General features: G+C 33.0%; 2 protein-coding genes across 6 annotated transcripts in view; one reads left to right on the top strand and one right to left on the bottom strand.

Moving 5' to 3' along the window:
• The first annotated feature begins 531 nt into the window (after nt 1-531).
• Nucleotides 532-100137, top strand: LOC145254352 (phosphoribosylformylglycinamidine synthase-like). Of its 2 annotated transcripts, none has more exons than XM_080113017.1 (25): nt 532-753; nt 12285-12441; nt 14480-14609; nt 19627-19925; nt 30452-30560; nt 33901-34041; nt 40554-40681; nt 44795-44923; nt 46254-46517; nt 48591-48821; nt 54363-54586; nt 55510-55632; nt 63109-63240; nt 65749-65853; nt 69212-69337; nt 76120-76300; nt 78743-78826; nt 81128-81283; nt 83231-83347; nt 85316-85467; nt 88254-88461; nt 91322-91534; nt 92637-92783; nt 97299-97463; nt 99701-100137. In XM_080113017.1, the coding sequence occupies exons 2-25, from the start codon at nt 12294-12296 to the stop codon at nt 100009-100011; spliced, it is 4023 nt and encodes a 1340-aa protein (XP_079969143.1). In that variant the 5' UTR covers nt 532-753; nt 12285-12293; the 3' UTR covers nt 100012-100137. The 2 variants fall into 2 exon arrangements, with proteins under 2 accessions (XP_079969143.1, XP_079969144.1); XM_080113018.1 differs by lacking the exon at nt 532-753 and adding an exon at nt 1097-1226.
• Nucleotides 100138-109660: 9523 nt separating this feature from the next.
• Nucleotides 109661-121896, bottom strand: part of LOC145254378 (D-aspartate oxidase-like) — a 117757-nt gene continuing 105521 nt past the window's right edge. For all 4 annotated transcript variants that reach the window (XM_080113020.1, XM_080113021.1, XM_080113022.1 and 1 more), the window contains 3 exons: nt 120257-120374; nt 118045-118143; nt 109661-110090 (listed from right to left, as the gene is read on the bottom strand). In XM_080113020.1, the coding sequence (XP_079969146.1) occupies nt 109974-110090; nt 118045-118143; nt 120257-120374 (334 nt within the window). In that variant the 3' untranslated portion in view covers nt 109661-109973. The remainder of the gene's footprint in view (nt 110091-118044; nt 118144-120256; nt 120375-121896) is intronic.

Genomic DNA, 121896 nt, shown 5'->3' with positions numbered 1-121896 from the left:
CCGCAGACTTTCTCACTTTGTAAAATGGTTAGTTTATTGTCAACCACCCAAGACGCACCTACCAGGAAATGTTGATGGTGTTGCCCAGGCTCCTTCTCTTTTCGCCACTAGTGTCAATATTCATTTATGAAAAAATAAATTTGACATAAAGTGTGGCACGAGGCCGAAAAAGGGGGGAGGCTTGGGTTAATATGGACCTAACTAACATATTATTAACTTAACTAGACTCTTTCGCCATAATACCAGATTCACTCCATGAAAATCCTAACTAATACCCGAAATGATAATATATATACAGGATGTGGGGAGTTGGGGATAAAAATTCTATATATCAAATAAAATATTTACAATGAAAAATTAGTTGTTAGTAAAAGAACCCCCCAATAATAATTGTGACAGATAAGTAGTTTTGTCAGTCGAAAAAGATGTAGGTCCTGACGAAAACTAATTTTATTAAAACACCACGAAAGTGGGGCTACATCACTGACAAAACAGTCGATCCGTCACCCGAATGGAGTCAGAGGTCAGAGAGCTCCTCCCCTTTTCGCCCCTAGTGTCACAACTTCTCACCGTGAGAGAGAAATAAATACCCAACAATTTTCAATCTAATTACGTCATGGAAATGCTCGATTTTGTGCAAGGGAAATAACTCTGCTTCGCCCAGCGTTTAAATTCGTGTTGTTTTTATTTTTTAGCGACGAACATCCATCTATCCATCCTCGTATACCTGTAATAACTAAAGTGTTGGAAAAGGTACGAATTTTTATAAGCAATTTTTAGAATTAGTTTTTTAATTACAAAATGATGGACTATAAGAGTCTTATCTTCACTAACAATTAGTGAAGCTGTGTTATTTTTACGAAATTTTAAATTAAAATCAAATCTAGCGCCGAAATTAATACGTGCGCGAAACCACGTGGGTTCGTGATTTGGCCGGTATATTATTCGGAAATAACTTAGTTTTCAATTTATTTGCATGAATTGTTTATTTTTTTAATAATTCATGATGTAACTTTAAAGCTATTTAAATTGTAGTCAAGTTTTAATATTAAAAAAAAACAAAAAAACTTTCAAAACTTATATATTTTTTTTTATACAAAAAGTTGATTATACGTCATTACATAATATAATATACTACTACTAAATTAATTTACCAATAAAGAACTTTAATAACTTTTTGCAAATCATATCAGTTTTCAACTTGTCGACAGAAACGGCGAAAAACGGTAAACATCAAATGACTTTTTACTTTCAGTTTTCGTGCAACAGTTTTTGATCTTGACTAAATATTGATTTTTATCTCATTTTGGTCGTTGGAGTAAAAATGAACCCTTTAAATTATATATATATATATATATATATATATATATATATATATATATATATATATATATATTTCTGTTGGTTCAGTAGTTTGGTACTTCTATAGAATTTGAAAAATATTATTAAACATTAGTTTAGTTTTAGGTTTAGTCGGTTTTATTTCATTCAAATTATGGCAACGCAACGGTCGCAACGCACCAATAATTGATGCAACATTTACATTGTAAATATGTGTAGTTAGCCTGCATTATTAAAAAAATATTTGAATTTAACTATTTCTCTCGTCACAAATAATGTTTTTCATATTTGAATTAATTCAATTATTTGTACTTCTGCAGAAGAGGCTGCGTTATCGTCGACATATTCCGGGTAGGTTAGTAAACCGCCGGAAGGTGCCGAATAAAAACTTCGTCTTTCTTTCTTTTTTTTTTTTTTTTTTTTAACCTAAAACGATGGCCACTTCAACGCTACTCAAACAATTAAAATTAGGGATAAAAACATATTTATAGCCGAAAACAGTCATGATATAGTAATTTCGGTAAAACTATACAAACACCGTGACAGCGAATTAACCCTAACCCTAAACCTAACCCTAACCCTAATCCTAACCCTAACCCTAACGCTGTCACGGTGTTTGTATAATAATACCGTAATTTCAATGCAATTTTACGGACCGTGCTGAAATAATAACGTCATTATTTTAAAAGCCATTCTTAACATGGGAAGTTTTTAAAAAAATATTTCTGTACTTTCACTTTCACACTAATTATCAACGGCAAAATTTTACTTTAAGGCCCGTCTCACGTTCGTATAGAAAAAAAACCCATTTTTTTTTTTTCGGTGTGCTAAAAACGAATCTGTTAACCGTTTCCGCTGCACTCTGCAGAGAAAGAGTTTTCATGATATGAAAGACTGGGTATTTATTTGCTCCCCCACCGAGCAAATTAGGCACAAGGCCGATTTTTAATGTGAGGACAAGTAGTTTTCCAGATATGTAATTCTATCTTATCAGTGGTGGCCATTTCTGTACAAGCGCATATCAAAAATGCGCACGCTTATGCGTAGGAAATAGCCACCACTGATAATATAGGATTACATGGCTTAATATCTGGAAAACTACTTGTTTTGCATCTATTTTTAAATTGTCCGCCAAAGATTACTACGCTATGTGAGAAGGCATTTTTGTACGCAAGTGCACATTTAACAGCCTTCGTTTATGCTACTGCGTGCTCACGCATGGAGTCTGTCAAATGGCGGAAAATAGTCCAAGGGTTCAGAGGTTAATACCATGCAAATGGTAAATTTGCGACGGAAATATTTTGTTAAAGCATACTGAAATCTACAAAAAAATATATTTTTTTCCATACGAACGTGATGGGCCTTAAAGGAAAATAATATCATATCTACTCCCACAACCCCCAACTTTTGCGGAGATTTTTCTTTATTAGATAATTTTTGCTAAAAAATGTTTATTTTATTTTCTTTCATTTTTATTTATGTGTTTTTAAAAACTTTATTTTTCTTGATCATCAAATTTTTTACATATTGACCAGACATTTCTTCAAAAATGGTCAAAGCGAATAAAAAACTATACGCACTTGTTTACATCGGTATTCCTTATTACATACTTACGTGTCATGGCAAAATTAGTATAAATTCCAAAAATTACGAAAAATGATCCAGTAGAAGATATGCTAGATGTATTTTTAACAAAAGCTTATCCACAATTATAATCGGTTTAAAAATGGTGGAAATTTAATCAAGGGAGATAAGTCAGTTTGTCATACTGAATTTGTCACACAGCCCTTCCTCATCAAATTTGTAGAGTGAAGAAGGGGGATTGACTGGTCTTTGAATTCATGACGAAGTCGAGAGCATGGATCAAAACTCCTTTCTGTAACAAGAGAAAATAAACATCAGCAAATAATGACGACTCAGGAACAATTAAAAACATTTAAATAATAATGATTTTTATTAACCAGAAAAAGATATTTTTTTTTGTGTACTATATATATGCAAGTCACAGTCCTTGGTGAACTGTCTCCCCGTGTGGGTGAAATTAAAAAGATTGGGGTTGATTAATGGTGCGGTGAGATGTGTATTTTTTGTAAGACAAAAATTCTGGAACATCATTCAAGTGCAAAAACAGTATTGCATGATTGTAAATGTGTTGCTTCTTGTTACTGAAGGAATCCTCCAAGACTGAGGAAATTATTAACGTCAGCATAATTTTACAAAGAAAACTTTACAAATGCGAAATACTAGGGAGAAAAAGTTTGTGAGCATGGAATATCCATTGTTGCTTGCGTAGCTTCCTTAGTAAGGGATAGAGTATTTTGTCCGTTTACAGTTTTTATATAAGACTTTTATCCGTGCCGCTTTTTTGTGTAAGCAGCTTAGGTCCACCTGGTGATAATTTCGAGCAATGGTTATTCAGTCTGGCTGGAGATCATGGAATCGTTGCTGGGACATGCGGAAAGCCTGTCTGGACTGTTTTTATTTTGGCATGTTAAGCCTTTTATCTCCTGTTTTGAGAACGTTCTAACCTGTTTACTGTCCCTGCAGGATATCTCTCCTTCATTGTACAAAAGCATGCATCTATGTGGGGAAGGGGGTAAAGGATTCAAGTCAAACCTCTCATCATACCTATTGCATCCCAACAAGTAGGTGAGTGCTATTAGAATTTGGTAATTAAAAAAAAAAAATTATTCTCATGAGCAGCATATAGGAAAACACTCTTTGTAGCTCATTTTCTTGGAGTGCCTGCCTGTGGAATTCCCTACCTGCTCACTATTTCTGCTGACCATACTAAAGAACATACAGAAATTTAAATGCAATGTGAACAGTTTGCTGTCCAACTTCTTACTCAGGTCCCCATTGTTTTGGGTGAATAAAAGTAAAGACAAAAAAACAACTCCATATCAAACCAACAACTTGTTAAATACTCTGAGAGGCAAGCCAAGGAGACAGATTTTGAGGACACTAATGTATATATACGACACAATCCCATTAACACACCAGTTTCTGCCAAATCACTAAAGTTAAGCAATGATGAGCCTGGCCAGTACCAGGTAGGTGACCATTTTTGAAGGCTAGACGTTGTATGTACCGTGCAGAGTTGTAGAAATTTCAAGGTTGGTATCTGGGGGCACGTTTAACTCACCGGGAAGATGCACCCCCAAATTAAGATGGAAAGCAATGGGGAAACTACTGTCTATGCTTGTCTTTCCGAGATTCCAATGGCTCTACAATTTGGAGAGCTGTGGTCGCCAATGCTGTTAAAAGAGCAGGGCTGCTGATGTTGATGATGATGATAATGTCCAATCTATATAATTCGTAATGTTATTAATAGAACATGAAATTACAAGAACCATTGACATTTTGAAATGATTTTTTAAGATTTAGTGAATAAAAAAAAACAAAAGTTCTTTTAGGTCACCTCTGCATGAATGGTATATATTACATTGGTTTTGTGTGTCAGTAATTATCGCCAGTTTAATAAAACATTAAAACATTTATAGTTTTCTGTACATGCAACTATTATCACGTTTACACATCGGTATCATAAGATTGCTGAAGTTAAGTTCAAGGTTGCAAAGTTGATGTCGGAAGTTTTTGAAGGAGTCAAATTTAAAGAATCAATAATCTGAATATTGAAAGGCAAGAAGATTTGGATATTTTTGAGGTTTGAGAATCAGATAATGATTCTGACTTCTGACTTCTGACTCTGCAATCCTGGTTAAACTGCATTTATTTGGGAACTAGCAGGGGACCTAATATTGCCCAGGATTAAATGAAGATGAACAAATGTTTCTATTTTATTGATCCCTCGACAAAAGGAGGGTGGACCTGTAAATTCACCTTTGTCCGTTCGTCCGTCTACACTTTTATCAATAACTACGCCTTGAAATTTTCTGAAATTTTGCACAAACATTAAACATAATATGAGTAAAAAAGTAACAGAACAGATTTTCAGGAAAAACTCTGTAGAGGTGCCTTTCAGGTTAAAATGGCTAAAATTGACACTTTTGTGTTGATTAAAAAAAAATTGATGCCTTGGATTTTTATAAAACTTTCTAAAAAGTTGTAACTGATTTCTATATAATTTTGTTTGTCTATACTTCACAATAACTCTTGGGTGTGTCCCAGGGGTTCTTTTAGAGCTAATAAAAGCACTCCATTTTTGGGACTATTTTACCATATTTGTCCAAAATTTTCTGTGTATGTCTATTTAGCAGTTTTGCATGGTGCTGAACTCAAATTGAAATATGTTAAGGCCTTGGGGACTTTTGGGACTAAATGGTGGGGGGAGCAAATGATGAACTTAGTCATTTCTTTTTTTGCATGGTGCAGAACTCAAATTTACATATGTTAAGGCCTAAAACTGCAGCACCGTTTGTTCATTTTCACAAGGATTTGACGTCCCCTGTGGACTTTTGGGGCTAAATGGGGGGGGGGATGCTGAACTTAGTCATTTTTTTATGCCTTGTTCACTGTGCACTCATGGGAACCATGCATGCTTCACTTATTATTGAAACAAATCGATTAATTGCCTGCTCAAGTTGGGGACCCACCACGGTGCACTGGGTGGAAGCTTCACATGCATCCCTGCAGTGACTTATTCCACAATACATTGTAGAGAACCTAACATTCATTTTATAAAATTATTTTTATATGTAATGGCTTTTAAGTTACAATGTGGAATACAATGTTTTTCTGGCCTCTGGTTATGGTGTTTGCCTCACGTTACAGTGTTATTTATAATGTTATTTGATTCTATACATGTGTATTATATACTATACTGTATTTTGTTATTAATTTTAATGTTGTATCCCGGGGTTCTACTGTATCATGCTTCAATTCTGTTCTAAACAGAAACATTTATTTTGAATGCACCTTTGTCATATCAAAGAACCCACTCTTGATTTTATATCTCGGCCCTTTCCATTTGTACAGTAATAAAACTTTTCAAATGTTGTACTTGTGATGCTAAGCTATATAATGTATTAACCTGTTTCTTTCATTGGATTTTTTCGATTAGTGATACTTATCAATACTTATCGATACTTATCGATACTTATCGATACTTATCGATGCTTATCAATACTTATCGATAATTATCGATACTTATCGATAATTATCGATACTTATCAATACTTATTGAAAGCATTCTGATACAAAACCTGTCTAAGAACATAGCCAGGCACATAAATTACATTTGTGTGAAATTTTAAAAAGATCGTCTCAACCGTTTAGAAATGCATAAGGAATGAACTCACACACCCACACAAAGTTCGTTTTATATCATAGAAAAGAGATATAGATACTAGGTCTTGTATATAAGATCCTGACCTATTATTCTTGCAAGCTGAGAGTCGGCTTATTTATTCAGTTTTCTTTTTTTTTTTACTCTTGTTCATTCCAAACCAAGGTACATTGCCACTTGGACATAAGGGGGGAGGGCTACTATTTGTAACCATGTTTACGGGGGACTATGTAAGCAGATAAGTGAGATGTTGGTTTACATTACATTTAAACATCTGCATGTTTGTACAGTAAAAGAAGCAGAAAGCAAGGAGGGAATTCCAAAATGTAGGTCTGAAGGAACTAATTAAGTAGAAAGCTTTCCGGCATCTAGGGACCGCTATAGAGAAGGAATGGGATTTTGTTGCTCAACGGGTTTATCAGGTGTGTGGGAGAGGGGGTGTACAAGTGGAAGGAGTCCATCATCCAATGAAAATACTTGTAAAACAGGAAGAGGGATGCAACATTACGAGGATGGGTCAGGGGTTAGAGCTTGGTTCATAGTGCAGTGCCTATTCGATTAGAGATTTTTTTTTTTTACACACGGTGGTCACCACTTATCAAGGGCCGGAAGCCACTCAGGGATAAGGGTTATTGCACGTACAATACGTTAGTGTGGAGATTTATTGAAGTGTTTACTTGAGGTGGCGGTTCATTAGGAATTTGTTTACGTTGAACTTGAAGACATCCAGGTTGTAGTCAGGTGGGAAGCAGGCAGACGGAACAGAGTTCTACAGGCGTGCAGTTCTAAGAAAGAAGCTTCGTTCATGGAATCTACGTTTTGATTTAGGCACAGTCAGATCTAGCAACAATACTCCATGTATGGGTAAATGGTGGCTTTGTAGAAGCATAGGATACTGAAAGGTGTTAGTAATTTTCTAGTATGGTAAAGGGAACCCACCTTCTTTGCAGCAACCTTTGCAATGTCCTCAATGTATTTGTTCCAGTTAATGTTGCTTGTGAATGTTAAGTTGAGGAGTTTAAGCTATAACTAAAACAAACAGCCCTGGAAGTTTTGCTGTGATTTATGCCAACCAGATATACATAAATTTCAGATTTAACATATATGTCTGTGACTAAGGGTGGACTTGTAAACCCTCAGCACTTTTTTGCTGCACGAGCATACTACAAAAATATCTAACACATTAATCTTCATCTTTTGTAAGGTAAAATGTTCAAAGTTGCTGTCATAAATAATTTTCAGTCAATTTCTTTTGAATGCATGTTCAAAATAAATTGTATATTTTATAATGGGAATACTAAGATGAGTGTTAGTGGTTTTGTTAGGATGAATTTTTTAATCTGGCTCAGATTTTTACTGTATATTGGAAACCTTAAAGATACACAGTCGGATATTTTGGGATTGTCGGATAAGAAAAATTTAGCTTGATCTATACTGTGCTATGAATCATATTAAGAAGATTCAATGTATTAACTGTTTAAAATGAATCTTGTCGCAACATTCATTACTGTATATGGCTTGCCAATGATGAGATTTGCGAACATATCTGTGGGATACTTGTGTTATGTTGATTAATCAGACTATTATTCTCATCTTGGGTGTTATCAGCACAATGTTTCGGTTGCTGCAACCTGCGACCTTCTTCGGGTGTTGAAAACATGCTTCTTTTTCTCTACTAAGGAAAAGAGGGTTGGCTCTGCATTACAATTAACAACTTAATGGCGATGCTATCCCTCTGCGTAAACACCACACATTTCACGATAGGAACTGATATATACTGACAGGAAGAAGGCCGAGTTATGGGATCACCACTATTGCCAGTGTTAGCCAACATGTATATGAAGCACTTTGATCAATAAGATTAGCCCCACAAAAACCAACAATGTGGTTACGATATGAGGATGACATTTTCATACTCTGGCCCCACCAGGGGGACGTCCAAGTACTACTGAAACATTTGAACTCAATTCATCCATCAATTCAGTTCACCATGGAAAAGGAACATGACAACAAACTATCCTTCCGAGATGCAGTGATAACCCGCATGACATCCGTATACGGAAAGTCAACCTTTATAGGACAACACCTTAACTTTAACTCACACCACTCATGAGCTGTGAAGATAGGTATAGTCCAATGCCTACAGCATCGGGCGAGGACAATATATAATAACAACACTACATATAAGGAAGAGATAGCCGGTCTAAGAATGACCCTTCATCAAAACAATTACCCAGAGAGCATAGCATCAGTTCCAGAAAATCCAGATCAAACGCCAAGAGACACAACCCAAAAACCCACCATGGTCTGCAAACCTTGTTCGAAGGGCCTTTCTGAAAAAATTTAAATAATATGCAGTCGATACTATATTAGGACAGTGTTTAAGAGCAACTCCAAAAATACCTTATGCATGTAACCCCCCCCCCCTCCCGACTGAAAAACTCATGACAAAAAACTGTGTTCATGTAAATGTGGGAAACTTTACAAAGGTGGAACATGCCGCCCCCCCCTCAAAGTAAGACTAGAGGAACACTGAAAAACTGCCACTTGTGGAGAACTTGAAAAATCAGCCCTAGCTGACCATGTGTGGAAGAAAGGGAGTAACCATTCCCCAATGTGGGATGATGTCAAAATGCTGGATGCAGAAGAAAGATGGCGGATCAGAAAACGTTAAAGAGGCAGCACATATGATAGATGATAATAACATCATTAATCACCCCAATATAGAACTAAACTGCATTTGGACACCCCCAATCACAAAATCACAGAAAAAGAAAACATGACATATGCCTAGCCCAAGGGAGGTAAACTTCACAAAACAAAAAACTTTTTCCCTTGGAGTTGCCCCCCCCCTTGCATTGTGTTTTTTTTTTTTTAAAACAAAAATACACATGGGTATCGATCCTCTGTTTCGTAAAACATTTTTTCACGAATATTAACAATTAGTATAGATATTCCGAAAAATTGAGTCATAGGAAAGCCTTTAAAAAATATCTTAGTAACCCCTGAAGATTGAACTTTCTTTATGATCAACGGACCCATTCTCAAACCCATAGTTTGAATTCTTGTAATGCGGAGCCAACCCTCTTTTCCATAGTAGAGAAAAAGAAGCATGTTTTTAACACCCGAAGAAGGCTGCAGGTTGCAGCAGGATGTTAGATGATATTGCATATGACAATAAGAATTTGTTTCTGATTTGCTCTTCATGTGATTGTGTGGATTTTATTCTTGATCATAATCTTTACGGTTCTCTGCTCATTGAAGCAATGCACCTTTTTTTGTTATCAAGACTCATCTTCCACAATATTCTCTCTGCTGAATCATGCGTTTTCTTCATAATCGTGACATGGAATATGGCAACCTCAATTTCCATCACTACCAATCATCACAGTGTTGTCTCACCAGTCACATGAAACTCATTAGCTCTTATTCTTGAGTGCCCTTTAAGGCTTGATAAGCTGTGATTCCCTAGTAAAATGAATCTATATATAAAAGTGTGTGTGTGTGTGAGGACAATTCTCAACCTATATACTCAACGAATTTTTGATCTACAGACTTGAAATTTTGTATATAGGGTATTCAGATATGTGGAAAACGTTTTAATCAGTTTCCATCCAGAAAAACAGTCTGCTAAAGGATCAAAATTTAAAAATTGGTATGTACGGGGCATCAGATTTTTATCTGTTTGTTAACTGTTTCATGGATATGTGTGCATTAATTGTTCACATGACAGATTTCTCATGTTAAGAATAAATAGGTTTCAGAACACTTTTTAAAATCGTTTCAAGCTGGCCTAATGGTTATTGTACTTGACTTGCTGTCTTTAGATTTTGGTTTTGATCTTCACTCAAGTATGTTTTTTTTACTTACAAGAAATGAACTGTTTAGAAAAAAACATAATACTCGCATGCATATGGCTGAGTTTCTGTATGAATTAAAATATAATATTTATGTGTATTTTATGACCGGGTAATGCCGGGTGGCCTGCTAGTAAAAAAAAAAAAAAAAATTAATAGCACAATTTTTGTTCAAGGTTTACTCCTAGATCCTCTGAGTTTTGTGTATGGCTGCACATGTTTCTATGCAACCTTGTAAAGGACGGTCATTCACTATAAAGGTTGTATTTTGCACGTCACATAGTGCTGGGGGAAACTACCTTAGTAGAAATTAGTGTCCTCAGTGATGCTGATAGGGAAAAGATAACGAAATACCAAGGTCTTATGTACAACATGAAAAGAAACTGAAATCTTACAGACATCTCATCCTTTTTTTTTTTTTTTTTTTTTTTTTTTTACACAGTGATCACCACTTATCAAGGCCCGGAAGCCACTCAGGGATAAGGGTTATTGCAAGTACATTACGTTAGTGTGGAGATTTGATGAAGTGTTTACTTAAGGGGGCGGTTCATTAGGAATTTGTTAACATTGGACTTGAAGACATCCAAGTTGTAGTCCGGAGGGAAGCAGGCAGACGGAACAGTAAAGAACCAACTAGACTTTTGAAAAAAATAAATTTCCAAACTACCTGGCGAATATATCCAATGAAAGAAGTGCATGAAAGATACAAACAATTGCACTTAAAGAAACAGAATCTTAAAAAGATCTCTCTGATGGAATGTATAAAATAGTGGGTGAACATCTGGCATCCAGTAGTATGCCCCATCTCCAGCTAAGAAAATTGAAAAAAAAGGGAGACTAGTTGTGTACGCCATGATTTGGCCATCTCGAAAAGCTACTCCTCTACAAACTCTTGACGCATGAAATATTTTGCCTTTCTCAGTGAAAAACAAGCAAAAACTATGATCAAGATTTTAATCGATGCAATCATATAATGAGCAGATCAGAAGTAAATTCTTATTGTTCTCCCTAATGCCAGTTAACATGCCATGGATGTACTTCAACCAAAATGAGTGACAAAAATTTTTTTTTAAACAGACGAAACAGTATCTTTTAACTCTGATGAGAGCGTATATTGCCTAAACATTTAAGATTAAAATTTCAACAAAAAATGTGCAGATTTCTAACTGTTTTAATTTTCAATGATTCAAATTTTTAATAATCCTCAATTTCAAATTTCTAAACATTTTAGAGTGATTAATTAACAAATTATAATCATTTTAAGGATTTCAGTCAGTCATCTTGGATGACAGTTTAAAGATATTACCTTTCCAGTAGTCAGATTGTTATCACTTTAAGATATATTATTAACCATATCTAATAATATTAAAACTGCAGGAAAATCTCAGATACAATTAATAATTTATTTTAGGAGTAATAAACATCTTAATAAATTTGGTGGCCATCTTGAACGTCATATTTAAAAATTTGGGGACAGGGATTTCAATTTCAGTGGATTGAGGGATTACCTAATCACACCTAACAATTGTATTACATAACCGATGGTATCTTGTACATTTCACTTTGAAAGTATATTACCATCTCTATTTACTTGCCTTCCCATGAGAGCAAAGTTTGACACAAGGTTAGTTTTTGATGTGGGGGAAATTTAGCTCCCCAAAACAGGGCACTCTGGAATGGGACAAAAATCCAAGTTTATTCTTCACTGAATGGGCAGAGATAAAGCATAGTATGGGAACAGGTACTGTACTTTGCTCTTAACCAAGTTCTATTCAACACAGATTAGGATGAATTATTTCAACAACTTTCTTTTCTCATTTTTTTTTTATCGGAATCAGTGAACCACAATGGTACTTGTCCAATTCTATCGTTGCAATGCGCTAACGTCCGGCCGGCAAGAGGTTGTTCTGCAGAAGTTGAGATCATTGGTTCAACCTGGCAAAATTAAGAATCTTCAAACAGAAACATCTTTTTATATTTCTTGTCAAGATGAAGGTAAGTTGTTGCATTTTTATTTTTTTTGCGCAATTGTTCTCTGGAATGCCATAAGCCAATTGCATCCTCTTTGTGTTTTGTTTTTTCTGTATCTTCACTGAATTAAAGCATTTAAAAAAAATATTGCAAATAAATGTGTGATTATTTCCTCTCTTCTTTACGTTCTATCTGTTCTATCTCCTCTAGTAGGGATGCACTGATTAATTAGCATGTCAAACTTCTCTGTTCAGCCTTGAAAGACAATGTATACCCCCTGTAAGGTTGGTTGCGCGTGTGTAATTGTGAGGCAAGGGTTGCACAATCTCCAACCACACCTCTCTTGAATCAGCACTGTTTGAGTCTAGTGGCAAGGAGATCTGCTAGACAATACTGTGGAGAGCACATACAGCACCTGGAATTCCCAAATGGTCACCCATTTTAGTACTGACTAGGTTCAATGTTGCTTAACTTCAGTAATCTAATGGGAACCAGTGTATCAACGTGATTATATCGTAATCAGTAATTGGCTTTATTAGCCACTTTGGCAATTAATTGCTTCTATTGTTGTATGTATGTGTGGGTGTTTCACATATAATGAATTAATATCAGTCTGTGTAGCGCACAGGCAAAGAACATGCCTCTCTCCATTATGTCTTTGTCTCTTCTCATTATTCAAGTTTATCTGTCTCCGAAGGAAACCAAGCAATAATAGATTATGTATTTGATATAACTTTATTCTTGACTTTCCATTGGGAGTTGCAAGATGTAATTTTTGACATTATTCTAAAGTTGCGTTTCTCTCAGCTTCCAGAATGCAGAGACAATATCTTTTGTGTTAACTTGTCCGACTTATTTGACTTCAAACGCTAAACTAAACTCATTACATGTATTACCAATAGTGACAGGACGATTCCAATATTTTTCCTGATTCTGATGCAATTACTGATTCTGTGCTAAATTCCTGATTCCGATACAATTACTGATCCCGATTCTTTATAAATCTCTAATTTTTTTACTATAAGATTATTTATTTTCCCTGATTTTCGTAAAAACACATGTTTAATATGCAGATATTTTTCTAAACGTCAAAATGCACTTGTGGATGATGATCTATCGATTTTAGCTTTATTGGTAATTTTAAAATCAATAAATATTTATTATTTTATCATTATTACCAGCAATGGAAAATTTTACTTTAAACAAAAATCAAATAAAAAAGACAATTAAAAGAATCGTTTTGGCATCGGCAAATAGGCGCAAATTTTTCTGATACAGATTATGATATCCCAAAAAGTTCTGATTTTTCCGATTCCGATTAACCGTTCCAACACTAATTAACCAAGCTTTCTCTTTACATCATTAACTCCACATGACCAAAGACACAAATCGGATGATCTACTTTCGTTACATATTTTGTTTATGTTCTAACACTCTTTTCACCAAGTTAACATTTATTGGAACTATTTTAACATAAATAATTTTATATGTAAAGATTTATTTCGCTTTGATAACATTCTTTCTGACATTTTACAAATATTAATGACGATTGTAATAATAATTGTCCAGCTAACTTGGCGTTGCCCGGGCAATATCTAACAGTACCGATTGCCTCCATTTTGTAATCTTATTCTCATGAAGATTTACATAAGAATAAAATAATTCAATAAGTTTTCCTGGTGTTTGTTAAGATAGTTGACAAATAAATTTTTAAAAATGTTGTTTTAAGCAAAAACAATATTATGTACTTGTTATGCCGAAAATAGTAATATATCGAAAAATTACGAAAATTCATTGAGTAGAAAGTTATTTATATTTAAAAGTAACTTTTATGGAAAATGGGTAAAATTGCATTTTTCTTAGATGTTATAAAGTAGACAGTATGAGTCTATATGCAGAGGACATAACCCAGAACGAATATTTTAAATTACTTGTCCAGGGTGGCAATAGATTTTGTAAAATGACATATTAAAAAAATTAATTTGTCGACTCTATTTTTACAAGCACTGTTTTCCCATAAACAATGGTGATAATTATTTTTTTTCTTTCTGAATTTCTGCAGATTTATCCGAAAAGGACGAACAAAAATTGATATGGATCTTAAGCAAACCTTTTTGCTCCCAGGATTTATCAAAGATAACATTTTTCAAAACCATTCCAGAAAATGCGCTGAGAATTGAAATTGGACCAAGGTAAATTAACTTCACTTTTGAACATTAATTTCTCAACATAGTTTTCAAATAACGTGCTCATTTATTGCAACCTAGCCAAACAAAAATTTTTCTTTCTTTTTTTTTATGCAAGTCAAGTAATCTATAATTTTTCTCCCTTCTTTAATGCTAGTCGTTCAAACTTGAAAGTTTGGAACAATTTTTATCACATGTTTTGGTTTATCTTTATCCTATTTGGTTTAAGACCTGTTTTACATACTGCCATATGTTGGACAGCTTTCAGAAATTGACTTAAAGACTAACTTATCTCTGGTCAGGTCCTTATTTCTCCCTTTTTCTCTCCAATCTATATCAATTTCTTTTTTGTTTTCCTTGGTCAGGTTACTATTTAAACTGTTCAACTTACCTAAGTGCTCTCATCCATTATTTTAACATGACCATATCAACAGTCTCCTGTTCTGCACACATTACCTATACAGAACGATAAAATTGTCACCCTAGAAAAAACGATCTGATTCCATTTCCATTTGATGAAAACTAGTTTTCTTTTTTTGTTACAAACCATCTACTAGCTGGCCAGTTGTGTACAAAATCGAAGAGTGATAGCTTTCTATCATGTCTGAAAGTGACACAATGTTCACCGAGCAAGATTGGAGATGTGTTGCTGTATAACTCATGCTCTCTACCAATTAAAGTTATGACAACAGGACCATTGCCAGCACCTTCAAAATGCAACGCTAGATTGTTACGAATAACGAGGACGTGTCCAGGCTGATGAAACCAAAGTTTCTGGCCACGGTTATGGTATTTGGTGTGGTTTCAAGTGAGGGTCACATCATGCCTCCTCACGTCTTCGAAGTCGGCTTAAAAGTCAACACCAAAGTGTACCTGGATGTGCTGAAGAGTGTGGTGATCCCCTCTGTAATCAGGTGGCTGTTGGCAGACCCTGGGTATGGCAGCAGGACTCGGTGCCGGCCCCCAAGTTCAAAGAAACCTGGGCTTGGCTTCAGAAGGAGTGCTATGACTTTGTATCCTTCTCTCACTGCCCCCCCCCCCTCCTTTGGCTTGAAACCACTAGACTACTTCGTTTGGTCATAAGTCGCGAACATCACCAACATCATTACCTCACACAACACCAAATCTGGCCTGATTGCCGCTATCTGCTGTGTATTCACCAAGCTCCTGCCAGCGCTGGTGGAAAAGGCATACTCTCAGTTCTGGACCCATATCGAGGCAGTGAGGCTGAAGACAGCTACATTGAACAGATGTCAGCTCTACTACATAATTAAGTTACCTGAACTAATTTTTTCAATAAAAGTTTTAAAATAAAGCTGTAGTATTGTTTTCTTTAGGACGGCAACTTTATCGTTCTATCCTGTATTTATCCATATTGATCTTTTATGAGTCACCACATATCAATTCAAGGATAAGCGTTAATGAGATTGTCAGGAGAACGGTTAAAAAATGTGAGGATTGATAACAATGATTTGCGACTAACCAGAAATTAGATTATTTAAGAGTATCTTCCAAGGTCATCAGATCCAAGCCTATCTTTAAGACATGCGTTGCACATCAATTTAAACATTCTCGTAATAATTCTCTCCATGCAACACATATCCTCAATCCTTATTGGCCAGATTTCACTTCATTTCTATACATCGCACTGTACACACATGATTGATAGACTCTTCCCTTTGTCAACAACAGTAACTCTCTGCTGGTTAGTAATGGCAGAAATTCTTTAAATTTACTCAATCCATCCCTAATCACACTAGCATCTGTTCCGATGGTATCACTAAGATAACGAAACTTCTCGACAACCTAAATAAACTCTATTTTTGTAATTTTTGGATATATTACAATTTTCAGCATGACAGTTAAATATGTGATATTTTTTTTGCTTAAAACAACACATTTAAAAATTTGATCTGTGGATATATCTTAACAAGCATCCAATATTCATATGTAATTTTGCCATCTGTTTATCTTGAATACTTAATTCCCTTTGTAATGTATCTGGAAACCTAGTTTGCTCAGCCTCCTCAGTTTTGTAGACTGCTCCTCTTGCTGGCCTCTTTGCTATCAGACTAGCAATCGGAGACCCAATGGATTTTTCGCACTCCTATATATTTTTATTGTCTTCGAAATTAGTGAAATTACCCATTTTTCAATCAAATCGATTGATTGCCTGCTCTAGTTGAGGAACCATTGCGATGCATCTTGAGGAAGCTTCACATGTTTCCTTGCAGTGACTTAGTCCACAATGTAGTCTACATTGCACTGTAGAGAACCTACTGTTGATTTTATAAAATTATTTTTTATATATAATGACTCGAATTAAAGTTTAAAATGCAAAAATCAAGGATCATGCTTCAAGTGTTCTCTAAACAGAAACATTCATTCCAAACACGCCTGTCATATAAAAGAACTTACTTTTGATTTTATATGCCTGGCCTTACTGCTTGTGCAGTGATAATGACTTAAATTTAAGTTTAAAATGAAAAAATCAAGTATCATTGTGCAATTGCACTTGAAACAAAAACATTCATTTTAAACACACCCTTATATTAAAGAACCTGCTCTTGATTTTATATGTTGGGCTTTTCGGTTTGTGTGATGAGAAAACTTCTCAAATGCACTTGGCTGTTTAAGGTGTTAACTTTCGTCAAAGTCGACTGTTCCTTCTCTCATTGGATTATTTTGATTATTAATACTTATCAAAGACATTCCGATACAAAACCTAAGAACACTGCCAGGCACGTCGTACCATTGTCGAAAATTTCATAAAAATCGGCATAGCCATTTTTGAATCCATAAAGAATGAACTGACGTACACACAAACAGAGTTCTTTTTATATATTAGTAGAGATAGATATATATATATATACTTTTTCACTAGAGCAACCGAACGCTCATTTATTTGCGCCTATAAACTCGTGTTTCACATGTTCTTCATTCAATCTCCGTACCTTTTTCTCCTGTGAATAAACTTTCTCTTTACCTCATAAGATTTCTTCAACTTCGAGTCACAAATAACTGGTTGATATTGTGTAGCCATTTTTCATTTTTTTCTCTCACATCACTCGACAGCTTTCTCTTCTTTCCCGTTACGAATAAATATTCTACTTCTGTTTTTGTTGTTCAAGATTCATGCGTAATGATGTAGCTTTTCCTTTTTATTAAAAGCAATATTCGCAAGCAACATGTCTGTTTATATTGTAGCATAATTACACAATTGCAATCGATTTTCTTTGGCGCTTGCATGTTCTCACTTGTGGAGTGATTTATACATTGTGTGATAAGACTACCATTTGCATGATAAAGGCAACTTTCACTTCCAACCAAACCTTTTCATGTAATTTATAAAAAATTCCAGTCGTTAATATGAACATAGCTAACAAGATGAAATCAGTCAATCTCATTTCTATGGTACATATATGCCTATGGACTCACTCTATTGCGATTTTCATAACTCTTTCCAGACCATTCTTTTTATTGATGAAACGGAGTAAGAACACGCTTGCATGTCCCACTTGTGGAATAATATATACGTTGTTTAAGGGTTTTACAAAAAATGTACGACTAAAATTATGCCTGATCATTGTATGATTGACTGCTTCTGCTGTTTGTCATATAGAAACAATGTGTAAAGTTGCTTGAATCAGCAGGAGCCGATTGGACATTTTAGTTGTGCTGAAACTTAGTCGTACACAAAGAGCTTTACTAAAAATGTATGGCTAAATTATGTACGACTATTTGCTTCTGTTACTGATTTGATATTAAGAACACAGCTTGCATAGGAGCATTTTCTTCATATCCAACAAGGCTAGAAGGATTGATATACATGCAGACACCATGACTTCAAAATTGCAATCGCAACATCTCCCTTGTAACAATATAATCAGTTTGATCACCTCCTAATCCTTATTCATTAATTTAAAATATTTTTGGGCATAAATTTCACATGATGAGAATTTATTTTAAACAAATTTTATCATGAAAATATATGCAAATTACATAGGTTTTAACAATAATTGCTGTAATATGTTTATATCCAGAATTCTTCTTGTATTAAAAAAACAAAAATAAAGAAAAATCTATTATTTTTTTTTATTGGAATCTTTTGAGATGAGTAATTTGTATATTTATTTATTTAATAAATAACCACCTGAAGAAGGTCAGAGGAATAGTTTGGCCGAAACGTGGTGAAACAACAACTATGAAGATGAGGATAATAGTTTGCAAATCTATAATATAAAAGGGAAAGTGTGTGTTTGTGCATTTTTTTTGTATGTCCGCCAAAGGCTTTTTTCCGGGTCAGGGGATCACTCTTTCTTAGAACTTTTTATATACTCCCTAGATTATAATATCTCCTATTTACGAAAGGAGGCCGTAAGTATCTTTTATTTCAGTGGATTTTATGTTACAAAATTTGTGCTGTGATTTCATTTTCTCCATTACTACTACTACTATAGCGTGATGTTTGATGTAGAAAACCACACGTTGACGTTTGTTTAACCACCTGCTTTTTTAAATGTTTGATTTCACCCTTCCTCACTTCTCTGCCTTCGTAACGTCGTGGTAAATTGTCAGGCTATTTGCCTCAAGGCTTCGGGTTCGAGCCTACCTCCCTACCAAATTTTTTTTTTTCTTTTACACCCGGGCAACGCCGGGCATCCCCGCTAGTAAATAAATAAAAAGAAAAATCTGTATGATGTACATACCTGTGACAAACCGAAAGCAAGAAAATCATTTTTAAGTTGAAATTATTTAAATTGAGTTGTCTTTCTTTGTGTTTTTTTTTAAAAAGCTTATTTTCAAAGTGGCGGAGAAGACAGCCGCTTTTCTGTTACTAATACAACCTGATTTCTTATTTAAAAATAAGATTACTTGGTCAAATTACCTGATTTTTGGAATATGATATTTTTTATTTTATCATGGGTACGTACATCCTATAGATTTTTCTTTATTTCTGTTTTTTAATATAGGGGAATTCTAGACAAGAACCCTATAATATTATCTTTATCTCTTTTTACAGGTTAAACTTTTCCACAGCTTTCTCGACCAATTCCGTTTCTATTTGTCATGCTATTGGCCTGAAGAATATCGATCGCATAGAATCGGCTCTGATTTATTTATTGACACCTGCTGATGGCGAAAGTTTTACAGAAGACGAAGAGAACAAGATGGTGGCAGCGTTGCATGACCAGATGACTCAGTGTCGTTACATCAAACCTCTGAAAACATTTGATTTGAACACGAAATCAGAATCTGTGTTTGATGTTGATATTCTACACTCTGGTCGTTCTGCTTTGGAAAAAGCAAATACAGAGCTCGGTATGTTACATCTTTTTTTAAATTTTAAATATATTTGTATAACCCTTCTGCTGTGCTCAGTATGAGTTTTAAAGTGTATCCAGTGGTAAGGTATGACATAATCATGCTGAAATACCGATTCTCATTAGATCACCAAAGTTAAGCAACGTTGAGCCTGGTCAATACCAGATGGGTGAACATTTGGGAATACCAGGTGCTGTATGTAGGAGGATGTTGACACCTTCCTGAAAGAGCTGTAAAAACTTAACATCATCATCTCCCATCACCGGGATATAAATGCGACTGAGAACTGTTTGTGAATTTTATACTCCCATGAAACTTCCTTCTTTAGAGGATGCTGGTTCAAGTTAATTAGGGTGAGTGCCACTTTGGTTGGTTGGTTGGTCTTCAAAGGAAGCTCGCATAGCTCACTCAGTGCTAATTCACACTAGGTATTACCGGTTCGTTTTTAATAACGAGGTTTCAATCTAGGAGTTTTGAAGACTGTAGAGTTACTCTTAGTTACTCCCATAGTAACCTTGATCCAAAGTGGAAGTACCTGTTAAGGTTCTATCTATTGAGTGTTTAGGATAAATTTGGCACTTTTTGGAAAAGAAAGGAGAAACATCATATCTTGGCCACTAATTGATGTATTGTTAAAATTCCAAGTTTATCTCTTAGAGGATCTTTTACAGAATACAGTTCCCTCAAAGAAATTGGCCTGAACCTTTACCATGGCCTACAGGTGGGACCTGAATCTTAAGCATGCAGTTTTCAAAGTGTTGTTTGAGAGATGTCTGAGCACCAGTTTGATTCTGACAATCAGTAAATCCTTGGTATTGCAAGTTATATGGCTGGTGTAGTAGTTCATGGGATTGCAACCAGGCAAGTTGAGTGAGTGGGTGTGGCCGGTGGTGGAAGTTTTATGACATCCACTTATGGGTTATCCTGGAGGTGTGACAGAGCTGAGTCCTGCTGTCATAAAAATGGCGCAATGACGGCTGACATGCTATAAAATCCAACAACCAGCCGACCATTAACTTTTATAAAAAACTAGCATTTCAGCCCGGCATTGCCCGGGTGTTTGGAGGTGTGTATTGAGCAAAATAAAAAAAAAAGTGGTAGTAGGAAGGCAGGCTCAGACCCGTACCGCGAAGGAGGAAAAGAACGGGAAAAAACATGACATCTTTGCTGTTGCGACCACCGCCAAACCGGAAGTGACGTAGGTTTAAATTAAGGCTAGACAATCGAAAAGAGGGGATGACTTTCGAAAATATCAGCAAAAAAAGCGGCCCCTCCCTGTTGAAAAGTGCCCAGTTGAAGGTGAAGAAACTAATGTTTTTAGCCAATTTTTTGGTATTTGTCGTCTGAAGAGTCGAGCTTCAAAATGATACTGATCTTGTGAAAATCTGCCGCCTCTGTCGAAAGTTTTAGGCAGACATGCAAATATACATACATTTATATAGTGGTAGCTCAAATTTTCGACCCAAACTAATTAAAAAGCTTGCCCTTTCTCTGAATATCCTTTATGTAAAATTTCAAATGTTTAGACGAGAAATTGTCTGAGTAATTTGGTAGAGACCGCAGAGGTGAAATTGAACCCTATTATGATCCCATAACATTTATTGTTTTAGGCTCAAATCAAGTTATTAAGTCAGATCCATGTCCAAGGAACCTATATCTAAAATTTCAACTGTTTATACCCAAAATTGTTGGAGGAGTTTGGTAGAGTTCTCAAAGGTCAAATTGTTGAACTTTGACCCCTTAATAGCCAAATTTCTGGCCGAAAACGGATTACAAAGATTTTCCCAAATCTCAGTACCCTATATATCAAATTTTGAGTCTGAAAATTGACAGAGACTGAAAATTGACAATTATTGCATAGGGAAATGTACACAGACAGACGGACAGACAGATACGTTCTTTTTATAGATATATAGATATCACAATTTCGAAAAATGTAAATAAAATAAATTTATATTTTTAGCACTTATTTTAAACTTTTGTTAATTATATTTTTATTAGTTTTTTTCCAGTGCTTCTATATTATACGAACAAAAAAATATGGAACTTCAAGTATAATAAATGGTACCTACGTAATTGTCAGGTCTCAAATAGTAACATATCCAAAAATTATGAAAAATGATAAGATAGAAAAATAATTATTAAGGAAAAAAAGAAATTTGTGAAAGGAAGCAAAATCACTATATAACTGTCGCTTGCGTGACACTGCTGTCCGAACTTTCACCTTCCCGTTCCCACTTGACGCGTCTTCTCTCCACTCCAAAACGAACTTCTGCAACTTTAGCTTTTCTCTTCTTCAAATACACCTTCTCTGCTCGCAATCAAACTTCAGAATGCCCTCCTTCCCCAAATCACTCCTCTTTTATTTCCAATCAGGAGCATCTCATTTGCATACCTCGTGGTCACCCTGTAGGCATATAAAGAAACAGGGCAGCCATTTTTGTTTCTTTCTTCTTCATTATGAACACGAGGTAAGCCACACAAAAACGCGGTCGGTCGTTCTTGTTTCTCTTTTTCTTCATTTATACCACACGCCCCCCTGATCTTCGAGATCAATAGGATACTTCGTAATCCTCCATCCAAGCAGGCCGCCTCCTCTCACGTTGAGGCCTCTGGGGGACAACTTCTCGGGGGTTAACGTTTTCAGGTTCACTACAACGCGGGCCTAAGTCAGGTTGAGCAGCATCATTTGCTTCTCGGTGGCCCTCGATTTCTTCTTCTTCACTGCCCTCACTGCATACCGGCAATGTCACACGACGCAGGTCTAAGATATGCCGGGGAACGCCATTCACCATCACTTTGTTCTTCGACTGCAATCCTGTTATGACCCCTCTTTTCCAATGAGTGGTACACTGTGCATTGGGGGGTTTCACCCACACCTCTTCACCTACTTTGATAGTGGCTTCTTCACTCTCAATTCCTGCTGCTTTGTTGCACGGATGCCGCCACTTATATGTGAAAACGGCCCTATGAGGCACAGTTGTCTCATCTTGTTTGGTCTTCAGCGAGATGTTATACCAAAACACCGCCTCTATGGGTGATACGTTGCTTTTTTCCGCAGCGGCTTTAATGGTGCGATGATTCCTCTCCACTATTCCGTTGCCACTTGGCCGATACGCTGCTCTGAAAAATTGCCTTACTCCCCACTTATCGCACACCCCTTTAAAGGCTTCTGATCGGAAAGCGGGGCCATTGTCCATTAAGAGTTCCTCAACCGGCCCTCTCTCCAAAAATATCTCCTCGATGACCCCTCCGATCGCCCATGCAGCTTCTGCCCTGATCTCTCTCCAGATGGCAAACCTTCCCGGTCCACAGTCGACCATCGACAGATACAATTTGTGGCGATAGTGTGTCACATCAATGGCCAATCGCTTCCAGTCCTCCGCAACGTGTAGCTCTCCTGCTTCGTGTCTGGACGGTCCAGGGTCAATTGATTGGCACTCTCGACAGTTCTCCACCACCTCCCTAACCTCCTCCTCGGTGGTCTCCGGGTAAACCTCTCTGGCTAGGAATAACGTTCGTTCTCGACCAAAGTGGTGCATTTCGTGTGACTCTTTGACTTCTTCCCCTGCACAGCATACCGAGGAGACCTCCTTTCCATCCTGCAGCCAGGCCTTCTTCACGCGTGTCATCGAATCCGCCTTGTTTTTTTCCGACGGGACCAACACAACAGATACTCTCAACTGGAATTCCGCTATCAGGTCGGTGAGCGCTCCGAGTCTGCGCTTGATCAGCATTTCCGCAGCACCCCTTGTCTTAACTCTCTTATCGCCAGTTATTGCCGACCGAATCCACGACGCTACCGTTGCCGAATCGGTTTTGACTTCAATTATTTTCAATCCCCATTTCAGGGCCAGATTGATTCCTTTTATAGCGGCATCTAGTTCTGCTACGTTGATATGGGAGAAGTCGTTTTTTCTTAGCCACGCCGCATCCTCCACAGTTACACCTCCTATCTCTAGTACGACGCCCAACGCCAGGTTACTGGCATCGCACCAAACCACACCCGCGTCTTCGCCGCTGACATACCATTTCCCTTTCACTGGGTCCTCATTCCGCACTCTCGCAATGACTTCTTGCAGCATGTTCGTGACCTCCTTCGTCACACGGCCTTCCCAGTCATCAGTGCCTGTTTGTCGTTTAATAAAGCTGCATGCTATCCTGAGCCAGCCAGCGATAGGATAGTGCCCGACCAGCCTCCCGCAGACTGAGAAGAGTTCTCGCCTCGTCAGCTCAGATCCGACTTCGGGTATTGCATTCCCTCGTTCGAAGACAAGGCTGTCTTTTCCATCTCGCCTTAGTTTCAACCCCAGCACCGCTCCTCCATCTAGGGCCTCCGCCGGTTTTGCGGTTAACTCATACTTCTCGACATGGCTTCTTACTTTCTCTGCTGTCACCTCTGCCTCCTCCACCAGGATGTCGTCAATGTACAAGCTAGTGGCCTCCTCCACTGTACAGTCTTTGCTCAGCACTGTCTTCAGTACGGCAGTCATACATTTGGGGGCTGAACTCAGCCCAAAGCCTAACCTCGTCAGACAATACACCCGCCCCTTGTACCGGACCAGTTGGTACTGCCAGAGTTTTTCATCTACATTGATCTGCAGATATGCCGATTTCAGATCGACAATCTTAGTGGCCCGCCCCATTCTTCTCCATTTCCTCATGACATCCTCACATACGTCGATCCCCGTTCCAGTGTGGCAGGCTACGTGTCTGTTCAATTCCCTAAAATCCAGCACGGGCCTAATCTTGTTTTTGGTAGGCTGAACAACCGCCAGTAGTGGCAACACTCCTTTTTCTTCCCCTGTCCACGGTTTCAGAATTCCTTCTTTTATCCACCTCTCCACTTCTTCCTCGAATCCTTTTCTTATTTCTCCTCGCAGGGTGTTTTCGTAGCAGCCCACCTTATTCTGTAGTTCTGGGGGCCCGGAGATCCATTTCCATTCCACCGTCCACCTCACGCCATCAAACTTCGCCAGGAAATCTTTGTCCTCAATGCAGCAAACCTCCGGTTTTGGGGTTCTGACAGTTCTATCACCTTCCACTCCTGCCATCCCCACTGCGCTAAGACGTCCAAACGTCACTTGGCCCCCTCTTAACGTAGCGCCCCCCAGTCGGTTAATTGCACTCATACCTATAATCACGTCGACACCATTGACCAGATGATTCAACACTAGGGCTTGCAGTTCAATGGGCACCCCTTGCACCATTACTTCCACTGTCGTCTCTCCTAGGCATTTCACATCCCTGCCATCCACGGTCCTAATAATCCTGGTTCCGCTCCATGACCTCGCGACATTCCTTGCTAACAGCGTTGTAGTGCAGCCTGTGTCGACAAGGGCTATGGCTCTCTTCCCATTGACTACCACCGGTAACCGAGGCAATGTTCCATCATGCACCATTTCCACACAGAAGGGGTAACCACTGGCGCAATAGCTCCCCTTCACTCGTTTCCCTGGTCCCGTGCAGCAACACAATAGCGGCTAATATGCCCCACTTGTCCACATCGGTAGCACGTGATCCCCGGTCTCGGCTCTTTGCAGTCCTTGATCAGATGAGGACCCTGGCACCGGAAACACTTGATGGCAGGTCTCCCCTCCTGTCGCCTCGCCGGCTGCCTCTCATTCAAGTGAGGCCTCATGCACATATTTCCACTCACAGCTGCAGCCACGATTGGGCTTTTAACATTTTTCACTAGGACTCTGGCGTGGACCAAGAGATCGTCCACTTCCATAGAATGGATCCCCGTGATTCTCTGCATGTTCGCAGAGATTTCCTCTGGGAAGCCGTTCACTAGGTACAGCTTTACCGTCATCTCCAGGCTCCTCCCCACGTAACCAGCCAACCCTGCCAGTCTCCTGATCTCTGCCGCAAAGACGTCAACGGACTCGCCGGTCCACCTCAAACTTGACAGCTTGCCAAGTGCTTCAAATGGGCCCTCCGCGAAGGCCAATTTAAGCCTTTGCTCCACTAAGGCAAGGTCTTCCTTGTCTTCATCTCACATCTGCTGGTAAATCGTGAGGGCTTCCCCCTCTAAGTATAGCGGCAGCAGGGTGACCACATCTTCTATCTTTTGCAGCTTCGCCACCATTTTTAATTTCTCCAGCCACTTAATCAGGTCGCCCTCCCCAGTAAAGGGTCTCAACATCTGAGTGCTCAGTCTCCACTCAGCCATGTTAATTGCTTGATACGCCGAAATAGCTTGTCGCTTGCGTGACACTGCTGTCCGAACTTTCACCTTCCCGTTCCCACTTGACGCGTCTTCTCTCCACTCCAAAACGAACTTCTGCAACTTTAGCTTTTCTCTTCTTCAAATACACCTTCTCTGCTCGCAATCAAACTTCAGAATGCCCTCCTTCCCCAAATCACTCCTCTTTTATTTCCAATCAGGAGCATCTCATTTGCATACCTCGTGGTCACCCTGTAGGCATATAAAGAAACAGGGCAGCCATTTTTGTTTCTTCTTCATTATGAACACGAGGTAAGCCACACAAAAACGCGGTCGGTCGTTCTTGTTTCTCTTTTTCTTCATTTACACCACAATAACATTTACTAAAGAAGAGATAAGTTGACAGGGGAGATAATTAAGTTCCGTTGCTTATGTCGTGATTTCAACTGTCAGACAAAATTTATTCCCCATATAAACTTCACCGTAAAAGATTTACATTAAATAATTAGTTTTCTACTATATCGTTCTCTCTAATTTTTGGATATCTTATTATTTGCAACATGACAAATTACATAGTTACCATTTGTTTCAATTGTTAAATTCAATATTTTTTTTTTTGTATAATATAGAAGCACAGTTTTTTTTTTTTTTTGGTCTCATATTGAGGTTAGACATTTTGTGAATAACTGTTATCATTTTCACTTGTGCCACCGCTATGATTAGGTCATCATCAATTGATTCTTTCCATGTCTTAAGTGAGCTATCATGTAGCTTTGGGCCATCGACATCAATGTGGGACACACTTCAAAGCGTTTCACATTACTGATGATGAGTGATGTGACATGCTTTCTCATAGCGGTCTGCAGAGTGAGATCAACAATTTTTTTCATCCAATGCACTGTACCCAGGATCATGTCATTTTTACGTTATGCCATCAACCACGTCTAAAACTCGATATTTAAGCTGATGTTTGTGTTGAAATTTCCCTGCTATTGCAAAGTTTCTGTATTGGAGTCTTGGCTATCACCTTAACATTCTCATGAATTCTCCTTTCTCAGCTTGCTGATGGTCAAACTGCGGAACATAAATGAAAACAATATTCACTTTACTCTATAACAAGGAAGAGTTTAATAATTCGGTCTCAATATCTGATAATTTCTATGACGTTTTCTATAAGTTGTTTGCGTACTGCGATACCAGTTCCATTACACTATCTTTGCTGCTTCTGTATCAGATCTTGTTGCTATCAAAAACTTAGGTACCATTTCCATTATATTGTATTTCTTGTAAGAAACAAATGTTACAGTGCCTACACATGTCGACAATATTGATGGATTTTTAAATACTGAAGTGTTGTCTCTCTTTGACCCTTGCTTTCAAGTATGTAGGCGGCTTGGAGTTCCTCCCTTTATCTGTTAACTGATGATGTGTAATTCAAATTAAACAACCTAAGTTGTCTCCTTTTTATGGACTGTTTTTATATAAAGGACACGTATGCAGTGTCTCTCTCTTTTTGCGTATAGATGTAAAGAATAAACAGACATGTCTTTTTGCATCTCTCTGTGTGCTGAGAAAATATTAAGTGTTAATTGATTTGTTTCTTTGTTATAATCGATATACCTTCCACAATGAAGTTATTTCAAGAACAAAGGTACATTTTTCTTTATTTACTTAATAATTAATTTAACTAAGGTTATTAATTCACCTAACAAAGGTTATTAATTAAACCTACAGAACTTCTGTTGATTTACCTTCCAAGGTACCTATTTTGACCATTATAAACCTTATTTTTATTCTACCCTTCTAGGAGATTCTTAAGATCCTCTTTTGGTAAGACCTTTTTATATAACGTCGCAGTTACAAATAAACAAAGGAAATAAATAAATAAATAAAAATCTGGGTTGGCATTTTTTTCTTTCTTAACACAAATCGTCTATTACCGTTTTTCTTTCTCCCCATCTTGACACCACCTTAAAGAGCCTCTCCCTACCACATGTCCATCTCTGGCATGTGTTTATTACTCTCTGCTTCACTGCACGCCATCCATAGACAATATTTCTTGTCTTTGACTTTACACGTCCATCTTTTTCAACCACACTTTTTCTAAATCTGACCACATGGTGTCCTTTCTTTCTTTCTCTTGTTGCACCAGCTTGCGCACACTTTTAAATTTTGTTGAAACCCAATACTTTAATATTTTTTTTTTTTTTACAAAGGAGTCACTACTTATCAAGGCCCGGAGGCCACTAGAGGATAAGGATTAATGAGTGTACAGTCGTCAAAGGGAGAATGTTATAGTAATCATTAGTAGTGGAAAATTGGATTACTTAAGGGGATGGTTCATCAAGATTTTGTTCATGGACTTGAAGACAACCATATTGTAGTCAGTTGGAAAGCAGGAAAACGGAACAAAGTTCCACAGGCATGCAGTTCTAAGAAAGAAGCCTTGTTCATGGAATTTATGTTTAAGTTTGGAGTGGTGGTTCAGCTAAACGAGTGTTTTTCCTGAAAGTCAAAACATGAGGTGGGGGACCATAGATTGGAGCTCAGACAAGCATTTGCCATGAAAATAACGATAAAGCAGAGACAGGTTCGCAGCATCTCTTCTATAGGAAGAGGTTGCAGGGAAGAGAAAAGGGCAACCCTCCCACTAGGCTACGGGTTGAACATTTTCTGTTTTACTGATAGCTGAAGAGAAATTGTCTTGTTAATAGTTTTTCAAACAATGTCAGTGAATGCAATAAATGTAATAGGACTTTTTTCTTACTCTTTTTTCATCGCAAGGCATATTGTCACTTGGAAGTAAGGGGTTATTATTTGGGACTGCGTCTAACAGGAAACAGGGGGTTGAGCTGTAAGATTACATTTAAACTTCTGCAGGTTAGTACAGTCAGAGAAGCAGGAAAAATGGAATTTCAAAGTCTATCTATGCAAAAAACTATTAGACTTTACAGCATCTAGAGACCTCAACAGTGAAGTTGTGGGATTTTGCTGCTTGTTAGGTTAGTTAAGAGTACGTAATGTCAAGAGGACATAAGTGCTATGAGTTCATCAGAGCACATTCCCTTAAAGTACTTGTAAAACAAAGACAGAGATGCAACATTGTGGTGATGTGGCAGAGGTTGGATCTTGATCGATAGCAAAGGAACTATTAGATTTGAGACTCTTATTTTGGAACCTGTCTAAGAGAAAGGGGCTAGATTCACCAGACCAGATGTGACAAAAAATACTCCATACATGAGCGAATTGTGGGTTTGTAAAGGTATATTAGGCTGAGAAGAAAGTTCTTGCAAAATTTTTAATTTTGATTTCAAACTAACAACATTGTGTTTAAAACCAGAAGTAAGCTTATTTATTTAAGTTTGAGAGTTATTTCCCTTTGAAGCTATAAAAGTTTCTAAGTGTTTGATTTTCATAAACAAATATGGATGTGTTTTATGCTTCCTTAAATCCAACATGTGGTCACTTTTCGTAACAAGTTAGGATATTCGGTGTATCTTACATAGTATCTGACTAATCTCTTGACCAGGCAATGCCATTTATATACAGCTAATATATATATATATATATTGTAGTATAATAATTCTCCAAGTTCCAAATATCAAGTTTTCTCAGTTGGTTATTTATTGTTTTTTGAAAGGTATCCATTACAATATTCTTTTGTATTGTAACTAACAAGTCTGCAAAATTATATTATTGCTGCATATTTAGTCACGTACTCATCAGAGGTTTACCTTAAAAAAACTTATAAAAACACCATTTTGGACAACTTACATGGTTCATGTAAGTTGTCCAAAATGAACCAAAGAACTGTTTGTTTATATCAATCGTAATGGATTAAATAATCTTTTTCATTAATGAAGTTTTTTTATAATGAAAAAGATCTTTTTTTTATATAAATTTTGTAAATTTAACCAAAAAAATCCAAGCTAAATGAGTGCCTTTTTATTAGGTTCCAGAGCATATATAGTGTAGTATAATAATTCTTCAAGTTCCAAATATCAAGTTTACTCAGTTGGTTATTTATTACTTTTCAAAAGGTATCCATGGCAATATTGTTTCGTATTGCGACTAACAAGTCTGCAAAATTATGTTATTGCTACATATTTAGTCACATACTCTTCAGATGTTTACCTTAAAAAACTTATAAAAACATCATTTTGGATAACTTTTTTATTAGAAAAAGTTTTATTTATGAGAAATGTTTTTAATCCATTATGATTGGAATATACAAACCAAGTACGTTTCAAGTAAGTGATATATATATTAAATTGTCTTGATTATAAACAAACTTAAACAAAAAAACTGTAGTGAAAAATTTAAAAACAATTTATCATTTTTTTCTTTACTTCAGGTCTTGCATTTGATGATTGGGATTTGGACTATTACACACGGCTTTTTAAAGAGAAAGTGTTGCGTAACCCGACAAGTGTTGAATGTTTTGATCTTGCACAGTCCAATAGGTGAGTGTAACGTTTTATTTTGGGTCAGGAATTCTTAATAGTTTTATTAGATTCTTATTAGACCGAGTTCTTGTTTTTATTGCCCTTCAAACAAACCGGATGATATCCTAAATGTTTTATTTGATTTTAAATGTGTGACATAATTTTTGATGAAAAAAAAAAATAGTGTACACTTTTTATTGATTTCCGCTGTCTATTTCTATAAACTATTTTCCATATGAATATTTATTTAATTTTAAACTCAATGAACATTATTTGATAATACAAATATCATTTAAAATATCTTTTGGACAAAAGGTGTTTTCTTATTAGAGAGTTTCTATTTTATTAATCTAACACATAAACTTGCTTTGTTGGATTTTCAAGGTCAGACTAAAATAACTTCTGATATATTGATACTTAATTCAAACTAACCTATTTTTCAGTTTCTTCCTTTCAATATGCTATTGGCAGAAATATATTTTATTTCTCTCCAGTTTTTTTTAATGAAAATACTTATTCTGGCTATGAAAATTTTTAGAGTGGAGACATTTTTCCTTACTCACTGAAACTTATAGGGAATATTTTTCCTTTTTAGTTCCTCAAAAATTTTTTACTATGGAAATCACTCCAGACAAAATGTGAAGCCACTTGATGTAAGAAGCTAACAAGAACCAAAGATGTTTATTTCAAAGACAGGAAATGCCTATTTACCTTAGTCTTGAAAAGACCAAGACTCTATGTAGGAGAACAGTGAGCAGGAAGAGAGTTCCACAACCTTGCAGTTTTTGGAAAGAAGCTACTGGACTAGAAAGCTGTATTAGAATGAGATATCAAAACTGTGAATTGATGGAGACCACAAGACTGACGAGTTAAACAAGCTGGAACAAAGATGCCAGAGAATTAATCAGACAATTTTGGAGAACACATGCTATAATAGTATTTATAAAAAAAAAAAGACAGAGACAAGCATCACCATGTCTGAGAATGAGGTTTCGGAGAAGAAAAAAAGATGAAGCAATCCAAATTACAGATACGTTTCTACACCTTATCAAGAACCCTCAAACGAAACAGATATTCACCAGCCCAAATATGACAACGATACTCCATGCATGGTCTGATTGTAGATTTGTAGATATAGAGAATAACCTCAGGTGTAAGAAAGCGTTTGGAACAATAGAACTGATTGAGAAGCAAAAATAGTAATTGATTTAATGTGTGGACTCCAAGAAATATTTGATGAGAAAGAAAGGCCAAGAAGTTTTAGTCTATTTTTTATCGAGAGGAGAATCATCTGTGAGAATCTCAAGAAAAAAAGGAACATGCCTACGCTTAAAAGACAGAAGCTGAGCCTTAACCAGAATTAAACAGAACAAGCCATTTCTTACCCCAATACATAACTGAACCCAGGTCATCTTCTAGATGAGCTGCATAAATAAGTTTAATAAATTAACTTATATTTATGCATACTTGCATATGCACACATTACTATTTATTAAAATCACCAAAATTAATTTTGGTGATTTTAATAAATAGTAATTACTGAGTTGTTTATTAAAATCACCAAAATTAATTTTGGTGATTTTAATAAATAGTAATTACTGAGTTGTTTATTAAAATCACCAGAATTAATTTTGATGATTTTAATAAATTGTAATTACTGAGTTGTTTATTAAAATCACCAGAATTAATTTTGGTGATTTTAATAAATAGTAATTACTGAGTTTATTAAAATCACCAGAATTAATTTTGGTGATTTTAATAAACAACTTAGTAATTTTCCTCTTTTACTCTCGGATACAGTTTGTCGTTAATTTAATAAAACTGCATGTACTTTTTGTTTTTCAATTGTTAATTCTTTTGAAATGTTTTAATATTTAATTAGCATTATTTAAAATTTGGTGCTTGTCCAGCATTCATCCGATATTAAAAAGCAAAAAAATAAAGGAAAATCTGTATAATGTATGTACCCATGACAGTAAGAAAATATTGTATACCAAAAATTGCTTAAATTGATTGAGTAGTTTTATTTTTAAATAAGAAAATCAGATTCTGTGACTAAATGTAGTGACAATATCATTATGCCATCTTGAAAACAGGCTGAAAACAAGGGAGATAATTCCAGGTAATTCAAAATTGTGAGATTTTAAAAAGTCATTCTTAGCATGGAGACATTGGAAAACTCAAATTTGCTTAAAAATGATTTTCTTTTTTATAAAAATAAAATAACTTGATCAAGTTACATGATTTTTGGAATGTAGTATTTTCTTTCTGTCATAGGTATGTACGTCATACAGATTTTTCTTTACTCTTGTTTTTTTATATGGGGTAATTCTGAACAAGCACCTAAAATTTTTTAAAACATGTCATTTAAAAAGATCTTTTCCTGGTAACCCTTTATGACCTGAATTATGATATGACATAATCACGTTTGACACACTGTGATTATGCCGTATCATAATTCAGGTCATAAAGGGTTACCAGGAAAAGATCTTTTTAAATGACATGTTTTAAAAAATTTTAGGTGCTTGTTCAGAATTACCCCATATAAAAAAACAAGAGTAAAGAAAAATCTGTATGACGTACATACCTATGACAGAAAGAAAATACTACATTCCAAAAATCATGTAACTTGATCAAGTTGTTTTTTTTTTATAAAAAAAAACATTTTTAAGCAAATCAGGTGCTGTATGTATTCTCCGCTTATCTCGGCATTGTTTCCAGTCGTCCTGGTCTTCTCCTTGCCACTGGACTCAAGCAGTGCTGATTCAGGAGAGCTGTGGTTGGAGATTGCGCAACCCTTGCCTCACAATTACATGCACAGATGCCTCTATAGGGGATATCCTTTGTCTTTCAAGCTTGAACGGAGACATTGATGATGTAGATAATTAAAAAAATATTTACTGCTATTTTTAGTTAATTTAAAGAGTAATGATGCTATGATTGTCTTCAAACTGGCAAAATGAAGTTCAATAGTTAAACTATCACTGAGAATTTTTGCATTTCATAAACTTATCTTGATTATTATCTGTAGTGCTTGAAAAAAGTGCGTTAATGACAACAAACAAAATCCTCCACTCTCTGAGACAGATGGCAGCATACTGAATGTAAGCAATGAACAGTTACAATCTGGGGGTACCTGGCATTTACCCAGATACTGAACTAATGCGTACAAGGCATGTTTGAATCAATTCCCACTTTATTTATGCCGTTATAATCATTTATTTATGATTAAACGAATTAGTGAACCAGGTCATAAAGGATTAAAGAGTTCCTCTACAACTAATAATAAATCTTTAAAATAAATGTAAATGTGTGAATTGAATAAAGTTGTTTTTTTTTCTGTTTTCTTTTTCTGCAGTGAGCACAGCCGTCATTGGTTCTTCAAAGGTAAAATGTTTGTTGATGGCGAGGAACAAAAAGAATCTTTGTTTCAAATGATTATGGACACACAGAATCATAGCAACAACAACAATGTTATCAAATTCAACGACAACAGCAGGTATGCTTAAAATTATGTACTACTAATATCAGACCTGATGGAATGGTTAATTTTAGGTATAGACCGCTTCCAGCAAAAACATAACAGAATGTCTTGCTACCATTGCGCACAGAAATCACTTTTTCCATAGCTTCGAATGTAATGCATATACTGAGAATAAAGCCGCCTTCAGGACTTCCAGCAACCACTGTAAAAGAGTAATAAAGAACATGAGAGAGTTGTATGCTCAGTCCGTCAAGTCCAAAGTAGTTGAGTAGTGGCTTGGTTCCTTCCAATCAGTTTTAACAAATAGCAAACAGGATCCTGAACAGAAGTGTGTGCTCTATCCCAACCATCATCAATGGACCTGAGGTAATCTCATCAGCATCGGACAAAGCCAGACACTTTGCCAAGAACTTTGCAGCTAATTCTACCCTATGTGATCAAGGCCACCAACCTCTCATATTTCCTCCTGGGTTTGAAAATATGCTATGCAACATACAAATATCAGTGCGTGATGTTGCTAAGCTAATCAAAAATCTTGGTTCCAGTAAAGCAACTGTCCCTGATGGCATTCCAATTATAGTGCTGAAAAAACTTCAACCAGAACTAGCTCCCATACTTACAAAGCTTTTTAAGCCTTGTCTTAAGGAGAAATGCTTCTCAACACCATGGAAAAGTATGCCATGTATTTAAGAATTCAGGCAATCGGTCATCTCCCTCTCTGTACAGACAAATAAGTCTGCTGTGTATCATGAGTAAGTTGCTGGAATTTATGTTAAATAGAGAAATAGTCAACCATTTCAGCAAAAATAACCTCCTCAGTGACATGCAATATGGTTTCCATTCTGCTTGATTTACAGCAAATGTGCTTACATTTATCTCTTATAGGATTAGTGAATCTCTTGACGGAAGCTTCCTTTTTAGGGCAATTGCTCTTGACATATCAAAGGCCTTTGATAAGGTATGGCATAAAGGTATACTCCACAACATTTCCAGCTACAGTATAGCTGGAAATGTCGTCTCAATTATTAAATCATTTCTTTCTGATAGGTTCATAAGAGTAGTAGCTGATGAGCAGAAATCAAAAGCTCACACTATTAATGCTGAAGTCCCTCAGGGGTCCATCATAGATCCAACTCTCTTTCTGATCTACGTCAATGATCTCCCAAATCACATCCTAAGATCATTTGTAGATATTTATGCTGACGACACTACCATCTATATATATATATATATATAGATATATATAGATATATATAGATATATATAGATCCCTGTTTTGACAAGCTTCTGGGTCTGACCTTTACTCCTGATCTGAAATGGAATACGTATATCAAATCCATTGCCAAGGTCGCTGGAAAAATGGTGGGATCCTTTTATCGCTCCAGTAGATATCCCACTGTTGATGCAATTCTCTACCTGTATGAGCCCAGTATGCCGCATCTGGGTATGAGCTGCTAGAAGCAACTTATCCTGCTTTGACAGAGTTCAAAATAGACATTGTAGTCTAGTGGGGGATGCCATCTTCTCTTCCCTGTAACTTCTTTCCCACAGAAGAGATGTTTCTTTATCGTTATTTTCATGGCAAGTGTCCATCAGAGCTTCAATCTATGGTCCCCCCTTGCCAAACTTTCATGAAAAACACTCACCTAGCTAAACCACTATAAAAAATTTCCTCCACTCTTTATCTGTGCCTAAACCTAAACAGATTCCATGAACAAAGCTTCTTTCTTAGAACTGCATGCCTGTGGAACTCTGTTCTGTTTCCTTGCTTTCCAGCTGACTGCAATATGGTCGTTTTCAAGTCCAATGTAAACAAGTTCTTGATGCACCATCCCCTTAAGTAATCCAATTTACCAAATTTTCACTATTAACAATTACTATGATATTGCTCTATTGACTGCTGTACACTCATTAACCCTTATCCTTGAGTGGCCTCCTGGCCTGATAAGTGGTGATTCCTTTGTAAAGAAAAAAAAAACAAAACAACTACTAAAACTATAACAATACTCATATCCTGCTTGTCACCATGCATGCTTTTCATCTATGAATATTTTATGAGGAGGAAGAAAAGCAAATTTTTGCTTATTTATTTATTTAAAAAAAAATTTTTTTTCTTTTTTTTTTCTAAATTCACCCCAAGCAAGACACACTGCCACTGAGATGTAAGGAGCTATTGTGGTCTTATTTATATGGGCATCCTAAGTGGGGAGTTGTGCAGCAAGATCTTTGTTCGCATTACATTTAAATTTCTGCATTTTCGTGCACTCTGGTAACAGGGAAGGAATTCCAAAGGAAAGCGGTTTTTAGAAAAGAAACTATTAGAGTAGAAAGCCTTTCGGTTTCTGCATAAGCACCACAATGAAGTAGTATGATTTTGCTGTTTGTCTGGTTTGTTGCCCGCATTTATGTTAAGAAGATAGAAGTGTAGCAAGTTTATTGGAGCGCATTCCATTGAAGTATTTATAAAACAAGTTCAGGAATGCAAAATTGTGATGGGACAGCATCTGGGCTTGGTAGATAATATGGGACCTATTAGGTCAGAGACTTTTTAGTTTCTTTTTTTTTGCTGTCCAAGAGCGAGAGACTAGTGTTGTGTGCACATGCCCAGATATGGCAACAAAACTCCATGTATTGGTGAATGGTGACTTAAGATACTGACACATATGAGAAGTTTTCTAGCCTCATAGACATAGCACATTTTCTTTGCAGCAGGTTTGGCAGTATCTTCGATGTATTTATTTCAATTCATGTTACCTGTGAATGTCAGGCCAAGGAGTTTGAATGCTGGTCTCTCGAGAAGGGTGTTATCTATAAATATAAAAGCGAAAAGGTGTGTTGTATGTATGTATGTACGTTCGCTTTTTGTGTATGTCTGCAAAAGGCTTTTTTCGTCGGCCTTCTCGCTCGGCTCGCTCCATCCTAAAACTTTTTATATCATGTCTAAATCATAATATCTACATGTGTATTTAATTTGCCCGACTTTTACCAGCTATTTTTCCATCGCCACGTCTTCGAAAAGTCAATGATGGGGCGGGGAAAACAGTAACTGGCTTGCAGCGCAAAACTAGGTCAAACATCATGCCACTTAACTTCCTCACACCTGTATATTTCACTTTATAAACCATAACTTAAAAAGCTTATAAATTCCTCTCCCCTCATGGCCGAGATGGTTAGGTGCTTGGCTTTTTTTCCCTTTCATTTCCACCTTCGCGTCAAGGCTTCGGGGTTCAATCCTACCTTCCTACTAAAACTTTTTTTTTCTTTTACACCTCCAAACACCCGCCCACCATTTTTTTTTTTAGTACACATAACTCCAAACACCTGGGCAACACGGGTACCCCCTGCTAGTCTAATATATAAAAGGCAAAGTGTATGTGTGTTTGTATGTTTTGCAAAAACTTCCAACAGACCAGTTGAAACCTGAAAAACTTGATATTGTTTCAAAGATCGATGTCGCAGACGACAAATATTGAAAAATTAGCCAATTAGATTAGTTCCTTCACTGTCAACTGAGCTGTTTTTTACAAGGAGGGTCACTTTTTTCGTCAACATTATTGCAAGTCATTCAAGCCTCGCATGAACGACGTTGCATAAAATAGATTATTTCAAACGCCCATGACATTGCAATTGTAGGCGCATCGATAAGACTATTTGTTTTTTCCACCTTGCGCATTACGGATATGATCCTGCATCCTACTCCCAATTTTTTTTTGCACTCATATCGGTATTCGCTGCTATTTTGAGCTGCTTTAATTCATATTTGTTTTTTTGCTCAACCAATGCTGAGCTTCCAGGCTAGTTATCTATAAGAAGTTGTCAAATGAGCTATGTTTTGGTAACATTAAATGTAATCATCAATTCTTTTCCCTATTCCACTACAGCACTGAATAAAGTTAGTCCCAGAAATTGGCAAAGCAGTTTACAAAAATAAAAAAATGTGGTACTTGTACAGTTTAATCAAGACATTAAAAAAATGAAAATATCGAAAAAAAAAAAAAAGGTTATATTGTACGTATCTGTTTTGAACTGAAGATCTCCCCGCAAAAAAAATTCACTTAATTTGATAGAGTATTTTTTTTTTTTTTACAGCAGAAAAACATGTTTTTATGAGAGTGCATTGAAGGCAGACATATTGGACTTTTTGTAAATTTTTGTTTGAATTTTAGAAACGTCACGGGGAGATAACTCCATGTAAAGCGCCGACACTCCCTCCCCATCTCTAATACTAGCTTTTCTTCCTAAAAATTGAACCTTTTGCTCGGTATCATAATAAATTGTTTTTTCTCTGTAAAAAAAACTACTTGATGAAATTAAGTGAAATTTTTTTTCGGAGAACTTCATTCCATAACGGATATGTACAATTTAAACTTTTTTTTTTCACTATTTTCATTTTTTAATGTCTTGATTGAACTGTACAAGTACCAAAAATCCACTAATGAATAAACTGAAAAATAAATTAGCAATAATAAATATTAGGAAATTAAATAAACAAAAATGAGTAAATGAATACAATACCAGAACAATGATAATCGGTTAATCACTCGAAAAAAGAAACAAGTAACAAACTAAAAATGAAACGATGTTAAGTAACAAAATAATTAAACTTGTTAATTAATGTACACAAAACAATAAATCTGTCTATAGATCTTTCTGGAAGGAAGTAAAAATCACATAAGAAATTTTTGGGGAGGTTACATAATAAAACCTTTATTTTGACAGAACTGCAACAGAGCGTAAAGCGTATTTGAATTTTGTAATGTTTGTAAACATTAGAGCAGTGTACAGATGTTGCAATAGTATCGCTTGGCAATATAAACAACTTTGCCGTGATAAATGATGAATATTTATTAAATAAAGCATTTGTTATATAATGGCGTTAGCAGTTGGAAAGGTCATCTTGTAAGGAATCAAACTAAGATTTGTCATGGCTATGGTTACATCATTCAATCTAGGTTGGTTGGGCCGGCTCTTCCAACAAGTTCACCACATCCCGAATACTGGCAGATCAAGCACAATGAGCCAAGGTGCACTCGGAGAGCAGGGAAGGAATTCCAAAGGAAAGTGATTTGAGGAAAGAAACTATTAGAGTAGAAAGCCTTTTGGGGCTCTATAGAACCTTGTCTATTATAAATGTAAGCCATTTGCTGTTCCTGCGATGGTCTCTGTAAAGGTGAGGGCCCAAAATCAATTCAACATCTTGCTTTAGGTTTTGAATTGACTGGGACTTTCTTTCTAGCTTAGTGGTGGTGCTGGGTTAATGACTTAACAGATGGAGTCTCCTGGGTGTCAACGAAGGGTGTGGCTGAATCAATGAAGGCATCTAGCAAGGAGAGATTTTTGAAAGGAATGGATTTTGCAGCAAGTGCAGATTGTACGGTCAGAGATAAATTGTTGCTAGCAGACACAGAGGATGCAGCATAGGCAGTGATTGTCGAATACCTCCAGTTCACATAGGTCATTTGCCAACATAGGCCAAGTCTCACGGCCATAAAAGAGACTGGTTTGAATGAGAGCCTGGTAGATCCTGACTTCGGTGTTCAATCTTATTTCTTTTAAAGAACAAAGTTGTGATCCTTCCCTTGGCCTGTTGTAGTGATGTGCGAGCCAATTGACCTCTTCAAGGGTTCTGTATCTGATTGTTTTTCATTTGGAAGGAGAAATTGAATTTCTATTAAAAAGCAATGTTATCTACTTAATTTTTATATCAATTTCAACTAAAAGAAATGTTATTTACTTAATTGTTATGTCACAGTTAGTAACATATTATCACATTATTACTTTCAAGACATGTACTTTCAAGATCCATTGATCTGCTATTATTTTTTAGATATAACTTAAACAAGGGAAATAACTCATAGTTTGAAATGTTATAACACAGAATTTATTAAAATAAAAAACATGGAATAAATAACAAAATGAACATATATACATGTTTTGTGAAGTGACTGTTGGATTTTTTAATGTAAAAATAACTTTGAATAAACATGAAATAAATAAAGTGAAAATAACATATATACATATTTTTTTATGTAACTGTTGAATTCAAATTGTTTCGCTTTCTTTTTTTTTAAATTTATAACTGGGTAACGTTCTTTAATTAAATTGAAGATACTTTCAAATGGGCTGTTGCAGAATTGTTTTCAACACATCAACTCAGCTAGATGACATAAGACAAGAATTGGAATAAGACGAACTGCAGTTACCTCCCCTGCTATTATACAAACTTTAAGTAAAACTTGCAATTATTTCAAAAACTTTTTATTAATAATTAAATTTTTTTTCATAATTTTTGGATATTTTACAAATTTCGACATGACAATTAAGTAGATACCATTGGTTTTAATTGGAATTCAATATTTCGATTTTTGTTCTCATTCCAAACAAGAGTAAAATATGCAAATTTATTACAGTTGTAAAAAAAAGCATAATTGAAAATATTAGAATCGTCCCATTACTAGTATTCGTGCAGATATTGTCAGAATGCTGTTAATATTTCATCTTGTTATTTGTTTTATTTTCTTTCCTAGTGCTTTAGAAGGTTATACAGTGGATGTGTTGGCACCTGAAAATCCTTGCTCAGCTAGTCCGTTGAAGATCAAGCCAGAAAGTAAACGTCATATCATTTTTACGGCTGAAACTCACAATTTTCCTACAGGTAACTACAATATGAACCATACATTTTATTGGTCAATAGAATTGTATACGTTTTATTTTTCTGTTCAGATGCAACTCCAGATATTTTATTTGATTTTGTTTTTCTCTTGGGAGTGTGGTTATGGTCTGACATCTCCGTTTAACATCACAATGATTTCCTTTCATTTGTGTGTTCTGTATTTGATCAAAATAATATGCATATGTTTGTAATTTGCTCCTGGAGATGACTAACGCTAGTTGAAAGCTTCAGAAATACAGGAAAAATTGATACTTCTTTGATATTAAATAAAAAAATCAAAATATTGAATTTCAAATAAAACCAAAGCTTTTTACTTATTTGTTGAAATTAGTAGAAAAAAATGATAAAGTAGTAGATAATTATTGATGAAAATAGTTTTAAAAAAAATTGCAAGTTATACTTAAACTAGCAAGGTGCCCGGCATTGTCTGATCGTAAAATACGCTTAAATATGATATTTTAATTTAATGTAGATTTTGTATTTATTATTAAAAAACTAATTCTTTATCGATGATTATATTGTACCTAATATATAGTAGTGATTTTAAAAATAACATGCAATATATATATCTTGGGTGCCATCAGCTAGAATTGGAACTAAAACATACATCTCTCGAACTTCATTCTTTAGCCTCTGAGCCACGTCCATACGTATATAAATTGTTAAAAAATAACAACGTTTGACCTATGAATGTAGTTTGTGTATGTTAATATGTTTAGTCAACTACTCCTGCCAAGGTCAACAGTTTTGTTATCAATTTTGATATTTTAGCAAGAATTTTTGCCAGCAAAAGTGTCCTACATATCCAAATACTGTATACATCAAATTTCTACTCTGTAGACCAAATATTCAGAGAGGAGTTTGGTAGAGACTTTTTCATCTTAAATTCTACGCAATTATGTAAAAATAGTTACTATGCACAAATAGAATTCAGCGTAATAGTGAAATAAAACTAATCAAATAAGAAACCATAAAAAATAAATAATTAACGCTCGTTTTTCAAAAGCATATCAAAATTAGTTAACCTTCATGTAGTCCCTGGTGTAACCAGATCAGGCTGTCGGAAGATGACACAAATGCACCTACATTAACACCTTTGGCTTTTGTTTTTCTTTTTAATTATTTGCACAACTAAATCATGTTCTGCAAAGCCTAAAACAAAAACAACAGCCTCCCCCTACCTCTTTTTTCTACACCCCCACTTCCCTACTGGCTTTCTAACTTAAAACATACCAACCAATAATACTATAACCCTTTCCCTTTGCAAAACTCATTCATGTTCTGCAGGGCCGAGAATGAAAACAAAATCGAGTACAAGAACACCGAACCAAGCTTTATGACTAATGAAGGAAGTAAATAAAAACAACCAAATTAAAATCCATGAATAGAATAGTCAAAGAAATAAACAACTTGATGTATAAAGTCTTTTTCTATTCTCTCTCAATTGACCAGATGTTAATAGGCTCCATCGATGAGTCATCAAAATATGCCGACTGCCCCCCCCCCCTCCCTGCAGAGGATAAAAGTCTCTCAATGTGGTTACCTGTTGGCTGTAGGTAGCGACCTGTAATGTCTTTGGAGGAATCCTGGTGGTTGAGCAGTCCATGACCTGGGGGGGGAAAAAAAGTTGTGACCTTGCAACACATCACTTCGGCCCTTACCTCAACTAGACAGGAAGTCAGAGAGGCCTGATCCGATCAATCGGTTAGTCATGCCAAGCCCTAACACTTACACTGGCAAATGTCGATTACAACATCCCCCCCCCCAAAAAAAAATGAAGTCTAAAGATAATACGATATCTTATTACTTTTTACAGGTAAACTAATTAAGTGCTAAAAGGCGGTGGCAAGGGTCAATCAATTGCTGAAATAAAACCACATAACTGCTCCTTACTCAATGTTACTATTAAAGTGGGAAAATGAAACTAAAGGAGGAATCAGGAAATGATGGCATAAACTCAGTCGATTGAGTATATCTTTTTTGTATCCTTGGGATGAAAGGGCGAATGGGTTGCCCTCTAACATCTCCCACATTTGGGCTCTGAGGAGGGAGGGGAGCAAAAAAGATGAAATGATCAAATATATATGGAAATTAGAAAACCATTAAAAAAACCCAGAAAATTAATCAATAACGCTAAAAATAAAAGAACCCATTCCGATGTATCTGATTCAGACAGTGAGCTAGAATCCATCTGAGTGGAAAACAACTCTCCAGAATTTATAGAAAAGGAAAATTTCCCAAGATTCCAATAATAGAAATCCTAGAAAAAAAAAAAAAAAGTTAGTGAACTATCACTATTCCTAATAGAAAAAGAATGTATTTTAATGGGTTTTAATTTTTAATGTTTTGTAATTAAATTATTTTTTTTAAATATGAGTTTTTATATTTTGTTTTATTTTAGGCTATTGCATTATTTAATTAGTATTGAATTAATAATAATAAAAAAAATATATATATAAGATGTGGAGCTTTCGTCTTCCTCAATAAACTGTTGCAAAAATATGGAGGTCTTGAATTGCATTAGACAGCTTTAAAACTATTGTCTTCTAAAGTAAAGGATCTCTGGCCAGATCTTTATCCTTCTGTCCCTATATTTCTTTGTCTTCATCTGTGAAATAATCATGCTTAACTCAAGAACTCTTATCCATTTTTTTTTCAATGTGACTTTACCATCAATGCGGTAGCCCTTGATATATCTAAGGCTTTTGACAGGGTATTGCACGATGGTCTTCTAAGGAAAATTAGATCATATGGAATCACTGGAAGAATTCATAATGTAATTAAATCCTTCTTAAGTAAGAGAAAAATCCAAGTTGTCCTCGACAGTCATACATCTAAACAATATGACATAAATGCGGGAGTACCTCAGGGGTCTATCCTTGGACCTCTATTATTCCTGATATTCATAAATGACCTCCCTGATAAAATTGTTTCGGAGATGGGTATATTTGCCGATGACACCACTCTCTATAACAGATATGAGGGGAAAACAAATGAACACATATCCAAGGAAATGGCAGAAACACTAGAGGATGACCTCCAATCTGTAGTGGAATGGGGGACAAAAATGGATGGCCACATTCAATGCTGCTAAGACTAAGCTTGTTTCCTTCAATAACTACAAGAAACCTTCTCTACCACCAATAGCAATGGCCAAGAACACATTGCCTGAAAGTACTTCTTTTAAACTCCTCGGCCTAACGTTTACAGGGAATATGAACTGGAATAGATACATTGAGAGCATTTACAAGGCTGCTGCAAGGAAGGTTGGCTCCCTCTACTGTGCTAGAAAACTACTTACACCTGACAGTATCCTGTACCTCTATAAGGCAACCATTCGCTCATGTATGGACTACTGTTGTCACATCTGGGCTGGTGCATCTGCTGCTTGTCTCTCGCTCCTGGACAGGGTTCAAAAGAGAGTCGCCAACCTGATATATCCTGAACTGTCATCTAGGCTTCAGCCTCTGTCCCATCGACGAGATGTTGCATCCCTCTGCCTGTTCTACAAATACTTTAATGGTGAATGCTCTGATGAACTGCAAACACTTGTACCTCCCCGACGTAACTACTCCCGACAAACCCGACAAGCTACTAAGTCTCATCCCTTTACAGTAGAGATCCCTAGGTGCAAGAAAGCCTTTTACTCCAATAGTTTCTTCCCCAGAACTGCAGGTCTTTGGAACTCCCTTCCGGGATTCTGCTTTCCCAACTGTACTGATATGCAGAAGTTCAAGTGTAATTTGAACAAACCTCTTTCTACTCATCTCCCTTCATAATGACCATGCTAATTAAGTCCCTGATAGTAGCCCCCTGCTTCAAAGTGGCACTGTGCCTTGTTTGGAGTGAAAATTGAAAAAAAAAAAGTCTATTCTTCTGCAAACATTTCTAGCCAAGTAAAACTTAGAAGCAAGTGATTAAGCAAGACAGTACAGAGTGGAATTTGGATACTGTCGAGCTGATGTATCATGAGAACTTGTATAATATCAGGAAACTTCTGACTTCTGAACAATAAGAAAATGACGTTAAACATGAACTTGATTGCGATAAAAAGTTAATGTTTGATGCTAGCCATATTTTTTTTTTTTTTTTCAGGTGTTGCTCCATTCCCTGGAGCCACAACTGGGACTGGTGGTCGGATTCGAGATGTCCAATGTACTGGACGAGGAGCACATGTGGTTGCTGGCACTGCTGGGTACAGTTTTGGAAATCTTCATATTCCCGGTATTATAATTTCTTCATTACTATTTATCATTCAGATGCTTGTAAATATGAACAAATAGAAATATTTTTCTATAAAAGTGAGAATGTGTGTGCGTGTGAGGACAACTCTCAACCTATATACTCAATGAATTTTTGATCTACAAACTTGAAATTTGGTATATACGATATTCAGACAAGTAGAAAACTTTTTAATCTGTTTTCATCCGGAAAAAAGGGCAACTAAGGGGGTCAAAGTTGGTACATTGAGGTGATTGGATTTTTATCTGTTTGTCAACTGTTTCATGAATGCACATGCGTGGTTGTAAAACATGACAGCTTTTTTATGTTAAGAATAAGTAGGTTTGAAAACACTTTGTAAAAATTGTGTGATGTTGATCTAATGGTTACGTACTTTACTCACTGTCTTTAGGTTTTGGTTGCGATCTCAGCTCGAGTATTTTATTTTTTATTTACAAGAAGTGAACTGTTACATGAAACATAATACTCACATGTTCATGTCTCAGTTTCTGTATTAATTAAAATATAATATTATACATATTTTGCAACTGGGCAATGCCGGGTGGCCTTCTAGTAACATATATGGTTATTTTGGCAGATTTCAAAATATATAAATAGTATTTAAGCTAACAAATCAAGCTTAAATTCTGACAAACCATTTTTCATTTCTTATTGTTATACCATGTTATTGGCAATAAAATAATATACTTAATTAAAAATTAGACTGAATCAAAAATGAGTCTTTCTGTTAACTATATACCACCCACTCCCTCAGTTCTCTCTCTTTCTCTCTCTCTTTTCCTGTATTATTCCAGGTATTTGTTAAATAGTATTAATGCTGGTGGTGATATTTCTTCATATTTATAATGTACTATTCCAATCTGAGTTTAAACTGCGGTGAAAGAACTTATAAAAGAAATAACTGATGCAAAATATATGAAAAAGTATGAAAATGTTTCTGTTAGGTATCTTAATAAAAGAAATAAAAGTTATTTCCCTTGGAACAAAGAAGGCAGAGTTATCACTCTTGAGTAGAACAAAGTTGCAATGACAGTTCAGGAGGTAAACAAAATACAGCTTGCATCACAGACTTCAAATGATGCATCCAGCAGTTTCTACATTACCATTTAATCTGTAAATTGTTAAATAACTGTGTTGAAGGCTATACTTGATCCTCTGATTATTTATTAGTGGTTACTAAATTGATAACAGATGTAACATTTACCAACTATTACCAAAAATAACTGAAAAAAAAAAACGACAGAGAATATTGCAGCAGGATAACTGTCTGCATTAAATAACAAATCATTTGTTTTTGCTTTTCATTTTTCAGATTACATTTTGCCATGGGAAGAAGATAATACATATAACGGACCCATGAAATTTGCAGCACCTGTTGATGTTGCGGTGGAGGCTAGTAATGGCGCTTCTGATTATGGTAACAAGTTTGGCGAGCCAGTCTTAACTGGTTTTGCCCGATCATTTGGTCTCTCGTTACCAAATGGAGAATGGAGAGAATATATCAAACCCATCATGTTTAGTGCTGGAATCGGAATGATGGAAGATATGCATATCAAAAAAAAGTCTGCAGAAAAAGGTAACTTATTTTTACATTTTTTTATGCGGAAAATGATTATTAAGTAATCTTTCGACCTTTCTTATATATATAACTAGCCTGGGTGTTTGGAGGTGTGTGTTGAGCAAAAAGAAAAAAAAAAAATGGTAGCAGGCAGACAGGCTTGAACCCGTACCATGAAGGAGGAAAAGAACATGAAAAAAAAAGTGGCGTCTTTGCAGTTGCATCCATCGCAAAACTGAAAGTGACAGATGTCAAAATTAAGGCTAGTCAATCGAAAAAAGTGGATGACTTTCAAAAATATTGGCGAAAAAAGCGATCCCTCCTTGTAGAAAACGATACCGGCTTTTGTCACGTTCCGATGTGTCTGTCAAAAGTTTTAGGCAGGCATACATACATTTAAACAGACAGGTGAGATTCATGTTATAGATTAGTGTTGGGATGATTAATCGGAAATCAAAAAAATCAGAACCTTTTGAGGTATCAGAATCAGAAAAAATTGTGTTTATTTTTTGATAGCCAGAACTTGTTTTAATTGCTTTCTGCATGTTTGTTTGTTTTTGTTTAAACCAAAGTTTTTCCATTGCTATCCCTAATGATAAATATTTATTGATTTTAAAATATCAGTGAAACTAAAATCTATAAATTTTCCTGCACAAGGATATTCTTACATTTGTGAAATTATATATACATAATTACATGGATTTTTAAGGTAATCCAAAACTTAAGAAAACAAACAACTCTATAACTAAATATTTCGAGATTTATAAAGAATCTGAATTGGTAATTGTATTGAAACCTGGGAAAAATATTGAAATCATCCCATCACTATAACACACACACACACATATATATATATATATATATATATATATATATATATATATATATAAAGAATATCTATCCTAGGACAGATTAAATTCAAATTATTTCTCTGAACTATTGTGTTTATATTAGAAACCCTAAAAATCCTCTAAAATACTCCATGAAGTATTTACAAATTTAAATATGTCAGATTTTTCTTGAATTTAATCTGTAGTCATCAGACACCAATTAAGCAAGATTTGCTGAATTTCAAATTTTCTTAAGACTTCTTAAACTTGTAACAGTGAGAGTATATATTGGTTTGTCTGTGCCTTGAGGATGTCTCTGAAAAGCTCTTATTGTCTGAGCATCGCACCAGTTCTCGGGAGTTACGTGATTGAACACGTTTTTAACATCATTAATTCAAGGCAAACTTATAAATATTATTTTGTTTGATTTAATTGGAAGTAAAAATTTTAAAATCTGTGTTGCAGCGATGTGAGTCCTTTTAGTCATTGCTCATTTGATCTATACCATTATGTCTTGATTTTAATCTGTGTAAGGAAAAAGTTGTACCAATCTGTTGTGGGAATTGATTTTACCTGCTCTGAGTCAAGTATTATATATATATATATATATATATATATATATATATATATATATATATTACATAAACAATTTACATAATTTATTTAAAACTCACGGAGGAGTGCCGATCATAAAATATGCTTAAATATACTTTAATTCATGCATCTACTGTTTTATTTATATTGATGTTTAAAAAAATCTACTTTGGAGTTTTCTATACAAATTTTATCCAACTTACAAAGAAGAGGGAAGGCTCAATATTTCTTCATATGATAAAATAAAACTTTATGCATAAATGTTAATGGCATTTAAATGAAGTTCAGAAATGAAATTTCCTATAACCTGTTTTTACACATTCTTTATTACTAACTAGACGATCATATGGCAAAATGTAGAATGAACGTATTCAGTACAAAGATAAAGATGCCTTCTCTTCAGAAAAAAATACATAAAAAACATCCAACATCAAATAATGAAACATGTGTGGCCAATGCAAAATAAACAAAAAGCATCAGTATTTTTCAAAGACAAGAGTTTTCCAGAGAATGAGAAAAAGATTCCAGCAGTTAATAAAATGAGAAAAGGGGATATTTGAGGATGGGACGAACAGTTAATTGAAAATTAATGAAGAACATCTTATATATGATATCTGACATTTGACAGCAGTTAAAGAGCATTTAAGGAAATATTGTTTATTTGTAGGTATGGAAGTTGTAAAGATTGGAGGTCCTGTTTATCGTATTGGCGTCGGCGGTGGTGCTGCTTCTTCAGTTCAGGTTCAAGGAGACAACAAAGCCGACTTGGATTTTGGTGCGGTTCAAAGAGGAGATGCCGAGATGGAACAGAAATTGAACCGTTTCATTCGTTCTTGTGTGGAACTTTATGAAGAAAACCCTATTCTAAGCATCCATGATCAAGGTGCAGGTGGAAACGGTAAGTGACTCCCAGAAAATAAAATTTTCTTATTTAAAATACCTGTAACAAAGTGGTGCACTCGCATGGTAGCGACGTGTATGGGCGCACGAAAAAATTGGCAGCAGCCTATGATAGCTTACTAATGAAAATATTAGCAGCAGCAATGAGGGGGAAGCGCATGGCTTTGCCCGGGCGCAAAATACGTTTAAATATAATACTTTAATTTGTCCAGGTTTCATGCATATATTTATAGAGTTGTGATTTTAAAAGTAAAAGAAAAAAGTATTTAGGGGGGCCATCAGCTAAAATTGAAACCTACAGCATTCAAAGCTAGTGACGTTACCACTTGTACCAACGTGACACGCATATAAATTGTTTAAAAATTAAAAAGTAAAAGTAAACTAAGATGAATGTACAAAATGTTTAACGATTTTTTCAATTACCACCTTACATTTATAAAAAAAAAAATTATTATAAAAATGTGTAACGATTACTACACTACCACCTTACATTTATTAACCCTTATCCTCGAGTGGCCTTCGGGCCTTGATAAGTGGGAACTCTCCAATTAATAAAAAAATGAAAATTGACACTCAGCTGCTATTTTTCAGCAGTTGATATTCTAGTCATTTCAGACAAAATTGTATGTTGTTTAACTTCTATTGCTCACCCTTTCACCCCTTTTTCTTTGACCGCTTGTGGAGCAAAGCTTAAGTCATTCTTGCTAGTTTTTCAATCAACTGACGTCACGTGAAGGAGGGAAATAAAAAGGCAGGAAAAAAAAAAAAAAAATCAAAAGCACATAGTCAAGCAAAGGAAACGATCAGACGTGTTTTGATTTCGGTGTGGCAAGAGAGAAAATTAAGCAAGTGTGCACACGCTGATGTCACGCGAAGAAGGAGAGAAAAAGAACAAAGGACAGCACATGGTCGAGTAAAGAAAATAATTGGTGCGCTCTTATAGTAACATGGCACGTATGTGAAAATCAGCAGCAGCCTATCAGAGCTAACTAGCAAAAATATTAGCAGCAGCAGCTGCCTTACCACATATACAAATTAAACATCATGAGAAGAAGAAGAGAAAATGAAGCAGGATAACATGTGGCCGAGGAAAGAAAGTAATCGAACATGTTTTGACTCTTGTGCGGTAAGAGAGAAAATGTGTCGTGTGGCTGAAAAAGCAGAAAGGCAAATACCGACAAAGACACGTGTATGAAAGAGCGTCTAAACATGCATGTTTGACGTGTGCGTGATATTTTGAAACACAGTGAAGTGCATTGTCGGAGATTACGTGAATAAATGCTTTTTATATTCACCTAAAAAAAAAATGCTGAGTCATATTTTTTTTTTATATGTCCTTCCTTGTTTGTTTCTGTGACAGTGCCAAACAATGTGTGGGTCTGAATAAGTGAAATGTAACGACACAGTAAAGTGTAACAGCCTCATGATGTTACATGCTAACGTTATATATCAAATCTTATTTGGATGGAAAAACAATCTTGTGAGTTTTAAAATGTTTTTAATGGAAACTAACAAATATATAAATACATACATTAACTCAATAACTAGCCTTAGATGTAGAACAGTTAAGGTAGCGAGGTCAGTTGACAGTGGAAGGTCAAAAAAAGTATAGGAGGAAGTGATAAGGATGGTATGTGAGAGAAAAAAGGACAAATAAAGACCTGGCCAGAGCTAAGTTAGTTCAGAAGTCAATTTCTAAAAGCCATCTATAACATGGCATCATATAAAATGAATATTAAACCAAAAGATGAAAGAATGGATAAGAGTGATTGAGTTAGTAAATGTAGATAAGTTGAGGTAGCAGGGTCAGTTGGTAGTGGAAGGCTAAGAAAAATATGTAAAGAAGTGGTAGGGATGGATTTGAGAAACAGGGAGCTAATTAAAGACCTGATCAGAGATAGATTAGTTTGGAAGTCAATTTCTAAAAGCTGTTCCAAACATATTGGTATATAAAACGGATGTTAAACTGTATAGTATGATGATGATGATGTTTTGTAAACTCAATGAGGAGAATGAAAACATAGTTATAAAACATGAAAATTAACTGAACTCATTTTTTACTTTATGAAATGAGTGTATCATTAGTAATACACACGGACGAAAAAACGCTTTGGATAATCACAGATTTCAAGGTAGTTCTACTAAAATAGCCATATTTTTTAAACCAAAGCACTTCAAGTCTTCAAATTACTACTGTTTTGTTCGGAAATGAATATACTTTCAAATGAATTAATAAATATGAATGTACATTATATATTTTAAGAGTTTTAAGCAAATAAAGTGATAAAAATGTGAACATCATAAAATGGCGTTTTCGGTAAGGTTTTGTAATGACCCCCCCTGTTTTCTAAAGGTCCGTACCGTGATTGTATGAAGAATTTCGTCATGAAATTTGGAAACCAATCAGAAGAGGTGTTAATCTTAATACTGTCAAGTGTCCGAAATATTTTTGACCATTTCTTTTTTTGTCGTGTTAAAAATAAGACTTTAATATGAAGAGTATCGAACATTTTGAAAAAAAAATTCTTCGGACACCCAGTAGTAAGTAAATCAATCTTTTTACTATCTTTATCAATTAAAAGTATTATTTTATGTTGAGTAGGACCGCGGTAATTGATAATTTAAAAGGACCTACCCGAAAAAAAAATTGTTTCTATTTCTCGAATTTGGTCAAATGAAGTTAGTAAGCAGCAGCAGCAGCAGCTCCAGCCTGTAGAATCAGCGATAGCACAGTGTTAAACAACACGCGTTCTTTAATTTTTATTCAAGAACGAATTAAGAAAAACATGAAAATATGAATATAAATGTTCTTATATGTTTTAATTAGAGCTATTTTGTTATCAGAATAACATTAGTTTAGAACTATTCGGTTTTCAGAATGTATAATAACAACAATCCCAACCAATTCGGCATTATGAATCTGTTGCAATTTCTCACATTTCTCGTCAAATTTAAAAACATGGTTAAAAAAACAAAATAAACTTTTGTAGATATATAGCTTGCATGCACTTTTATTCTTTAAATTAGTTTTGAACAGCGAATTAAAACAATGTTTTACTGCGAACAGCCACAAATGTTTTTTTTTCAAAACCAAAATAAGTATCAAAATCTCGTTTATACATAGATTCGAAAAAGTTGTCAAAAAACAAATATATAACAAATAAATGTTATCAAAGGCAAGATAAGTTACTTTTCTACCTAACTGAATAATTTTCTAGTGTTTTTATTTAATCTAACATGTTTATTCAGCTCGAAAAACGTACAGTGTTTACCGATGTATTGGAAAATTAAAAATGGCGCCCGGCCCGACTCTCTTTGACACGGTAAGTTTGAGAAAAGTAGTTAAAAATAAAAAAAACTATACAAAATACTGTTAAAAACTCACCGAATATATGTCAGCCCATGTCACGGTAACATATATTGAGCGAGTTTCTAGCAGTATTTTGTCTACTTTTTTATTTTTAACTCTTTTCCCCAAACTTACCGTTTCAAGAGAGTCGGGCGCCATTTTAAAAACATCGGTAAACACTGTTTTCAAGCTGAATAAACATGTTACATTAAATAAAAACACTAAAAAATTATCCAGTTAGATAGAAAAGTAACTTGCTTTTGATAACATTTATTTGTTATATATTTGTTTTTTTGACAACTTTTTCGAATCTATGTGTATAGTAATACAAACCCTCAAAATCTATATCAATATTCTTGAAATTTTAAAAGCAGTTAGAAATTATTTTTGTCTGTTTGTCCTAATTCTTGTAAAGTTTCACATCCTTATTTACATAAGTTTACATATTTAATAGTAATGTGATATTCCAAATTTAATCCATAGCATTTTCAAAAGCCAATAATTATGAACCGCTAACAGTAAATATGAGTGATGAACGCTCTCTTTGAAAAAAAGCTCTCTTAACTTCACCTCTAATCCAAATTATGTGTGGCAAGTCTCCTCCTAAAACACTCTTTAACCCTAACAATAACACTAAGTTCGAGTGGCAAGCCCCCCCCCCCCCCAACAAAATACCTCTGTAAGCCACATACAAGCATCTAAAACAAACAAACAAAAAATAGATCCTTCCTTAAAGAAAAATACACATAAAAATAAATTGGTTAACTGTCCTAAAATGCTAGAATGGCCAGGAAATGGTGAATTATTTTACATTAAATTTTTGTGAAACTAACCGCTCCCCCTCTAATATTGTTTTTGTTAGCTTTGTCTCTGTCAAGTTTTCAGTATGTTCACACATAATTTTCCTTAGCCCTACAATTAATTCAAAGTCCGAATGGCAACCCTCCCCATATTCTCATTGCATAGAAACCCTCTTAAAACTACACATAATAATCTTTAAAAAAAAAAAAAAAGCATGCATATTTTCCCATAGAAAAAAAAAACAGTTAACTGCCCTAAAATGCTAGAATGACCTGTAATAGGAAATTATTTTACGTTCAATTCTAAAATAATTTGTTTATCTTTCATTAAAGTTTTTCATGGCATTTCATACATAATTTCCTAAAAAGGTAGAATCACATTTTGGAGGGGTGGTCAGAAGGAGTTGAGTGGGGTTAAACAGAAGGTGTTAATCTACAATAATACCAAAGAAATATTGCAATATATTTATTTTTAAATGGTCTTATGTTTAGATTTAAGTACATAAAGCACATTACAATTCAACTTTGAGTTCTCCAACTTCTTTTCTGTTTATGGATACATGGCATTTTTAAGGAATTGCTGCATATTTATGCACATTTACTGCAGATTATTTGGAAACCAAACCATAAACTTTGGGAGATTTTCAGTTGCATATTCTGATTCCTTGTACAAAAATACACTTATACAGTAAATTTCATTGCTTAGTCTTGTGTTTTAACAAAGATATGACATTTTTACTGAAAAAGTAGTGTAAAAAATGTGACGAAACGCATATGGTCTTAAAGAGGGAAAAATATCCAAACGTGTGAGGCACAAAAATAGCCATAACTTCCTTAATTTTAATCAGATTTTAAAAATTTAAAAAGATTCTTTCTTAGCTCATCAAGCTCTTTCTATGCATACCAATCTTGAAATATTTCAAGCTATTTCAATTTTTTCATGTGTATTGCTAGTATCATAGTGTTGCAGATTTTTTCAATTCCCTAAAAATGGCTTGTTTTCTTAGTTGACTGAAACAGTTGTTTGTCTCTCTGACACATAAATAGTTGACTCATTGGATAGTGACATCTAGTTGTAAAAGTGGTCATAGTGGTGATATGTCAGTTTCTGAATCTTCCTTATATAATAATGTAACAGCTTTTTCTTTCATTATTTTTTCTGCTCACTCTCCCCTCTTTTACTCTTTATTTCTTTCACTCTTTCTCTTTCACTCGCTCTCTTTTTGAACATGAATATTTTATCATCTTTGGCTAATGAATATGAATATTTTATCATCTTTGGCTTTGAATATGAATATTTTATCATCTTTGGCTAAATCGAAATGTATCTCATAGTTAAAACCTGTGAAACCATTTTCATAGTTTCTTTTTCTGTTTTTCTCTGTTTTAGGAAATGTCTTAAAAGAAATAGTCGAGCCCGCAGGTGCTGAAATCTATGCTGATAATTTCCAGTTAGGGGATCCTACAATCAGTATCCTAGAATTATGGGGTGCTGAATATCAAGAATCTGATGCCTTATTAAGCATGCCAGGGAAGAGGAAAGTTCTGGAAGCTATCAGTCAAAGGGAACGTTGTCCTGTGAACTTTGTTGGCACTGTCACAGGCGATAAAAAGGTCTGTCTCATTTGAAAAAAAAATTTTAATTCTCCTCATGACTTTATGGCTATGAGCATTCTTGAAGTTTCAGAGAGTTTTAAACTTTAAAATTTAAATTTAAAAATCTTTTTATTCTTTATCAATCTGTTTCCATTTCCAAGTAAAAAACAAAACAATTTTTTTACAAGTATTTAAAAACAATTTTCGTTGTGATTTTTGATATTTTAACTTAAAAAAACTTATATGAAGATTTGTTTTCTCCAAGATAATTTTTGTTTAAGTGTAAATTTCAAATGCAAATTTTAGTAAGCCAATTGAACACAAATTAAAAAAAAAATAAACATTAACAAATAAATATTTACTTTTTTTTTAATCTGCATTGAATTAGTTTACTAAAACTTATATATTGTTTTTAAAAAAAATTATTTGTAAAAAAAAACAAGCAAAAAAACAATGGTATATTAACATAAAAAAGTTAAAATATTCAAGCTTTGTTTTTTTTAAAACATGAACCAAGTGTATATACAAGCTTTGACTTTTGAAAGCATATGAACGTGAATGAACTTGTTAACACCTAATAAATAATGCTACCAACTTGAAGTGGGTGGTGGTCGTGGCCATAAAGTGAATGACTGAGTAAGACAACAAGTGTGAGAAAATATATTCTCCCTACTCATTTTAGCACAAAGATAAGATTTGATCTGATATCCGCATCCATCTTCTTTTTCCATAAGCCATCGACCATAACACAAAAGCATATGAACCAAGTGTATATTCAAGCTTTTCTTTTTAAAAGCATATGAACCAAATGTATTGTCAGCACCTGATTCAGTCAGTTGAAAAGAACGAATTTAGCATAACACTATATCTGATATCATTTTGTTTTGTTAAATGTAAATTTTTTTACTGTTGATTAAGTGAACTTTCTGCTTTAATTTTAGATAAAACTAAAGAATTACACTCTGAGATCTGATGACTCAAGTGAAATTAAGAAGCAGAAACTGGAACATGAATATCCAGTCAATTTGGAATTGGATCACGTACTTGGTTCAATGCCGCAGAAAGTAAGTCTTCAGTTTATTTCTGTAATATTTTACTTGTGTTATTTATGTACAATATTGTATCACTTTATGCCAGACTATGTTGGTTTGAATTTGAAATGTTTTAGAGGAAGTAAAAAAATTTGATCCCTGTGAGTTGAGAAATGAATAGCTGATTTTCAGATGAGTAACACAGCAGGAGACAACATACCAGATCATGCTAAGCTTAGCATTGTTCTTCCTACATAAAAATCTTTTTTGTGCATATTTAAAGTATGTGATCATACAACAGTTTCTCTCTATTTTATGCATTATTATTGTATTCTGCAAAATCTTTCAAGCTGTACTGGTTAGGTAGTAGAGAGTAGAAAATGCAGTATTGCGTCATATGGTCCTCCTTCCCAAATTCAGGTAAGTTTGTCTGGTCATAACAACTTTTGATCTCCCCATTCCTGTATTCAGGTGTTTGAGTGTTTTTCACTGGAACTAGTGTGCTTCTAAATTAGGAGAGAGAACCTCAGAAGGGAAGATTCTCATTTCAGTAGGAGAGAAGAAGGGTCTATTATCTAGCAAATACTGAAATGAACCCTCATAAAAATAAGAAACGGGCTATGTCAACTAGATGACGAATAGAGATTACAACATTAGACTGATTCGCAGACAAATTGATCTGTCTGTTATGTTAACATTCTCCTTGCCCAGTTTTCAAGACCTCTAATTAAAATTTGTCAATAATCTATCTATATACTTATGGACTTATGGCGTGGATGGGACTCCTTAGCTATGGTAAAAGAAGTTCATCTAAGAGAAGGAAAACTCTGACAAAAATTTGAGCTCTCTCTAATGATGGTTCCTATAACTGGACTGTTACTGTCATCAGTTCAGAGCTAACATGGCAAATAGGGCTTCTGGGCTGTGCAAAGGCAACCTAATTAAAACTTTAAAAACTTGAGATTCTGGTATGAACCAATTGTTTCATTCTATGTGCCATTGGATTCTTTCTGTCCAATTCAAACAGCAGATTATGTGTTGTTCGAGTCACCTTTTTTTCTCCATTATTTTCATTCCACACAAGGCACAGTGCCACTTTGACATAAGGGGCTACTATTTGGGACCAAATTTACAGAAATACTATGTAGGGAGTTGGGCAGCAAGATATCTGTTCACATTATACTTGAACTTCTGCATGTCAGTACAGTCAGGGAACCAGGAGGCAATTCCTAAGTCTAGCCGTTTGAGGTGAGAAGCTATTTGAGTAGAAGGCTTTCCAGCTTCTAGGATTCTTTATAGTGTAAGGGTGGAATTTTGCTGCTTGCCAGAGGGTAGCTATGTTGTGGGGGTACAAGAGCATTGAGTTCGTCAGAGCACAGTCTATTAAAATACTTGTAAAACAGGCACGGGGATGCCACATTTTAGCGATGGAATAAAGGTTAGTTTGATTGCTAGTGCGGGACTTATTAGGTTGGCAACTTGTTTTTGAGTAACTTGTTTTTGTCTAGGAGCAAGTGACTAGTGGCAGATGCACCAGCTCATATGACAGACAACAATATTCCATGCATAGGCAAATAGTGGTTTTGTAGAGGTACAGAATACTCTCAATTGTGAGTAACTTTCTTCATAGCAATCTTAGCAATTATTTCAATGTATTTGTTCCAATTCATGTTGCCTGTAAATGTTAAGCCTAGGAGTTTGAACGAAGTACTTTCAGGTAGTGTATTATTTGCTATAGCAATTGGTGGTTGAGAAGGTTTCTTGTAATTATTAAAAGAAAGAAGCTTAGTCTTGGTAGCATTGAACGTGACCATCCACATCCACTCACGTCCCCGTTCCACTACAGACTGGAGGTCTTCCTCTAAGGTTTTAGCCATTTTCTTAGATATGTCTTCATTCATTTTCCCCTCGAGTCTGTTATAGAGCAGTGTCATAAGCAAATGTACCCATCTCAGAAGCAATTTTATCAGAGAGGTCATTTATGAATAAGAGAAATAATAAAATAGCAATACACACAGACGATAAAAGGCTTTGGATGATCAGATTTCAAGGGGGTTCTAGTAAAATAGTCATATTTTAAAAACCAAAGCGCTTTAAATCCTCAAAATATCACTGTTTTATTTGGAAATGAATATGCTTTCAAATGATTTAATAAATAATAATGTACAGTATATATTTTAAATAAAGTGATAAAAATGCGAACATCATAAAACAGTGTTTTTGGTAAGATTTTGTAACCCCCCCCCCCTCCAATTTGTAAATGCTTGTACAGCGTTTGTATTAAGAATTTTGCCTTGAAATTGGGAAACTAATAAAATATTTGTAGGGGTGCTCAGTTTCTAGTGGAATTAAGAAATAAAAAACGTCTTAAACTGGAAAGGTTAATGAAATAATATGTCACTCGGACAAGGACAAGAAATGTAATCTATAATATAAATCTCACCTGTCTGTTTGAATGTATGTATGTATGTATGTATGTTTATATGTCTACCTAAAACTTTTGACAGAAGCAACAGATTTTCACAAGATCAGTATTGTTTTGAAGCTTGACCCTCTGGAGGACAAATAACGAAAAATTGGCTAAATACAATGATTCTTTCACCCTCAACTGGGCACTTTTCTACAAGGAAGGGTTGCTTTTTTTGCCCATATCTTTGAAAGTCATCCCCCTCTTTTTGATTGACTAGTCTTAATTTAAACCTTTGCCACTTCCGGTTTGGCGATGGACGTAACGGCAAAAACGTCACGTTTTTTTACACATTCTTTTCCTCCTTCATGGTACGGGTTCGAGCCTGCCTCCCTACTACCAATTTATTTTTTTTTTGACTCAAAACACATCTCCAAACACACAAGCAACTTGTCTATAATATAAATCTCACCTGTATGTACGTATGTATGTATGTTTGTATGTCTGCCTAAAACTTTTAACAGCGGTGATGCATTTTCACGAAATCGGTATTGTTTTGAAGCTCAACCCTTCGGACGACAAATAACGAAAAATTGGCTAAAAACATTAATTCCGTCACCCTTAACTACAAGGAGGAAATCCTTTTTTTCACAGATATTTTCGAAAGTCATCTCCTTCTTTTCGATTGACTAACCTTAATTTAAACCTTCACCACTTCCATGTGGGACTAGGAAGCAATGGCAATGACGTCACATTTTTTTTTTTTTTTTTCATGTTCTTTTTCTCCTTTGCGATACGGATTCGAGCTTGCCTGTCTACTCCCATTTTTTTTTTTTTTGCTCAACGCACACCTCCAAACACCCGGGCAACGCTGGATACCCAGGCTAGTTGAAAATAAAAATGAAATTCATCCAAAATTTGTGAACGATTTGTTTTAGCAAAAAATTTTTTTGATATTTAAATAGGTGGACAAAAACTAATTAATACTTTTCCAAACGTCATGTTTTCTGTTAGAGTGACATCACTTGTTTTAAATAAATTTTATTTTCGTCTGTTTGTCTTAATTCTTGTAAAGTTTCACACCCTCATTTACCTAAGTTTACATATTTAAAAATAATTTGATGTTCAAAATCTAAGCTATAACATTTTCAAAAGCTAATAATTATGGACTGTAAATATATGTCAAATGCCCTCTTGAAAAAACACCACTTCCTTAATCCTATGTATAAATGGCAAGCCTCCTTCTGAAATCTTCTTTAACCTAACAATAACAGTAAGTTTGAGTGGCAAGCTCCTCACCAAACAGAATTCCTCTAAGCTACATATAAGCGCCTAAAAAAACAAACAACAAAAAACTTCTTTAGAAACAAGTGCACAATTTATCTCCCATAAACAAGAAATTGGTAAACTGTTCTAAAACAGTAGAATGGTCTCAAAATGGTGAATTATTTTACATTAAATTTATATGAAACCGACTCCTAACTCTAAATTCGTTTTTGTTTTCGTCTTGTTTCTGTCAAATCCATCCTCCCACAATTGCACAAAGACCCGCTTAAAATCACACATAATCGTCTTTAGAAAAAAAATGCACAGGATTTGTCTCCCATAGAAAAAATGGATAACTACTCTAAAATGCTAAAATGGCTCAAAATGGAATCATTTTATATTATATTCTAAAATAATTTTTATTTCATTAAAGTTTTTCAGTGTTCACACGTAATTGTCTAAAAAGGTAGAATCACATATTTTGAAGAAGTGGTCAGATGGGGGGGGGGAGGCGGAGTAATGGAAGGTGTTAATCTACAATAATACCAAAGAAATATTGCGATATATTCATTTTCAAACAGTCCTGGATTTAGATTTCAGTTTTTTGGCACATAAAATTTATTACAATTCAGCTTTGAGTTTTCTAACTTTATTTTTTGTTAATGGACACATGACATTTTTAAGGAATTGCAGCAATTTGTGTGCATTTACTGCAGATTATTTGATTTCTGGATATTTTCAGTAGCATATTCTGATTCCTTTCAACGAAATACTTATATGGCAAATTTCATAGCTTTTTTGTTTTAACAAAAATATAACATTTTTACTGAAAAAGTAGTATAAAAAATGTGATGAAACATGATCTTAAAGAGGGAAAAATATCCAAATGTGTGAGGCACAAAAGTCATAACTTCCTTAATTTTAATCAGATTTAAAAAGATTCTTTCTTAGCTCATCAAGCTCTTTATATGCATGCTATTATTGAAATATTTTAAGCCATTTTAGTTTTTTCATGTGTATTGCTAAATAAAGATCCAATCCCAATAGCACACTTGCGGTTATATCATGCTGTTTTGATGTACGATCATCTAGGACAAGCTGGATTTTTATCTTATCTTCACGCCAAAACCTGTCAAAGGCTTTAAATATGTCTAGAGCTATTGATCTAGCCTCCCCTGTCTTATTCAGTGCATGGTATATCTTTATTACATTAATCTATTAACTAAATGAGACAATTAGTAAAAAACTAAGTTTTGCAAAAAAAAAAAAAAAAAGTCGGAGAGTTCGAATCGTAACAAAAGGGAGGTAAATATTTTCTGAAAACAAAATCTTTGACCAATTTAGCAAAAGCTCAGTTTTTACTAATTGTCTTCAAAAACTGTTTCAATTAATAATTTATTTTCTGCCTTATCATTTTTCATAATTTTTGGATATTTTCTGCGACATGTTAATTAAGTAGATACCAGTGGTTTTACTTGAAATTAAATGTTTTAATTTTCGAATTTCACTATTATGATGAAAAAGAGCCCGATGGTATGTCGATGGGGCTCTTTTTTTTAAACTTACAATTTTGAAATGACCTGAAATGCATATTTAAACACAAGTGCAAAACATGTAATGAAAACGAATCATTGAATTAAAAAACAGTAAAAAGAAGATGTGGCGTCGCTAACAAGAAAGAGAAAGCAGCCAATTTACCAAATCATGTTTGACAAAATCCTCATCTCCAAAAAATACGAAAAAGATAATGTCATTGAAATTTAAATTTAATGTTTATTTAGAGCTTATAACAAGTTTCAGCAATAAATATGAAAATACTTTGCCTTTGGGACAAGATCACAGTGTAGTATCTGTTCTTCAGATGCTGCACTTCAATTTCTTGTTCTCTGTCAGTGGAGGAGAAATCCTTCACGACTGAGACAATTTTAAATTTTTGTTCCTTTTCTCCACGTTAAAAAACGACCCTGGTGTCTAACTCTGTCCCGTGGGGAGGCATTGTAAATAAGAACAAGTTTCACTTTGTTGAGAAAGAGAGAAAAAACACAGTTAAAGAGAGATAATTCCATGTGCATGTTCAGTTGTACAAAGTTATCTCCCTTAGACAGTGACTAACTTGATAAAATATTATGAGTTTGGTATTATTTTTATAACAACATGCTTTATCACATTTTTATCATTTGATAATCAAAGTTTTCAAGTTTGTGAAATTAAAAAATTATATATATTGAGCATTAATTTTATTTGTCTTTAAGGTTCTATATTTGAATTTCTGAAAGAAAATGATCACTCATATTCAATAAAATTTTTTTTATTCAATTCACAAATGTTTCAAATCTAATTTATAATCTTATCATTTGATTCCCAATCAATAATAATAAAAAAAAATAAAAAAAAACCTATTGTGTAATGACATTTAGAGTGTGTTTTTTTCTTTTTTCTATTGTTGCATACATTCACGAATTATTGTCTCTAGATTTTGGAAGTAATTAATTATATATTTCTATTCACTCCTAAACTAATGTTCCAATTATGGAATATATATTCTAGGTAATACAGTGAGTAATGTGAGCACATTATTTTGTTTGTAAATTTAATCATTTAGGGGTTATAACCCCTGTCCCCTCTCCATCAAATTTTTACTTATATCTATATAATTATAAAACTCTGTGGATCTTGCTTGCTTTCTTGCATCTTGTCTTCACTGATCGGGCAATTCTATCTTTTAAAAAACGGGATGACAGATGAATATATATATATATATATATATATATATATATATATATATAAATAAATGTTAGAGGTACAGAATTTATATATAGTTTTAAAAATAATAAGCGGAAGTTTCTCAAGAGCTCTTTCGGCTATCATCTCGTCAGGAGAAAATCGATAGCGAACAAAATAATATTGTGCCGAAAAATAAAGAGTTCTAATGGGGAACTTATTGAATGTGCCAAAAGTACGGGGACACTAAACACTTAAATATCATATTTGAGAGTATCCTATAACCGGGCAATGCCGGACGGCCTGCTAGTAATGTATAAAATTTTAACTGGACGTTTAAGGTTTAACTAGATGTGGATGTGCCAATAATATGTATATGCAGGTTAAACTCCTAAATTAGTGAACTTATCATCACGGATCATGGCATATATATTCTAGACAATCTGATTAATAACATCCTTGCATTATTTTTTCTTTTGTAAACTTTATCATTTAATGGAAGAAATAAAGAAAATATCATAAATATTGCTTGTTTATATGGGTCGTGAGATGGGTATTTTGTTAATAGTTATATATGATACTAGCTGGGGTGGGTGACGCCCGGATTTGCCTGGGCGTAAAATATGCTTAAATATATTTTAATTCGTCCAGATTTTTTTATATATTATTATAGAGTCGTGATTTCAAAAGTGAAAAAAAAAATGTATTTAGGTGCCATCAGCTAGAATCGAAACCAAAACTGTGGCATTCAAAGCTGTACCAACGTGACACGCATATAAATTGATTAAAAATTAAAAATAAACTAAGATGAATTTACAAAATGTTTAAACGATTTTATTTCAATTTTGACCCATTTTTGACCCCTTAAAACAATTTTAACCCTTAAAAACAATTTTAACCCTTAAAAACAATTTTAACCGGCTAAAAACCCATAAAAGAACGTCCCGTAAAAATCCAATCAATGCAACTTTTAGTTTTGGAGGAGATAGACTTTGAAAATATGGAGACAGACAGACATATAACTGTTTATATATTAGATTATTATAATTCACTGTTGTAGATGGATGTTACAGCTATCATGAAATAATCATTAATTGTTATTTACTTTTTTCCAGGAATTTAAACTTGATCGTATCAACTCTGAATTGAAGCCCTTAATTCTTCCCAGTGACCTGACTCTTAAGAAGGCAATTGATCGAGTACTGAGACTCCCTTCTGTAGCCAGTAAGCGATACTTAACAAATAAGGTAAGTGATGTATATTTCATATCTTCATACGTTACGGTAGCCGTTATGCCATTACTTTTTAACTATGTCATTACATTTCAACCATTCGGACCCACACGTTGTCTGGTACTGTCGAACAGGAACAAACAAATAAAAATAAAAAGAAAGCAGTAAAAATCCAACTATGCATTTCTTTTAAAATGAAAAGCATTTTTTTCTGTGGTTCTTCCAACAATAACGCATTTCATTATCTTTCAAAAGTCTTACAATGCTCTACCATATAACATGTGCTTTTTAAAAGTCTCTTTCCCTGCAACCTGATGCTAGCCATAGCCAACACTTTCTAGCACTTGACTTCTCATGTTCATCTCCCCGGGCATGCACTTTGCTGGACCCCATGCTCTGTTTTTTCTGTTTTTTTTCTCCTCTTTCAGCATGTACACACTTGCTTTAATTTGCATATGTGCTAAGATGGCTGCTGCTAATATTTTTGCTAGTCAGCTATCCTATGGCTACTGCTGATTTTCTTATACGCGTGCCATATGTGCTATGTTACAATACTTTATGTACAAGCTTAACAGCTGTATTCTTGCAGACGTTTGTTTGGTTTATATAACTAAGTGATAAAAACTATTTTTTTTCTTTTATGAATCAACAACTTATTCGCGTAAACAAAGGTATAAAAAATAACTATTCCATAATTATCGATTAGCGTTACTGCTGTCGGCCAAGGAAAGAGTCTACCAAGCATGTGTGATATATGGATGTGAAACCTGACGTGTAACTATTGGCAACATGCGTTGCATGTAAAGAAATGATATGCGAATGATATGATGGATGTGTAATGTGAATCTTAAAGACATGCTTAGATCTGATGACTTCAGAGGATAATTAAATCTGGACAGTATAGCGAGATGTGTACAAACATCATTGGTATGACCCCGTTGACAGTTTTGGGTTCATAGAAGTAGAGGACCGACAAAGAAAAACGTGAAAAAGTGATAAGCATCGACTTGAGATAAAGAGCTATAAATGAAAATCTGACCCGAAATAGGTTTAGTTCGGAAGTTAGTTTCTAAAAGCCGTTAACCTGAATATGATGATAAAGACTTGGAGAAATTTAATATTCTGGTAAATTTGTTTATGACGTAGATCTTAATAGATTTTATATTCTAATCATTTTATCTTGTTGCTAAATATATAACGTGACCATTACACTCGGACCGTGTTCATTATGGCTTGAACCTCTCTCGGACCCCCACTGGGAAAAAACAAATAAAAATAATTAAATCCGATTCGGCTTTTCTTTCTGTTTCAGCAAAATTCATTTATTAGCATTACTTTTTAAACCATGCGTCTCGTTTGTTCTAACTTTCCATTTCGTCTGCCATGAGATTAACAAAATTCCGCCGTCTCGACACCAGCTTAAAAGTCTCTCATTCATCTCACCCGGCATGCGTTTTTCTTTCTGCCTCTTGCCACGTGGTGCATTTTTCTCTTCTTTTTTTTTTTTTTCTTCTAATGTAAGCCGGTATACATTTGCTAATTTGCATAGTGTCCTAACAGCTGCTGCTGCTTATACTTTGGCTAGCCATCTATCCTTTGGCTGCTGCTGCTGCTATTTTCACATACACTCATACGTGCTCTGTTGCTAAATGAACAAAATGCAAATGAGAATGCAGTTTAAAACTTTCCTCATCAAAAATAACAAATATAACAAAAATAAGTTTAATGTGTTGGTTGTATAGTAAATTATCTCTATAACGATTTATCTGTTTATCGCTGTCACATATATATAATCATGTTTGTTGTACTTCTACAAAGCTGTGTGCTGCTAAATCAATATATACACTTTGGCTTGTTCCAGCCGTTTTGACAATCAAACACGGAGACAGTTTCATAAACAAAACTGTATTTATTTAATGATTATTTTGCTTGTCAGTGGTCGTAGGACATATCGAGCAAGGGCTGTGAAAGGTGGAGGTTGGGGGTGACGAACTAACGGCGTAATGATCATGTGCCTCTCTCCGTCTCTCTCTTTCTCTAGCTCTCTTCTCTTAACTCCGAACTCTGCTTGTATATATTCAAACTAATACTTTGTGTTTACATCATTCAACTATACAAAGACCTAGCACATGACTTACAGTCACGTTTTCTTGCCAAATTTATTGTTTTTATCTCCAGGTTTGACAAACCTATTTTATTTATTTCCTGGTTATTGTTTCTAAGTTAACCAAAATATTTTACTGAAAATTTCTTTCTTTCAAAACATTCTCTCTGCATACCTTTTTCTACATAACAGTTAAGAAAATAATAATAATATTCATTATCTAACATTTTAATAATAATAGTCGATTTTTCTAAATTGGCTATCAGCAAGGCAACCCGACATCACTCGGCATAATATAACACATTCTTGTACTGTTTATAATGTGCTTTATATGTTCAAATTCAAAATAAAAACTTTGGTATGAAATAACTTACAAAAGGGTTAATACACTGTAAAACATTTTTTAAAATCTGTTTCAGGTTGATCGATGTGTGACTGGACTTATTGCTCAACAACAATGTGTCGGTTACCTCCACACACCTTTAGCTGATGTTGCAGTGACTGCTCTTTCTCATTTTGATACTGTAAGATATCAATGTTCATTTTGTGATTGATTCCTTCTGTTTTTTAACCCTTTAATGACTTGAATTATGATGTAGATGATTAAAAAAATATTTATTATTAATTTTAGTTAGTTTAAAGATTATGATTGTCTTCAAACTGGAAAAATTATGAAGTTCAATAGTTAAATTACTTCTGAGAATTTTTGCATTTCATAAACTTAACTTGATTATTATCCATAATGCTTGAAAAAAAGTATTTTTATGACAACAAACGAAATCCTCCGCTCTCCGAGACAGATAGCGGCATACTGAATGTAAGCAATGGACAGTTGCAATCTAGAGATCTCTGGCATCTACCCAGATACTGAACTAATACGTACAAGGTGTGTTTGGATCAATTCTCACTTTATTTATAATATTATATTCATTTATTTACAACTGAACAAATTAGTTCAACCAGGTCATAAAAGGTTAACTTTGTTTTTCTACTTGACTAGTGATGATTCTTTTCATTTTTACCATGTATTATTTATTATTAACTAACAGGGCTACCCGACATTGCCCGAGGCCATAAAAAAATAAACTAGTGTGTGCAACATCTTTATATAAAACTTTTATCTCTCTCCCTCTCTTTCTCTAGCTATCTCTTTATTGTTTTCTCGTCCCGATTTTCCCACCCAGGCATGTATGTTTATCCAGTGTAAAGGAAATAATTCTGTGCAAAATATCAGACTTACTTCCTTCTACATGATAACATCAAAAATCATGTTTACTTGTTGATAACATTAAATGATATAAATGACCATTTGACCTCTCCAAGAATATATCATGTGGTGCTTCTATATTGAATGAACGAATCAAAATATTGAATTTCAAATAAAACAAATGATATGTACATAACTGTCATGGCGCAAATAGTAACACATCTAAAAATTATGAAAACTTATGAGGTAGAAACATAATTATTAATAAAAAAAGAAATTTTTGAAATGAAGCGAAATAACTATATTATGCTTACTATAAAAGAGACAACTTGACAGGGGAGATAATTAAGTTCTGTTGCTTACGTCACATTATAAATATAATTCAAATTGTTGGTTATAGTCAGCTTGTGTATTTCCTAACTTCCAGCATAGTGCTACCGGAAGCAGTGATAAGACAAATCAGTTCCTTCACTTTCTGTTGCAATATTTTTTATATATTATGGGAGTATAACCCCTGAAAGTTGGGAGATTCTATTTATAAACATTGCCGATAGGAACTGATAAATCAAATTAATTCATGTTTTGTTATCCAGAAACCAGAATTACTTCAAAGAAATTGAATCTTTTAGCATTCTAGCACATGATTTTTTTCATGTCAACACGAGAAGAATCTTTTGTTCTTTGCTTGCAAAATCATAAAGTCTAGAACCTGTACAGAACAGTGACCCACTGAAAATTCTTCATCTCCAGGACTTGTACAGAATAGCTGCCCATCGGAAACTCTTGTAAAAATTAAACATGGCTTCCAATTCAAGAATTTTTTTGTTCCTCAATATTTCTATTGTGAAGCGATTTATTGAATAATATATATAAGAAAAGAACATTATTGAAAAATATACAATAAAAATAACAAAATTATAAAAAGATAAAAATAATGCAATTAGTCTTTATTTGCACTTTTAATAGCAAAATTAAAAAATAAAAGTTTTTTATTTTATTTGAAATATTATAAGAAATATATGTTTATGAAATTATAAAAAATACACTTTTTTAAATTTTAAGAGTAAGTTTATTATTTGAATTTATATAATAAATATATGTTTATGAAAGTATAAAAATAAAATTATTGAAACTAAAATAACAAATGAAATTATTGAAATCAAGATTTCGAACATTGTAAAAACACGTATCCAATACATAATATATCCAAGATAGTTAAAAAATATTTAAAAAAATGTTTTCAATATAGCAAAAAGTGTTTTCAATAATTCTTAAAAACAAACAAAACTAATTTCAATAATTCTTAATTAAAATAAGACTGAAAAAACTTTTCAATGATTATTAAATAAAAAAGAATGATTGGAAAAACGTAATAAAAAAAAGAGTACATGCACAGAGGAGATGTAGGCGTGAAAGAAAAAGTGAAGGAATTGATTTGCCTTGTAAGCCTTTCCAGTAGTAGCCAAGCTTGAAGTTCGGAAGTACATTAGCTGACTATAACCATAGCATTAAATGACTATTTGACCCTCAGAATAAATCATGTGGTGCTTCATATTGAATGAACACATTAAAATATTAGATTTCAAGTTAAACAAATGATACCTACGTAATTGTCATGGCGCAGATAGTAACATATCCAAAAATTATGAAAACTGATTAGGTAGAAAAATAATTATTAAGGAAAAAAGAAATTTGTAAAATGAAGCAAAATCACTATATTACACTTACCAAAAAAAAAAAAACACCGGTTGACAGGCGAAATAATTAAGTTGTGTTTACATCACATGATAAATGTAATTCAAAATGACGGACAAAATTTTATTCCCCATCTGAACTTTATAAAAAGCAGTTTTTCATGAATAATTATTTTTCTACCTTATTGTTTTCCGTGATTTTTAGATACGCTACTATTTGCAACATGACAATTACGTAGGTACCATTTGTTCTACTTGAAATTAAATATTTTGATTTTAGATTTTATTCATTCAATATAGAAGCACCAATAATTTTTTTTTTCTAAATTTTAGGTATTATTTTTGGGAGGTTACACCAATTAAAAATACCCACTTTGTAGGTGTTTGTTGCGTATTTTTCAAGTTTTAACAGGATATAAATAAAAATATTTACCCTTTATATAATACATAACTACATTAACCAAAATACATTATGTAATATATTTTTAAAGAATGTTTTGTTTGATAGCTTTTTAAGCCATTGAAAATACAAAGCTTTTGTTTTAATTGAAAAAAAAGATTTTACAATATATATATATTAATGCAACATGTTTAATATTTACACTGTTCATATGTAAACAGAATGGTCTCAATTATTCTAGATTTGACTGAAATATTCATTAAAAAAAATTATTTATAATGATGAAAATCGCATCTCAATGTTATCCTCATTTTTATAGTTGTTGTTTCACCATATTTTGACCAACTGTTCTTCTGGCCTTCTTCAAGTGGTTTACCGTGACAGGATAGGAATGCTGAGTCTTTTAACTGTATCCCCAGTAATTACTACCTTCCATAGTTGTCTCTGATACAGTTTTAATTTAGCTACCCTAAATATAGCAAATATTAAAATGCACGCTTATTGACGTGATAAAAAAAAATGTATATTACAATTTGTTAACTGTGAATCAAGCTATCTTTTTTGTTTGTAATTCAATTTAGGTTGGATCTGCTACAAGCATAGGTGAACAGCCTATCAAAGGTTTAGTTGATCCTGCATGTGGTGCCCGCATGACTGTAGGGGAATGTCTTACAAACTTGGTATTTGCTAAAATTACAGATCTTAAGGTGAGTTTGTACTTTACGTAATCATTTTAAAGCTTTGACTTTTGAAAATTGTTATTTTCACATATTAAGTTACATATATGACCTGATCGCGGGGAGAAAGACAGAATCAATGCACAACGTGTATGTGATTAATCATCAGTAAAACAAAACGTTTGCAGTAGTTTTTGATCCGTGGCAGAATACACAAATACTGTTACAATATTGTCATTTATGTAATTTATGGTTCACACTTTTAACAAAATGCATTCCAATTGTATGTACACACTGATAAGTGTTTTTTTTTATAATTAAATGAATAGACACTTGTTAAATGAACATCAAATTTTATTTATGTTACAGTGATAGTACGATAAAAGAGAGATTTCAGGTCAGTATGTGGGTGGTGGGTGGTTGCCGGTGTGGCGAAGGCAGAAGTGTCACTCTGGCTTTCTCTCTTGCTCTGTCTGACTGACTGCCTTTGTTTATGTCCTACATTGACATCACCCACATTCCTTGATTGGAATCTAATTGTTCGCTAATTTTGACATTCAATTTGAAATTTTGTTTTATTGCTCCACACTTTTAGCAATTCCAATCAAGTTAAAATATCGTCTTTCATTGCTTCATTGCTTCATTGCTTCATGATTCGGATTCTTTGATCGGAATGTAGGATTGATGTCATTGCCAGCAATTCAATTTACATCTGGTTTTGACCAGATTCAACATTTTCCGGCATTGTCCATCACCTATGCAACAGGGGGAAGAAAGGAAAATTATTTGTTGCTGTGGTAGAAAAGCGAGGTCTTGCTGTAAATGTTTTAGCATGAAAGCATTTTCATCATTCTGCTGTATATAAGAGCTGCGTTTCTTCATCCCATGTGCATATGTAGCTTTGTCCACTTTCTTATCCTTTGACAAGACAACATCTCCACAAACTGTCCTTGCTACTGGAATCTCTGTCAGACAATGACAATGATGATGACAATCGATCAAACCTTGTTTCCAAACAATGATGATAATAGACTGTTCATCATCATTGTTTACATCTTGTCTACTGTCAGTTGTATATCATACCAACGACCAAGATAACAACATCAACAGCAGGGAGGTGATGGTGGCTCAGTGGATAATATTAACAACTTGGGCATGCCAAGTTCAAACCCAGTTCGTTCCACAGAAACACTTTTACTTAAAGACATTGTTAACCTTCACATGGTCTTTCTCGTAAGTACCCAATATCCTTTTAGGAAGAATTCTTAATAGAAGGATATCATGGAGACGAATGCCAATAAATTATCATTACGAATGCGGGCGAATAGTATATACACGCAATGGTTTCTGTAATCAAACAACTTGTAAAGTCAACAAAGTTTTATTTACATTACAGTGATAGCAGAACAAGAGAGAGTTCGACTTGGTGTGTGAGTGATGTATGGTTGTCAGTACAGTGACGGCAAAAGTGTGTCGGTTGGCTTTTTTTTTTCTCTCTCTCTCTTCTCTGTCTCTGACTGGCTGCCTTTATTTATGTCTTATATTGACATCAACCCACATTCCTTGATCAGAATCTGATTGTTAATAGAAGGTTTATATTTAATGGAAGTGACAACATAATAGTAGGCAACGTAGAACGGAAATAAAATAATTTACATCATAAAAATTTAATTGAATCACAGATGATGTAAAATTTAATTCATATGCTGTAATATAAAATATAATTTTAATAACAGTTGATATAAAATTAAAATCAAATTGATTAAATCAACAATAGAACAGTCAAATTGCTCGTTTCAAATTCAAATATTTTCAGAAATGTTGATATATTTTGGAAATTTTTAATTAAAGAATTTGTAAAAGAAATTGAACTTTTTTTAATCTCAGATAAATTCTTTTGTAATCCGTTTCTTAATTTTCTTTTTGAACTGCCTGACATTTCCTATTTAAAAAAAAAATATTTTTAGCGTGTCTTAGACAATAAAAATTTCTGTCAGAATAATTACCATCATATTCAATTTGATGTGCATTTTACATACTGGGATGTATTAAGAAATTGTTTTATTAATCCTTTTTCCTCTCAAACTCATTTTTTATCACTTTCTACCATGTTTGACCTTCTTTTTTGATCTGCCACCTTAACTGTACTACATCTCATGACTCAATAACTCTCATTCATACTTTCGCTGTGACCAAACCAACAAAATTTCCTGTTTTGTACAGATATATTGTAAAAATTTAATCTTCCTTTGAGATCATCAGAACTAAGTCTGTATTTAAGACTCATATTACACATTCATCATATCATTCTCATATTATTTCTCTCTATGCAATGCATGTCCTCAACCCTCATTGATCAGGTTTCACTTCCATACATCATCACATTGCATATACATGTCTGATAGACTCTTCCCTTGGTCGCTGGTTAGTAATATCAGAAGTTCCCTAAACTTACGAAGTGCCTTCAATAAGTTCTCAGACTTTTTTCCTATGACTACATTTATTAATAGTACACACATGAAACTTAAGTCCCCTTCAAAGTAATCTGCTCCAGATGAAATGCACATATTGTACCATTCCAAAAACTTCTGGAAGGCTCCATGGAAGTCTGCTTGTGTGAGCGTGTCAATGACCCTCATCACAGCCTTTTTTGTCTTCTCAATTGTCTCAATGTGAGCCTCTAAGGTTTTCCTTGAGGTTAGGGAATAGCTAAAAGTCACAGGGAGCAAGGTCTGAATAATAGGGAGGGTAAGGAACTGTCTTGATGCGCATCTTTGTCAAATAGTCTGTGACAAGGATGGAGTTAAGGACTGGTGCATTTGCACAAATCTTCTGCATCTTCAGTTCCTCACAAATAATTTTGTGTACAGAGAATGCCAGTCCAGAAATTACCAAGTTTGACGGTATTTGTTTTGTATATTTTTAGTTTTATCAGATATATAAATATATATAATAGACTAATAGAGGTACCCGGCATTGCCTAGGTCGTATAAGACAAAGAGAAGAAACATAAACGCATGTAAAAAAAAAAATTGTGTTCCTTTTCAGCGTCTTAAATTGACTTTTCAACAAATATTCATAAATTCATTAAAAAGGTTTAATATCAATTCTTTCTTTGTTGCATATGGATTTATTGTATCGTGGTAATTTTTAAATAGCATTTTCAAATTGAAATCAAGTTTTACGCATAGTAAAAAGTTATGTTCAGCGCATCACAAACCGTACAATGTTTATAAGTGTGTCAGGACAAAAAAAAAAGTGTGTACATTTTCAGCGTCCCAAATTCACTTTTCAAAAAATAATATAAGAAAAAAAAAAAACAACAAATCTTTTAACCCTGTTTCAATGTAAAAGCTTACCAAACTAAACATTTTAAGAAGTATATTAAAAAATAAAAAACAAAACATCCACCATAAATCCTTAGACAACGATGTCCAATTTCTACTGTACACTCTTTAACCCTTATCCTTGAGTGGCCTCTTGGCCTTGATAATGTGGTGATGCCTATGTAAAAAAAAAAAAAAAGGTGAAGCAGTTCATGCATGAACCCCTGTTGAAATTGTTTAGAATGAGACGATTTTACATGCCCCCCTCCCCACTCTCGGCCATCAGATTCTGCGATCGTTAAAGTAGAAAAAAATGAATATTTTGTTCAAAATTTCACATATTATGCGTCCAAGTCCTTGTCCTTTAAGACAGTACCAGAATCAGTCTTATCTGATTTGGATTTCAAAAGTTTTAGCGAGACATACAAACACACTAATGAACATCTCACCTTTATATAATGGGTGCCCGGCGTTGCCCGGGTGTTTGTAGGCGTGTTGTGTTACAAAAAAATAAAAAAAACTGGTAGTAAGCAGGCAGGCTCAAACCCGTGATGCAAAGGTGGAAAAGAAAGTGAAAGAAAATCTGACGTCTTACCGCTACTCCATGACGTGACTGGAAGTGTAAAGCGTTCAAATTTAGTGTAGTCAATCAGAAACAAACGATAACATTGCTTTTAAACCTCCCGTGAAAGCAAATTAGACAAAAGGTTGTTTTTAATTTGGAGGGAAAACCAGCTCCCCCAAAAAAGGGGGCACTCTGGCAGTATCCAAATGAATAAGTATGAAGGGTTTCCCCTACATTGACCAAGGACTAATTACAGAACAGATACTACCCAGGCAAGGGCCAGGCGTTGGCGTTTGCGTTCTAATAGTTTTGCTTTATTTATACGAAAAAGACAAACAAACAGCCGACATGATGGCATGGCAGCAATTTTGTTTAACTCGATTAAAAAAAGATGGAGACGATGTCTGTTTGCGAATCTGAGATATTACGATCTGGGAAGTATGCGAAAACTTCTCGCGGAATCTAACCGACCTAACCCTAACCCTAACCGATGCAAGGACCGCAATGCAAAAAGCCTTTCGTGGACATACACAAACGCTCGCGCCCATTTGTCTTTTATATAATAGACTAGCGGGGGTACCTGGTGTTGCCCGGATGTTTTGATGTGTGTGTGCTCTTAAATAAAAAAGAAACGGGGAGGGGGTAAAAAAAGTTTTGGTAATTAGGTAGAATTGAACCTGAATCCCGGAGGTGAAGTTGGAAAATAAAATGTGAAAAACACGACACGTTAACCGCTCGCCCAGCAAGAATGAATTAAGAGAATGGACAGGTGCCTGCATTAAATGACGTCAAGTGGAAGTCGTAGAGTTAACATTTTGTGCGAGCGTTACAACGACGACCTAAGCAATAGCTATTCAGCAGTGAACATTTTCTGCGGGACAGTTTTTAATGAGGTCAATAACCCGGTTTGTTTGTTTTTACCTAACTTTGGGGAAAAACAGCTCCCCCGTTTATTAGAGGAGTGGCTGGTCTTGAAATAAAAGCAACCATCTGATATGACGACGGTAAGCCGACATTGACCAAATGTTACATCGCTTTCTAGACCAGGATTCAAATCGTGTTTCGCTTTTTTTATACTGAAAAACAAAAGCAAACATGCGGCGATCCCAAAATATTGAATATTTAACGTTTTAAAGTCGGGCAAATTAAATAGACAGGCGACCCCTGTTGTTAAGTTGGAGATATTATCATTTAGATGTGATATAAAAAGTTTTAAAAATGAGTGACGGCCTCGAGAAGCTGCCGGAAAAAAGCTTTTTGCAGACATACACAAAAAGCGAACATACATACAAACACACATTTTCGCTTTTATATATATAGAAAAATAAGATAATTTCGGGCCTTGTCTTGTTATTAAATTTATGTGTCTTCTGTCTCATCATGTTACATAGTGAGGGCCATTCTAAGGCGAGAACTTGAATACCTACTAGACACTATTGTTGAGTGTTTAAGGTCTCTCTGTACAGACATTTGTCAGGACAACCTGGCATGAGGATACACATGGTATTTGCAGCCCAAATATCTCCTTGCTATGGTTAACCCACACTAACTTTTACAAGGAATGGTGCACCTTCTCCAAATGATGTTACCTCAAGTAACAGCATGAAGCTAGATACTTCATCAGACTAGATGAATTCTTGTCCTGGAATCCAGTAAAACCAAAAAACCCAAAAGAAAGATATACTATAGCATATCAAAATGGTTAATTGAGGAGAAGGAAAATTATGTTCTCGGCTTCTTTACTAAATCAGTGTTTGAAAGATAAAGAACTTTAACGGAACATTCAAATATCTATGTATTTCGTAGTTTATGGACAATTAATCAGAAATTGGGAAAATCGCAACATTTGGTGGTATCGGAATTAGAAAACTTTGTGCCTGTTTTTCAATACCAAAACAATTTTTTGATTGTCTTTTTTATTTGATTTTGTTTAAAGCAAAATTTTCCATTGCTCGTAGCAATGATAAAATAGTAAATATTTCTTGATTTTAAACTACTAGTAAAACTAAAATCTATAGATCATCTGCCACAAATGTATTTTTACGTTTAGGAGAATATCTGCGCATTTAACATGTATTTTTACAGTAATCTGGCGAAAAATAACAACTTTATGGTTAAATATTTAGAGATTTATAAAAAACTAGCGAGGGGTACCCGGCGTTGCCCGGGTGTTTAGAGGTGTGTGTGTGTGTGTGGGGGAGGGTTTAAAAAAAAAAGTAAGTATGAGGATCGAACCCGAACCCTTGAGGAAAAGTTGTAAATTAAAGTGTGAAAAAAAAACGTGCGACGTTAACGATTGTGCCACCGCAAGATGCTAACGGAAACACGTTTGAATTTATGTAATTACTTGGATTTAGCAGGTGCCCGTTTTAATGAGTTAATGAGGTCAAGTTTGACTGCGGGATAGTATTCATTTACTGCTGAACGCCCCCCCCCCCCAAGATGTTATAGGAAAAAGACTAACCCACATGTGGCGAGCGACAAATATTGAATATTTATCCTCCCGAAATCGAGCAAATTAAATAGACAGGCGAGCTTCATTGTTAACTGTGAGATATTACGATTTATATGTGATATAAAAAGTTGTGAAGCGAGTGACCGCTTCTCTGAAAAAAGCCTTTTGTTGACATACAGAAAAAGCGAGCACACACACATACATACATACATACATACATTTTCGCTTATATATATATAGATTGTAATTGGAATCAGGAATTTAGTACAGAATTTGTAATTGTGTTGGAATCAGGAAAAATATTGGAATTGTCCATCACAAGTATCTCATATAGAGATCAAGTGTTAGACCCAGGTGGAGGGCCCCTTGATTTCTGAGAACTTCGACTGAAGTAAAATGAAACAGTTTATTATTTGTTCTCCTGTTTTTAGTAATTAAAAATCACCGTTAATGTCTTTTGTCTTAGGATGTGAAATGCAGTGGCAATTGGATGTGGCCAGCTAAACTTCCTGGCGAAGGTGCTGCCTTGTATGATGCTTGCAGAGCTATGTGCAGTGTGATGAAGAAACTTGGTATTGCCATTGATGGCGGCAAAGACTCCCTCAGCATGGCAGCACGTGTTGGGTCACAAACTGTAAAAGCTCCTGGTAAGTAATACCCATACTTTTAAATCCTAGTACTATTTACTTCCAAACCCCTAAACTCTGGTTGACTCAAGCAATGTGTAGAAATTCCTGTAAGTTTTAGTTTTAAAGAAACTTACCGTAGGTTGATTTTAAAAAAAAAATTGTATTTCCATTTTCTTTATTGAAATTACTATACGATAAATATTTTTTCTCATGATGGTTTCTTTTTTTCCAGTGTTTTAAAATTTAATCAGCATATTCTAGCAGCTTACATAAGTTGCTAGTATATGCTGACACAACATTCACAAAGAAGCGAGCCATTCTCTTCATAAATATCAAAATGTTATTTTTAAAATTTTACTGAATGTTGCTATTTTTAATTATAGTGCACCAGAATTGATGTAAGAAATTTATTTTATTTTAGTCTCAGACAAATTCTTTTGTAATGTATTTCTTTCTTAATTCACTTGAGTTGTAAGCCATGTTTAGTTTCAGAAGAGTTTCCGATGGGTAGTTATGCTATACAAGTCCTGGAGATGATGAATTCTCAGTTTCCTCGTAACTCCTAAGTGCTACCTTTTAATTGACTAAAAGTCATGGGGTTTTCTTTCTGAATTATCACGGTGGTAAATGGCTTAAAATCACTTGGCAACCCTTTAAGGACCATGGAGATTAAGAGACGGTCGCTAATAACTTTGCCAGACATTTTAAATGAATTTGCTGTTGTTTCAGCCCTTATAATCTGTAATCATCTCCGCTTCCACATGTTTTAGAGATGTCAGTTCAGTATATAAAGAGATACTTTTGGGTTTTCCTTTTGATAAATAATGCTCTCTTAATATGTTCAGTGCTTTGCAGCCATTGTCCAGGGCTTCTCGCATTACCAGAGATTGACTTCTGTCATCTAAGCACTGTATTGTTTCTCCGATTTATCGGAGAGGGACCTATGTTTTCATTGGTGTCCATCTATGCGTCCGTGCATCCGTTAGTCTGGACGATTGCCAGATAACCGCCCGTTAGTTTTTCTCACATTGTATTTCATTAAATAGATGTGCACAGTAAAAAAATTTTTTTTGCAAACATTCTCATTGCGTCCTCAGGGTCTCAAAAGAGGTAAAAAATGACACCTTTTACCTCATAACTTTTGATCCATCCATTAGATTTTTCTGAAACTTGGCCAAAATGTGGAGCCCATTGTTCTTAATATCAATCCAGTATGGGTGACCCTGGCAAAATTCTCATTCGCGTCCCCGGGAACTTTTAGTGTTAAAAACGCCCCTTTTTGTGGCTCTTTTTTTCATATTTCTCAACAAAAACTTGATATGTCTGACTATATAGTGTTTTTTTATGGTGGTCAACTCAAATATACATATGTTAAGATCTGAAATTGACTTTCAAACTAGCCTATCTCTGGCCAGGTCTTTATTTATCCTTTTTCTCAAAGAAAAACAACAAAAAAGTGTTATTCCATATGTTAATCTGATCTGAACAGAAATTTTATAAAATTTTCACTCTTCTAAAAAACTATGATGTTAGTTTAAAACTTTTATTCCCTAACAAATACATAATTCATTAAATGCTGAATATTCCATTAAAAAAATTATCTTTTGAATTTTATTGATAAAAAAAATTAATGTATTTATTTATTTACAGATTGAATTCTAAATTGAATATTGTATCAAAAATTTCTAGCATTTCTTTCAATTATTCTGGTGCTACCAGATCAGGTTGTCCAAAGATACTGACTTCTTGACCTAAAATACACCAAACATTGATATTATTTTTCCCTATCCTTCTGCAAAACAATATTCTACAAAGCCAAGAACAAAGAATTTTCCTCTACAAAATAGCCAAATGAAATACTGTCAATAAATATTTGAAGATATAAATAACTTGAAACATTTTTTTTTCAAAATTACTGGATTCGACTTGAAATAACCCAAAAATGTTTCATATGGCGTTAAACAAAACATAGCCAAACACCATGAATAAATATTTGAAGATACAAAGAACTTGAAGCATAAATTTTTTTTCCAAAATGACTGAATTCAAGATTAAATAATATGAAAAAGGTTGAGATACTGTAAAACAAACAATCAAAACCAAACACCATGAATAAATATTTGAAGACGTAAAGAACTTAAAGCATAAAAAACTTTTACCAAAATGATTGGATTTGACATTAATTAATCCAAAAAGGGTTGATATGATTTAAAACAAAACAACCAAACCAAACCAAACTAATCCTTCAGTTATCTTGAATTTCTGCATTTCACCAGAATTTTACAATTACAAATCTGTTGTTAGTGATTGTTCTACCTTTTCTTCACTATAAATTGTTCATGTTGCAGACTTCCTCACAGAAGATATCTCTTGTCTTGTGAGAAAGAAAGCCAATCAATAAAAAGGAATCAATATATTTTACATATTTTTATATCATTTGATATTTTTTTATATTCCCAGGTACTTTGGTGGTTTCTGCCTATGTTGGGTGTCCAGATATTGGAGCTACTGTCACTCCTGATTTGAAATGTCCTCAGGGTAAAGGTAAGTTTTGCTTTTATATTTCTTAATAACTCAGAACAGTTTTTGTATATATATATATAACTTGTTGAGATTATTTCTCTGCAATTATATTTTTGTTTCTACGTAAACCTATATAAATAATCAGTCCATAACTTCACCCGCATGAAAAAAGTACCAAAAATAAACAAAAATCTTTGTCTCACTGCACAGATACATTTAATGATGTTAGCTAATACTCTTTAAGTATTTGGAAAGCCGAGTATGATTAGCCTAACTGTAACCAAGCCATAGACTTCCGGATGAACAGATCTCGATTACTGAATGAGCTGACTTAACTGTAAGCAGCTGTGAACTTCTGGGTTGACAGCCGAGGTAGTAGCTAGGGAGAGACCCGAACCTTCAGCTTATGTTCACCTTCCCATTTTCTGGTTTATATAGAATGAAAAAATAAATCAATGACCATCACATTTTATGTGACTTTTATTTCATCATGGAATAATGGGGTTGCTTCGGTCACTTGATAAAGCCATGGTGAGCATCAAAGACGTGGCATCTGAATTCAATGCGGTACTCATCTAACCTGCAACATTACAGGAACCATCACATTCAGGCACGTGCACACATTGCCACAATAGCGAACTAAAGAAAATTTCATAGCTAAAAATAGCTTTAGAACCATTGTTGTAGATATCTATAAATATAAAAGTGAAAATGTATGTATGTGTGTTCGCTTTTTCTGTGTGTCTACAAAAGGCTTCTTTCAGAGAAGCAGTCGGTCGGTTCACAACTTTTTAAAACTTTTTATATCACATATAAATCGTAATATCTCACAGTTAACAATGAAGCTCGCTTGTCTATTTAATTTGCTCGATTTCGGGAAGATAAATATTCAATATTTGTCGCTCGCCGCATGTGGGTTAGTCTTTTTCCTATAACATCTTGGGGGCGAGGCTGAAAAGCGTTCAGCAGTAAATGAAATCCCGCGGTCAAACTTGACCTCATTAACTCATTAAAACGGGCACCTGCTAAATCCAAGTAATTAAATAAATTCAAACGCGTTTCCGTTAGCATGTCGCGGTGGGGCAATGGTTAACGTCGCACGTTTTTTTTCACAACTTTGCCTCAAGGGTTCGGGTTTGATCCTCATACTTACTTTTTTTTTTAACCCCCCACCACACACACACACACACCCGGGCAATGCCAGGTACCCCTCGCTAGTTAGGAAATAAATTTAAAAATTAGTTGAGGAATTTTTATCTTGCATTACAAAAAGGTGTCGGATGATTGTAGAAATTGACTTCCGAACTCAAGTCAGATCTTTGTTTATCCCTCTTTCTCTCGAATCCATTTTTATTGCTTCTTCCCATATTTTCCTTAGCTTTCCCTGCTATTTCAACTGTTCTACATCTACTAACTCCAAAACTCTCATTCATTCTTTCAATGTAACCAAACCACCAGAGTCTCCTGTTCTACACACATCATCTTTATTGTCTAGATTTAATCTTCCTCTGAGGTCATCAGATGTAAGCTAGTCTTTAAGACTCTCATTAAGCAGCCATTATATCATTCTCATATCATTTTACTCCATGCAACGTATGTCCTCAACCTTCATTGGTCAATTTTTACTACCATACATCACACTGCATAGACATGTTTGGTTGGCTGACAGTATAATGCCTTGCCGATGCTGATGTTTTACATACTGGGATGCATTATATGGCTTTAAGAAATTGATTTATTTATCCTTCTTTCTCTCAAGTTCATTTTTATCACTTCTTACCATGTTTAACCGTCTTTTTTGAACTGGATTTGCCACCTTAACTGTTCTACGTCTCATGACCCAAGAACTCTCATTCATTCTTAAAATATTGCTATACTATCAAAATCTCTTATTTTGCTCATATCTCCCTATGTTGTCCAAATTTAATCTTCTGTTGAGGTGATCAATATTAAGTCTCTATTTAGGACCCACACTACACATTCATCACATCATTCCTTTCCATGCAACACATATCCTCAGCCCTCACTGCCCAGCTTTTACTACCATACATCCTCACACTGTGCTGGAAAAACTCTCCTTGGCTGACAGTGGTAACACCTTGCTGATGCCGATAATATATCAAAATTATTAAAAAAGAAAAACTTATTTAAATTAAAAATTTTAAAAACTATTATCGAAATGTATCATAATATTTGAATAACAATGCCAAAAATGAGATAATAAAAACAATTAGGACACTTTTTTCTTATAATTTTTGAATTTATTAATTCCAGAATTTTTGAATTTATTAATTCCAGAATTTTTGAATTTGCTAATTTCAGGTATTCTTCTGCACATTGATCCTAGTTGTGGTCAGCACCGTCTTGGAGGATCAGCTTTGGCTCAATGTTTTAAACAGATTGGAAATGAATCTCCTGACTTGGATAAACCAGATGTGTTCATCAATATGTTTACCATCACTCAACAATGCATCGCAGGTAAAGAATTCAAACATACCATCTTAAATACTTGTATGATTCTGTGGAAAAATATTTTTTTGTTTTCATTTTTACTTCTGTTGGTTATAGTCAGCTAACGTTCTTCCTAATTTCTGGCATGGCTGCTACTGGAAGCAGTGACAAAGCAAATCAGTTCCTTCACTTTTATTGTTCTTTGGTATTTCTAGTGTGAAGCGCTTTATTTATTGCTGCATGAGGAATACGTGTGACTTTGCTGCCAAGTAGAAGAATTATTTATTCTAGTTTGAAACATTCAATTTTTCAAAAATCTCATGTTCGACATCTCCAAAACATCCAATATGGGGAAAAATATTGCAGAAATGCAAACTTATTGTTTAGGATGAATGCACAATGGTACGCAAAAAATCACTTGAGGTTCTTGGTCGATCCTTGCAAGATTTGCGTGGCAATGTCAGACGATTTGGGAATGCAGTAATATTGTTTGCAGGAGATTTCAAACAAATGTTACCTGTTATACTTCAATCAACACCAGCAGATGAAATAAATGCTTGCCTCAAATACTCTACTTTTTTTGTGCCATGTGAAGACATTAAACTTAACTCAAAATATGCATATCCAGTTGCAGACTGTTTGATCCGCACATAAATTTTTGCATCACTTATGGGAAATTGGGTACGGAAAAGTGCCAGCTGATCAGAGATAAGGGCAAAATTCTTTGACTTTTAACTTCTGTAATTTTATTTCATCAAAAGAAGAGTTAGTTTAAAAGGTTTTTGCAGATATTCAAATTATAAGAATTCCACTTGACTGAGTGAAGAAGCTATTCTTGCAGGTCAATACAAAGACGTTCACGCTATTATTCAATGTAAAATTCCAAGTGAGGTAGTCAAATACAAATCCATCGACACTGTTGTGAAAGCAGATAAAGTGGTTAATTATCCAACAGCTATATTTGCCAGGGATGCCACCGCATGTATTGCAACTGAAATTTGGCGTACTAATTATCATGTTGTGAAATATAAACCAATCCAAGCTTTGCAAAGGCAGATGGCTTGCAGTAAAAAAATTAACAAGCAATATCATAGAAACAACAATCATAACAGGACTTTTTACAGATAAATATATTTTCATTCCATGCATTCCTATAATTCCACTGGATACATCATTACACTTTAGGAAATTGCACTTTCCAATTTTATTGTCATTTGCAATAACATTCAACAAAGCACAGGGAACAATCTTTACAATTGTGTAGCTTACAGTTACACACTGACTGTTTTTTCACATGGACAATTTATGTTACGTATTGAAGAGTCACCAAACCAGAAAATCTGTATATTAGCTAAGAAAATGGAACAACAAAAATAAGAAACTTTTTCTCATTTTGAACTTTTTCCATTGCGCCAATTTCATCCACAGCAACGCGTGGCAGGATACAGCTAGTATATATGTTTTGGTTCTGGTTTTGATTCAAGCTGATGCACCCAAGTCATATGGATATATTTTTTTATTTTTGAAATCGCAACTTTATAATATATAAGAATTGATAGAACATTAACTAAAATATCATATTTAAGCATACTTTACAATCGGGCTATGCTTAGATAAATACTTTTGCAGTTTTAACAAAAAAGCTACAATAATATCAGAGTATTGCCATTCAGGCTGAACATCTACAGAATGCCAACATCAATATATTACAAATGAATGAGTCCCCTGTGGAATTTTCACAGGTCCCGCTAGTTTGCATTAAAATAATAAAGGCAAAGTATCATATAATTTGCTAAATTTAAAATATTTATGAAAGTTTTATTTTCTTCTAAATTCTCAAATTTCATTACAAAACCTATGAAAGGTAGGATAAATGTTTTTTGTTTTTTTTTTATAAAAGGTCAAAGAAGAATAAAATTTCTTTATTTATATGAAAACTGATTGGATTTTTTTTTTTTTTTTAAATTTTTGCAGAGAAATTAATATCTGCTGGTCATGATGTAAGCGATGGTGGTTTTCTCACCTGTGTTTTGGAAATGGCCTTTGCAGGAAATGTCAGTATCAGCCTCACTTTGAAAAAACCTGCGGATGGTGAGTAATCTTTCTTTCCTCATGTGTGTGACAGTTTTGCAATAACATGTAATAAAAAAAATGACTCCATCTTTTTTTTCTTTGTTTCAAAACATCCGTTGGGAGAGGTTACATGTGTTGCATACTGGAGTCTGTATATATATGTGGTTTAACATTATGTGATCATCTTTAGTGTTCCTGTGTGTGGATATTTTTATAACAATGTGTATAACAGCTATCAACAATGGCAACTTACACAGACAGTCTTTACCAAAGGGACGGATAACAAAGTTTCTTTTGTGGTTCCTAAAATTAAAGATGTTTTTCATTCGAAAAGGGAAACGCCAAGACGTGAATTATATTTGTATATAATCATTTATTTCCTAGCTGGGTCCCTTCTCGAAGTTTGGGCACACTTTGTACAAGTCTGCATTTTGCTATTCCCCCCCTTTGATTTCCACGCACGTCAAGTCCAAACCTCAGAGCACAAGACCCCGGTCTGTCTGCTAACGCTCTCTACATATATCTCTAAACCATCTCGTTATGTCATTAACTTCACGTGACCAAGGACACAAATCGGATGATCCACTTTCGTCACATATTTTGTTTATGTTAGTTAACATTCTTTTTCACCAAGTTAACAATTTTGGGAATTATTTTCACATAAATATTTTTTATCCTAAAATGCCTTTCACCTTGATAACATTCTTTATAAATATTAATAACGATCATAATAATAATCGTCCAGCTAACTTGGCGTTGCCCGGACCAACTATGTAACACATGGAGGAAAACAAAAAAAACAAAAAAAAAAAGTTTTCAATGAATATGACGTTGTTTAGCACAATGTTAATTTTGATTATTTCCCCTCTTCAGGTTAAATGAATGTATTTCAAACAACATCTTGACAAGATGGATTCAACCATTGAGTATTATTTAAGCTTTATGGGCTGATTGTCTGAGGTCCCTTTAGTTGGAGAGTGCCTGTCTATGGTATCCTCTTTTTGGTAGAGTTAGACTTCTAATTATAAGTTGACCTTGTATCACATCCAGACTTGATAGTTAGTGAATAAAATACATTTTCTGCTACTTGACTTTTAACTGACTCAGTTTGTTTGGTTTCAGAAATATATCCTCCTAAGCATTACCTCCTCCTTTCGGAGGTGGTTAAAGTTTTATTATTTTTTGCCCCTTTCTTGAGATAGAGTACCACATGTTTGACACATTGGAGTACGAGAAGACTTTCGAACAAGGTACAAGCCATTATTCTGGAAAGTACCTGTAAATAAATGTCTGTTGCTTCACCAAAAAAGAGTGAATTGAATTCTTTTCTTGTCTTTGTGTCCTTGCGACTGTCTTCATACTCTGCAATGTGTTGGTCCCGAATGTTGACATGTAGCGATAACATTACACAAAGAGAAAGTAAAGTCTGGGAGAATGGACCTCCTGAGACTGCACAGGACCATTCCTCAACCCAATAGAAAGGCCAGAAGAAACCACAATGATTCACCCTCTGTCAAACTGATTGTCAAAGATGTATCCTTGACTGGTACAAATAAAACTTACTCATGTTATATCAGGTAAAGTGATTTGCAGACAGCTGTTTCATTGTTTATTATTCATCAGTGTGGTTAGATGTAGCAAGTGTATCCATTCCAGGATTCAAAACTTGAACGATTGATACAAATTTTTTATTTGCTATTCTAAAATTATACACTTTTTTTTGTGTTGAATTTACATAGTGAACTGAACTCTCACTGTAAAATTTAACCAAAGTTTTCAAATATATTTTGTTTTATTTTAATACTACTATTCTATTTTTGTTTTATTTTAATACTACTATTTCAATAAAAAATATAATTTACTTTTCCAAAAAAGTCAGCATCAAATCTACTTTATATGTTGGGAGAAATTTATCTTTAATTTTCTTCACTTACAATTTTCAACTAAAATGTTAAATTTTTATTTTTTTAATTCTTTGCTTTACAGCATCCATTTTTGAGTTGTTGTTCTCTGAAGAACTTGGTTTAATCTTGGAAGTTAGCACTGCAAACAAAGAGAAAGTAATGAAGATGTATGAAGATGCTGGCGTCAGTTGCACTCAAATTGGTTTCTCTTCAGACACTGATGAAAAATTACAGGTAAACAATTTCTTGCTATTTTCTTAAGTTTTATTAACAGTTCGAAACTTTATATTTTTAGATTAGAATTTAAATGCATCAGGGTTGTAGTCAGCTAACTTCCGACATAGCACTACCGGAAGTGGTGACAAGGCAAATCAGTTCTTTCGTTTTTTTTCTCTCACGCCTATATCTTTCCTGTGCATGTACTTTTTTTGTTTTTACATTTTTCCAATCTTTCTTTTTTTATTTAATGAAAATTTTTTTTGTATTATTTTAATTAATAATTATGTAAATTAGTTTTATTTATTTATTTTTTAAAGAATTATTAAAACACTTTTTAAACTATTTTGGGAATATTATGTATTAGATACGTTTTTTATTATGTGAAATTTTATTTTGATTTCAATGATTTAATTTTTATACTTTCATAAACATATTTATTATATAAATTCAAATAAACTTTTATTTCTTAAATAAAAATAAACGTATTTTTAAAATTTATATAAACATTTCTTGTAAAATTTCAAATTAAATAAAAACTTTTAAAAAAATTTTATTAAAAATGCAAATAAAGACTAATTGTGTTATTTTTATCTGTATGATTTAGTTAATTTTTATTGTATAATTTTCAATAATGTCCATTGAAAAGTTTTTTCAGTCTTATTTTAATTAAGAATTGTTGAAATTAGTTTTTTTTTTTTTAAAGAATTATTGAAAACACTAACATTTTTTAAGTAATGAAGACCAATTGTGTTATTTTTATCTGTATAATTTTGTTAATTTTGATTAATTTTTAATGTATACTTTTCAAGAATGTCTTTTTATTATATTTTATTTCAATAAATTGCTTCACAATAGAAAAAGAAAGATCGGAAAAATGTAATAAAAAAAAAAACAATTACATGCACAGGGAAGGTATAGGAGTGAGAGAAAAAAGCGAAGGAACTGATTTGTCTTGTCACCGCTTCCAGTAGTTGTACACCGGAAGTTAAGTACGTTAGCTGACTATAAGGTATAGATTGAATGAGCCCTTGAGAAAACAATTATAAAAAATAAAAAAATATTGCTATTAATTAAATAAATGCTTGAAAACAAAACCACCTTTAAAACTGCCTACAACTGCACCAAAAGGTAAGCTAGGTGGCTGACTATAATTGATGGCAACACTTTTATATAATAGTAGACATGGATATAACCTGCCGAATGCATTCTTTGTTTGGTTAAATAACATCTTCAGTTAAGATAAAATTCACAAAAAACTTAAAGAAAATGCAATCTATTACTGATTTCGACATATAGGCTGTCACAGTATAAATATATCCCATCTATGCATTCATAATATATGAACCAGACAAGAAAGAAAAAAAAAGACAGGTTCTCAGACAAAAAAAAAAAATGCATAAAGCATAATTCAAAACCAAAACAACTCCCATCAAATCCATCTCCAGTTGCAGGAAATTTTTAGCAATTGCTAGTTTATAGGGAGGGGGGCAGCCATCTTGTATTATTTGAGATTTTTATTTGTTGCGTTGCTATGAACTTTCTCGTCTTTTTGATAAGTTCACGGACAAAATATCCAGAATTGACCTGCAAATGTTGGTTCTTCTATGGATGAAACATATCTGCAATTGTGCCCAAGTTTTTGTTTTGAAAAGATGATTCTAAAATGAATAAAATCTTGGACGTTGGAAGTTAGCAAAATTGTTATATATATCATATATCAGACATGTACCATATTTTTAATGACATAGATAGACCCCTAGTGTTTAGAAAAGGCTGTTACAATCCATTTTAAATCCTCAGCGATTTATGTAACTTCATATTTAAAAATAATTTAATTGTTGATTACGAATCTGATCTATGTTTGCCTATACCTGTGACAATTAGGGCCATATAGATTGCCCTTATTAACTTGATATTTTCCCTAAAAGGGACATTTAAGTGAATAAAACTAGTGATTATTGAATTCCAATTTTTAAACTGTCTTTATTTTGTGAGTATGTAATGGATAATTTAATTTAAACTGTCTTTATTTTGTGAGTATGTAATGGATAATTTTTAAACTGTTTTTATTTTGTGAGTATGTAATGGATAATTTTTAAACTGTCTTTATTTTGTGAGTATGTAATGGATAATTTTTACACTGTCTTTATTTTGTGAGTATGTAATGGATAATTTTTAAACTGTCTTTATTTTGTGAGTATGTAATGGATAATTTTTAAATAAATACATTGTGCTTTGGGTCTCACATTCTTACTTTGTTAATTTCTTTTCAACACACTGACAAACTAAGATATATATATAATTGGAATGATGAATGTAAATATTCTCTTTAAAATTTGGACCTTGATAGAAGATAAGATAAAAAGCTTAATACACTAGATAGAGCAATTAAAAAAAATATATATGAAGAAAATAATATTGAATCAATTACAATATTTAATAATCCATCAAATTTAAATAAGGTAATTATACAAATCAAAAGTCTTTAATCCATGAATTTTCAAAGATATGTTCTTTTCTTCAGAGAATAAAAATGTATAAATGATAAGCATAATATATGTATATATATATAAGCATTTACATAAAAATAAAGAAGCATTTTCAACAAGCAATTAACTAGTCAGTCAATTCTTGAAACAAAAAAAAGTCCAAGAGAAAAATTCAAGTGTGAACATAATACTGGTCTGGAAGCAGATTTTTTGTTTTAAGTAAAAAATTGCTAGTAATTTCATTTATTATTTTATATCGCAGAAGTATTAAATAAAACAAACATGCTCCTCTTTTTTTGTTTTGTTTTACAGGTTCTAGTGAAAGTTTCTGATGAAGTTGTCTTGGATTCTTCCCTGTCGGATCTGCGTAGCATTTGGGAAGAGACCAGTTACCATCTAGAGAAACGACAGGCTAATCCGCCTTGCGTTGAAGAAGAAAGAACTTCATTGCTGAAAAGAAAGCAGCCAGAATATTCTTTGGTCTTTGATCCAAACACTTTGTATGATGTGAACTCTTTGAGTAAGTATTTTTTATTCAATCCAAACCTTTTTTCTTTTAGATATGCTTAGTGCATCTCTATAAGTTTTTTTTTTTTTTTTAAACTGAAAGTTGAGTTATAAAGATTATTATAAGTATATGTGGCAAAGGTACTGGGAGGACATCTTGTTTGCCAGTCGGCAAAAAGAATTTGTTTGGTGACATGTATTGCATGTGGAGATAGGCAACTGGCATGATTCAATCTTTGGCCTCAAGATGACTGCTGGCAACAATATTTCAAAGTGATATATATATTATATATATATATTATTTGTGAATATAATCTCAAGATGTCAAGTCATTGAATGATATGTGATTTGCATATGTGTGATGGCAAAGGAGTATAAAATAAAGCTAAATTATGTTGATGGTAGAAAAAGGGATGCGTTTAAAAGGCAATTAACATATTGCGACCATTTTTGAGATGGTAAGAGAACAGAGACAAGTGGGAAAGAAAACTGATTATGGATTGTATTATTTTTAGACTGTGACAAAAACAAAAACCATGCAGAATTATTTTACAATTTTTTGTTTCAATCTACATGATTATAAAACTCTAAACCTTCCGCCCTTGCTTGAATCTTGTCCACCAAAAACATGGTAGTACGTGTGACCCGTTGGGTTTGTATATGTTATAGCTATGGAATAGTGAATATATTAATTATGCTTACATTAACTCAAAAGTTAATGTAAGCAATTTCTTTTTCTATTGAATTTTTTGTATCTAACTAGTTTTAAAAGTTTATTGGACAATTTTAATTTAATTTCTTAGATCAACCAGCATTTCATAAAATGAGCTGTGTTGACTGTTTTTTTTAAAATATTTATATAATCTAATATATAAAAGGCTATATGTCTGTCTGTCTGTTTCCATATTTTCAAACTCTATCTTTTCCAAAACTAAAAGTCACAGATCGATACTAGAAGCCTCAAATGATTGGATTTTTTATGGACCGTTTTTTTATGGGTCTTTAACCGGTTTAAATAATAAAAGGGTCAAAAAGAGGCCAAAATGGAAAAAATCGTAATACATTTTGTATATTCATCTTAGTTTATTTTTAATCTTTAATCAGTTCACATGCGTGTCACGTTGGTACAGAGATAACGTCACCAGCTTTGAATGCTACAGTTTTGCTTTCGGTTTCAATTCTAGCTGATGGTACCCAAATACTTTCTTTTTTTACTTTTACTATAGAAATCATAACTATAATATATACGAAATCTGGACAAATTAAAATATCATACTCAAGTGTATTTTATGACCGGGCAAAGCCCCCCCCCCCTCGCTAGTATATATATATATATGTATATATATTTTGACTTTTTTTTTTTAATGTCAGTTGTTTTTTTATTCTACAATTTGTTTTTATTCTTATATAAATTGGTTACGCTACATCGGTTGTGATAGTTTATACACTGATACTATTCAGGGGGAAAATATGAATCCGTAATTTGATTTGATATTTTCCTCTAAATATAATTCAGTTTCTGCTACATAAATGGGCCAATGCATTAACCACTATTGTACAGGGTTCAAAAAAGGGTCTTCAATCTTAGAGGTTCCGCAACCAAACTCCAATCTCTGTCTCATAATCTTACTATTCTTACGAGTCTGTCCGAGCACATTCCATTAAAGTACTCGTAAAACAAGAAAAAGAATGTAACATTGCAGTGATGTGATAAAGGTTGGAGCTTGATTGGCAGAATTTATTCGACTGGAGTCTTTTTTTTTTTTTTTGACTCTGTCTAATAGAGAGAGATTAGTGGTTGATGCTTCCTTGATGTAAATAGCCCCGATTAACTCAACAATCCACCAAATCTTAACTGTAGAGGCCCTCCAATACCAGAGAGCCTTCTACTTCGAAAGTTTCTCCTCAAAATGTTAGATTTTGGAATTCCCTCCCTGTATCCTGTTTCCCAGACTGGACTAATATGCAAAAATTTTAAGCGTAATTTGAACTTGTTGTTCCACTCTCTACTTAGAGAGCACGTCAGCAGAGACGTTCTAATTTACAGTAGCCCCTTATGTCTCAATCCTTTGTTTGTGGTGAATATGAATAAAAAAAATAAACAAACAACATTGGATAATAATAATTTAGAAACTGGAAACAAAAAGATTAAATCAACTTCTAATTCATTTGTATATTTTTAGATTGATTTGTAATTTAGTATTTTTTATTTATCTATTTTTTATTTTTTTAGAGGTAGATTAGTTTTTGGCCAGAATTTCCCCTATATTAAAAAAGCAAAAATAAAGAAAAATGTATGAGGCACGTACCCATGACAAAACAAAAATATCATATTCCAAAAATCACGTTAATCAATTTATTTTTATAAAGAAAATTATTTTTAAGCAATTAATAGAAATTCATAGACATTACAACATAACTCTCGCAAGTTTTGAATTATTGAGTTATCTCCCTTGTTTTAGATTTTCAAAATGAAACAGTCACTCCTTTGGTACTCATAAAATTTGATTTTCTTGTTTAAAAATAAAACTGCTTTATTTGATTTTTGGAATATGATATTTTTATTTCATCATGGGTATGTACATCGTACATATTTTTCTTTTATTTTTGTTTTTTTTCATATAAGGAGGATTCTTGACAAGAACCGTAAGATTTTTTTTTGTTTGATCCTATGAATGCTTCTTTATTAGTCTTAATGGCTTTGTTGCTTATAAACTTGAAAAGTTTTAAAGCAGTATTTTAATGCTTAATCAAACTTCTCTCAAGGTTAGAAAAACGAAGTCCTCATTAAATATTAAATATGTTTTTAAAGTTTTTTATGCACATAAAAATATTTATGTATAAAGTAACAAATAAAACTCTTTCCTCACAAGCTTCGTCGTCACGTGGACCAAACATTGCTATATTGCGTGAAGAAGGGAGCAATGGTGACCGTGAAATGGCTGCAGCATTCCATTATGCTGGTTTTCAAACATGGGATGTGAATATGGAGGATCTCTGCAATGGAAGCATCACGCTGGATAAGTTTAGAGGAATTGCCTTCGTTGGTGGATTCAGTTATGCCGATGTTCTCGGATCATCGAAAGGTAAGTAGACCATAATTTTTTGCACAATTTTGCCATGAGTTTATATTTAAAAACATACAGTCGTTGACTAGAAAATTGACCTTAAGGTTACTTTTGGCATTTTCGTAATTCAGTTCAGATTATTTGGCATAGGTTAAAACATTACATGATTCATTCATGTTAAGGACACGGGAAGAGAAAAAAAAGAAAGCAAGCAAGGGAGGGAAGGAGATGTGCTGCGAATTGAAACGGTCAGAAATACAGTTGACCAGCACTTGTCCAACTTAATCTTGAATTGATCTGTTGTTCGTGTGGTAACAACCAAGTGGCAGTCTATTCCATGGAACCAATATGTGGGTGGAAAATGTGTCAGGTTTCTGAAATCTTCGATGAAACAGCTTCACGTTGTGTTCTCTCAGTCCACGTTTGGGTGCTGGGGTGAAGAGAAGATTCTGAGGGAGATCCTAATTGCCATGAAGGAGGTTATAGGCTAAAATTAGGTTGCCTCTCAATCTTTGGTGCTCAACCAGAAAAAGATTCAGCTGCCGTGGATGGGGCTAATAAAGATCATGAAAACCTCGCACAGACTGGGTCGCCAGCCTCTGCATTCACTCCAGATACTGAATGTCACAAACCAGGTATGGAGACGATGCCTACATGCTATACTCCAACACATAACTCGCTTCATTCCCTATTTTGTGTTGTAGTCTTCATATTCCATGATCTTGACAAAGGAGGAAGAATTGCTGCTTTCTGAGTTGGCTGTTGTTTTTAGTAGAAGCAAGCTGAAGATTTTTAATTCTCTCATTGTATTCAACAATTTATCGACCATCTCATTAATGTTTATATCCTTAAGTAGGTTTCAAGTCTTCAGAAATATTGACTTATTAATTTAAAAATAATCGGTTAATTTGGGTAGTTCAAGAGCAATGGAACGAGAATAATCTACTCAATTGGATTATATAAAGTTCACCTAAAAAATTTGGAGAATGTAGATAGATATATATATATTATTATTATATATTATATTATATTATATATATATATATATATATTATTATTATATTAGATTATATATTATATTATATTATATATATATATATATATATATATTATTTTTCAGGTTGGGCTGCAACTGCATTATTCAATAAAAATGTGAAACAACAATTTGAAGATTTTTATAGACGAACTGATACTTTCAGTTTGGGAGTTTGCAATGGTTGCCAATTGATGGCTCTTTTAGGCTGGGTTGTTCCTGATCAAGAGAGCGGTAAGTATCTTTCTAAATTATTTATGTGGATTAGTGTTTGTATCATTATGATTATATTTTCATCAACTACTACAGACTGGGACAGAAATATAACGCTTTCAAAGCTGAACTTACAGAAAATGAAAGAAAAGTTTCAATTAAAATTATTTCACCATATACATAGCCATTTTTAAAAAAAAACGTTCAATTTATTAATCAAATTATAGCTGAATTTAAAGTTAATTACTTTTAACTATTTTAAGTATAAGTTTTGACAAACTTTATCTTCATTAGTAGTACCTGAGAATAGATATGGATTCCATTTTTGGTCTTCTGACAAAAGGAGGGTGGACCGGTAAATTCACCCTTGTCCGTTTGTCCCTCCACACTTTTCTCAATAACTATACCTTGGAATTTTTTGAAATTTTGCACAAACATTAAACATGATATGAGTAAAAAAGTAACAGAACGGATTTTCTGGGAAAACTTCAGTTGTTCCCCTAGGGGTGCCTTTCAAGTTAAAATGGCTAAAATTGACACTTTTGTGCTTATTAAAAAAATTGATGCCTTGGATTTTTATAAAACTTTCTGAAAAGTTGTAACTGATTTCTATATAATTTTCTTCGTGATAACTCTTGGGTGTGCCACAGGGGCTCTTTTGGAGCTAATAAAAACATTCCATTTTTGGGATTATTTTACCATATTTGTGCAAAATTTTCTGTGTATGTCTATTTAACAGTTTTGCATGGTGCTGAACTCAAATTTAAATATGTTAAGGCCTTGGGGACTTTTGAGGCTAAATAGTGGTGGGGGCCCAAATGGTGGACTTAGTAATTTCTTTTTTTGCATGGTGCAGAGCTCAGAGCTCAAATTTACATATGTTAAGGCCTAAAACTGCATCGTTTGTTCATTTTCACCAGGATTTGATGTCCCCTGGGGACTTTTGGAGCTAAATGGGGGGGTGTGTAAATGCTGAACTAGTCATTTTTTATGCCTTGTTCACTGTGCACTCACGGGGACCATGTATGTTTAACTTGTTATTCTTGCTACTAGCCCTGAATCTTGTATTTATATTTTATATTTTTAAATATAATAAAACGTTTTTGATAATTATGGTTATCTGGTATAAATACTAAACTTCACAATAAACTTGTATCTAGAAAAAGATATGGATATAATAATTAAAGTTACATTAGAAATTTATTATATTATCATGTCAATAAGGATGAGGGTGATTACAATAAGTGAAAGGGAAATATTTTTATGTGTGTAGAAAATTTTAAAAACATCTATCCAACAGGTTAGCCATTTCTCTCCAAAAAAAAAATCTATTTTTTCAAGTTAACTTTATATATATTAGTGGCTTGGCAAGGCCACAGGGTAGACAACTAAGCAAAGAAAAATCCTAAGCCAAATTCATCCAAAAGTAGCAAAACTGAAGCTAGTCTGCCAGGACACTATATATACAAATGTAGGCAAATTTGGGCATATTTTCTTGGTTTGAAAATATAGATTTTTTTTTTTTTTTACCAATTGTCATAAAATTTTAATGATAGAATAGGATTATAATCTTCAAAAAACCTGCAAATTTTCATGTAGTTTTGTCCCATAGAACCAAAGATGAAAGTTTTGGGTAAATATCAAATATTTTGTTTTCTTAGTTTTGCATATGAATTACAAATAACCAGGATTGAAACATTGGTACAGGTGTAGTACCTTTCCACCCTTAAAAAATCCTCTAAAATTACCTAAAAGACTTTCAGAGATGCTGAAAACAAAAATAACTTCCAATTCCAGGAAACGAGTACTTTCCAAGGTATGAAGAAATTGTAGTTTAAAAGTGTGGGGATCACTTTTCTATATTAATTTTATGTAAAATGGACATCCACTTTATAGCTACCGTTTTTGTGGGAAGTGGGGGTGGCGTCTGTTATTTTATTTTTTTTTTAGGGGTGGTGTTTATTTGGTAATTGTGGCTTGTTAGACCAACACAAAACCTACCTTAAAAAACTTGTTTTCTATATGTTATCAAATTTAAATTTTCTGCAATTAAGTATTTTTGTTATTAGTAATGGCTATTGCTGCATTAATACCCAGGAAAGATACTTATTTGCAGAAAATATAAATGCAATATTCATTTTCAGCACACCCAAAAACCTATAGAAAACAAGTTTTAAGATAGGTTTTGCGTTGGTCTACCAGACCATAATAAACACCACTCCTAAAAAAGACAAAAAAAACAGACGCCCTCAAAAAAGGTGGTCATAAAGTGGGTGTTCATTTTACGTTAAATTAATATAGAAAAGTAATCCCCCCAGTTTTTGAAACTATAATTTCTTCATATATTGGAAACTACTCGTTTCCTGGAATTTTAAACATTATTTTCGTTTTCAGCACCATCGAAAGCCTAGAAAAGTGGTAATTTTAAAGGATTTTTGAAGGTAGAAGGATATTGCACCTTTAACAAAACATTTTATGACTGTAAAAATGTGCCAAACATAGGCTGTGGATGATGGATAATGTGCGACCTTAAAGGCAAATATCGTATAGCCCACTACACAATTCAGATCTTTCCAGTGAGCCTCCATTTGTTAAATTCTGATCATTAGTCGCTGAAATTTTGAACTTATAAAATTGGCAAAAAAGATGGTATATTGACAAAAGCACAACTTTCATTCCTTCAGCTCATTCGTAGAAGAAAACTATAATTTGCTAAAAGGGAAGGTACCTCAAGAAATACAACACTTACCAAGGAACTCATGATGATTGTTGATTTAACTGGTACTGATTCCTTAACCATTTTGAAATGGTATACAACCAGACTTACCCCACCGCTAACAAAAGGGTTCAAAGTTTTGGCTATACGTCAAAACAGAAAAAATGCGTTGTACATGAAGAAAGGAATTTTGACGTACAGGATGGAACGATAAATTTGTCGCACTAAGGAAAACGACACTACAGCTTTATTTTAAAACTTTTATAAGTTATGTAGTAGAACTGAAACCTCTTCAATGTAGCCACCTTCAGCCTAAATCACCGCCTCGATATGGGTTCAGAACTGGGAGCATACCTTTTCCACAAATGTCAGCAGGAGCATGGCGAATACTTAGCAGATGGCGGCAATTTTTTTGTTTAACCCTATAAATGCTTCTTTATTAGTCTTAATGACTTTGTTACTTATGAACTTGAAAAAGTTTTAAAGCAGTATTTTAACGCTTAATCAAACTTCTCAAGGTTAGAAAAACGGAGTCCTCATTAAATATTGTAATCAATACACAATCTTTTGAAAGTTTTTTATGCACATAAAAATATTTATGTATAAAGTAACAAATAAAACTCTTTCCTCACAAGCTTCATCGTCACGTGGACCAAACATTGGTATATTGCGTGAAGAAGGAAGCAATGGCAACGGTGAAAGATGCATAAATCTATACTCTTATAAATTTTATTTTTTTGTGTATTGATATTCATATTAAAAACACTTTTTTCTATTTATTTAAAAAGAAAATACAACTTTGTTATACATGGGTTGTGGAATCGCATTCATCTGCAAAAGACCAAGCTAATTTGCATATTCTTTTAAACATTCATTTGAATTAATTCCTTATTAGTTTTTTTCGGTTTTCATATGGGATGATCATCTTTAGTTAACTATTATGTGTATTTATATTCATGCAGATATTCTACATGATTTATACTTGCGCAATATTTGTGTAAAAAGTTTATAGTAAACACAAACCTATTTGTGTATGCATATATATATTTGTTAAAAAAGTTTTTACCTACCAAACTCGTCTGTCAGTTTTTCATCTAGATACATGAAACTTAATATATTCGAACCCATGCGAAACTTTGTATTTGGGTTTTAGTTGGGGAAAATCGGTGCAAAAGTGTGAAAATTAAAAAAAAATGAAATTTGCCAGGTGAAGGTTGAATGATAGCATTACAAATATGCATGCATAACGTAATAGCTATTGGTTTATGTTTTAATTTTTAGCCTTGCAGCAAACATGTCTTCATAGCTCAGGCATTAATTAATGTCAAAGGAAAATAACTCTTACCAAGGAACTCATGATGATTGTTGACTTAACTGGTACTGATTCTTTAACCATTTTGAAATGGCATACAACCAACCTTATCTCACTGCTAACAAAAGGGTCCAAAGTTTTGGCTATACGTCAAAACATAAAAAAATTTGTTGTACATGAAGTGTTGGTTTTAATTCTCGGTGGTGGTGTACGAGTCATTTTTTTTTTTTTTTTTTTAAACTTTTTAAATCATTACTATATGTTGGGCCCAATATAATATTATAATAATAAATACGAAATTCGCATTAATAAAAATATCATATTTAAGTGTATTTTATGACCGGGCAATGCCAGGCGGCCTGCTAGTATGATATAAAGTTACAAAAATGACTTTATAGAAAGAAACAAAAAGTCTGAAGATCAGTTTTTGTCTTCAACATGTTTGTATTATATCCCTCCCCTTCCCCCACCACATGACCTCATTTTTTTTTTTCTACGGTATTTTCAGATGCAGATTGCTTGCAGCAGCAACAGCAAGGTTTGTTGCTGGATGAAAACGATTCTGAAAGGTTTGAATCTCGTTTTGTTACTGTGAAGATCAATAAGAGTCCGTCTATCATGTTGGAAGGAATGGAGGGAACAGTCTTTGGTGTATGGGTCGCACATGGTGAAGGTAAGTTCTTGTTTCTCATCATTATCTCTGTATTTATCAAATTAGAGATGTTTATTTATTTATCCATGTTCAGGGTAAGCTCCTAAACTAATGAACAGATCATTATGAATATGATGAATAATATAAGCACAACTATTGAACTTAATATTATGGAATATATATTCTAGGCAAGAGGGTGAATAACATGAACAATTTTTTTTTTTTATTCCTTAAACATGGCTTAGTATAGGTATTCTACTAGTATGTTAAGAGTTATGCCCATGCTATTTGCAAGGTTGCTGGGAATACATATATTCCAAAATTCAAAACACTCGTTACATTAAAAAAAAAAAATGTCAAACTTTATATATGTAACCCCCCCCCCACACACACACACAATAATTAATGTGCTCCTGTACCTATAATATAAAATTCATAATGATCGTTACATAAAAAAATATAAAACTTTTAATTATTTTAGGGGTTTACATATATAATGATCTCTTCATTAGTTTAAGAGATTACACCACACGCACAGCACAGGACAGAACATGAATTCCTACTAGACACTATTCTCGAGTGCCTAAGATCTCTCCGTACAGGGGTTTGTCAGAACAACCTGGCATAAGGATACTTTTTCCAGGAAGTAAACCCTGACCAAATATTCAAAATCACATAGTATTCGCAGCCCAAATAAGATCTTTCTATAGCTAACCCATATTAGCTTTTACGAAGCATGGTGCACCTTCTCCAAGTGATGTTACCTCAAGTAATAGCTCGAAGCTGGATACTCCACCAGACTAGATAAATTCTTGTCCTGGAATCCAGTAAGACCAAGAGACCAAAATTAAAGTTATACTACAACGTATGAAAATGGTTAATTGGGGAGATGAAAATTATGTTCTCAATTTCTTTACTAACTCAATATTTGAGAGATAAAGAACTTTAATGGAATATTCAAACATCTATGTAACTTATGCAGAGTTCAAGTGTTTGCACCAGGTTGTGGGTCCCTTGATTTTTGAGAACTTTGAAATAAAATAAAACAAAAAACACACAGAGTAGTGGCCATAATATACAGACCAGGCATAACAAAGACATAAATATGTGAATTACTTAAAAAGTAATGCATAATTATCAATTAAATTTTTACTTAAAGATTAGGGTGTAATACGTAATTATTATGCAAATTTACACAAGTTTACATAATAGTTTGTTTTTAAAATAAAGATTACATAGAAGAAAGGAAATAAGCTACTAGACAAAAGTTAAGGAACTGTGTCAATAATATGTAAAAACATTTTATTTACATTGTTAACACTGGAGCTTTTCAACAATAAGTAAAAGTTTCATTATCATTAGGACTTTATTTTTAAACCATATGGCAAATTCTAAATGCAAAATGCTTTCTTTTGGAAGATAAAAACTCGTTATTACTATCAAGAAAAATTCAATTTCAGAAATTTCTGATATTCATCATAGATCTAAAAATGTTGTTCATTGTATAAAACCGATAAAAATGTTAGATTCAAAACCCAAAACTGCAGACCTTTAAAAACATTGTAAAGAGAAAATCAAAGAATTGTTAAGAATGTCTACAAAAACTGTTTAGAAACTGCTTCATGAATTGCCCGTACATTTAATGAAAGAAAGCAGTTGTTTGAAGGTTAAAATACACAGGATTGCATACCTGTATTCTAGCTTCGAAGCCTCTCGTTTCAAAGTAAAACCAAAGGGCATGTCTAAAATGGGAAAGATAACATGTTTTTTGACTTGCTTGGTTCTGTTGGCATTTATTCAATCAAATTAGGAGAGACCATATGAAGGTTGCCAATATCCTGAGTTAAAGTGATGCTGACAGGACTAACAGGATTCTGAGTTGTCAGAGGTTACATCGACCGAAATGTTTTGAAAATCACACAAGATGAGAACAGTAGTCCGACAAATCCAAATGATACAGATAACAAATTCTTTCTCCTTTGTCAGAAACATTGCTCCTGGACTGAGAGGACTCACTGTTTTCTGAGTCATTTTTTACATTGAGTACATAGCATCTGATAATTTTAAATCCTTTCATAGTATTCATCATTATTCAACTCGCCATCTTATTAACTCTTATGCTCAAGTGTTTTGTTAAGGGGTGACTAATTAGTTCTTGTGAAATCAGTTAATGTGATTATCAGATGGCTTAAGAAGCTAGTGGCGAATGCTAAGATCCATATTATCATCTTTTTATTTAATTTTTTTCTCTTTTTCAGGAAAAATGGTTTTCAAATCGGAATCCTTACATAAAAAAACCACATCAAAAAATCTGATTCCAGTCCAGTATGTTGATGATAATTGCAAACCCACTTGTGATTATCCGTTTAATCCAAATGGTTCCCCAGATGGTATTGCAGCTGTCTGTTCCGAAAATGGCCGACATCTGGCCATAATGCCTCATCCTGAGAGGTCCTTTTTAACTTGGCAGTGTCCCTGGATGCCACAAGACATGAGAACCCAGCTGAAAGCTACCCCGTGGCTGAAGATGTTCAAAAATGCTCATGATTGGTGCCTTAAAAAATGCTAAGATTATTTCATCTGATTAAAATTTAAAAAAATATCATGTTTGACTAATAGTTTCATCCATGTAGCATAATTGTTACAATTACGATAGCTATATAATAAAAATACTCAACTTTTTACTAATACATAACTGAGCCATTTTAATTTTGTCTTTTTATAAACATTTTCTTGTTTACTTGATTATATATATATATATATATATATATAAAAAGGGAAAAGTGTGTGTGTGTGTTTGTATGTCTGCCAAAAACTTTCGACATACGCGATGGTCCTCACGAGATCAGTATCATTTTGAAGCTCGATCCTTCAGATGCCAAATATCGAAAAATTGGCCAAAAACATTCATTCCTTCACCCTCAATTTGGCTGCAAGGAGGGGTTGCTTTTTTTTCGCCAATGTTTTCGTCGTAGTCTCCGTTGAATTGACTTAATTTCAACGCTCTTGACTTTTGGCTGCGTGATGAAGACATCAGCTAAGACGTTAGATTTTTTTTCCCTTCTTCGCATTACAGGTTCAAGCCTGCCTGCTTATTACCACTTTTTTTTTTACCCCCCCCCCGGCTACTACCATTTTTAATGTTAGTATGTATGTATATATATATATATATATATATATATATATACATACATACATACTAACAGGTTGCCCCGCATTGCTGGTTGTAAAATATGCTTAAATTTGATAATTTATGCAGATTTCATATTTATTATTATAGAGCCAGTTCTCTATTGATTATTATATTATACCTAATATATAGTAGTGATTTTAGAAGTTAAAAAATGTATATGACTTGGGTCCCATCAGCTAGAATCAAAACCAAAACATTTAGCACTCCAGTCTTAGTCTACATCATTTGATCTCTCGAAGGTTAAAAATTAAGTGACTTCAAGCTATGAATGTATATTTGTGCATGCGCAGAAGTAATAACAGGTTTAGTTGACTTACTCCTGCCGAAGTCAACCATCTCTTTTTCAATTTTGAATCCTTAGCAGCTATTTTTACTAGCTAAAATACAAATCCTCTATATATCAAATTTCAAGTCTGTAGACCAAAAAATTCAAAGAGGAGTTTGGGAGAGACTGTTATGCACACACACACAAGACCACTTTATATATCTATATATAAATACTTGTGCATAAACTTTTCATTTTAAATGCTACATAATTATGCACAATATAGAAAATGTGCATAAATAATTAAATGAAAACAATGATACAATAAGAAATCATAAAAATTAATAATTAATGAATGTTCGTTTTTCAAAGGAATATGCAAATTAGTTAACTTTCATGAAGCTACTTGCATATCTATGACTGAGTATATTAAGCTTGTTTTGATAATTTTAAATAGAAAAAAGTAGACTTTTAATATCAATGTAAGTGTGACGAAAAACTCAACTTTATATAAATATAGATCGATATACAGACATGTACAGGCTTCATTACACTGACATGACAATGTTTCGATCTATAGTTATTAATGACTAAAATCTCATCAAGCAAACAATTCTGTCTTTTCTGTTCAGTGTTCATTTTGGGAATGAGATGAAAAGCAATAATTTTTTTTTTAAAGTCACGTGATCCGATTTAAAAAAATAAGTTGTCATTAGTTTGTAAAATTAAGAAGGTTAAAAAAAATTATATTTTTAGCAATGGACCCGATTGTCTAGTGAAATTGAAAAAAGAGTGGAGGTAAAGAAAGTTGAACCAACAGTGTGTCCTATGTTAACAGACATAATTTGGAGAGAAGGGGGGGGGGAGTGGATGTGGTATTAGATACAGGGCTTCTGTGTGGTCGGGCATTGTCATGGAGGAGAATTGGGCAGCTCTTGACTAATGCTGGATGTTGTCAAAGTTTCTGATGCATTTCATCCATTTGTTGACTACTTCTGATGTAGTAGTTTGGCCTGCAGTAAAAAAGAAAACTAATGGATGAGACCGGTCGTAGACCACCAAACAGTCAGCATTGGTGCAACTCTAGCTTTGGGAAGTGTTGTGGAACTTCATCGGCGTTTAACCACTGAGAGGAATGTCGCTGGTTGTTGTAAAGAACCCACTTTTCATCAAAAGTCACAACACAGTCAAGAAACAAGTCGTTCTTGTTGCGTAAAAGAAGGGAAGATGACACTTCATAACAGCGTTTCTTTTGGTTGTTGTTCAATTCATAAGGCACTCATTTATCAAAGTTTTGTCCTACCAATCTCTTTTGGTGGTTGGAAATTGTTGTATACGTTATGTCTAATTCAGAAGCAAGTTTTTGAACAGTTGTGTGTCGATTGGCTTTGACTAAGGATCTTAATTGATCGTTGTCAACATCCGATGGCTGATCACTACGCTCATTATCTTCAAGATTTTCGTTGCGGTTACAAAATTTGTTAAACCACCATCGTGCTGTGCGTTCAGTAGTGGTTCCTGAGCCAAATGCTTTGTTGATATCACAAGCTGTTTCAGCAGCTTTTAGACCCAGCTTGAATTGAAATAAGAAAATTGTGTGAATTTTCTTTTTTTTTTTCCATCTTGTATTCAACGTTCTGAAAAGAAGACATTGTTTTAAAACGGTTGTAATTTAAACAATTAGATAGAGCGAAAAACTCTTTAAAATGATGAATAAAGTAAAGGTGTTATAACAAAAACTTATTGGAAAATACATCATTTGAAATGAAAATTACAAATTCTGTAAGGAGCTTCTTATCAATCTAATATTCAATCTAATATTTATCCATTATTTATTCTTTTCCGATTTTTCTTTTTTCATATTGTTTGCTTTCATTTCTGAAATGTTTTAATTCTCTTTATATTTTAATATAGGTTTATATCCGTAATGTTTGTACATGTAAATATGTGTTTAATGTAATACTTTTATTTCAAATGTTTATCAATGCAGATTTAAACATTTAAAATTTTTTTTTTTTTTACATTTTCACCCCAAAGAAGGCACATTGTCACTTTGATGTAGGAGGCTACTATCAGGGACCTAAGTTGTAGGGAGTTTGACAGCAAGATGTCTGTTCACATTACACTTGAACTTCTGCATGTCAGTACAGTTGGGGGAGCAGGAAACCGGAAGAGAATTCCAAAGTCCTGCAGTTCTGGGGAAGAAGTTATTAGAGTAGAAGGCTTTCTTACATCTAGGGATCTCAACTATGTAAGGGTGGGACTTCGCTGCTTGTCAGGGTATTTTTTTTGAGGGAGTACAAGGGCTTGTAGTTCGTCAGAGCATCCACCATTGAAATACTTGTAAAACAGGCACAGGGGCACAACATTTCGTCGATGGGACAGGGGCGTAAGCTTAGATGACAGTTCGGGACCTATTAGGTTGGTGACTCTAAAATTAAATCAAATACCTACAAAATACTTATATGTTATTTAAAAAAAAATATTTGTAGCAATGGACTCGATTATCTAGTGAAATAGAAAAAAGAGGGATGATACATAAAAGTGAAGCAACAGTGTTTCATATGTTAGCAGACATAATGTACATGGCAGTAACATAAAAATCTTGCATTCTGGTGGCGATCGATAGAAACAATGACTTTTGTCTCTTGTTGGTATATTGAAGATCTGACAATAATAACAATAACAACAGGTAAAAATCTCACAATAAAACAGAAAATAAATCAGTAAATTCTATTTGATATATATATAGAGATGCGTCTCGAAATATATCAATATGTGTTTGTAAATAAATATATTTACTTTCATCTTGTCAATACAAAAGTTAGCAAGTAAAAGATGCTTTCTCTTTGTTGTAAACAAAACTATTTCATGTGATGAGAAACGAAGAAAATAACGAGTGAAACAACAATTGCAATCACCTGAAATGAAAGTAGAAAGAAAATAACAAGTGAAACAACAATTGCAATCACCTGAAATGAAAGTAGAAAGAAAATAACAAGTGAAACAACAAATCACCTGAAATGAAAGTAGAAAGAAAATAACAAGTGAAACAACAAATCACCTGAAATGAAAGTAGAAAGAAAATAACAAGTGAAACAACAAATCACCTGAAATGAAAGTAGAAAGAAAATAACAAGTGAAACAACAAATCACCTGAAATGAAAGTAGAAAGAAAATAACAAGTGAAACAACAAATCACCTGAAATGAAAGTAGAAAGAAAATAACAAGTGAAACAACAAATCACCTGAAATGAAAGTAGAAAGAAAATAACAAGTGAAACAACAAATCACCTGAAATGAAAGTAGAAAGAAAATAACAAGTGAAACAACAAATCACCTGAAATGAAAGTAGAAAGAAAATAACAAGTGAAACAACAAATCACCTGAAATGAAAGTAGAAAGAAAATAACAAGTGAAACAACAAATCACCTGAAATGAAAGTAGAAAGAAAATAACAAGTGAAACAACAAATCACCTGAAATGAAAGTAGAAAGAAAATAACAAGTGAAACAACAAATCACCTGAAATGAAAGTAGAAAGAAAATAACAAGTGAAACAACAAATCACCTGAAATGAAAGTAGAAAGAAAATAACAAGTGAAACAACAAATCACCTGAAATGAAAGTAGAAAGAAAATAACAAGTGAAACAACAAATCACCTGAAATGAAAGTAGAAAGAAAATAACAAGTGAAACAACAAATCACCTGAAATGAAAGTAGAAAGAAAATAACAAGTGAAACAACAAATCACCTGAAATGAAAGTAGAAAGAAAATAACAAGTGAAACAACAAATCACCTGAAATGAAAGTAGAAAGAAAATAACAAGTGAAACAACAAATCACCTGAAATGAAAGTAGAAAGAAAATAACAAGTGAAACAACAAATCACCTGAAATGAAAGTAGAAAGAAAATAACAAGTGAAACAACAAATCACCTGAAATGAAAGTAGAAAGAAAATAACAAGTGAAACAACAAATCACCTGAAATGAAAGTAGAAAGAAAATAACAAGTGAAACAACAAATCACCTGAAATGAAAGTAGAAAGAAAATAACAAGTGAAACAACAAATCACCTGAAATGAAAGTAGAAAGAAAATAACAAGTGAAACAACAAATCACCTGAAATGAAAGTAGAAAGAAAATAACAAGTGAAACAACAAATCACCTGAAATGAAAGTAGAAAGAAAATAACAAGTGAAACAACAAATCACCTGAAATGAAAGTAGAAAGAAAATAACAAGTGAAACAACAAATCACCTGAAATGAAAGTAGAAAGAAAATAACAAGTGAAACAACAAATCACCTGAAATGAAAGTAGAAAGAAAATAACAAGTGAAACAACAAATCACCTGAAATGAAAGTAGAAAGAAAATAACAAGTGAAACAACAAATCACCTGAAATGAAAGTAGAAAGAAAATAACAAGTGAAACAACAAATCACCTGAAATGAAAGTAGAAAGAAAATAACAAGTGAAACAACAAATCACCTGAAATGAAAGTAGAAAGAAAATAACAAGTGAAACAACAAATCACCTGAAATGAAAGTAGAAAGAAAATAACAAGTGAAACAACAAATCACCTGAAATGAAAGTAGAAAGAAAATAACAAGTGAAACAACAAATCACCTGAAATGAAAGTAGAAAGAAAATAACAAGTGAAACAACAAATCACCTGAAATGAAAGTAGAAAGAAAATAACAAGTGAAACAACAAATCACCTGAAATGAAAGTAGAAAGAAAATAACAAGTGAAACAACAAATCACCTGAAATGAAAGTAGAAAGAAAATAACAAGTGAAACAACAAATCACCTGAAATGAAAGTAGAAAGAAAATAACAAGTGAAACAACAAATCACCTGAAATGAAAGTAGAAAGAAAATAACAAGTGAAACAACAAATCACCTGAAATGAAAGTAGAAAGAAAATAACAAGTGAAACAACAAATCACCTGAAATGAAAGTAGAAAGAAAATAACAAGTGAAACAACAAATCACCTGAAATGAAAGTAGAAAGAAAATAACAAGTGAAACAACAAATCACCTGAAATGAAAGTAGAAAGAAAATAACAAGTGAAACAACAAATCACCTGAAATGAAAGTAGAAAGAAAATAACAAGTGAAACAACAAATCACCTGAAATGAAAGTAGAAAGAAAATAACAAGTGAAACAACAAATCACCTGAAATGAAAGTAGAAAGAAAATAACAAGTGAAACAACAAATCACCTGAAATGAAAGTAGAAAGAAAATAACAAGTGAAACAACAAATCACCTGAAATGAAAGTAGAAAGAAAATAACAAGTGAAACAACAAATCACCTGAAATGAAAGTAGAAAGAAAATAACAAGTGAAACAACAAATCACCTGAAATGAAAGTAGAAAGAAAATAACAAGTGAAACAACAAATCACCTGAAATGAAAGTAGAAAGAAAATAACAAGTGAAACAACAAATCACCTGAAATGAAAGTAGAAAGAAAATAACAAGTGAAACAACAAATCACCTGAAATGAAAGTAGAAAGAAAATAACAAGTGAAACAACAAATCACCTGAAATGAAAGTAGAAAGAAAATAACAAGTGAAACAACAAATCACCTGAAATGAAAGTAGAAAGAAAATAACAAGTGAAACAACAAATCACCTGAAATGAAAGTAGAAAGAAAATAACAAGTGAAACAACAAATCACCTGAAATGAAAGTAGAAAGAAAATAACAAGTGAAACAACAAATCACCTGAAATGAAAGTAGAAAGAAAATAACAAGTGAAACAACAAATCACCTGAAATGAAAGTAGAAAGAAAATAACAAGTGAAACAACAAATCACCTGAAATGAAAGTAGAAAGAAAATAACAAGTGAAACAACAATTGCAATCACCTGAAATGAAAGTAGAAAGAAAATAACAAGTGAAACAACAAATCACCTGAAATGAAAGTAGAAAGAAAATAACAAGTGAAACAACAAATCACCTGAAATGAAAGTAGAAAGAAAATAACAAGTGAAACAACAAATCACCTGAAATGAAAGTAGAAAGAAAATAACAAGTGAAACAACAATTGCAATCACCTGAAATGAAAGTAGAAAGAAAATAACAAGTGAAACAACAATTGCAATCACCTGAAATGAAAGTAGAAAGAAAATAACAAGTGAAACAACAAATCACCTGAAATGAAAGTAGAAAGAAAATAACGAGTGAAACAACAATTGCAATCACCTGAAATGAAAGTAGAAAGAAATTCTGTAATAAAAAGTCAAATGTGGATATTTTTTCTTTAGGTCATCAGAAATGTCGATATTTACATATAAAAATTTAATTACTATTATCCATTATTATACTAAAACTCTTAATTGCTTTGTCACTGTCTCAAATTTTGACGTCATGACTAGGGCTAGGACAACAGCATATTCTTATCATTATTTTGACTCTTGAGTGTGTATCCGTTGATATCTTATATGCTTTTATATAGAGTGATGTGGTTCTCGGTTGATTAACTATGTCGGATATATATATATACTTGAGAGTCAAAACAATGATAAGAATATTCTGTTGTCATAGCCCTAGTCATGACATCATTTCTAGCTAACTTTTCAAACCGAATGACTAAGGCTGGAATGCTATATGTTTTGGTTTTCATTTTAGCACCTAAGTCATATTTTTTAAAACTTTTGAAATCACTACTATATATTGGGTACACTATAATAATCAATAGAGTATTGATTCTATAATAATAAATTCGAAATCTGTACGAATTAAAATATCATATTGAAGTGTATTTTACAACTGGGTCACGACAGGGATGAGGCACTATTAGGTTGGTGCAAAAATGTTTTTTGATGTTCAAAACGACTTGATTTTTGCACCAACCTACTATATATATTGGTTACATTGTAATAATTAGTAGAGTATTGGCTCTAAAATAATAAATATGAAATCTGCATACATTAAAATATCATATTTAAGCATACCTTACAACCAGGCAATGCCAGGCAGCCTTCTAGTTTTATATTAATGTTTTAGTAACAGATCTAGTAAGTGTTCTGTTGCAATATTTTGGAGAATAATGGGGTATGATCCCACACAGTCGGACGATTCTATTTATAAACGATGCTGCTAAGAACTGACGAATCAAATTAATTCACGTTCTGCTACAAACCAATCAGAAACCAGAATTGCTTCATAAATATTAAACCTTTTCTGGAGCAATTTCACATGTTCTTTCCCGGGTTTCGACACGGTAAGAATATTTTGTTCTGTGGAACTGTCTACTACAAACAAGTCACCTACCAGGACTTGTGTGTAACAGCGAATCATCTGAAACTGTTCTGAAACTCAAGATGGCTTACACTTCTAAAGGTTATGGGCCCAGTCTGAATCCGAAAAACCTTCTAATTTTAGGGGATTTCTTGATTTTCTAAATACTAACTTCTGTTCTTTGGTTCCTTTTAAATGACGTAGGACTTGTTTAGCTCTGTTTAAATCCTTCATTGTCGGTCGTGATAATTTTTGTGACAGTTTTGTTACTGTATAGCATATGTCGGGCCTGGTTGCAGTCATTAAATATATAAGACTACCTATAATTTCGCGATATTGTGTGTCATCTATTATTTCAGATTCTGTGTGTATATTTTTATTAATATCATTTTCGACCAGTGTAGAGCGTTTCTTGCACTCTCCCATTCCAAATTTTAATAGTATTTTGTCGATGTATCTCGATTGAGTCATCGTAACAAGTCCTTTGCTTTGAGTAAATTCTATCCCCAGAAACCAGGATATTTTGCCAAGATCGGTCATTTTGAATCTTTTACTTAATTTGTTCTTAACATCAGTTAACATTATGTCACAATTTGATGCGATTAAAATATCATCGACCCACAAAACCAAAATCAGTAGTTTATCGTCTTTGTGTTGGGTATATAAACAGGGGTCTACAGCGCATTGTCTAAATTGTTGTTTAATAATATAATCATGGAATACTGTGTTCCAACACTGAGCACTCTGCTTTAGACCATATAATGACTTGTTAAGTCGCCACACGCTATTTTTATTTTTCATTATAAATCCCTCTGGAGGGGTAATATAAATTTCACAGTCTATTGGGGCATTCAAATAAGCATTTTTTACGTCCATTTGATGGATGTTTAGGTCATATTGTGATGCGACACTGAGGGAGCATATTTTTTATTTTGAGAATATGATTGGTGCAAATATCAAGGGGTTAAAAATTGTATAAGAAACCTTCATTAATTTACCTTTGACTCAAAAAGTACATGTAATTCAACAACTGATGATTTCATCAAATCAAAACCAACTTTCATGTAGTAAGTCTAAGGATGAACAATAAAAAAAAAAAGAGACTCGGTATCAAGAACAGAAACTATAATACAGAGGAAGAGGTTCGGAGAAAATAATAAAAAAGAAATAAAGTTGATAGAGAAAATTCAAATAGGCAGTAAAGAGACCTCCTTGGAATTCAATGAAATGAGATAAATGACATTTTCAAGGACATCCAAGATTTAAAAAAAATGGTGACACCCAACGACACTTTTTTTTTTGTTGTAGTATTAAAATAGAAGAAATCAACTTGTGTCATCCAAATAGTGCAACAGAAATGAGAGTGATATCGTTAAAAATGCTGTTAAAGATTTGAAAAATTGGCAAAACCCATCGTCAATTTTTAAAAAAAATTTTTTTTTTTTTATTGCAGTAATAAAATAGAAGAAATCAACTTATATAATCTAAGAATGAAGAACATGCTTCACAATTTTTGGTTAATTTTATTTATTTATTTTTTATTTAAAAATAATTTTTCCTATAAAAAAAAATTTCTTTCCTTCACATATGTGGATTTGTTTGGCCAATCACGGCTTAGTGTCTTTCAGCTTCTTTAAAACTGTAATTGTATACATCATTTGAAACAATTGCGTTTCAGGTTCAAGTAAAATATTTTATCTGCATAAGAATTTCACATTATTGTAATTATTGCATTTGATTTTTCCCACTGTTTATTATAAATGCAGGGAAACATTTATAAATTTGAATAATTACAATAAATGAAAAACAAATAAAATAAAAAGTTAAAGTTTTGATAGAATTGGTTGAGAAAATTCCTCAGTTAAAAGTTGAACAACATCCTTTGCGCAACCCCAAAACGTTGACAAACCACAACCGCCATGTCCGTAATTGTTGATAACCTGAAATGGAAAAACAGTTAAAAAGTGATTTGATATAAAAATTTGTTATGAACATTTGTGGGTGTAAGAAAATAATGGAATGGTTTGGTAAATGTGTGAGCATCTTGGCTTCATAGGACTGTATGAGTTTGGTTAGTCAATTTTGTATGGAAGTAATCTATATATCTATAAACGTGAGAATGTGTGTGAGGACACTTCTCAACCTATATACTCAATGAATTTTCGATCTACCGACTTGAAATTTGGTATATCGGGTATTCAGACATGTGGAAAACTTTTCAATCGGTTTTCATCCCCCCGCCCCAAAAGGGTTACTGAGTGGTCAAAATTAAAAAAAATTGTGTGTGTGTGTGGGGGTATCGGATTTTTATCTGTTTGTCAAATGTTTCACGACTGCATATGCGCAGTCGTGAAACATGACAGCTTCCTTATGTTAAGAATAAGTAGTTTTCAAAACACTTTTAAAGATCGTGGTAAGCTGGCCTAATGGTTATCATGCTTGAGTCACTGTCTTTAGGTTTTGATTTCGATCTCAGCTTGAGTATTTTTTTTTTTTACTTACAAGAAGTGAACTGTTTAGAAAAATAATGCACATGTCTCAGTTTTTTTTCCATTTTTTTTTTTAAAGAAATTTAACATGACATTTAATATCTATGGTATTTCTGTTTATAATAAATAATAAATCTATATTAATTAAAATATATTTATGTGTATTTTACGACCAAGCAATACCGAACAACCTGCTAGTTATATATATATATATATATATATATATATGTGTGTGTCAAAAGTTACAATTTACGCACTGAAAACCTAAAAGACTCATGAAGCCTATTGATCTCTATATTAATAAAATATAAACGATTTTTCTCTCGTAACTTTTGACATTATAGAAAAAGTAAACACTTCCTATGCACAACTGTGCCTAAATCAAAACGTAGATTCCATGAACAAAGCTTCTTTCTTAGAACTGCACCCCTGTGGAACTCTGTTCCGTCTGCCTGCTTCCCACGTGACTACAACCTGGGTGTCCAACATAAACAAATTCCTAATGAACCGCCCCCTTAAGTAAACACTTCATTAAATCTCCACACTAACGTGCTGTACTTGCAATAACCCTTATCCCTGAGTGGCTTCCGGGCCTTGATAAGTGGTGACCACCGTGTAAAACAAAAACAAACTTTTACACTCACCACTTACAGTTACGACTAAAGCGTGTTCCTAACCCACAATCAATACATTTTGTCCCTTTTTAATAATTCTTTTTTTTTTAGTGACCTCTCAAACACGTAATTCTACTGAGAAAGTAGCAAAAACTTCCACCCTGATGTAATTCAGTCATTTATTGTAACTTATTTTATTCATACGTTAACTTTTTCTACATGTAACTTGTTTATTACTTGCATATTAATATTATACGTTATTACTTGCATATTAATATTATACGTTATTACTTGCATATTAATATTATACATTATTATTTGCATATTAATATTATACGTTATTACTTGCATATTAATATTATACATTATTATTTGCATATTAATATTATACATTATTACTTGCATATTAATATTATACGTTATTATTTGCATATTAATATTATACATTATTATTTGCATATTAATATTATACGTTATTACTTGCATATTAATATTATACATTATTACTTGCATATTAATATTATACATTATTACTTGCATATTAATATTATACATTATTACTTGCATATTAATATTATACATTATTACTTGCATATTAATATTATACATTATTACTTGCATATTAATATTATACATTATTACTTGCATATTAATATTATACATTATTACTTGCATATTAATATTATACATTATTATTTGCATATTAATATTATACATTATTACTTGCATATTAATATTATACGTTATTACTTGCATATTAATATTATACATTATTACTTGCATATTAATATTATACATTATTATTTGCATATTAATATTATACGTTATTACTTGCATATTAATATTATACATTATTATTTGCATATTAATATTATACATTATTACTTGCATATTAATATTATACATTATTACTTGCATATTAATATTATACGTTATTACTTGCATATTAATATTATACATTATTATTTGCATATTAATATTATACATTATTACTTGCATATTAATATTATACGTTATTACTTGCATATTAATATTATACGTTATTATTTGCATATTAATATTATACATTATTATTTGCATATTAATATTATACATTATTATTTGCATATTAATATTATACATTATTACTTGCATATTAATATTATACGTTATTATTTGCATATTAATATTATACATTATTACTTGCATATTAATATTATACATTATTATTTGCATATTAATATTATACATTATTATTTGCATATTAATATTATACATTATTACTTGCATATTAATATTATACATTATTATTTGCATATTAATATTATACATTATTATTTGCATATTAATATTATACATTATTATTTGCATATTAATATTATACATTATTACTTGCATATTAATATTATACGTTATTACTTGCATATTAATATTATACGTTATTACTTGCATATTAATATTATACGTTATTATTTGCATATTAATATTATACATTATTACTTGCATATTAATATTATACGTTATTATTTGCATATTAATATTATACATTATTACTTGCATATTAATATTATTATTACTTGCATATTAATATTATTATTACTTGCATATTAATATTATACATTATTATTTGCATATTAATATTATACATTATTACTTGCATATTAATATTATACATTATTACTTGCATATTAATATTATACATTATTATTTGCATATTAATATTATACATTATTACTTGCATATTAATATTATACATTATTACTTGCATATTAATATTATACATTATGCTTACCAATTCATTTACAGGGTTCGTACAGACTTGAAAAAAACCCTGGATTTTGATTTTTGTCTTGAAAAGCCTTATTTTTTTATTTTATTTTGTTTTTTTACTCACCTTCACCCCCAAACAAGACATATTGCCACTTGGGCGTAAGAGGCTACTAATTGAGATGATTTCTAAGAAAGATTAGATGTTGGTTTACATTGCGTTTGAACTTCTGCATGTCAGTACAGTTAGGAAAGCAGGTAACAGGAAGGGAATTCCAAAGTCTAGCTGTTCTAGGGAAGAAGCTCTTAGAGTAGAAAACTGTCTGGCATTTCTAGTATTACCTTGAAATATTACCTGAAAATATGGAAAATGTCTTGAAAATTTCTTGAAAAAGCCTTGGAAATTGTGTTCTCTATATCCAGTAAAAATTTGTGTTGAAATATTAAAAATAAAATCGAAATACTATTATTTTTTTTTATTATTAATAAGAATACCATTAAAATATTTTTTTACATATTAAAAATAAAATTTATTCTGAAATTGCATAGTATTGGGGATGCAAGAATTACGTCCCTTTATCATAAAACTACCTTGGGTAATTTCGTGATGAAGATTCAAATCTCGGTCTATTTTTGTTCTCATTTATAGTTGAAATTTTTTTTTGGAGGTGGGGGGAAGGAGTAGTGGCGGCCACCATAAATGACATCCCCCCCCTCTCTCTAAAAAAATACTTTCCTTGACTGGACGGGACTCTCCAATGGTAAACAAACAAATGCTCCCTTATTCTTGATGGTTTAATGGAATGACAGAATAGAATCAATATCAGTTAACAATACTTTCACATAATTACTTTTTGGAATAGGTGATTGTAAAAACAAACACTTCAATTTGCACTAATATGGACAGCTTTGCTTACCAATAACATGATTTCATTATGATATTTACTCGATTTGTTCATAAAATTAAACAAAGAATACAGCATTTACTTTACCTATGAGCATTAAATAGACTGCAACAAGTTCTCACATTAAATTATAGACCGTGGACAAATTTTAATCCAAATTTACTTTCTATTCTATTTTTTTTAACATGGCCTGCAAAATACAGACTGCTATTTTTTGGGTTTACACTTTCCAAGTTGCATTCAATTTTGATGAGATCTTTTGCTTATTAGTTTGTTAGCTGAAACTACAGAAGTCACACAACGTCTTTTGGAACATTAATATAAATTGGAACAGAATAAAAAAAAGGAGGGAGGTGCTTCTACAGAATTTGAACCTAATCAGATTAACTTTTCTCAAAATAAATTTAAACTTAGAGTTAGTTTACAGTTACTGTTAAAAATAACATTTTGGTTCAAATACTGTAGAAGTTGCCCTTTTCACTTATAATTTTAAACTGTGTTGTATGAGTAAGAAGAATTGATTTAAAAGAGTAATAAAATAAAGACTCATCATTCAAGGAGAAAATCAAACTCTCTCTCTCCTTTATATTTTGTTTAAAACTATTTTTTTTTTAAATGCTCCAAATGATTATTCATTACAAATCGAAAAGTTTAATATAAAAAATGTTACAATGATTTATTTGAAAGAATATAGTATTCATTAATACCATTTTAAACAACATCATGGTCACTAATAATTAAAACTGAATTGTAGTTAAATTTTCAAGATTTTAACAAGGACATTGAATTTTATTTTAATACTTTAAAAACTAGAGCATCAAAATATATGACGGCCACAGAAGAGATCACGTGAGATATACGAATGTAGAAAAATAGAAAATGTATGAAAAGACGAACGACAAGGAGTTTAGAGGGCAGGATTTCTGTGCAGACAACTGAAAGATTTTTTTTTTTGCTGAGAGACAAAGAACACCCCGCTTCCAATTTCATTTCTAATTTTGAATAGTCTCAAAGTAATTGATTTTTATCAACTATTAAAAAAGTATGAAAATGTCCGATTTATTTATGAAGACACTGACATGCATTATAATAGATTTAATTCTGTGATTTTAATTTATTACTTTTTATTGAAATAATTGAAAACAAACACTTAGAAAAATCAATTTTATTTGCTTTAAAACTACAATACATTTTTTTTTTTGGAGTGGGGTGGGGGACAGTTATTTAAAACTATATCGCCACAAGAACAATCGATATCTATTCCATAATCGCACAATTTTCCAACCTTACCCTTTTTCCTGTTGCCTAGTTTCCCAGGCACCACCAGAACCCAAATATTCTTGATGCATATCACAATTTTTTTCAGTACAATTACCACATTCTAGTATGATTTCTCCTTTGCGGAAAGAGTATGGAAAACAATGTTTTCAGCATTTTCCAATACTGCTTCGTTAACATCTTTTATCACCTCTGTGTGTGAGGAGGAGGAGGAGGAGGAGGAGGAGGAGGAGGAGGAGGAGGACCTTTTTAAAAAAAAAAAAAAATTGCGTGTACTGGCATTTTAATTTTTACTCAGAAAATTTCTCTTTTAAGCATTTCTATTACACATCCAGATGGAGGGGGGGGTGAAGTACTGTTTCAGTTTTTAAAAATTTATTTTAGGGAGGGAAAACTCATTTTTTACATTATGACCACAAGATACCTTTAAAGTGCACCATAGAATTTACTCCTACGATATAATTTAATATAGGTTAACATCATTACCATAGCTTTTGTCCCATTCAAAAGAAACCTAAAATACACTGCTAGTAATTAAAAAAAAACATGCAACACTAAAATCGTGTTTAGATTATTATTAAAACAATGTAGTGGCCACTTTTAATGCACAGACATAGCTTAATAAATCTACCAAAAATCAACTAATGGTCAAATTTTCATGAAATTTTCTATACTTATTCAATTTTGGATTAATTTATACGTAAAATTCAGTTTTTGAAAATATATGATGGGAAATATTTTTTTGTACCTATTAACACCCATATTTCGTTTTATGCAATCTGAATACAATATATTACATGTTAACATTATATATGCTGAGATTACATTTCTTTTCTATGTTTACCATGAATTTATATATAAAAAATACAAATGAATTCAATATTATGTTTTGAAAGAAAAAATCTCATTAATATATGCTGAATATCTGTTAAATTATAACGAAAAAAAAAAAAAAATCTAGAAAATAATTGATTTTTAAAAGATTAAAATGATTCGAATTCCATTCTTCTGAAATGTTCAGTTTTAACCACAGAATTTGGAGTAACCGTTTCCTATTTTTTTTTAATTATTAGAAGTTACTTCCATTTAGCATATTTTATGCATTTAATCTATAAGTAAACAATGCCTATAAACAGCTTGGTAAAATACTTACAAAATTATGACATCACCTATCACCTATTCTATGGTGAAATCTCTACTGACTACTGCACATATTCAAAAAGAATACTTAGTAATATTTTTTTAGTTAGAATTCTCCTATATTACCCTTGGCAACACTGGGAAACGAGTCCTGCTAGTCTATATGTCTATAATAGTGAGAATGTGTGTGTGAGGACACTACATTTATGCACATGTCTCAGTTTCTGTATTAATTAAAATATAATATTTATGCATATTTTATGATTGGGCAACACTGGACGGCCTGTTAGTTTAATATAATTGGACCAAGTTCTTTGAAAGTATTTTGCAAGAAATTTAAAATTTGGAACCCCCCCCAAAAAAAAACAGATATTTGCCAATCATGTTTAAGATGCAAATTTTTTTTATTAAAATTTCCTTTTTCTTTTATAATTATTTTGGATAATAAAACATCCATCATTAAAGAAAAAAAAAATGAATTTAATTTTTTTTTTTCAAACACTTTTTCTGATGATGAATTTTAACAGAAATTAAAAATAAAAATGTTAAAATAAAAAATCTAATGATTTTTAATAAAAATATTTCCATCTTATACACAATTTGAAAAGGCATTTTGTTTGATTGTATTTTTTGTTTTTGTTTTTTTCAAAATTCCTATTAATTTAAAAAAAAAAAAAAACTTTAGTTTTTGTTTCTTTCAGTAGAAAATTTTAAACACTTTTCCCTCATTATCTCAGCGAATGAGTTTATTTCTAATTTGTGATATAAAATTTGATAGTTTATATTTATTTTTTTAAGGGGAAAAAACATTTGTGAATATTTGTTTTAACAGTTTTATATTTTACTGTAGAAAATCTTATAAGCAAATAATATTTATTTCCTCTTTAAATTTTTTTAATGGATTTTATTCATCAAAAGTAGTTTTATCATTTTTTTTGTTCAGTTGAATCCAAACAATATCTGTCTGATGGATGTGAATTTAAAAATTTAAACAATAAAATAGGAAACAATTTTACTAAAGATTTATTAGTTATTATAGATTATATATAAAAGACAAGATTCTAGCAAACACTGCCAGACGGTCTACAGAGTTATTTATATATATATATACATATATAAAGATGGACTCTTCCATAGATTTTGCTGTGTGAGGTTCCCCCACAACTATTAAGTTGTTCAGAAATCCACACATATGATTTATTTATAGTAATGAAGGTTTTGTGTAGAACCAACCACACTTTTTGATATTATTTCTAATCTTTGTCAGTGTAGATGACTGCCACAAAGTAGAGCATGCAGTAGACGGCAGGTTTTTACATCAGAATTTTCCTTTTCCTAGATGCATGTCTTAATGAAGACTGGGGTGCATCTCTCCCAGTGAATTAATCCGCCCCAGATACCAGCCTGGAAATTTCTCTGACTTAGTACAGTACATACAGACTTGGCGCAGTACATACAGAACCTAGCCTTCTCAAATGGTCACCCATCTGGTACTGGCCAGGCTCATTGTTGGTTAAATGGCAAAAACCGGTATGGAAATGTGTTTGTATCTATCCATTACACCTCTACATTGTATCGCCTTCCATTAATTTCAATTTCTTTTCTATACACATTAAGCAATGCTTAAAGCAAACTACATTAGCATATTAATTACAAACTAAACAAACTGAACGGACATATATGTTAAGAATGGATTTATTGAACAACATTATAATTACTTACCACAACGCGCCGGTTTTCTTTCATGTGAATCTCCTTATCTAACCGTGTCTCTTCTCGGAAAGGACGAAGTCCGACATATTCATCTATGATTTCCGGATCCTAGGATTACAGAACAAAATAAAAATTAATGTACTGTATATACTTGTGTATAAGTCAATGTTCATTTTAAGACCAAAAATTGCATTATTTTAGGTATTATCTGTGTATAAGTCGACTGTAGGTTCTAGACAAGTTAAAAAGTCCATCTCATGGCATTTTTTTTTTTTTTTTTTTTTACAGATAATTTCCCTTTTGGCGTTTTTTTGTAAGACATATTATAAATTGTTTCTCAACATCACAGAGGGATAATATATGCATTTACGCAAGTGTGGTCTATTCGATTTTCATATATAGAACCAACCCACTGCACCTTTACATGCAACGAACGCAAATGTTGCTAATCAGAGATTCTGATCAATGACATGCTGTAGATTCCGGGCGCAATTACTGTTTTAGACATAATTTATGTCATGTAGCATAATAACGTAAATGCATACATTGCATGAGCCGTAATATACTGCAATAATATGAACGCATGTGTGAAATACTATTAAATGGTTTCATTAAATAGTTGTCATTAAATTATTAAAACTTGTTGAACTTAAGAGGAAAACGACATCGTAAAGACTACATTTCGTAATCTACTAAAAAATAACGTCATATCATCACCAAATACATCATATCGAACTTAGACCTATAGCCATGTCTAGAGAGCGAACATTGCGAAAGCTATTCCAATTATTATTAAGTCTCCCACTTAAAAACCATCCATGTGCTTACATGCTGGCAAACACACTGCAGTGGGATTTAGAAGAGTGCGATTAATTACTAGGATTACCGATATATACTGAGTGGACAAACAAAATGGCGTTTTCTATGTTATGATTGAGCGCTGACTCGCTTTTTAACAACATTTCCAAAAACATTACCTATGTATAAATCGACCCCAAAAAATAACCTTAAAATCGTTTCCTAGAAATTCAACTTATACACAAATATATACGGTATGTCACTTTCCTGTTAAGAAACTTAAAATTGGTATATAATTGTACAATTACCTCCCTTGCAAACACAGTTTTACTGTTTAAAATCTATTCTGGTATGATTAAAACAATTTCTGAAAATTGGATTGAATCAGATTCAAAGTAACTGAGCTTTATGTACATGAACAAAGGCTAAAAATCAAAATGAAACATTTGAAAACATCTGAGAGCTCACCTTAATCAAAATTTAATAGAAATTAAGTTTAAAATGGCTGCACGGACAGACATGGATATCATTTCACAGAATTATAAATTGGATTAAAGTTATGTATGGTTGTTCAATTGTAAGTAATTTATAAAATGGATGAACCTGTATTTAAAGGTTTATCAATATTTTCACCCCAAAAATAAGATTTTCATAAAATGTTTAGCTTTAGTTGATGTGTTTAATGGCACAGAAACTCTTAGCACCATACAATGGCAAAACAATGTAAATAATTTATTGAAAACAGTTCCTATTTACCCAGAGAGAGTGTTATACCTTCCCAATGGATGTAATAGTGGATTTAAACTCAATATATCCAACTAAGTTTAGACTAGACTTAGCCGATTCCATAGTCTATCAGTATCCATTGTATCAACCATGACACGATTATAAAACATTATATCAGGAAAGAATTATTAGAAGCTAGTCAGTATTTATGGGGCAATCAGAATTGGGAATCGTAAAATTTGGTATTGGAAAAATTTGTGCCTATTTTCTGATGCCAAAAACGATTCTTTTCATTTTTTTCTTTTTTTGATTTATTTGAGACTTTATTTATTTTTGCTGGTATTAATGATAAAATGATGAATATTTATTGATTTTAAACTGTTAGTAAAGCTAAAATGTATAGATTCAGCCCCACCCAGTGTATTTTTACATTTTCATTTGAAAGGGAAATAATGTTTGGTTTTTAAATTTTTTTGATACCAATGAGTCAGCACTTATCGAGCCACTCAAAGAGAAAAGTCAGCTGGATGATGAAACGGCATCATGATATGGATGAAACTGTGATGCTAACAAACGTTTATTTTTTTTGTATAGGAATTCAGTTTTTGCAATTGCAAAATCAATCTTAACTAAACAGGAAAAGTTTATTTGATTTCCGTGTTGGTCTGTTGTTTAGGTATTAATTGTTTAAACTTACCTTTAAACTGGGAACAAAGTTTACACAATCATCAATTATACGTTTTTTGTCATGCTCCGATGTTTCACAATTCCAGTTGCCAAGTTGAGATGTGCCGCCCATAACAACATTATGAAATCTGAGAAAAAGAAAAAAATATGAATAAACAAAAATAAATAGAATAATCCTATTTATTAAGGAATGGTAGCCTTGCCCGATTGTAAAATACGCTTAAATATATTTTGATTCATGCAGATTTTGTATTTATTATTACAGAATCAATTCTCTATTGAATATTATATTGTACCTAATATGTAGTTGTGATTTCAAAAGTTAAAAAGAAAAAGAAAAAAAATGACTTGTGTGCCATCAGCTAGAATCGAAACCAAAACAATTGGCGCTTCAGATGCATTCCCTCATTTAGTGCTCCAGCCGTGTTCCCTACTGTTTGAGCTAATCTGACAGACAGATAAGAAAGTTTTAAAATTAAACCACTTTTAACTATAGTTAATTTTATGCATGTGCAAACTAATACAAATATGGTGGCAAGTTGAAATGTTTCACGTGTATCAAGAGAAAGAGAGCTTTGTATAAATTAGCATTTTGAAATAAAAAAAAGTCTTGAAAACAGTTTCAGAACATTAAAGCATATAGGTCGGTAAAAAAAATTGAATTTGAATGCATTTGGTTAAAATTTATTTGTTGTTTTTAATTATACTACAAGATTACCTGGATCTGTTAATGATTTTACCCTGGTGATTTGAATAATCTATCTATTAATACGATAACGTGTGTGTTATTTTCTGTGTCATGCTTACATCCGTGTTGTTTAATTGTTATGTATTTCCATTTCTTGTCATAAATAATTTTACCAAGAATTCTTTATTAGTTTTGGTTTCGATTATAGCTGATGGCACTTAAGTCATGTATTTTTTTTATAAATAATTTTATCAAGAATTCTTCATAAGTTTTGGTTTCGATTATGGCTGAAGGAACTCAAGTTATATATATATATATATATATATATATATATATATATATATATATATATATATATTTAAAGTGATGGTTGTGTAGTTCCAACGAGAGAAAAAAATGTATATTTAAAAGAGTGTAGCCATCAACAATTGTGGTTTTTTTTAAAGGTTTTCATCATATTTTTATTTTAAAATAAAAATATGATGAAAACCTTAAAAAAAACCCCACAATTGTTGATGGCTACACTCTTTTAAATATATATATATATATATATATATATATATATATATATACACATACATTTTTTTCCTACATTTTTTTCCTAAGTTTTTATTCCAGTTTCAATTCAAGCTAATGCACCCAAGTCATATGGATATATTTTTTTTATTTTTAAAATCGCAACTTTATAATATATGAAAATCGCTAGAACATTAACTATAATAATATATACAAAATATGCAAGAATTAAAATATCATATTTAAGCGTACTTTTTGACTGGGCTTTGCCGGGCATTCGTGCTAGCTTAGATAAATACTTTTGCAGTTTTAACAAAAAAGCTACAATAATATCAGAAAATCTCCATTTTACACTGAACATCTACAGAATGCCAACATCAACATATTATATACGAATGAGTTCGTTGTGGAATTTCCACAGGTCATGCTAGTGAATAACTGACTTT

The sequence above is a fragment of the Euprymna scolopes genome, chromosome 3 (assembly GCF_053919585.1).
Source record: "Euprymna scolopes isolate OS-2025 chromosome 3, ASM5391958v1, whole genome shotgun sequence".
Classification (NCBI taxonomy): domain Eukaryota; kingdom Metazoa; phylum Mollusca; class Cephalopoda; order Sepiida; family Sepiolidae; genus Euprymna; species Euprymna scolopes.
The sequence above is the reverse complement of the archived record's forward strand: the minus strand, read 5'-3'. Positions and strand labels throughout refer to the sequence as shown.

Coding starts and splice junctions, on each gene's coding strand:
- LOC145254352 (XM_080113017.1), top strand. CDS start 12,294: ATGGTACTTGTCCAATTCTATCGTTGCAATGCGCTAACGTCCGGCCGG. Junction 63,241..65,748: donor AGCGATACTTAACAAATAAG/GTAAGTGATGTA, acceptor AATCTGTTTCAG/GTTGATCGATGTGTGACTGG. Junction 92,784..97,298: donor TGTTCCTGATCAAGAGAGCG/GTAAGTATCTTT, acceptor CGGTATTTTCAG/ATGCAGATTGCTTGCAGCAG.